General features: G+C 41.2%; 10 protein-coding genes across 13 annotated transcripts; 7 read left to right on the top strand and 3 right to left on the bottom strand.

Annotated features, from left to right (window-relative positions):
• Positions 1 to 739: 739 nt before the first annotated feature.
• On the bottom strand, positions 740 to 6,133 carry trip13 (thyroid hormone receptor interactor 13). The gene is made up of 13 exons (XM_085365742.1): positions 6,060 to 6,133; positions 5,623 to 5,782; positions 5,402 to 5,528; positions 3,853 to 3,908; positions 3,660 to 3,750; positions 3,497 to 3,569; positions 3,339 to 3,402; positions 3,166 to 3,252; positions 2,921 to 3,027; positions 2,231 to 2,384; positions 1,075 to 1,187; positions 911 to 980; positions 740 to 835 (listed from the first exon to the last, which is right to left on the bottom strand). Exons 1-13 carry the CDS (start codon positions 6,131 to 6,133, stop codon positions 740 to 742), a joined length of 1,272 nt encoding a protein of 423 aa, XP_085221868.1.
• Positions 6,134 to 6,689: 556 nt separating this feature from the next.
• Positions 6,690 to 14,307, top strand: brd9 (bromodomain containing 9). The gene is made up of 16 exons (XM_085365741.1): positions 6,690 to 6,792; positions 7,328 to 7,548; positions 7,931 to 8,068; positions 8,156 to 8,285; positions 8,379 to 8,436; positions 9,195 to 9,339; positions 9,451 to 9,561; positions 11,691 to 11,878; positions 12,055 to 12,392; positions 12,507 to 12,602; positions 12,695 to 12,827; positions 12,915 to 13,026; positions 13,139 to 13,195; positions 13,302 to 13,407; positions 13,848 to 14,018; positions 14,125 to 14,307. The coding sequence occupies exons 1-16, from the start codon at positions 6,744 to 6,746 to the stop codon at positions 14,223 to 14,225; spliced, it is 2,154 nt and encodes a 717-aa protein (XP_085221867.1). The 5' UTR covers positions 6,690 to 6,743; the 3' UTR covers positions 14,226 to 14,307.
• A 3,484-nt stretch (positions 14,308 to 17,791) lies between these two features.
• zdhhc11 (zDHHC palmitoyltransferase 11) lies at positions 17,792 to 22,720 on the top strand. 2 transcript variants are annotated; one of them, XM_085365740.1, is made up of 11 exons: positions 17,792 to 17,815; positions 18,668 to 18,886; positions 19,312 to 19,490; positions 19,620 to 19,721; positions 19,820 to 19,944; positions 20,026 to 20,181; positions 20,287 to 20,405; positions 20,486 to 20,535; positions 20,622 to 20,685; positions 20,788 to 20,857; positions 22,578 to 22,720. In XM_085365740.1, exons 1-11 carry the CDS (start codon positions 17,792 to 17,794, stop codon positions 22,718 to 22,720), a joined length of 1,251 nt encoding a protein of 416 aa, XP_085221866.1. The 2 variants fall into 2 exon arrangements, with proteins under 2 accessions (XP_085221866.1, XP_085221865.1); XM_085365739.1 differs by lacking the exon at positions 17,792 to 17,815 and adding an exon at positions 18,133 to 18,180.
• Positions 22,721 to 25,833: 3,113 nt separating this feature from the next.
• Positions 25,834 to 39,309, top strand: tppp (tubulin polymerization promoting protein). The gene is made up of 5 exons (XM_085365737.1): positions 25,834 to 25,870; positions 31,588 to 31,668; positions 32,258 to 32,593; positions 38,462 to 38,615; positions 38,708 to 39,309. Exons 2-5 carry the CDS (start codon positions 31,655 to 31,657, stop codon positions 38,915 to 38,917), a joined length of 714 nt encoding a protein of 237 aa, XP_085221863.1. The 5' UTR covers positions 25,834 to 25,870; positions 31,588 to 31,654; the 3' UTR covers positions 38,918 to 39,309.
• Positions 39,310 to 41,541: 2,232 nt separating this feature from the next.
• On the bottom strand, positions 41,542 to 46,039 carry cep72 (centrosomal protein 72). 2 transcript variants are annotated; one of them, XM_085365735.1, is made up of 14 exons: positions 45,964 to 46,039; positions 45,598 to 45,725; positions 44,921 to 45,113; positions 44,731 to 44,839; positions 43,685 to 43,836; positions 43,531 to 43,589; positions 43,408 to 43,450; positions 42,921 to 43,121; positions 42,660 to 42,841; positions 42,447 to 42,540; positions 42,173 to 42,351; positions 41,960 to 42,086; positions 41,776 to 41,887; positions 41,542 to 41,627 (listed from the first exon to the last, which is right to left on the bottom strand). In XM_085365735.1, exons 1-14 carry the CDS (start codon positions 46,037 to 46,039, stop codon positions 41,567 to 41,569), a joined length of 1,716 nt encoding a protein of 571 aa, XP_085221861.1. In that variant the 3' UTR covers positions 41,542 to 41,566. The 2 variants fall into 2 exon arrangements, with proteins under 2 accessions (XP_085221861.1, XP_085221862.1); XM_085365736.1 differs by having other exon boundaries at positions 42,921 to 43,052.
• A 720-nt stretch (positions 46,040 to 46,759) lies between these two features.
• Positions 46,760 to 47,642, top strand: LOC146623155 (transmembrane protein 276-like). The gene is made up of 2 exons (XM_085364926.1): positions 46,760 to 46,849; positions 47,100 to 47,642. Exons 1-2 carry the CDS (start codon positions 46,760 to 46,762, stop codon positions 47,640 to 47,642), a joined length of 633 nt encoding a protein of 210 aa, XP_085221052.1.
• Positions 47,643 to 50,099: 2,457 nt separating this feature from the next.
• LOC146623154 (kinesin-like protein KIFC3) lies at positions 50,100 to 57,903 on the top strand. Its single transcript, XM_085365734.1, has 19 exons — positions 50,100 to 50,201; positions 50,368 to 50,464; positions 50,608 to 50,759; positions 50,880 to 51,132; positions 53,013 to 53,185; positions 53,557 to 53,622; positions 53,888 to 54,025; positions 54,105 to 54,302; positions 54,539 to 54,712; positions 55,052 to 55,199; positions 55,308 to 55,438; positions 55,555 to 55,666; positions 55,740 to 55,921; positions 55,999 to 56,103; positions 56,188 to 56,318; positions 56,411 to 56,531; positions 56,660 to 56,789; positions 57,434 to 57,663; positions 57,778 to 57,903. The coding sequence occupies exons 1-19, from the start codon at positions 50,100 to 50,102 to the stop codon at positions 57,901 to 57,903; spliced, it is 2,769 nt and encodes a 922-aa protein (XP_085221860.1).
• Positions 57,904 to 59,402: 1,499 nt separating this feature from the next.
• ccdc12 (coiled-coil domain containing 12) lies at positions 59,403 to 67,228 on the bottom strand. Its single transcript, XM_085365733.1, has 7 exons — positions 67,111 to 67,228; positions 63,896 to 63,969; positions 60,726 to 60,805; positions 60,534 to 60,595; positions 60,415 to 60,449; positions 60,225 to 60,301; positions 59,403 to 59,696 (listed from the first exon to the last, which is right to left on the bottom strand). The coding sequence occupies exons 1-7, from the start codon at positions 67,192 to 67,194 to the stop codon at positions 59,617 to 59,619; spliced, it is 492 nt and encodes a 163-aa protein (XP_085221859.1). The 5' UTR covers positions 67,195 to 67,228; the 3' UTR covers positions 59,403 to 59,616.
• Positions 67,229 to 68,505: 1,277 nt separating this feature from the next.
• nbeal2 (neurobeachin-like 2) lies at positions 68,506 to 100,879 on the top strand. 2 transcript variants are annotated; one of them, XM_085366597.1, is made up of 55 exons: positions 68,506 to 69,047; positions 75,477 to 75,565; positions 75,737 to 75,901; positions 76,409 to 76,490; positions 76,797 to 76,909; positions 77,173 to 77,255; positions 77,963 to 78,048; positions 78,163 to 78,466; positions 78,615 to 78,721; positions 79,115 to 79,201; positions 80,002 to 80,085; positions 80,297 to 80,395; positions 80,538 to 81,193; positions 81,295 to 81,427; positions 81,605 to 81,724; positions 81,827 to 82,157; positions 82,396 to 82,478; positions 82,586 to 82,678; positions 82,901 to 83,072; positions 84,246 to 84,379; positions 86,092 to 86,251; positions 86,580 to 86,682; positions 86,864 to 87,014; positions 87,252 to 87,407; positions 87,529 to 87,688; positions 88,183 to 88,271; positions 88,380 to 89,093; positions 89,230 to 89,411; positions 89,582 to 89,738; positions 90,778 to 90,921; positions 91,568 to 91,891; positions 93,165 to 93,314; positions 93,399 to 93,556; positions 93,680 to 93,804; positions 93,892 to 94,009; positions 94,114 to 94,271; positions 94,351 to 94,484; positions 94,639 to 94,746; positions 94,839 to 94,934; positions 95,041 to 95,165; positions 95,252 to 95,392; positions 95,480 to 95,610; positions 95,699 to 95,808; positions 95,922 to 96,039; positions 96,152 to 96,249; positions 96,352 to 96,465; positions 96,564 to 96,647; positions 96,762 to 96,871; positions 97,505 to 97,677; positions 97,765 to 97,859; positions 97,986 to 98,102; positions 98,621 to 98,782; positions 98,881 to 99,029; positions 99,144 to 99,279; positions 99,435 to 100,879. In XM_085366597.1, the coding sequence occupies exons 1-55, from the start codon at positions 68,973 to 68,975 to the stop codon at positions 99,540 to 99,542; spliced, it is 8,454 nt and encodes a 2,817-aa protein (XP_085222723.1). In that variant the 5' UTR covers positions 68,506 to 68,972; the 3' UTR covers positions 99,543 to 100,879. The 2 variants fall into 2 exon arrangements, with proteins under 2 accessions (XP_085222723.1, XP_085222722.1); XM_085366596.1 differs by having other exon boundaries at positions 89,227 to 89,411.
• A 3,393-nt stretch (positions 100,880 to 104,272) lies between these two features.
• On the top strand, positions 104,273 to 113,039 carry nradd (neurotrophin receptor associated death domain). The gene is made up of 6 exons (XM_085365732.1): positions 104,273 to 104,324; positions 108,137 to 108,269; positions 108,374 to 108,727; positions 109,573 to 109,777; positions 109,906 to 110,048; positions 112,261 to 113,039. Exons 1-6 carry the CDS (start codon positions 104,286 to 104,288, stop codon positions 112,569 to 112,571), a joined length of 1,185 nt encoding a protein of 394 aa, XP_085221858.1. The 5' UTR covers positions 104,273 to 104,285; the 3' UTR covers positions 112,572 to 113,039.
• The last annotated feature ends 3,133 nt before the right edge of the window (positions 113,040 to 116,172 follow it).

Genomic DNA, 116,172 nt, shown 5'->3' with positions numbered 1-116,172 from the left:
CAAACAAACATGCGAACAGAGCACAAAGCAGATTGTATGTGAAGGGTAAAGTCCACTCACGTTTTTGTTTTGTTTTTTTGCATCAAGTGATTCATGCACAGGCATAAACCCCCTCTGTAGGGGACGCAGCCAGCTGAGCTTACAAACTTGTCAGGTGAAATAAGCGACCTTGAATGGGACCAATTAACAAGAACACATAATAACACACACAGGTTAACCGTTCATAACAAACAGCAACATGTTTACTATATTTTGGATTTGTTGTCCGGTGAGTCTGTTGGCCCATTGTGGGACTCACAAGCTGTCATGTCAGCATAGCTACACACTGACTGATCTAATGTCTGTGCACAAATAGTATAGGTTTAAAAAAAGAAAAACAAAAAGAAACAGTTATGGTTAAAGCAACAAATATTAAATACTTTGGAAGTGAGAAAAGAGTAAACATATTTGTTAATAGCATATAAAACAAAGAAAAATTCAAGCATTGGGGGCTACAACTTAAAATTACAATTCCTCTGTCGACATAGATATGGTCTTGGTAATTTAAGAGAGTAGCACCAGAAAAATTACCTGAATAAACACTTTTGTGTTACAGCACTTGTTAAAATAGCATTTGTGTGTATGTATATTGAATGTAGTGCTGACAAATGAACTGATTAAGCTCTATAAAAAAGATGTTTTATAGGTTTTAAACCACAAACAAGGCACAATCAGTCAGCCTGTGGGAATTTCAGCAGGTTCAGATACCATTGACCAAGTTAGCTTTTTCCTCCTTCTGTTTTTCCACAGCTTGGCCCATAGCCTCCAGAAACCTCTCAAGCGTTACTGTTGGTGTCTGCAAGACAACAAACCATTTTAAAAAGCCCATGTGAATCGTATGTTTGTCAGGAGAAAACAATCAAATACCTACCTTTACAAAGAGTGCATGGGCTATAAATGGTAACTTCCTGAGTGCTCTTCCGCTCAAACCTTTGCTTTTTCTGAAAAGAAAAAGAAAAAACTGAGCATTGGCCTCCATCTCTTTTCGCTTCCCACACTCTGATTTAGATGCTGCTTATTGGAGTGTGCACTTACATAGCAATGTTCCTCAGGTTTAGACTGTGTTCGGACACCTCACTCTTTGCAAAGCCCATCGTCTCGAGCTCAAACATGGTAAACAGTTGCTGCCGGGGGTAGATGATCTGGCACTGTGTACATCCGAGATCACAACTCAGAGACGTGTCGGAAAACAAAATTGCATTTTATTTACATAAGCTGAATTTTAAAAGTGCCTCTTGTGATTTTTCTGTCAAGAAATTTCTGCAAAAAACCTAAATACAGGAAGAATGTCCTGTGTGAGAAAACTGAGAATTAATGTTAATTTAACAGCTAGTCACTGGCCCGTACAGACCTTTGCACATCTGTAGTCCTTTGCCGCACTGCGATTACAAAGCATACGTGACTTTGGGATGTTTTTAGCTCAAATTTTTAATTTACACTTGGTGGTCTGTTCAGATTGGATCACGTTCACAAAATAAACAAACCGCTCTGGAGTTCCTTTGGAGACCACCTCCTCCAAAGGTTCTCGTGGGGTTGTTTTGTTTTGCACCTGGATGCACTTATTTGCATCCAAATATGTCACATTTGACCTCTGACCTTACTTTTACATTTCACATCTTTCAAGTTGACCCCATTTCAAGAGAATGAGCTGCCTAGTTAGATGTGTACTGTAGTAAAATATCATATTATACAACATCATAACAAGCCCAAGTTACAAATCAGTACCGCTTCGCTTTCCTTAAATATGCTTAAATTGTATTTTGCACCGTGACTTTTTTTTTTAATTGTTCTATCAATATTTTGTTGGAATAAACTGCTATATGTACATTATGTAGCCCTTTTATCAAGAGCAGTTTACAGTGTCTTCATTCAGTTACACAAACACTCATACAGAGATTGCAAGGTACAATGCCTGGCACTGGACAGCATGGTGTGCACTGCACCAGATGGCTGCCATACGTATGTAACATTTCAGGAAACTGACATTCGTTTCCTACTGGCAAAGTGCTCTTTTTGGTCAGGTGGTTACTACACAATATGGTGACATCATAATATCTATTATAGACCTGTATGCCAAGTTTGGTTGCCCACCTCGTGACCGTGTAGTTGCAATTTTAGATGGAAAAACATTTAAGTCAGATGTGTTTCACTTTAGAAGTGGAAATAAACTGCTGCCAGATTACTGGATTACCTTCATCAGCTCCTCCAGGCAGGAGAGGTAGATGTTGTAAATGCCTTTTTCAGATGGCGGTCCGATGTACTGCTTGATATCAGCTCTGTCTACAAAGGCCAAGTCGATTTTTTCTGTCACATTGGAGGTCGTCAAGATCACTACATTGGAATGTCTGAAATATCAGCCCAATAGCCAACACAGAACAACTTGTTTAAAGTAGGACATAATAAGTAAATAATCCATCCATCTACTTTCTGTCACTCCAAGTTTGGGTCAGTAGCAGTTTTAGCAGAGAAACTCAGACTTCAGTCTCCACAGCCACCCTAAAAGGTTACGTCTCATGGAAATGTTATGTTCCAAGTCAGCCAAGAGACATATTGTCTTCAAGTATGCCCCGGTTCTGCCTCAGAGCCTCCTGTTTAGATGCCCAAACCATATCAGCTGCTCTTTTCAATGTAGAGGTGTAGCAGCTCAGCTCTGGGCTCCTCCTCTGTCTTAAAGGGAGAACCAAGATACCCTACAGAGGAGGCTCATTTCCACCACTTCTCTCTGCAATTCCAATCTTTTGGTCTCTACTGAAAGCTTTTAACCATGTGTTAAACAACAGCTTCATTTTCACACTGCTCTCTCTCCACTACAACAGACTAGTACAGAGTCGATCTCTAATTTAAAACAAATAAAATCACTAAGAAAGGTTTGCATTCTGACCGTTTGATCTGGTCCAGCTGCGTGAGGACCGAGTTGACCACACGAATGGCATCAGAAGGCTCTGTTCCTGCCTGGCAGGCATTTCTTGCTGCTGTCAAACTCTCCACCTGTTCACAAAAGAGAAACCGTTTCAATCACACTTCAACATAACAAAGTACAACCAGTTGGCAAGAAGTTCTCCTGTCTTAGAGAAACATAAAAGACACAGAAGCAAATCAAAATGAAATAAATACACTTCATTTTACCTCATCAATCAGAACAAACACAAGAGCGTCTTTGTCATCAATCAGCTGTTGGATCTTTTGAAACATCTTTGTGACCAGCTTGCCACTCTGTGAAAAATAGGCATAATTAGCTACAGGAGACAATACAAGTAACAAAAACATTAAAAGAAAAAGAAAAAAAGACCCAGGTGTACCTCTGAGAACCACTTTGAGAACAAACTGTGGCTGTTTATCTCAACAAATTGGCCATATAAATACCTGCAGGGGAGAAAAAAAAAAGGTGTATTTGGAAATGAAAAGTGCTGGTGTAGTCATAGCTGGAGCGGTTTCACTAGAATGAGGACGATCTTACCGACTTGACAGTCTGATTGACAGTTTCTGGGCGAGAGCTTTGCACAGTGATGTTTTCCCTGTGCCTGGAGGTCCTGAATGTGGGCAAACAAAGAGAGACAGTCATTACTCTTTGTTCCAATGTAATAACAATCACTGTAGAAATTCCCTTCTTAAATATTTACCATGAAGCAGAACAACACGATTCCATGAAATCAGGTTGCTGTCAACATTTTTGTCTGAGAAATAAATTGTTGTTGTGACATAATCCAGGAGCTAGAGAAAAGGGGAAATAAGGTAAAGTTAAGAAGCATTAGGTTACACATCAGGCTATTTGATCATTTTTCCTAATTCCTAAACAGCTGTAATTTATTTTACCTGAGTTTTGACTCCAGTTTCATAAACCAGACTTTCCCAAATCCCATGAAATTCAGCTGTTAAAAAGAAAAAAGCAACTTAACATATATAATAGAACAGAAAATGCTTATGAGCTGCGAGAAAAAAAATATCATCCTCAGTAGCACAACATGCTCACCAAGCTTTACACCCACAGATCTCGAATGCTAAACCAAGATTATTTTATTTTTATCCCATAAAAAGAAGAAATAAAAAGCAGATGCTCCACCAGCAACATGGCAGCAGGATCTTGAGGCCTGTTTGACAGAAACATGTAGCCTGTACATTTGTAACAAGAACATCATAATGTAAAATACTGATACATTTGCAAAGTAGGTTTTGGTCATGCTGGATTCAAACACACAAATGAAATCCCAATTTTGATACTAGCAAAAAGTAAAGAAACGTTTAAATAAGCGCTAGATTTTCACAATTCTTTCTGCTGTATAATACTCATTCCTACTCTTAATATGATCCATAAACATTTCAGCACAGACCTTGTACCATGAAGATACAAAAATGTCATTTAAAAAGATTTTGGTTAAAATATGTCAGTTTGTAACTCAATGCAGGAAGATTGCAGGGTCACATGGATCCAATATCTTCTCCCCCTCCTTTTTTAAAGCTGCGTTGGAGACGTATCGTGACCATCAATCATTGCTCTCCAGTCCTTTACTGCCTGTTAAATGAGATGTTTTTTCTGAGAACCTCCTGATGATAGATGTTGCTGGAACATACCCAAACGACCATTTCCATCCTACATACATCCTATATTATACTATTATCCTCCACTATACGCAGATGGCGTCACATTGACTGTCCAAATATCTAATAAAAAAAAACAAGATGGTCCACAGAACAATGAAAAGAAGATCCAGCATCTGGTGATACAGTCCTCTAAAAACAACCTTGACCTTAATGTTAAAGAGACCAAAGAAATGATGTCTATATTGCTGAGGACTTGATTTGGTCTCTTTATCTCCCGTCTGATAAAGAAGGCCTAGTGTCGCCACCACTTCATGAGGCGGCTGAAAAGGGCCCATTTGTCACAAAACAAGTTTCTCCACTTCTCCAGCTTCACCACTGTACAAATATTATAGCATTATTTTCCATGTTCCCATCTTACAGTTTGGTACAGCAACTCTGCCTTGGCTGACGAAAGGGCACTGCAGAGGAAAGTCACAGCAGCTGAGCGTACTGTTAGCAATCAGCTACCTGTTATTAGAGATATCTACCAAAAAACACTGACACCAAGTGTTTTTGAAATGCCACCAAGGCTCATTTTTTCCTTTCTCCACCCCAGGACAGTAAATTTCTCATGTCTCTATAACAATATGTTGCAAAGTCCTTTATGAATGACTTATTAAATGCATAGTCATACACTGTTTTGCACACAATCACTAGACCAGAAACTGTCACACACTGCCAACAACAACAACAACAACAACTGCAACCTACCTATAAGAGACAATTTATTGCACTGGTTTTGCTTTAATGACAGTAAAGCGAATTAAACTGAACGCAGTGTTACCTGCAGGCAGCAACCAGTGGTTTGCTGCTGAAAGCTCCTCATCCTCCTCCAAAGTGAGCATGCTAGGTCCATCTTCGCTCAGTGTGAAGATGTGAAAAGAGACACAGCAGTTCTTCAAATCAAGGGGCTGAAAGGGAGAATAAAAATTAATAAGTATAAAGCTTTACTAATACAATGATACTGCAGAGCTTTCATCCCCAAAACAAACTGAAATAACAGACCTGTGTAACTATTTCTTCTAGATCAGCTATAACCACAGATGCCACATGCTTCTGAAGGAAGTCATCGTCAAACTCTGTCCATGCGTAGTTTCCAAACACCATGCTGTGACAGTTCAGTAAACTCTGAACATGCATTTTCACCTCAGACCGTTTAGCTGTGCTGAAATATGAAAGACAAATCACAAATCACAAGAAGGCATGCGTGTATATATCTAGCTTCTGGCTGGTACTATGACAATACCATTGCTGATTTGTTTTAAACAAACGTTATCATCAGACATGACTTGAAACATATTTAAATCTTTGGTGGAAAAAAATGAGTCATTTGAGTTCAAAGGGTCAAAGTAAACTAAAGGAGGCATTTTAGCTTTTCATGTCCTTTATCACCTGTGTATTAATAATAACTTCACTGTTTACACTAGGATTAAACTACCCACCTGTCAGATTTAACGTGAACTTCCACATGGATTTTTGGTGTGAGGTTTCCCGTCTCCATCCTGTCATCCTCCATTGCCGAAGAACTGTGAACACCAGAGCAATAACTGCGGCTTTAACAACAGCAAGTCTCAGAGAGCTTCTGTATTTTATTAAGTACTGAACCAAAACCCATCACTACATCGCGTTAGCAAGCTAGCTAACCCGGGTAAGGCTGTAAACGTGAGCTAGCTAACCCAGCTGCCTCATTTGAACAAAATAACCTGCTGAGGTGACAAAACAAAACCCAAACCTTAAAACATTAGCGTCGTCAAACTGTTTAGTCGTATCAATCAAACATCTGGTGTATTTTTACTATCAACCGTGTGCTGCCGATATTTATGAGTCGAATTCCGCGCGTTTTGTTTAAACCGGAAATACGACAGTAGTTTTTGTAGCGTCACATCTGCCCACCGTCTCTCTTGTTTTTTTTTTTTTGTTTTTTTTTTTTGATACAGCTTGTAAACTCACTGTCTGACCCATACTCCGGAACAGTAGGAGGCGGTAATGCTGCTTTACGTTGGTTGCCAACCGCCGTTAAACACAAAGAAGAAGAAGAAGAAGCCCGTCTCTCTCACAGCTAGGCTAACGCTAGCGACCAGTGTTAATTGGAATAAATTTACGACTTTGAGAATTTGAACAGAAACATGGGGAAAAAACATAAGAAGCATAAACCGGAATGGAGAACAGTTGACGGTACATTAGAGCACATTTTATTTGCACACCGAGCGCTCACTGCAGCGTCGCTTTTGTTCTAGCTAGCATTATGTTAGCTAGCATTAAAGCTGACAGAGTTTAGTTTATGTATAGTAGCTCCATTCATTCATTCATTCATTCATCTACTGGTGGAATTATGTATAGCTAAAATCTCGCATTAATCACTTTGCTGCATTACGTTGTATACTATGTTCTTATTGTTGTTTGTTTTACGTTATAAATTATTATAAAACACTTCTAAAAATTACAAACTGTATTTGGGTTGTAAGTAGGAAAAAAATACATACATACATAAAAAATAAACAAAGAGATTATTATGCCTTATATTTTATATAAACCAGAGAGCTTATTATGCCTTTTTTTTTATATAATAACCAGTTTGGCGTGTAAAGTCCTTCGTTTTTTTTAAAAGAAAATCTGCATGTTAATGTCAACTTCTTTCATACTGCCCTTCTACTTTGTCACTGCTATTGCCTGACACAATACCTTTACCAATTCTTCGTTTTGGTTGTAGACTATGAGGACAAAGCTCTTGAGAAGCCTCTGAAGCTTGTGCTCAAAGTTGGAGGAAGCGAAGTGACTGAACTCTCTGGGTCCGGCCATGACTCCAGCTACTACGATGACAGATCAGACCACGAGCGAGAACGTCACAAAGAAAAGAAGAAAAAGAAGAAGAAAAAATCTGAAAAGGATAAAGACAAATATGTAGATGATGAGGAGAGAAGGCGAAGAAAGGTTAGGTAGCTGAATTTCGTTCTTCTGCGTGACTAATGCACCATTTACTACTTTTAAGTTGTTTGTTTTTTAATTGGCTTTCATTTCATTGGGGTGGCTGTAGCTCAGGAGGTAGAGCAGGTCATCTACTGATCGGAAGGTTGGTGGTTTGATCTCTGGCTGCTCCAGTCTGCATGCCATATATCTTTGGGCAAGATAATGATACTGATGCTCTCTGATGCATCCATTGACGTATGAATGTTTTTGATCGGTAGATTGCACTTAAGTGTCAAAGACAGTGCTTGTGTGAATGAGGCTTCTTGTATAAAGCGTTTTGGGTGCTCTGGGAGAGTAGAAAAGTGCTATATAACAATCAGTCCATTTACTATTTACCATTTCACAGGAGGAGAAAAGGAAGAAGAGGGAGCGGGAGCAGAGTGAATCAGAGGCGGCAGCAGTGACTGTTGCTAGTAGTAGTAGTGGTGGTGGTGGTGCTGGACCTGTTGAACCATTCACACTGTCAAAAAGTATTGGATTGGAGGTGATAAAACTTAAATCTTAAGATTGTGACCAATAAATTATTATGGTTATTTTTGACAAGTTGTTTACATTCTGTGTGTCTCTACAGCCAGAAGAGAAAAAGAAGAAGAAAGAACGGTTTGAAATAGAGCCCGAAGGGGAGGAGTTTCACCCCACTGTGAAGGTGGACGTAGAACAACCAGGAGACAGGCCAGTCAGAGCGTGCCGGACACAGCAAGGCAAGACTACCTGTCTATAAGCGCATACAGTTTTTACAAGCATTTTATATTTGGGCAAAAATTTACTTGTAAGTTTATGTTTGCCCGATTTAGAGAATGAGTCCACACCACGGCAACAGCTGCTAGAACACTTTCTGAGGCAGCTGCAGAGGTAAGAACAGTGTTGTCTGTTTACAGCAAAATCTTCCAAATGCAGGCACCGCAGATACCTTCATTGCATTTGATCCCCTCAAATGAAAGCTGAGTCTACACATTATGTCCATGTCCATTATGTAACTATAACTAGAAAATGTTTCGGTAAACAGGTTAAAAAAAACAGAACTTGTGTCAGTGTCCAAATATATGTGGCCCTAACTGTACATATTACGATGAGCGCAGTCCACAGTAGTTCTGTTTCCTTTTTTATACCAGTAGGTTAAAAATGTCAGTTTTGCATGTGTCTTTTCCCACAGTCCACTTGGCAGATTAGCATGAGCTTAGATAAACACATATATTCTCTTAGAGAGGGAGGTTCGCATTACTTTCCTGCTAATAATGTTCTAAAAATAGAGCATTTTGCATTTGCTGTTCTGTCGTGGAACACCAGCATGCTACATTTTGAACATGGCCAATAAATATCGCTCCTTTGACATGCTTTCAAACATTAACCTAGCAGATAATGAATTATTATTCTTTTGAAGAACTGAGGGGAAGCCCTGTTTGTTTATCACAGATTACAAAATGTGGCATGTGAATAAGGCTACATTATGAAATTCTTTGTTTGATAAAAGCACAGCAAGATCCATTAATAATGACCATTTTGACCTGAAAGATAACATTCTTGATCAGATCAGAACACTGGACACGTCTAAACAAGTCTAAAAGCTGGTGCTTTCAATAACATTGATGGTGTGTCTCTCATCTTTCCAGGAAAGATCCCCATGGGTTCTTTGCATCTCCAGTAACAGATGCAATCGCTCCTGGTTACTCAATGATCATCAAACATCCTATGGACTTCAGCACCATGAAAGACAAGAATAGAAACAATGACTATAAAACAGTAACAGAATTTAAGGTGAGGGTGCCTTTAACATCTAATTATGAATTAGATTTTCTTCCCAGCTTAAAGATGTTGGGCATTAAACCTGCAGCCTTCATAGTTGACTGAACACTTTTTGTTCCTCAGGCTGATTTTAAACTGATGTGTGATAATGCCATGGTATACAACCGACCAGAGACTGTCTACTACAAGGCTGCAAAGAAATTGCTTCACACAGGATTCAAGATGATGAGCAAGGTAACACGGTCAAGCAAACCAAAGGCAAAAACACTTTATTCATTTGTTATAACAACAGTGTATGATTGTTGTTGATGTGTACATTATATTGTTGTTTTATAAAGATAAAACAGCACAGCAACAGAGATCACAAAGGAAGTTATTAGCAGTCAAATCATGTTCCATACACAGTTATGGAATATATTCAAAGTGCTGATATTTTTAGTAGCAGAGTTGTACGACTCTCACATACAAATAAAACTGATTTGGGTGTTGCAATCCAACGAATCACTCCGAAGATATACAGTGGGGCAAAAAAGTATTTAGTCAGCCACCGATTGTGCAAGTTCCCCCACTTAAAATGATGACAGAGGTCAGAGGTACACTTCAACTGTGAGAGACAGAATGTGAAGAAAAAAAATCCATGAATCCACATGGTAGGATTTGTAAAGAATTTATTCGTAAATCAGGGTGGAAAATAAGTATTTGGTCAATAACAAAAATACAACTCAATACTTTGTAACATAACCTTTGTTGGCAATAACAGAGGTCAAACGTTTACTATAGGTCTTTACCAGGTTTGCACACACAGTAGCTGGTATTTTGGCCCATTCCTCCATGCAGATCTTCTCGAGAGCAGTGATGTTTTGGGGCTGTCGCCGAGCAACACGGACTTTCAACTCCCGCCACAGATTTTCTATGGGGTTGAGGTCTGGAGACTGGCTAGGCCACTCCAGGACTTTCAAATGCTTCTTACGGAGCCACTCCTTTGTTACCCGGGCGGTGTGTTTTGGATCATTGTCATGTTGGAAGACCCGGCCTCGTTTCATCTTCAAAGTTCTCACTGATGGAAGGAGGTTTTGGCTCAAAATCTCACGATACATGGCCCCATTCATTCTGTCCTTAACACGGATCAGTCGTCCTGTCCCCTTGGCAGAAAAACAGCCCCATAGCATGATGTTTCCACCCCCATGCTTCACAGTAGGTATGGTGTTCTTGGGATGCAACTCAGTATTCTTCTTCCTCCAAACACGACGAGTTGAGTTTATACCAAAAAGTTCTACTTTGGTTTCATCTGACCACATGACATTCTCCCAATCCTCTGCTGTATCATCCATGTGCTCTCTGGCAAACTTCAGACGGGCCTGGACATGCACTGGCTTCAGCAGCGGGACACGTCTGGCACTGCGGGATTTGATTCCCTGCCGTTGTAGTGTGTTACTGATGGTGACCTTTGTTACTTTGGTCCCAGCTCTCTGCAGGTCATTCACCAGGTCCCCCCGTGTGGTTCTGGGATCTTTGCTCACCGTTCTCATGATCATTTTGACCCCACGGGATGAGATCTTGCGTGGAGCCCCAGCTCGAGGGAGATTATCAGTGGTCTTGTATGTCTTCCATTTTCTGATGATTGCTCCCACAGTTGATTTTTTCACACCAAGCTGCTTGCCTATTGTAGATTCACTCTTCCCAGTCTGGTGCAGGTCTACAATACTTTTCCTGGTGTCCTTCGAAAGCTCTTTGGTCTTGGCCATGGCGGAGTTTGGAGTCTGACTGTTTGAGGCTGTGGACAGGTGTCTTTTATACAGATGATGAGTTCAAACAGGTGCCATTCATACAGGTAACGAGTGGGGGACAGAAAAGCGTCTCACAGAAGACGTTACAGGTCTGTGAGAGCCAGAGATTTTCCTTGTTTGAGGTGACCAAATACTTATTTTCCACCCTAATTTACGAATAAATTCTTTAAAAATCCTACCATGTGGATTCATGGATTTTTTTTTCACATTCTGTCTCTCACAGTTGAAGTGTACCTCTGGTGCAAATTACTGACCTCTGTCATCATTTTAAGTGGGGGAACTTGCACAATCGGTGGCTGACTAAATACTTTTTTGCCCCACTGTACCATTAATTTAAACAATATTCAATCGACTGCAAATGTTGTTAACGAATGCTACTAGTAATGCAAACCTTGATGTTCTAAACCCAAAACTTGAGGATATACGTTTTTGCTTTGGTTAAAATATACAGTCACATGTTTATGGAATCGGTACAAATGCTTTACTACCAATATTATTGTTTATTATTGCTTTTCCATAAAAGTGGAATTTAAATATTGTGTCTTTTTTTTTTTTTTCTTTCTACTCGTTGTCCAGGAACGGCTTTTGGCTCTGAAACGCAGCATGTCATTCATGCAGGACATGGATTTTACCCAGCAAGCAGCCATTTTGGGGGATGAAGACCTGACAGCTGACATTCCTCCTCCAGAGACAATCCACATTCCAATGGAATCTCCAAGGAAGCCCAGGAAGCAGCCAGCCAAGGACATGAAGGAAGTCATCAGGTATTCCCTGAACAGTGTCTACATTTCATGTCACCTTTACTTTTTTTGCGAACGTGTTCAGACTAACATATTCAGAGAAGACAGTGGGGAAGTGCTTGACACCGGATGCATTGTGAATCTTGTCACACAACACCTCGTCTGTATACTGATACTGTGTAACATTTCTGCCGTCTCAGTTACCTGTATGAACCAGAGGGAAACGCATGCAGCTTGACTGACAGCACAGCAGAGGAGCATGTTCTGGCGCTGGTTGAACATTCTGCAGATGAAGCTCACGACCGCATCAACAGATACATGCCAAACTCCAAGGTTTTACACTTTGAACACTTTTTATACAATCCAGTTGTATCCAATGTTTACACAAGTTATAGCTCTTTTTTATTATTAGAGCTGACAGCTTTTAAAGCGTTTAATTTACCCAGTGTTTTGCTTTTTCAGATGGGGTATTTGCGTAAGGAGTCTGACAGTTCTCTTTTGTATACTGTTGTAAATCAACTCGATCCTGATGCAGAAGGTTTGCTACCACTACACGGCCTTTTATATATCTACTAAAACCTTTTTATTTCTGCTATATCATTATAATATGTGATATCTCTGTAAGAACCCAGTTTGATTTATTGTTTTGCAGAGGAAGAGACCCATAAAGTGGATCTAAGTTCTCTGTCAAATAAGCTTCTGCCTGGGTTAACAACCCTGGGCTTCAAAGATGACAGGAGACACAAAGGTATGTGATAATATATATTTTCGTTGATTTACTTAATCTTAATTATTTTAAGTAGTTCGTGCTTTTTAACAAGTTTCTTTCTCTTTGTATAGTGACCTTTCTTAGCAGTGCCTACAACGTCCAGAGCCTCCAGAAGAACTCTGTTTTTGCAGACTTGTTACCTGATGAGATGGACATGCTCTATTCAGCCTATGGAGATGACACAGGGGTTCAGTGCGCTTTAAGGTAGGCGGTCATTTTTTTGATCGCACTGATAAATTATCCAGTTGTGGTAAGTTTTTCATTTTTGATCACCTGTTTTCACTACTTAAGTATACAGGAGTTTGTCAAGGGCTGCAGCGGTGTCACCAAGCATTGGGTTGACGGGCTCCTGGACAAGATGACCGCAGGCGATCACACAAAATCTGTCAATCAGATACGACAGGTATAGTCTCTTTTTTTTTCTTCTTCTTCTTCTTTTTCTTTTTTTGCTTGCTTAAAGAAAAGTTTAGTTCCTCTGCTGTGTTTACGAAGCTTCTTTATTTGTAACATTTCAGAAGAGAAATATAATGCTGAAACCTGACGAAACCAAGTCGAACATCTGTGACATGCAGGTACGCTGTGGCTCATGAAAGGAGATACTATAATATGTTTTGATTATTGTTTTTCTTGTTTCAACTGAAATGATTGACTAATTCAAGCTGGATATTTTCTGTTCAGATGGCAGATGGAGCTGGCCTGGGAGAGGGGAGTTCGGTGCTGGATTTCATGTCAATGAAGACTTATCCAGATATGTCTCTGGATATCACCATGCTTAACTCATTAGGTGATTGTTCTCTATCAACATGCTGTATATACATTCATATTTCTATATCAGTAATTCAGATACAATGACATTTAGATAAGAGAAGCCAGGTAAATGTGATGTTACCATAGGGGTAGGTAAATATTTGGAGTTGCTGGAATAAAGGGCATTATTTTCATGTAAACATGTTTACTATTTTTCAGCACATGCGGCAGCCACGTCTCCTTCATTGGCATAGAACAGAAATGCTGAATTTGCTGTTTCACTTTCTTTTCCACTGAATCTGTACTCAAAGTTTAGAGGAGCTTTCTGTGGGAAAAATGTATAATGTTCTGCTTAACAAAATTCAGCTGAATTGTGCAAGTTTTAGTTTAGTTTTTTATGGATATGCGCCCTTATTAAGGTCGCATGAAGTGCCCTTTAATTCCCGATAATGAAGCCATATTTTTTTTGTATATCAGGCAAAACGGTGAAAAAAGAGCCAGGTAATGAGGAGGGCCAGCAGCCTTTTGATGATGCTGATAAACTCCTGCAGGAGTTCCAAGAAGCGCAGGTGGATAGAGTTGGTTCCAGACCCTCATCCAACCTGTCCTCACTCTCTAATGCCTCCGAGAGGGACCAGCACCACTTAGGTATCTCCAGCAAATGCCTTCTTTTCCCTTTATTTTAATGATTATATGAAATGAGCTACTAGTGCCAGCAATACAACATAAGAACCATTTTTTCGTGCATCCATAGGGAGCCCATCTCATCTGGGTGTTGGGGACCAGTCTGAAATGGTTCATGATCCCTATGAGTTCCTGCAGTCTCCAGAGCCAGAGAACACAGCCAACGGCTGACCACACACTGCCGCACTGTTATCCTGTTGCTAACCACTCTGGCTACTCTGTTATGGACTGTTGAATTGCCGTGAAGAAAGCAGGAGCCTCAGACCTTTGTTAAAGACTGAACATAAGTGTACAGACTAGTGTGATTGTGTGTTTTTGTATGAGTTGCAGCACTTGAAAAATAAATGTTTGTGCCTGTGTTTGTGAATGTGTGCACTCAGTTATTAGACACAAATCTTTTACTTATTCTGATTATACACAGTGTTGTTAAAAAGCATTTGCCCTCTTTTTTTTGCATGTAAATGCAAAATGCAGTTTTTAAATGCTGTTTTCATTTATTAGGGTAAAGAGCAGAATTCATGGTTCCAGCAATTAATCGTCCAGCCCCAGACGATAATACTATCACCACTATGGACTGCTGGTGTGATGTATTTTTGTGAAATTAGATGTTTTACTGCAGATGTAACAGGAATCAAACCTTCCATAAAGTTCTGCTTTTATCTGTGGGTTTTAAGTGGTGGAAATGAAGTTTCTCTAAAGGGTGGCTGGCCTCTCCCTTAGAGATAGGGTGAGGATTTCGGCCATCCGGACGTCAGAGTAGAACCTCTACTCCTGCACATTGAAAGAAGCCAGTACAGGTGGTTCAGGCATCTGACAAGGATGCCTCCTGGGTGAGGTGTCCTGAGCATGTTCCACCAGGAGGAGGCCTGGTGCAGACCCAGGACACGCTGGTGAAATCATATTTCCTGGCTGGCCTGGAGAAGGTGGCTGGGGGGGAGGGAGGTTTGAGCTTCTTTGCTTAGGCCGCTGGCCCTGTGACTCAAATTCAAATTTTATTTGTCACACACACACAACCATACACAGTATGACATGGGGGTGAAATGCTTGTAGCTGTACAATGCCCAACCATTAAATGACAGAAGAAAAGTTTTACAATATTTACAATTTACAGTTTACTACAAAAATTTACAAATTAACTTAGGAATTTACAGTAAAGAATGTGCAGATAGCAGAAGAGATTATAAAGATAAGGATTATAAATGATAGGAATTATAGGATTATAGGAAATGTGTGGTGGTGACGTGTGTGAGAGTTCAGTCCTACACCTGGTTCAGGCCCCGAATAGCCTGGGGGAAAAAGCTCCTCCTCATTCTCTCTGTTTTGGCCTTAAGGGAGCGGAAGCGCTTCCCAGACCTCAACAGTGAGAAGAGTCCATTGTTGGGATGGGAGAGGTCCATCATAATCTTCCTAGCTTGGGACTTGCACCGCTTGGTGTAGATAGACAGCAGGTCAGGGAGCTCTGATTGAATGATGCGTTCTGCCGAGCGCACCACCCTTTGCAGATCTCGTCTGTCCTGCTTGGTGCTGTTCCCAAACCAGGTGCAGATGTTTGCCGTCAGGACGCTCTCAATGGTGCAGGAGTAGAAGTTCTTGAGCACCTTCAGTGGCAGATGGAAGTCTCTAAGTCTTCTGAGGAAGAAGAGACGCTGACGGGCTTTCTTAACCAGGGTGTTGATGTGACAGGACCATGACAGGTCCTGAGTGATGTGGACACCCAGGTATCGGAAACTGTCCACTCTCTCCACTGGCGTGCCACTGATGATGAGGGGTTTGTAATTCCTCGCCTGCTTTGTAGTGAAGTCCACGATCAGCTCCTTAGTCTTGCTGATGTTTAGGAGGAGGTTATTCTCCTGGCACCAGGTCTCCAGGTTCCTAATCTCCTCCAGGTAGGCCGTCTCGATGTTGTCGGAGATCAGGCCCACAACAGCAGTGTCGTCAGCAAACTTGACAATGGAGGTGGTGTCGGATGTGGCTACACAGTCATAAGTGTACAGTGAGTACAGCAGGGGGCTTAAAACACAGCCCTGAGGCACTCCAGTGCTGAGTGAGATGGAGGGGGAGACTTGTTTTCCCACCCTCACTGATTGGGGTCTGTCTGTGAGGAAGTTGAGGATCCACTGACACAGTGATGAGCTGAGTCCTAGAGCCGTCAACTTGGTGAAAAGCTTAGAGGGAATTATTGTGTTGAATGCTGAACTGTAGTCCACGAACAGCATCCTAACATAATTCCCTCTGCCAGTGTCCAGGTGACTCAGGGATGTGTGGAGCAGGTGAGATATGGCATCATCTGTGGAACGATTAGTCCGGTAAGCAAACTGAAGTGAGTCGATGGTGGCAGGAAGTGAAGAAGTGATGTGATCTCTCATCAGTCTTTCAAAACACTCGGCCCAGATAAGTCACAGGGGCCGAGTTCTGTCATGGCATCCGATGCCATTTTTATTCAGTATTTTTCTTATTGTTGAATCATTAACTGAGACTAGTGAGGCCTGCAGTTCTTTAGATGCTGTTCTTTTGTGATCTCCTGGAGGAGTCACTGATGTGCAATGGCTCTCACTGTGGTTGACTAGAAATGTTTAGTCTTTTTCGGAGATAGATGTCAATTACTTTCTCATCTGTTCTTCCGTTTCTGTAGATAGTGGTATGATGTCGTATGTGTTGCTTTTTGGACTTGTTTAGCTTGCTTTACCTTGTCAGATCGGTTCTATTTAAGTGATTTATTGATTCAATCACAATTATTTTAAAGGAGTGTGTGCGTGTGTGTGCGTGCGTGCGTGTGTTTGGGGGGGGGGGTGCTAACTTTTTCATACAGGACCAGGAAGGCTTGAATAAATACAAATAAATAAATGTATAAATACAACTTTGTCTAATATTACAATTTGATTTATGATGTGAAGCATGTAAGTCTGACATCGCTGCAAAAAATAAGAAAACAGGAAGGGTACAAGTACTTTCTCACAGCACTGTATATACACTATGGGAGCACAAAAATAGGAAATGTCCGTGTTATCCAAATATCGTGCATTTGCAGCGAAAACGCAGTTTCAGAGTAACTGAACTGCTGAGGCCTCGGGTTTTCAGCATGGGTAAGCTTCCACCTGTAAGTTCTAACTGAGCAATGTACGCTGTTTGTCTCGGTGTGTTGGGGAAGTGAAACTGAAGCACTATGGGTGCTGCGACATATGCATTTAGCACGGTCTAATATGAGTTGAAAATAAAGCACGGGCTTTATTTTTGAAAGCAGAAGTACCCTGTGAGCACATGTGTCTGTCTGCAGTTCCTTCTTGTTCTATGGAAGCATTGGTTTCAAATTCCCTGACACCTGTAAGTATTTAATAGCGCGTTTAATAGGCGAGTTGCATGCACATCATCTGGCGAGTCAAGGTTGACAAAGAAGAAAATACACACAAACACATGCACACAAAAAAGGGGAAAAGGGCAGGTATCGCGAAGAGAGCCATTGCGCATGCGCTGTCGCACAGTTTCCATAGCGCTGCACCGTCCTGCTGAGTGAGTTGATTCTTCTACTTCACGTCCTTCGGCTTTCACAAATCCAAGGACACCGGAGGACCGGTGTGCCCGTTTTACCCAACATACGGGAGCTTTAAAGTTATTTGTCGATGTTGTCGTGTTTTTATTTTCATGTGACTTTTACTCATAAGAAACACCTGCTTGGCTGACAAAGTTATGATGGGACATTAGGCGGTGAAAATCGAATGAACTGAAGAAAATGTAATGTTATGGTCGCTGTCGCAAGTAGAAAGGTAAGTAATTATGGGTTAAGACTAGTGTCGTCGTTATTATTATTATTAGTAGTATTAGTATTGTTATTTTAACGGGTACAAATGGAGTCAGCTAGATTGATTGCAAATTAAACAGCCGGGTTGATCCACTAAAGCAACCATAAACTGATTGCCAGCTACTCGCTTTAGTTGTTAAGCAAAGCAGAGGCAACAAAACTAGCTGCCAGGAATACAGCTGGATGGCTCTGTTGCTTCTTTTTCAGATTTCTAATGCATAGATGAACAAGAACATAATTAACTGCCTTTTTTGCAGAAAGTCCAGAAACAATTGACCTTTTATGCTTTTTAAGTTAAACGGATTGCACAATTCATATGCTGTGCTAAGGGTAAGGCTAAAAGCAAAACATGTGATTGCAAGGCCTGTGAAAAAGAAGGGGATGTAAAAGTTTGTGGAAGTCACTTTAATCAGCTGTTTCCTGCAGGCTTTGCGACTGAGTCTCCGTTCTTGTTTATTTGCCTTTTTAATTTAGTGGCTGAGAAATTAATGCTGCTTTTATGAAGTTTAAAATGTAAGAAATGTAGTTCGTACTGCTCCTCAGTTACACTTCACTTTACTATCACACTGCAGTGCTTATATGTTTCTTTTTAATAAATATAAACCCTTGAAAGTAAACCAGAGTGGCTGGATCACTGTAGAACATCTAGCTGCACCTAATACAGTCTCGGTATAGCACCATCTGTGGATGAACAGTCACTGCCATTATGCTCAACTCATTTTCCTAGCTCATTTCCCCAGCAAATGTGGCCACACTCTGCCGGTACTCTACTTTTATGTGTACTCCAACCTGTCCTTATTCTTCTCTCGCACCATAGATGAACTGCTTCAGTCAGAGGTTCAGACAGACAGCTCCCATGCTTGGCAGCAGCAAAAATGAGCTTGTCCCCTCCAAGCCTCCCAGAAGGAACGGATGGTCGTGGCCCCCTCAAGCCTTCCAGGTGGTTGGGTGGTTGGTGTACAGCTATCTCACCATAGTCAGCTTTGGTATCTATATCCCGCTTCTGCCTCTGCCGTGGAAACATGTGGCCTATACTGTATCCTTAACACACAGCGGGTCTTTCTTATTTGAATATGGAGCAAACATTAGCCTGTGCTGGGGTTTTTTTTGTCTTTTTTTGTCTGTGCTGCTGAACAGGACAAGGATTTTGTTGTGTGGCATGTCTGTATGGGCTTCAGTCACACCCAGTGTGACAGACTTTCTTTTTCTGGCCCAAAAGACATAATCAGTGGCCTTTTTGTAAGCTGTTGAATGCCGCATGATGTCAACCACAAGAACAGTCAATGTCTTCAGTCTTTATTTCTCATGCACAAGACTTGTACAGCAGTTGTTCTCTCATACTAGTCCCACTTAATATTTTTTCACATTACTGCACATTTATCACACGCTGCAATATTCTTTAAGGGCGTTTAAAAAAAAAAAAACAAAAAAAAAAACTTCCTTGACTGTTGTTTTGTGCAGCTGATGGGCGTAGCGTTTATTGTGCACTTATTCGCACACATCGCAGTTCTCACTGTAGATCCAGCAGATGACAGCGTGAGGGCCAAGCAGAGCTATTCCACGCCGATGCCTCTCTTTGACCGAACAAAGCAACCGCATGTTATCCACGACCTGCGCTGTTATCTTTGTGATGTGAATGTGTATGTATCCTGAGCAGCAGTCTCTAATGTTCATTTGCATTTTCAAATTGGCAGGTACCCTATCACAAATGAGGAAAAACGTTTTTTTTAATAAAGTGTAATGATGTAAAACATTAAATCTTCTTGCAGTGGCCCCAAAGTAAAACACTGTGGTGTTTGCAACAAGTGTGTGGAAGACTTTGATCACCATTGCAAATGGCTGAACACCTGTGTGGGTGGAAGGAACTACCGGTAAGTTGAAGTTTTTGGATTTATGAGCCTTATCGTTGCTGTCCACATGAAGTAAGACTTGCTCTATAAATTCATCGGTTTTCATGCATTACTTTCAGGTACTTCTTCTTGGCACTGTGCTCAGCTACAATAGGCGTCTTTCTGCTTATTGTGGTTGTGTTGTTCGTATTTATTCAGCATTATCTCAATCCGTACAGCTTACGGACTGCACCGCAGTTTGCCGGTGAGTGACCTGCAGTATAATCTTACCAAGTCGGTGGAAATTGCAGCACTGAAAGCTGTCCTTTGTTCCTTCTTTTCAAAGATGTGTCGGGGAATAGTACCTGGCTGATGTTTTTGCCGTTAGCTCCCATAAAGACGAGTTCAGCTGGTCTCCTAATACTATCCTTCGTAACAGTCATGCTGAGCACCACCTGCTTACTGCTGCTAAGCCATCTGCTGGGCTTTCACCTTTACCTCTGTAAGTGAATTTTGGAGACATACATGTCATAAGGTTATTTTCCCCTCTTCCAGTGATTAAGCCTCACTATATCCTGTGGTGTTTGCTCCTCACTCTGGTTTATAGATCATAAAGGCATAAGCACGTATGATTATGTTAAGCTGCAGCGGCAAAAAGAAGCAAAGAAACGAGACGTCGAAGCAGGAAATGGTACTCGTAATGCAAAAACTCATAAGGCTCCACAGGTCAGGCTTCTTTTCTGCCTCTGTTATTCACCTGTTTAGTCTATTGTATTCAGTAGCTTTGTTTTTTTTTCTTTTAATAGAACCAAGAGGCCTCAGTTGACTGTGAGCCATCATTGTCACAACGTTCAAGGTAAAATATTTCCTTTCTGTTTTGTAACGCTTCTTTTAAAGCTGTTTGTTTTAAAAAATAGTAATACCTCTCTGGCTTTCTTGAAGTTCTTGCAAATTTCATGATAAAAATCCGTTCACCAGCCGGCTTTCGGAGTCCATATGCACAGAGGTAAGCATGTCTGCTTATATCTTCTTTGATTGATTTATGATGGATCTAATTTGTGACACATTAAAGTGTTCGAGGGTTTGTTTATGTTTTGTTTTTTTATAGCTGGAAAACTTTAAGAAATCAGAGAACAAATTCCGTTATGGTACAGAAAATCCCAGTGAAAATATAGCAAGTAAGTATTCATCTGTACTCTTTACCAATGAGCTCTTTTATACTTTACAGTTACTTTATACTTTACACTTTTTGTAGGTAGGCGTTTTCAATAACTCTTACACAAATAATAGCGCAAATATTTAATCAGCCAATCACATGCATGTAGACATGGTCAAGACAACCTGCTGAAACATCAGAATTAGGAAGAAAAGTGATCGAAGTGACTACACGTGTAGCATGGTTGTTGAGGAACTGCTGATCTGCTAGGATTTTCGCGCATGACCATTTCTATGTTTTATAAAGGATGGTAAGAAAAAGAAAATATCTATTGAGCACAAGTTTTCTGGTTGAAAATACCTTGTTGATGCCAGAGGTCAGAGGAGAATGGCCAGACTGCTTCAAGCTGATAGGGAGGCATCACTATCTGAAATAATCGCTTGTTACAACCAAAGTCTGCAGAAGAGCATCTCTGAATGCATCAAACCTTGAAGCAAATGGGCTCAGGAGAAGACCACACCGGGTGCCTCTCCTGTCAGCTAGAAATAGGAAACTGAGACTATAATTCACATGGGTTCACCAAAATTAGACAATAGAAAGCTGTGAAAACTTTGCTTGGTCTGATGAGTCTCAATTCTGTTGCAACATTCAAATGGTAATGAGTTTTGCACAGACACCATCAAAATAACCATGAGAGCATGGATCCAACCTACTTGTATCGACAGTTTAGGTTGGTGGTGTAATTGTGTAGGGCAGTGATTTCCAAAGTGTGGGCTGGGGCCACCTAGTGTGCTCCAAAGGAACTTGTAGGTTGGCCGCAGTAATAACAGAAATTCTGAAACTATGGACAGTTTCATATTTATATACATATATTGAAACTGGTAATAGAATGTGGTTAGTTTGTATTATTATTCATTACTCTGACCTACATTTACTCCTCTGGTATTGAGGTTTGTCCCAGTGACACATGGGTCACATATTGGCGGTAACACTTTGCATATGGGTTTGCATATGACTGAGTAACATTAGCAGTTTATAGCCAACAGCCTATGTTGTTGTTTTGTTTTTGTGTTGTTGTTTTTCAAATTAAAATTTCCATGAAAAGCATCACTTTCTCTTGTATTTTTATTAGAGTGAAGATTTAAGATTTTCTTGCTTTTAAGTTGGCCACAGTATTCTTGACTTTGTGAATGGCTGGTGTAAGGGATGTTTCCCTGGCACACTTTGGGCATTTCATCTTTTGATCGCTGCTTACAACAGAAAAATTATTCATGTTACAAAGCTCAATTCATCATCTTAAACCATGTACTCAAATCCAATAGAGCACCTTTGGGATGGGGTGGGACAGGAAGTTCACAATGCAACTGTGTGAAGCATTCATATGATAAGTATTTCCAGGATTTGTTGAATCTGTGCCACAAACAACTATGGCAGCTCTGAAGGCAAAAGTGGTTCAATCTGGTACTAGCAAGGTGTACCTAATGAAGTGTCCTATTGAGTGTATGTCAACTTCATTTACAAATATGAAACCCCCGCAAAGTATTAGAAATCTGCAGTATATGCATACTACTTCAGAACTGCAAACAATTATTGGAATTATTGCAGTAAAGTGTACAAGTGTTTATGCTGAGCGTAAATGAAGTGTGTTCTTCTACATTATCAGGTAAGTTTATTAGTATGTATTAGGAAAGACTGTCGGCACATGAAGTTTGTAAGTAATGCTTATCTCCTCTGTTTGACAGGGGGAATAGCTTTGAGGGACATCAAAAACTGGAAGCCTGACAATGATGAAGAGTCTCAGAGTGCCACTGTGAAGTCTGTTTGCAGTGTTCCTGGAGTGCAGGACCCTCTAGGCAGCTCAATCATGACTCCCGATGATATTTAAACAAACAGATGTCTGCGTGGTGGTGGATCAGAAGATGCTGCTCTCAGAAAATATTTATTTTGACATTATCAAAACAGAACAGAAAGGTTGGCTATTTACAAGAACAGAGTACTGTGTGGACCTTTGCACTTTTATATGACTGTTTTTTTTTTTGTTTTTTGTTTTTTTTTGTATACCAACTGCATAACCTGACCTGTCATTGGGTTTCATTCATTTTTTTAATAATTTTGTTTGTTTGTTTTTTAATGACAACAGTTGAATTATTTAAAGCAATGTTTTATCTCACTGACTTAGTTAGCGAGGCAGGTCAGTCTCTGTTCCATTTCAGTTAGACAGATGTATTTTTGCATCTTTTTGAAAACTAAATATATCATGGTGTAGTTTCCTGTTCATTTCACTGATGGTAACATTTGAGAATCTTTCCGTTTTTATCTGATCACCAAAGAGAGAACCTTATATGGGAAAAATGTTTTGTCTAACTGTGAAGAGTGGAGCAGATAGTGGCCTGAAATAACACTTCAGCTCTCTGTTCCCTTTCTATGAACAACCGATTTTAAAGTTGACGATGTTAAGCACACCCTTTTTTGCTAAATATGACAGTAAAGAATATAAAAACCATGTTTGCTCTGTTATTTTATTTCTTAACTTCCAGTGTCTACATCATTTTACAAAATACAAATATGTATCTGACTATTTGCTTTGTTGACAATATACAGCATGAAAAATAGTCATACAGCTTTGACACACACCTAAAGTTGGAGCATTAAGGTAGGACTTTTTGGAATGGGTTACAGTTGAAGTCATACATTTTAATGAATGACAAAGGATGTTGCAGTTGCAAATCCCTTCAGTTTGCCAGCAGGAGGCTCCAGAAATGGAATTAGCAGTTTGTTTGTTTGTTTTTTAAACAATATGACTGTGTGGGTGTGTGAGCTTTCCTTTGTTTATTAGGAAATGTGCCATGTACACAGCCAACAGTTTACAGATTTAGTGGAGATGGTGCAAGAAACTGGCTCACTTTGCAACAATTGTCAAACATGTGAATGTCATTCTTACAACCACAGCCTTTAGCATCAAATTTCTCATTCTTCATGTATATATGGGTCAAACCACAGCTGTACCAGGCCTGCAGCTTGTGTATGCTGCTTTTGAAATCAATCAAAAGTAAGTTTTGGGGCACATTTTCACATACCCCGCACATGACTGCTGCTTGAAGCATTTGTCTGATTTAGTCTGCCTTTTTCTCTAAAAAAACAAAAAAGCCACTAATCATTATGTTTCTTTTGAGACTTGTTGTTATTGCATTTTTTTTTTCAATTACACGTTTTATTTAAGAATATATAATAAATGGATTGTTGCAGGGAGTTTTAAGTGTACATTACTTGGATTGTACATATTTTCACCACTAGAGGGCTGTAGACACCAGTGTCACCTGGATGGGTGAGCTGGGAATTTGTATCGGTGTTTGCATACCAACGTATAGTGTGTCCTTTTTATTGTCTCTCAGAGAGGACTGTGTGATGTGTCAGCTTTGTTGTTCCTGCCAAGTCTGATCCTCCACTTTCTGTTGATGAGGTCACTGAACTTGTTCACCTGGTACAAAAAGTTGTCATGCTTAGAGATATCAAGTTAGTTTTTAAGTTTTGTACAATGCAAGATGGATGGGTGTAGGAGTAGTTTACATCAAATATTATGATGTGGCATAGAAGGGGGGGAGAGCACACACCTCACATCTGTATAATTTAAGTCTAATTTAAGTGTATAATTAAAATCCTGCACCACTCAGTAACAGTGGTGAGTAAATATAGGTATTTATGATGGTATTAATATGCAATACAACAGCCTTAAACTGAAAATGATGATCAATACTTGCATGTTGCTATATGCCAGAAGTGGTGAGGGTCTGTCAAAGTGAAAATAGACGGCCCAAAACCTTTGAATCCACCCACGCTACGTGCCTGATCTAACGAGACCGCAAAAAAAACCACACTTCCCCTTTTTGTTTATTTTTATTTTACATGAAAAGAGAAATATCATATTAACAAAAGTGTAAGCATATCTGTGAAATCTGTTTCATGAACCTGACACCTGCAGTATATTTCCTGTATGTGGACTGAAGCTGGCATTTTCTAGTCAACCCAGATTAGGTGGTATTTTTTATGGGTAATACTAGTGTATTGCAAGTGTGGCAGGGCAACTCTTATTGCTAAGTCTGATCATAAAGCACTTTCAGTGTGTACTTGTTTTCGCTGTAGCCTACTACTAACCACACACTGGTGCAACTGAAGTAGCTTGAGTTAGACTATTATGTCATCAAGTGATTGCACTCTGTCCAGGCTGCTTTCATCATGATCAGCTATCACTATTCTCTCTTCGTTTGCTTGTAGGCTTGCATGCTTTCTGCTTATATCCTTGTGTTTGAGTTGCATACATCAGACCTTTGTGCCACAGTTGAACCAACCAAGACTAAAGGTTACATAATGTCCATCCACGTCCAGCCGTTATGGGCTACTGGTTGTGTAACACATTACAGCCCTGGACATAAGAAGAGTCATATTCATGAGTATTTGTAGACATGCATCCATTCTGAAAAGATTGCTTATTAAAGTCTGACGGGTTTCCCCTTGAGATAATTCCCTCTGGCCATCCTGTGTTTGGACAAAAGCCAAAGATTGTTATTGCTTGTTATTGCTACTGTGTGTGACCACTGGCCTCTCTCATGCATGTCCTTCCAAGGTTCATGGCTACAGACAGCTGCTATTATTAATAAAGCTATCATTTCGTACGATCCTCCATCCCTTGTTTACATCTACTATCTCCTCCCCTCAGAGCACGAAAAGATGCTGCTGGTTGTTTATCACAGCTCCAGTGTGGTATCGTCGTGCCTAAAACGAGGAGGCGAGGAGGAGGGGGCGGTAAAAAAAAAAAAAGAAAAGAAAGAAAAGAAAGAAAGAAAAAGAAAAGAGAAAACAGCTCGGCGCACTCGACAGCAGCCAATCAGCAGTCTGGTTTCTCTTCAGCATCTCAGAGGGACTGAACCATCGGGTAGTCTTGATCCCAGGCAACAGGGAGGAAAGATAGTTGAAGGCTCCTCGCTGCTTAATTATGATTTTGTGAAATTCGCGAGGAGCTGGAGGATTACGTCACCAGGTAATTAAAACGATTTGTCGTATTTACTTCATAAACAATAAAAGATACAAAAAACGTAGTTTGTTTTGACTACAAGGTAGACCTGCATGTTTTCACAACCTGGAAAAAATGATTGCCAGCCTACACTGATTCATGTGATTCATTTGCGGGTCTTTTTTTTTTGCAAGTTTCTGCATGTATTTCCTTTTTATTTAGAATTTCCTGTAAAAGGATTTATTTTGACACTGCTCGATTCGCGCATACCTGGGCTGTACCTAATGTTCCGGACAGGCAGACTCGCAAGGGCTGACAATAACAAACGGATCACGTGGACGTGTGAATCTGGCGTTTGCAAGTTTATGTAACACGTTTCGCTCAATAAACGCACTCGGACTCTGTGGTTTAAGCAGCAGCTGCAGCCATGTCCACTGATATAAACAAGAGCTTTCTCCCCTCATCCGTTTATCCTTTGAACGCAATGAGAGCGAGAGTGGAAGCTCCTTTAATAAGCACCATTAATGGTTAGAAAAAAAAAAGGGGGGGGGGGGGGGGGAGCTGCTGGGCTACGAGTAGGTAGTTACATAATTAGGCACGGGAAGAAAAAAAAGATCTGTGTCATAATCCGATGCTCAGCTCTGCTTAATTTCAAATTAATACAAGATAATCACATTAATATGTCCAATTGCGACTGTCTGTGGTGGTATTAGGTTGTGGTTTTGAAGGAGCCATTAGTGCATTATTTTGGAAGCAGTGTCACTAAAGCACTGCGCGAACACAATATGTTTAATTCCTCTCATCTAATGGCGCTGCTGCCATTGGTTGAATTAGGTATGGCTGAGAGGAAGACAGTCACTGAGTTTGTCCTAGATTTCACTGTGTAGGTTTTTTATTGCACTCGACCAGGAGCCTTTGGGTTCTGTCGCAAACAATTAATCTCACGGTGTAAATCATCTTATTTTGTTTGTGATGACTCAAATTTAGGTCAGATATGCAAAGTCAGTGGGGTTTTTTAGACAGTGAATACAAATCAAACGGGAGGATAGCTGGCATTGGTGTGCTCTGCTATATTTTTATGTTTCAGCTGAGACATTTGGTTGCATTTCCACGAAATTAAAAGACTCTAAAATGAAAAGTTATACAACACAGTCTACCCTCCCAAAAATCTTTAACCGTACTCCCTTCAGAATGCATTTTGTTGCTGGCTCAACAGGCCTTTCTCCCCATGAGCCATGTCAGGGACGCTTCTGCTGTCTCTGGCATCATGTATCCTGCTCCAATGTGCAGCTGCATAAGGATCCCTGGGCTTTGTTATTACCTCCATTTGCTGCTGCCAACAATAACCACTGCGTCGTGTTTTAAACATCTTATTTTTCTACAGCGTAATGCTTGCCAAGATCTCTGGCTCACAGAGCTGTTCAAGTGTTTGGGGAGGCGAGGAATGACAGAGACAGCGTGGTGGTGACCTCAGACCTGGGCTGCGGCATGCTAATGTCGTGTCCTCTCTCCTTGTGTGGAGAGTGAGGACTGGGGACTGAACAGACCGGGATATATTTAAGGGGCTGTATTGAACTTTTTTGAAGAAACATGGGGTTGTTAGAACTAAACAAGCGACTTGAGCGCAGGGTGAAGCCCTGAGCAGACACCGGGGTGGTAACAGTTGACTGACATGGTCACATTCCAGAGCAGCTGCCTGGAAAGGATAGGTGATCTAGATAGAAAGCAGATGGGATCCCTCCATCCCCACTCACCATGATGGCATGATGAAGCAGTAGGTTACAGACACTGTCTTTTCTCTCTCTCTCTCTCACTCTGACAACAGTGTCATCATTTTGTGACTTAAACACCATCTGCCAAACTAACAGATTAACACCAAATTTTTCTCCCTCTTTTTTTTTCTTTTTTATCGCCTGCATGTTGTCTGCTGTCTGATCTGCTCCCCTAAGAATGAATAGAATGTTCCACTCGTGGCAATGTATTGTTGCTATGAATAGACACAGTTCAAAATGGGTCGATTTATAGTTAAAGCACTCATCTGTGCAGCGTATTGCCAGAAGGAGAGTGTATGTAAGCATGCTGTCATCCAGTAACAGATTTGTCTCTGGAGATCTGCCCTTAACCAAACGGCTTCTCATTTGTATGTGGCAAAGTGGGACAAAAAAAAAGTGGCACAAGGCAAATTTGATCTGTAATGGTAATGTTTGTCTATTTTTTCTGTATCGGGCCAAATCCAAGAAAAGGCAATGAAACAAAGACTTTCAGAGGGCCACATTTCAGTTCATCTCAGTGTGTGTTGTGCCTTATCCCAATGAACTCTGTGCAGTGTTAATTTTATGTATCATTTGAGGAGGCTTGTTGTACTGAGTACTTGGGCACTTAACACTGCTGACAATAAATTCAAGGAGGACGGTGAAAGGATTCCTTTGTTTCTGTTAGATTTAGTTGCTCTCATTAAAGCACAAAGGAAAACACAGTGAGCAGCTAGTGTACTGAAAGGATGTGGATCTCCACAGAGAGTGAGGTATATAATCACAGTACCTCAGTGTCGCTGCTACAGGAAGCAATTGCAGAATTGCTTAGAGTATTATGAATTTTATGTAGATTATGTTATGTCAGTTATTAATTGTATATGGCATTGCAATATAGATAGTAAAAATCTTGTTTCAAAAAGAAATTTTGATAATCAGCAATTCCTTTAAGGACTTTTTCAAGCTTTTATTTGTTTATTTATTTAATTTTGGAGCGAACATCTTTTATAAAGTCAATATTTTTAGGCTCTAGGAAACAGTGGTGGATATTTATAGACTATCGCCCCTAACCGGTCACGGCAGGTGGCTGCCCCTCCCTGAGCCTGGTTCTGCTGGAGGTTTCGTCCTGTTAAAAGGGAGCTTTTCCTTCCCACTGTTGCCAACTACTTGCTCATAGACAGTTGTTTGATGTTGAGGTTTTCTGTGTATTATTGAGTCTTTACTTTACAATCTAACAACAAAGATAAATTCAAATTAAATGTTGAAGAGATTATATAGCTATTATAATCAGTATTTATACTACTATTTAGTTGCATGCCTACATGAAGTTATATTAGTTCCATGAAGAGGAACATCATTGATTTGTTACTGTGATGGGCTGCCCAATCTTGAAGAATCCATCTCAACTCATTGAATTAGCTATTATTCAAATAGTTAAATTCAGATTTTAGGTTATCTGAGTCACAGATATGCTGAAAAATGTTTTCAGCTCCAGCATGTTTTCAGTTTTAATGCTACCTTCATAAACACATACCTGGTTTGTGAGCTTTGATATGTTCTTTTTCTAAAACTTTGTTGCCTATTTTCTGTTTGATATAATCAAAGAACCCGTTGTCTAGGTGATTGTGGGCAGCGTTGTCCTGTTTTCATGTTTCATTCTAAAAAACAGTTTTAACCTGATTTCAGCATGGTTTAAAAGGTTCTTACTTCCCCTTCTAGACATTTTAATGCCTAAAAACTTCAAAGCTGGTATGTCCTGACAGCTCTTGATCTGACTCTCCTTCTGCAATTTTAAGTAAAATCCCATTCCACCTCACCCTGGCCTCTCCTTCCTGAAGTATGGACACAGGTTGAAAATGTGAGGTAGTAAGTCTTAAGTCTTAAGGAGTAAAATTACAATCCATTTCTGAAATTCAATTAAATCAAAGTTAAGACTCTTAAATTGAAGATACAATTTGATTATGAGCAGTAAAATCATGATAACTTAAAAAAAAAATAAAATAAAATAAAATAGCACTCAGCATTTCCACCACATCCCAACAGTGCTCTGTTGGAGTGTGGAGGTCATTTGAGTACAGCAAACTCATTGTCACGTTCAAGAAACCAAGTTGAACTTTCTGATATGTCACAAAGTTCAAATCTGTGGTCTCTAAATGATACTCACTTGATACTAAGAATCCCAAAGTGTGCCAAGGAAATATCACTTTCCACTAAAACTACCACCAGCTTCATTTGTTAATAAAAGGCAGGATGGATCCATGTTTTCGTGGTGTTTATTCAAAATTCTGACCCAACCGTCTAAATGGTGTAACAAAATCTGAGGCTCATCAGACCAGGAAACATTTTGCAATCTCATATTATTACATTTTCATGAGCTCATGAGAACTGTACCTCAGTTTCCTGTTCCTAGCTGACAGGTGTTGCACCTGGTGTGGTGTTCTGCTGCTATAGTTCCTCTGCTTCAAGTTTCAGCTTGTTGTGTGTTTAGATGATGACACTATTCTGAATGCCTGGGTTGTAACCAAGGAATTATTGAACTATTTCTGTCAGCTCACACTAGTCTGGCCATTCTCCTCTCAATATAACCTGACTGATGTCAGGCAATTTCAGCCGATGCTTACTGGATATTTCCTCTTTTTCAGACCTTTCTCTGTAAACCTCAGAGATGGCTGTGTGGGAAATCCCAGCAGATCAGCAGTTTCTGAAATACAGAGATCACCTGATCTGGAACCAACAACCATGCCATGTTCAAAGTGACTTAAATCCCTCCTTTTCCCCATTCTGATGCTGGTATTGATATTCAGCACATCTTCTTGATCATGTCTAAAAATGCACAAATATTTATATAGGTGATATAGGTGGTAAATACATTACTTCAGTAAAAATGGTAATGATTTTCTGTTCTCCTTAATGGTGACGAACTTTATTGGTAATCCATTGAGACTTCAGCAACCTCAATAACTCAGTCTCAATTGTCTTGGCTGGAGATCTCGATGACATATGACTACAGAAGCCCCTGCCATCAATAGTGGTACTCTGCGATGTCACCATGTGCATGCGTGAAGAAATGGCATGGGTCAGACAGAGAAGCCACTTGCCTTGGACAATGGGTTCCCAGTGTCTATAGCTGTGAATGCTATTATTCAGACACATTAATAATCTCTTTTTCCTCACAAAGATTCAACATTCTGAATATAATGGCTTTATGCAGTGTCAATCTTTTAACTTTGGTACGTATTCAAGCATCGACCGTCCTTAGCTAGGCCCTGTTTGTGATTGTTAGCTACAGGATTGTGGAAACAAAGCCCTTCATATTGCCACTGCCACTGGGGGAGCGTAAAAGCACTTCATTGGTGACTCGAGGGAGCTGCTTAAACTTTGTTAGCCAGAGCAGACGGTTCGAACCGCAGGACGCAGCATCCCGCTCTGGTTTGGTTCTCGTTTGTATCTTTTTAAAACCGACGTGAGTACAACTTCTGGCAAATTGTTGTAGAGAGTTTGTTTGGGTGTACTTTGCAGTGGCAGCACTGTTTCTTTAAGGATGCTGAGCTGAGTATGGGAACAGCTGAAAGGTGAGCAGAAATGCATCATCCAAACATAATGCAGGGTTTTGTTATATTTATAGAATGAAAAAAAAAAGCTTTTACTGGCTTTTTTCTTTTTGTCACTCCTTTGTATGTTTATGTAAAGCTGACTTGAGAAGAAGAATTTGCTTCTGTGGCTGCAAATCTGACCGATGTGTTAGGAGAGACTGAATGAAGTGACAGTGGAAAGATGTGTGTCCTCACAGACTGTAGAAAGCAGAAATAAATTTGTTTTTACTGATTATAAGAAGGATTTTGACCTTGTATTAGTAGTATGAGCACCACTTTCAGTTTTTATGCTGCTGGGTTAATTGGTTTAATTAAATTTCTCTCCCTCTTACCCCTCCCTGACACTCACATCTGTACACATCCATAACATTAACCACTTTCATTCTGATCTCTCCCACAGCACAAAGAGAAAAGAAAAGTTGGCTAATCAAGACACTGCACAGAGGGAACCAAATTCCTGCACAAACATGGCAGACCAGAAGTAAGTCGTTTTAGCTGTAGTATATGACACTACAAGTGCTTCCAGTCCACAGTTTTGTGTGTGGGGTGTGTGTGCGTGTTTTATACACTCCTGTTTCTTGATTTGTGTGACACTGAATTCCAGAGATCTATTTATAACTCTCACTTCTCTACCAGAACCGTGATGTCTGCCCATTCACAGGCAGTGTGAGCACTTTTTTTAAACTGCACTTTATCTTAGAACAGATTTATTTTTCCAGAAAATCCTCCTCTTCCTTTCTGGTATCCATGTTTAGGCTGTACGTTTCTTTCCTCTCTTATCCGATGATTGTGATCAAATCCATGAGCTTTTCTTGTAAATGGAAAATATTACAGGGAATTATTTATGTTTCTTGATGCACAGCCAAAACCTCACATGCTGCAGGGGCTGCTTTTCCCAACTCACTTAATTTCTTATTCTTTTACAGACCTCCTCTGTTGTGACTATTCACAAGTCTGCTTAGAAAAGAATAACTTCAGTGCATGTACACTTGATCTCAGTAGCAGTAAACTTCCTTTTATACTTCTGACATCACATGGATAACCCGATTATTTGCTATTTTACCTTCCAGAGACAACATAGACGATTTTAAAGTCCAGACAGCTAAGCACCCTAATATGACTTCGGCCCCATTACGGCCGCATAGTGAACACTCTAAAGACCGGGCATCCAAGAGGCTTTCGACCGAGTCCAATGGGACTAGCGACGGTGGTGTCGGGTCATCTACACCGGTGGAGATTACTGCTTTGGAAGAATCATTTCGACGCTTCGCCATCCACGGCGACACTCGTGCAACCGGCAAGGAGCTGCACGGCAAGAACTGGTCCAAGCTCTGCAAGGACTGCGGCGTGATCGACGGCAAGAACATCACCCTCACTGACGTGGACATCGTCTTCAGCAAAGTCAAGTAAGAAAGACACCGACATTATTGCACACTAAGGATACAATTTCAGTTTGGATTAGTAGAAAGTCTTTTCCATCATATTTGGGTTTTACCTTCCAATTTGCAATTGATTGTTTAAATCACTTAGCTGTTGTGTCGCGACAGAAGCGCATATTTTATTTATTGCATTTGTCATTTTGTAGATGATTGTTGGTAGAGAATTGCAAACATTTAGAATTGTGGTTCAAAGAACATAAAACTGAAAACTATTTCGTTTCTGTTTCAGAACATTTCAAAGAACTAAATTAATGTTTTTAGCAGGTATCAACCTTATTGTACAGTAACTATGAACACATGAAGGGCATCTAGCTATTATTAAACTAAACTTTAGTCATTAATAAGTAAGTCAGTCATGATCATCAGTTTATAAAGCCATCAAAATATCATAAACAAATCCAAGGCTCGGTTTAGCAGTTTCTGAATTTCATGTTCTGTTTCAGAACATGCTGTTCTTTCTTTTATTAAGGAGACTTGTAGTATTCGGTTGGTCAAAAACAGCAGCTAGAACAAAATGCCAGGATGGCTCATCTTATATTTCCTCAGGCTGGGCTGATTCACCCTTTACTGTGACCTCAATATTATTTCGCCATGGGAGTGAAAAAAAAAGAAGTCTTCTGCACAGCTGTGCCCATGTTTACCAAATGAACCGAAAATCCGGATGCTGTCTAGGCTGGTAACACTTTTAAGGCGAGCGTACATGTGATCCACGCCACATTAAAAATGAATATTGTTCCAGTGTTGTTCACACACAATACGGGACTTGTGTGCAGTAGCACAGAGTAAAGCTGATGTAAGGAGCGGGGTTTTTACAGCATTGGTTTGTGCGACCGTGCGCATGGTTATTTTGGAGTTTTCATTCATATACAGAGAGGCTTTGAACTTGTTTCATCCTGGTTGAATGATCTGAATAAGGATTATTACGCAAGACGGCACCAGAATTGCGGAGTACGGCTGGGAGCCACACTTCATTGTGTCTACAAGAATGGAGAGAAAAAAGATCTACTCGGGAATCTCACGTTGATTTAGCAGATTTTCCATCTTCTACCTGCATATAGTCCAATCTAAGTCATTTTTCATATACATTTACTGGAAGAGATTCCAAGATTATACAGAAATAGATTGTTAAACACATGGATGGATATCGAAATGCACCTATCGCTCTCTTAGTCTGTCCACTTCACAAAGTTGTCTAAAGATGGAAATGGGAGGGTGGAAAAAATGGGTAATCCTGTCCGATTTCAGGTAGACTTAGTCCAAAACAATATTTTCTTTGAGCACGAGCACAGCAGCGAGAATAATGGCAAATCAGTCATAATACATTCAATGCATTTAAGAGTTTTAAGAGCATTAATAAAATATTCCTTCCTATTTCAGCTGTCTGTTTATACAACAAACAGAAGAATCATTTTTCTGAGCCAACCACATCGACACCTTTGCTGCTGGCATGGCAATTTGTGTTTACATTTACAAATATTTTTCTGGACAGAATGAACTTAGACTGTGAGTCTTGTTTACATCCAGCTCTACTTGTGAGCAGTATTTTGAAGTGTGCAAATAATATGATGGCCCAAATTTTAAGGAACAAAGTATGCCCAATGGCTTTTTGCACATTTTTCTTACCAGTAATTCTGTGTAGTCTCATTAGGTCTCTGGATATGTGTGTGTTTGGTGTGTGAATTTACAGGTGCCGTCATCTGATTCCCTCGGGTTCTAATCCCAGGTGGTGCAGCAGGCAATTCTTTCAAGACTCACAGCTCTGGAGTGTGATCCAGAAAATATTACTGTAAAATGTGAAAAAAAAAACCCCACACATGTGGTGTTTGTATACCTAGCCGTCACCGACAGTATAAACAGAGATACAGTTCTGGGGGAAGGGCCCTTTTTCATGTAGTTTCTGACTCCAGGCACAGCTGAGTGGGGGAGGGCTGGCATTGCAAGAGATGCAGATCATCACTTTCCTTTTAATCAGTGTTGGAGAATGCATGCAAAAAAATTAAAGATCTTAATGAGGACTGGCAAATTACAGCATGGCCCAGTGACTCATTATTTATTCTGGATATGGAGGTCTGCTGCACCACATTAGGTCTCTGCTATGCTATGTGCCTGCTTGGAACCAGAATGCTACAACATAATCTCAGATAGATTCATTAATTTGTAACGACATCTTATTTCCAGGGCTTTGGTTGTATTTCCCATAGCCTGTATATAAAAGATGGGTATAGCCACCAAGTCAGAGAGTAGTTTCTAAATGTTTTGAGGCCTCGATCATTCTTGCACCATGTTTTTTGTTTTTTTAAAGCGAGGGATGGGACTATATTGGGATAAAGTTTGTAGTATTTTTATGTTTGTGTAGATACTAAACTAAGAGTGAAGAATTTTGCGGATGCAACTCACGCAGATGTGTGTAGTCCTTAAAAAACCCCACCGGCACATAGCTTGATGTGCTATGTGTAGATCAAATACTGATTGACTGAAAAGTAGGTCTGAACATGAAAGATAGTGAAAGCAGCTTTTTGTTTTTAGGCCTTTTTGTCTTTATTAGATGAAGAGATGAGATGAAGTGGGGAGAGAGAAGCAAGCGCTTCGTGTTGGAGTCGAACCTGGGCTACTGCATTTAGCCCTGCAGCATATGGTTGCTTGTACCTAAAAAGGGGTTCATCACAAAGAGGTAGAAGCATTAAAAAAGTCTTTGTTTCCAAAGACTCTATTCAAAAGGCTAACATAGCTACCGTGACATCATCCATAGGCATCTGATAAGCCTTGAGATAAGTGGTTCTCATTTTCATAAAAGAGGATGTGAGGTGCAGTTCTGACTGTGAAACTGCTCATGCATTTCCTAACAACTTGTCAGTCGCAATTCATTAGCCAATGTACATGCCACCGATAACCCTCCCTTTTGGTACATAGTATAACCAAGAATTACAAAACAGACTTAATTTTTATCAAGTGGCTCAGACCATAAACCCAGCAGGGAAGTATTTATAGAGATCAAGTCAGAGAGCCATTTTTCGCATAGGACTGGAAGTCTTTTTGCAACCACAGCTATCGCCATGTGGTGTCCTTCAGATAAGAATGCAGGTTTAAAGCAACTTACATTGGTTGCATTGTGCAAGCATTGGTTTATAACAAACAGACAGTTGTTATAAAGGGAGACTTGGCTATAGAGTTAAAAACTGCGTTTTCACAAGTCTGTAACCACAGTTAGCCAGTTTGGCATTTTCACACTGAAGCCTGAGGGGTTTGACTTACTGTTGGAGCCAGCCTCAAGTGGCCTTTACAAAAAAATTGGCGCAGATGTTGAATTCATGTTTCATCCCTGGAAGTCACTGCTTGGTTTCCTTATTAGTGAATGTGATCATGGGTAATACATTCAGTCCATATGCATCATATATTCCAAATGGCTGATATATGTCAACAGACAGCAGGTCAACTATCAGTATCCCTGCCAAAAATAAGTTATAATGACCCTCTGACTTCTGTCCTTTTCAACCTCATGACAGCCTCGTTAGTTTCTCATCTTCTGTTTATTTGCACAGATTAGCCTTTTGTATTCTGTGAGGAACTGAACCGGTCAGTGTGGGGAGGTCTGCAGAGAGGAAACACAGCTGTTCCTTGCACAGGAATGGCAGTTTAAAAGTCCAGTTTCCCCTCTGACAATAGACAGCATGGAACATACTCGGGGGGGAATGAAGCTCCCAAATGTTCAACACTGATGGATTGCCCAAACAAAACCAGTCACTGAACAAGTGAAATTAATAATAAACCAAAACATCTCTGTTTACTGTAGCTTGTTTCTATGGCAGCAGGTTGCCAGGGGAGACTGTGTGCTTTATAGGCTGTTGTTTAGGTGTTTAAGTTTATCACCACAGTGATAGCAGTTTGTGTTTGTGTTGCTATGAACTTTTCACATGGAAGTTAAAAATGGCAAATGGCCATTTAAACAAGTGGAGCAATTTGAGATGGAGAAAAATTGACGTGATGCAGGATTTTCAGTTCATACAAGCGGTTTGATCCTCAGATAAACGAGAAGTCAACACCCTTCCAGATACATGGCTGAACTTAGCAGACAGCTACAGTCAAACACATTTGGGTCTAAGTGCGTGAGCCGAACACATTATGATGGATGATTTTAAGAGACGGCCTCAAATGCGAGCTACACTCTGTGGAGTTGCTAAGGCGACACATAAGTACTGAGACACACTGGGAGACGTGAAAGTTTTCCCATTGTTTATCTCAATAGGATACCATCTCCATGCTGTCTTACATCTGCCACATTAAAGTGATCACACATGGCTGAGTGTAGACTGTGGACTGTCATCTTAACCTCAAACTGCTCTGAAACACATTAGTACTTGGTACTATGGAGGACCTAAATTCTCAAAAAAGTCAATAAGAAAATGACCATGCACCAGGAAAAATAAGTCAATGTAAGTATTTGTTTAAAAAAATTCATTTAAAAGTTTTATTTTTTCATTCATCTGCTTTTATATTAATTTCCCAATTAGCTTACTTTCTTGTTTAACACTACAGGCTATTTTCAGCTAGACTAGCTCATTTCACCTGACTTGTAACCATTTCTGTTGCAAGTCTTTGAATGACCAACCAAAAGGACCAAAGGTGAATCAACAACACTGTGACTGATAGCTCCTTTATTACCATACTGAAGCAAAATATGCCAAGGGGAATAGCAAAATAAAATAATGAATAAATGGGAAAATGCAAAACTAAAATACTACAGGTATTTTAGCCCTAGCAGGTCTTAACTGAGGTAAAAAAATACAGCCTCAAATGAACTATAAAACATGACATATCTCATCGTGTCATTATTTATTTAAGAAAGGGCCAGGATGGATGCAAGTGTTTGAAACTACACCCTCCCTGCTTTCATAAGAATTAAAAGAGTAAGGTGCTGGTAATCAAATGCACTTGATAACAGATCATGAGCAAGTATGACCACCTCCATAAAAGCAGAAGTTTGTTGTTCTGGTGCATTCAAATGTGTTACCACAATGCCAAGGAATGCACAGCTTAGGTTTGTAAAAATGGATCTGGACAAACTGTCTGGACCTTTGGATAGATGAAACCAAGGTGGAAATCTTTGGCCGTAATTCACAGCGCCAAACTAAACACAGCACATCAGCACAAATACCTCATACCACTTGCTACCATACTTTTAGATGGGTTTGACTTTGGGCTTAATTTTTCAGTTGTCGGCTCTGTGGCACTGAGTGGACCATGAAATCATCTGTAAAATAAACTAATCTAGAGGTAAATGTGCAGCCATCTGTCTGACAGCTAAAGTTTAGCAGAAACTAGGTCATGCAAAGGGACAATGTTCCTAACCACACTAGCAAATCTACAAGAGACTGGCTGAAAAAGTCAAATGCCAGACTTTCAACCCAATTGAAATGTTGTGGTGGGACCTTGAGAGAGCTGTACATAAACAAATGCCCGCAAACCTCAATGAACTGAAGCAACATTGTCAAGATAAGTTCCTTCACAACGATTTGAGAGACTGATAAGGTCACACAGAAAAACGATTACTTCAAATTGCTTTTCCTAAAGGTGGTTTTACAAGATATTGAAGCCTGGGGTGTGTACTTGCTTGCTTTGATGTTTTGGCTTAGGTTTTGTTAATTCAATAATGATTTGGTGTAATACATCATGTATTGCTGTAAATCTTCAGTGTATTTAGGGTATTTACCTAATTTTAAGGCCTGGTAAGGACTAGATCATCTTTTTCCTATGACTATACTTTTCGGGGTTAGGTAATATACTATAAAGGTGTTGAAACTCCTACTTAAATGTCCATTCTTTCCTCCTATATTACAGGAAGAAATCCAGTCGCACCATCATATTCGATGAGTTCAAGGTTGCGCTTGGAGAGCTGGCCAGGAAGAAGTATAAAGACAAGACTGGAGAGGAGGCTGAGGCAGAGGTGTTCCAGCTGATCGAGGGGAAGTCACCGGTCATTTCAGGAGTCACAGTAAGATTCGATCGGAAAGTTTCACAAGTTTCACAACACGTCTCCTTTTTCAGCAGTAAAAACTCAAACTTTCTTTGTGAACTTCTTCACAGAGAGCCGTCGCTTCCCCAACAGTCAGTCGTCTTACGGACACCACCAAGTTTACAGGGTCGCACAAGGAGCGTTTTGACGAAACCGGCCGCGGGAAGGGTAAGGCGGGACGAGTAGACATAGTTGACACTTCTGGATACGTTTCGGGATACAAGCATCAAGGGTCGTATGAAAAGAAGGTGACCAAACCCACTGCGGGCAGACCCGTGTGAGGGCGAAGACAAGGAAATAAACATTTGATCAACTACTAGGATGATTTTCTATTAAACGATTACTCATAGAAAGCACAAAAGCATAGGATTTCATATTTTTTCCCCATCCATCTATTTTATGTGTGAGTGTGTGTGTGTGAGAGCGAGCAAGCGAGAGAGGTGTTTTTGAGTTCCTCTCTTCGTGAAGTGTGAGAACTGGAAAACTGTTTACATCTATTTTTACAAATTCATCACCAGCTGGTACATTCCTGTCTGATAGCAAGTTACTGCCAAACACTGAAGAGAACAAATGAGAGAAACTGCTTTGCTATGACTATTTAGGCTTTGTTGTTATGATAGGGCCTTGTATTTATTGAGCACAATGAGCAACATGCCAAGAAAAACAAAAGTGGGACAACAGTTTGGTGAATATACATTTGCACTTTTTAATAGAAACATTTGTTCCCATGTTTAGCTGATTACACGGTTTAGCTTGTTTTGCCATTTCAAAGATAATTGGCACAGGTTTTTGACAGAGATCATTGATTTTTCTCTTTCGAAACCTTAAATTCATTCAGATTTCAGCGTTGTCTGTTCGCCATCTGCACTTAGTAACTGTTTCGTCTTCATGAAATCTGCTGTTTGTTATTTTATGAGCTCACACTTGTCTTTTCAGTAATCTGCCTTTAGTTCGAACCAAGAAAATCGTTTTTTGGGGAGATTTTTTTGTGAAAGTTAGTCACCCCTCTCAGACTAAATATTTGTGACCTTTATCATACCTTCTTGCTTTTGTAAATACATATAAAAACAAAAGCTCTCCCATGCAGAATTTAACGAGCTTACTTAAAGCTCTTACACAAAACCTAAAAGGACTTCCCTGTTTTTTCCCTCTTAGTCTTTATCTAGCTTTATCATACCATATTTTATTTAATTATACACAAACTGTTTTGCTAACATGCATTTTAAGTAATAAATTGGTAAAGAGAAAGCTCTAACCACAGATGAGATGAGCCTAACTGTACAAGATTGTATTTTTAACATTTTACTTCCTGATCAGATTTCTATACAGTAGTTCTAATATATTTGTGGTAAGATTGTGTATATTCTAAAAAGGTTAAAGCCACATTAATTTAAGACACTGGCTTCAAGTTTTATTTTCTATTTGTATTATGTATTGCTGTACTTTGTGCATGTTATGTATATTGCATTTGATTCAGCAGCATATAGATGACGGTAGGAGTCTGTCATATTATATTGGAACTGCTGTGCCTGGTGTAAGAAGAGACTACTGGGTGGACAACATTGTGTTGTTAAAAAAAAACATTAAGTAATGAAATTGTGAGACGACAAAATCTTGTATTGTTTGAAATCAATATGTATGAACCTGTACGTGTACAAAGTCAGCTAATGCTCTAATATTTGTTGATAAAAATCTCCTAATGCGCTCAGTCATCCAAGGCACAGATTTAACTGAAGAAAAAACAAACAAACGCAGGGATTTTAATGTTTCCTTACACACTGTATCAGAAAAAGGGAAAATTGCAAACGAGTATTATACTTTTGTAGAATATTTTTCCAGCAGAATGACAGATTCATGTCACACACTACTTGTAGCCTCAGCTGATGAACTCGTGCATCAAGTGCAAAACTAGCAGCTATCAGTGTGTTTTTGTAGCTTGAGTATGATCCGTTTTCTGTGCTTAATGCCAAATACTGTGCACCTTTTAATGTGGAGACACAATATTGTCCTTTTTTCCTTCAAATAACTTGTAATGTACTATTATGCCCCAGTGCATGCAGTGTGTTTTCTGTTTGTTTTTTTGTTCTTGTTCTTTAGATCTCTTAAAGTGTGTTCATGATTTGTAGTGCATTATTGAAAATTAAAAAAAAAAAAAAGAAACCATGCACGCACACCCTGGAACCTCTGCTGAGTAGGTTTTGGAGTGTCTGTTGAAACAGTAGTTATGTTCTTGCTTTCTTTTCTTTCTTTTTTTGTGGAGTTTACTCCCTACAAGTAGTACCAACCAACGATCTGTAACATTCATATAAAAAGAAAAAGAAGACATTCAGCTTGTGTAGCATCCAAACCTCTAACCTGGTTTGCCAGGGCTTGATTTAGTGTTAGCAAGAGGAAAGTGCATGTCTGCCTGCGCATCTCTCCAGCCCGAAGGCAGAGGTATAAATAAAGTCACAGTGCAGCTGGAATCTAGATGCATTCATTCCACTGCGGCGTGCAAAGCAGATGGAGACTGACCTACAAACAGAAAAAAAACTAAAAAAGGAGCCAAAAGAGAGACGATCCCGCCACAGATCCAGGAAATGCATTATGACCTTTTCACTAACACCCCCCCAGAAAATCATTTGTTAATACAACAGCCCTGTCACACACTCATACACAAAGCTTCCTGAATGAATTGCCTTTCCCCGTTACTGTTTACATCGAGTAAATGCAGCTTATGCACATTTTTTTAAATAATAGAAACATTTATAAAAAAGAATAAAATAAAAAAAGGTATAGCACTTACTACAATTTTGCAGTAATCTGCAGTAATTTTAAAAATAAAATAATTTAAGCAGTTTATATTTGCTGGCACATGCTAATATGACGGTCGGCATAGTCCTGCTTTGATATTTTTATCCTGGCATGCATCTCTTTGTTCAAATTCTGCATTAATGTTCCCCACTTCCCTTCAGCTCTGCTAACAAGCATTCATTTGTAGCCACCAGAGACCTGCAGAACACAAACACAGGCACATTTAAATCACAAAACCAGCCAACAAGGGGGTGAGTTGAGATTGAGATTACATCAGTTTACTCACACTGAGCATGTAGGTACAACAAAATCAACTGTCAGCACTAATACAGCATTATCTTCTTACCTGTGGCTTTCTTGCAGCATATCTGAAAGTTCTTTGACTTTCTCAGCTTCCTGCACTTTCTTCCTCAGCCCCTCGATCTCTTTCTTCAGTTCCTCTACTTCGGCCTGAGCTTCTAAACACAAACTGGGACACTTAGTAGGGAAAGCAGCATGTTCGCTTATGTCACAGTGGCAAGTACACCCACCTCTGATCTGAGACACATGTGAGCTTTTCATCATAGATTTCAGATATTGGCGTTCTAACTTGATGAGCTGCTTCTGCAGAGCAACGTTTTCCTCTAAAACGACCCTCAGCTGCTCGTTCAGTTTGCCCTGTGTTAGAGTGAACACTGTGAATAAAGTTTACTCTTATGGTTCTCTAAAGCTTGGTGTTGTGTTTGAGTGGTGGATCAACTCACCACCGCTCTCCGAGCTTCCTCCAGCTGAGCGGAGAGGTTGTGCACTTCAGTTTTGTGCTCTTCCTCTCGTGCTGCCGCTTGAAAGCGAAGTGCATCAGCTTCCCGCCGTAAGGTCCTGACCTCAGTTTCCCGACTGGAAATATCGCTTTCCATCATGGAGAGGATCTGGACTGCCTGAGCTGAGGCCAAAAATAGAGATGATAGGAAGACATTCGTTATCTCAGGCTTCTGTAATCAGATAGCGCATTCCTCAAAACCAAAAGTCCAAACTTACACAGGAAGTTGTTGTTTTGATGCAGTGACCTCTCCCCTGTCCAGTGTTTGTCCACGAGGTTGAGGAGCATCTCCAGGGGTTTCCTATAACTACCCTGGGAAGAGAGTTCAGAGATTCCATGAATAGATGTGCAAAGGAAAACCCTGCAGATGAATGAGGAATGATTCACGATGTCATTTGCAAATCAGTAAGAGGACCGAAATAGCTGCCAACCTTTTTTTTCTTCTCAGCTTGCCCAGGCTGGCTGGAGCTCCCGTCTGTTTTGTTGAAGCTGGAGTAGGTTAGTCGTGGAGGATGCAAGATGGGGTTAAAAGGGTCAGACAGATTCAAACCAGGGCGTCGTGGACTGGGAGGCCGGATATTAATAAATGAGGAACTGTGACGGAGGCTTTCATCTGGTAAAAATTACAAAATGTGGAATGAATAAAGAAATCATAGCTCAGGGATTTTGTTAAACACAAATTTATTTCCTACCTGGATTTGGGGTAAAATGCCCTTTAGCTGGATGTCTGGTTTGTTTGGGAGAGTCCTTTTGCTTTGGGTTTCCATGAGCAGGTCTACGTTGCTCTATGTAGGGGCCAAAGGACACTTTTGGTCTTTCAGGCACTTTTATTGAGGTGCAGCTTTTTTGATGAGACAGATCTTTCATCTGTGACCCTTTGGACTCACTGTTATCTGACGAGTTACATGTGGCACACACACATAAAAAAAAATCCCAGTGATATTAATCGACCTTTGACAAGCACGTTGTGTTAAAAAAAACCCACAGGAAAAGTTATGTCGCCACCTAGTGGTGATTATACACACTGTCACACGTTGTTTTCATAATTGCTTACTGATAAGGATTTCTTACCTTCAAAGAAAGCTTTATTCTCATAATAATTCTTCTGCGATCTCAATTCTAATAAGATACTGACATAGAAAAAAACTGCACTCTCCTAAACTAGAAAAATAGGCTTACCAGTTTTAGTGAGTGGATACCTGAGGATGGATTTAGCAGTTTCCTAAAAATAAGAACAGAGCTACTTCATAATGAACTTTTATACTGTTAATGTTATTTAATCTGTAGTAACAATAAAAGCACCTGTTTGGGAGTTGAGCTCATCTGTTTTCTAAAATCTTCAGAAACTTTCTCTTTGAAACCTGAAACAGTGGATGGTTTGGATTTATCAGAAGTTAAAACAAAGAAACATGAATTAGTCAGGTTTGATTTTGATTTTTGGAGTTGGACATCTTACCATCGGCCTCCTTGTGAAATGACACAGAGACAGCTTCACTTTGCTCTCCATCATTTGTGGCAACAAAGTTCAGCTCAATATCACGAGTGTCGGTCAGGACAGAAAGGCTCTTGGTTAAGCGGTCAGTTAAAGCTGGTCTGCGATCACTGCTTCTGAAAAACCACAAATGAAACAGCAAATGGTGCCGCTCGAGCAACCGAGGTTGAGAAGACTCGTCTCGCTGCATTTTCATGTGCTCCACCAGCCCAAAGATGCATAAAACTGCAACAAATCTACTTATGATTCTGATTCATAAAACTGTCAATGTGGGCACACATTTCTGTTTCTTTTTTTCTGCCAATTCAACATATGTACCCACGAAACCTCATCATTAAAAATGAAAAGGATCACTTTATAGCAATGTTTTGTCAAGCCTTACTTAAGCTCCTTACTATCATTTCTCGGTAGCTGCCTGTGCTGCTGGTCTGAAGAAATTCTTGTTTTATGAACAACAGCATACACTCAATGGACACTGTATTAGGTACACCTTTTCAACTGCTTGTTAATGTAAATATCGAATCAGCTGTTAACATGGCCACAACTCACTGGATTTATGGCTCGTGCTCAAATAAAGCTCAAATAATCTCAATCTGGTCGTGACAGTGACTTCAGTGTATTGAAATGGCCTCCACAACCACCAGATCTCAATCCAATAGAACATTTGTCGGATGCGGTGGAAATGAAGAGTCACATCATGGATGTGGAGCTGACAAATCTGCAGCAGCTGTGTGATGTTATCGTGTAATATGTCCCAAAATCTCTGAAGAATGTTTCCAGCACCTCGATTAATCTGTGCCATGAAGAATTAAGGCAGTTTTGAAGGCAAAAGGGGTCCAAATCAATACTGGTAAGGTGTAACTAATAAAGTGTCCATGAGTGTATAAGAGAAAAACAGTATTTTCAAAAATATATTACTTATAAATCTGGTATCAGATCTTTATTTGACTCTTTCATCAAACAGAATGAGCTGAAGCTCATTTACATTAAGGATTTTGTGTTCAGCATACCTTCGATCATCAATCAGATTCAAAGAGAAGCTCATCTGCTGAGGAAGAAGTTCAGAAGAGAACTGCATCAAGGCAGATTTACGCTCAGCATCTCTGACTGAACAGCTATCTGTAAATCAACGAGGAGAACTTATTATTTTAAAACCTGACATGAGATGAGCAAATTCTGGGCAACAAAACAACATCTTACCTAGCTTGCGCAGGGTGGGCATGGCATGCACCAAGTAAAGGCGGTACTGTGGATTATTTTTGGCCAGAGGGTTGAGCCTGAGGTCCAACTCTTTTAACGATGGCAGCTCAAACAGTACTTTCACTTCTTCAAGAGAAGGTATGCAGTTATAGTAGAGGATCAGCCTCTGTAGCATTTTTAAATGTTGCACACCCTGAGAACAAACCAATAGAACGGTTAAGATACAGACTCTGCAAATATTATTAGTCATGCAATATATTATATTACTTGATGTACAAAATATACAGTATTGGCCGATATCAGCATAAGAACATGCAGTTTTAGTGTTCAGGGTAATCTTAGGTGTGCTGCAATAGGCTTACATGGGATTTATACTTCAGTGGGTAATTTAAACACTAGCCACCATAACCCCCCCCCCCCCCCACGAAACCCTGCAGCTTCCCTAGAAATGTAACTACATGTTAGGCCAACACAGACTGCATCTAGTGTGATTAGCATGTTCAACGAGGACTCACAAATGTCTTCAAATTCCTAGAGGGAGATTGCTCAAACTATCAAATAGTTTATACACCACTACTGCACTTAATCATTTATAATTATTAAACTCTGACTCTTTCTTCAGTAGTAGTATAAATTGTGAATTCCATTTTTTTTTTTTAAAACAATCTAAAACTAACCTCAACTGAAACGAGTGCATTACAGGAGAGATCCAGAGATTTCAGACGGATAAAGTTACTCAGACCATTTCCCAGGTGTCTGATCTTCTCCTCACATGTCCCCGGAAGGCTCAATGTCCGCACGTCGCCTATTTAAACAAAATTAAAAAAGTAATAACTTTAAGATGTTATGGTGATGTGGTCTGGAGCAGGAAGCATTTATTGCTACGCTAGCTCTCGTTAGCTTATCTACTGATGCTCTGGCCTGGCAGAGTATCTAGCTACAGTACTTTCCAACAGCAAATGTCTGATGTCCCTGTCTCACCCTTAAAGTTAGCTGCTGATTACTCCTACATAGTGTATATATTAGCTTGGATGTAAAGTTACCGAGACACGGGTGTTTTAGCCTTAATCTTTCACGTATCCACTGCTCTGTTAGTGTTGTCAAACACTTCGCCGCCATACTTTTCGAAGTTCTGCTGCCTTCATGGCCTGAAAAATAAATACCGTCTTTCCTGTTTCACTTTTGTTACTGGAGGTTTTATACAAACCGTAAGTAAGTAAGTAAGTAAGTAAAATTTTATTTATATAGCACATTTCTAGATAAAAGATCACGAACATACATCACAAAGTGATGTATGTTCATTAACTACTACTTCTTGTTATTTGCTAAAGTTGTTAGACGTCAGTTTATTGAGAGTTTGAGTGTACATATTAAAATATAACTTTGAAAATGCAGGTTAATATTTTTTAGTTCGACCAAACATATTCAGCTAATTAATGAGAGCTTTCAGATTTTTTGAAAACAAAATTGCATTGTTTCAGATATCTGTATAAAACACGGGCTCAAAAAAAAGATGAGAAATAATCAAGTAATCCGTAAAGCATTTCAAACCTGGTGGTCATTTTGGTTAGAATAGTTGCAGGGTTTACGAATGGCCTTGAATGCACCATTTTGCGCCTGCGCATTGCCAAATCCTTGTTTGTCACGTGTCAAAACAAACGGCCGCTGTTCCTGCTACAATTGTGGTTCCTATCTAAAGTTTGGTGCTGATTGTTTTCTCTGTTTGTCAGTGAAATTTTTAAAATTTTGACACCGTCTCCAGTTTTAATAGCTAACTAAAAACACGCTGATTAAGACTGTAATTTTCCTGGTGTTCTCTAGCCGTGTCTCCCAGGATCAATGGCGTCCTATCTAACAGAGTGGGTCACGTCATGTTTCAACATAATTTTGACAGCCACTGCACTCCACTCCTCTTACAAACTATTTAAGGTGGGTATCACTCAATGTAGTATCTGTGTGTGGACATTTATTTGTAGTAAATGAGTAGTTTCTGCTTTTAATAAATGATAGTAAACTTAATATCCTTGGGTTTGGCCTTCTTTCCTCAGCTATTTCCCTTTATTTTAGTTTTCTTTTTCTTTTGCATCTAACTTTTAGCAGTAAACCGTAAATCTTTCACTTGACATTTGTGAATCTATCTATCCAGCCAGTATCAAACTTGGTCATTCTCTCTCTGCAGGTCCACAGAGCACCTTCAGTAGGCTTCTTTCTGCTTGGGATCTCTGCAGCAATTTCCCTCTTGCATCCCTCCAGCCCGTACCTAACCTCCCTGCAGAGAGAAGCAGAATGGGCTGCTGAGGTGCTGGCTCCAGTGTTGGTCTCCTTTGATTTCCTTTGGCTCAGTCAGGACCATAACACAGCACAGATTCTCCTCTGTGGTTCTTGCCTGCTGCTCGGACTCTCTGACTGGCTCTCAGCAGATACTCTCACAATTATGACTCGCTGTCTGGGCCTATCATCCCTCTCCTGCTGCCTGATGGTGTGTTTGTTTGCTGGTAATGCTTCAGGGGCCTTTGGGAGCATGGCCCTCAGCCTCCCCTTACTGCTGACTCAGAGGTTTGGAACAAAAACTTTTGCTCCTCTGCTTTTTCCAGCTGCTACAGAAGGACTGATGAAGTGGCTTTTAAAGGGGTCACTGTTTATAGGCTGTTGGGTATCAACTCTTGCTCTTGGCAAGTTTCTGTTTGATGTGACTGACCAAGCTGTCTATTTAAGTTCATAGAAATCTCTGGTATCTAGGACTGTGACAGATGTGACTGACAAACTAGAAAAATGCAGAAATCTAATATGCCTATTAATGTGTCAATATAATAAATAATAGCTCCAGTAATAGCTGGTTCAGCCTTCTCAAGGATTTGACATTTATCTTTTTCCTGCATCATCATGCAGCATTTTTATGGCTCATAATGAGCTTTTGGGGAGTAAATGAAACATGGCAGTAAGCATGTATGTAGTAAAGACAGTGAGTCTGTGTTACTTTATTTAAGTGAAATCTATGCACACTGCCTTTTGATAAAAACAAACATTATACTTGTGTAAATTAATCCCAAGTTAAAAGAACTGGTTAAAAAATCCTGTGTTGAAGGTAAGGGGGCTTGTTGTGGGCTTGTCTCATATCTCTACCTTTTGCCTCCTTGTCTCCTCTGACCTTTGTCTATCTGCTCTGTAAGACCCATACTGTTTCTATGTGTGTGATGATGTCTTATCCTCACCTCACTAGGAGAGGAATCAAGGATGTAAGAAATAAGTTTGCGGGTGGGGGGTTGTTGAGGGCGGTACCAAAAAGTTAAACATGATTTATGAATTTGAAACGTATCTATTAAAAAACCCAAGAAACTGAAGGTGCCAGCTGAGGGTGTGGGAAGCTGAAACTTTTAATAGGATTTAAAAATTGGATTTTAGGGTGACTGGGATTTCCTATTCCTATTTCCTATAAAAATAAATAAGCGATATAGGGAGATTCAGGGAAAAGCATCAGGATTTGTGGTTCATCGTCTCAGAGAGCACATGTACTAAAGGAAAGCATAGTTTTAAACAGGGAAGAATATAAACAGTAATTTAGAAGAATTTCCAAACATTAAAGAAATAATTCTGGATGAAATTAAAGATGGGAAAATTTTCCAGCATGATAGTACCACAGCATGAATATTACAATAGTCCTTTTTGTAATGCTTGTTTTTGCTTGCCTCTGCATTTTCTGGAACATACAGCCAAACCAAGAGACCATGACTGAAGATACCCTTTTTGTAGAAGTCTACTTAACATATGTTGTGTTTGACTATTCTAAAGATGTCATTTGTATATTTGAACTTCCTGTATGAATTTCCTTTTTAGCAGTGTTCTTCCATCTTCCGGCTCTTCTAACAGTTTTAATGTTGTGGTTTCCAGCTGCCTCAGAGTCTGGGTGATATTTGTTCTGCAAACTCAGCACGATGTCTGTTTAAGAAAAAAAATCTGCAGTGGCTGAAGGTTTTGGCCCAGCCCTTATCTCATCACAACTGTTTGATTCTTATCAGTTAATTTAAAGAAGGAAAAAAAAACTTTCTTGGTTTGTATCAGCTGTCTTGGTACTTGAAACAACCTGGCCTGTTTAAACCACCCTCGTTTCACTGTGTCCCATGTCATTTACATTGACCTTGTGAGATATTGATATTCCTTACAGTCATTTGTAGTGGACGCTGCAGAGGCTCCCTAAAGATTTCAGGGGTGTGAGCAGCTTCCTCAGCAGTTTTTCCTTTTTGCAGTATATGTGCAAGCATCTGTGCCTTTCTCTGGGACTGCCTATGTCAGTCTTCAGGGAAAAGATGAACACTGATGCTTTTTAGCATTTTTGTGGGAAATCCAAAATGTTATGGTAATTGTTGCCTTTTAAAGTGTTAGTTTTCTATTTTTTGACCATTTAGAAGTTTGACATTTTGTATTTAACTTGTTAAATAAACAAACATGTAAAACCTGACAGCCATCTCACTGTTGTGCTATCTATCATTGTTAAACCACTTTTTTACTCCTTGAAACCATTCCGATGTTTTCAGATGCATGAAGCTGCAGCTTCTGATTTTTCCGAGCACCTTTTATGGTCACTGTCACCCCTGACTGCGACCGCTGGCATCAAACCTACAACCTCAATCTGTCTCCATGACTGCCTGTATCTGTCACTTCACCACTGCAGCGCATCGGGAAACTGCACTGAGCATGCTCGCTGCAGATGCAGCCTGTAGATGGAGCAAAGGGGAGGAGAGAGGAGAGGACGGTTGGGAAGGAGGCACAGAGGAGCTGCACACAGCTGTGAGATGCTGTTGCAGCTCTGAGAACAAGAGCTGCATGGGAAGAGTCATCACTGGGAATACAGATGGAAGCTGAAAGTGGAACACGAACGATTGGAATGTCGGAGAGTCGACACCAAAGAGGAGAATTCATTTGATAAGGTAAAGAAGTCGAAGCGTTTTATTGTGATGGAACAGAGCGATTGTTACAATAGAAACAATGTTTCACCTCTGTAGAAGTCATTGTGTATTTGCACTAGATTTTGTTATTATGTAACCTTTAAAAATCATTGATATTAAATGTTTCGTTAGTATAAGAGTACAAAAATAAAATTCTGCTTTTCTCCACCTTTGTAAAGATGCGTGCTATTAATGACCTCATTTGTCATCTATAGAGACTCTTGGGCAGCGTGGAGATGTATGCCTTTTACTCCCTTTTGGTCTACATCTTCTACACTGTCTTTAAGAAGGAGGAGGAGGAGGAAGCCTTGGAAGGGGCGTGTGGAGATTCCCCAGATGTACGTCTAGCCATATCATGTCCAGCCTCGGGGGTTCTCGATTGAAATAAATAAATGGGGGGGAACATGCAGGCCATAAGCTCACTAACAAAGGATGTATACAATGCTGCTGTATGCATGTCTATTTTACTGTGTTACTGACTCTTATATATGATGCTGTGCTCAGGAGCCAGGACCTGTTTCCATGGAAACAAGGAGCAGGAGGAGAGATGGCCACACCCCCAAAGTGGGAAAAAAAGCTTGTGCTCGCTTTAGTGAATCAAGTGGGTGCTCAAATAGTCTTTCTGGGCATTTTTAACCATAAAATGAAAGTATTTAGGAATAACACTTTTGTTTTTGTCTACAAGAGATCAATAAGTACATACATTCCTTGACTCTATTGCTTGTGTGATGCGATGTCATCCAGGCAGCAGCAGTGACACAGATGAAATGAGCGATGAAGATGTGGAAGACACCCCTGACATCCCAGCTTGCACTCCTCTGGCCGCTTTTCTATCTTTCAAGCAGGATGCTGAGAAGAGAAGAGCTTCCCAGGTTCAGCTCGAAACAACAGGAAAGGTAACAAGTGTCCAACTGATGTAGGACAGAATAACACGAGCTCGATTTCCCCAAACCGGGGCATTCTGCACATTACTAAGGTTTATGTGCGTGTGTTTGTGTGCGCTCTTCGCTGCATAGTTGGCAGAGTCTCCCCTGGTGGCAGTGATGTCCCACTTGCTGAGTTTTCTGGAGCAGTACTCCCATTTCCAGCAACTGCAGCAGCAGGCTGACCAGTACCGGGTCCAGCTGAAGAGGCACCGAGTCCAGCACCGCCGCCAGATGAAGGCTCTCCGAGCCTCCTACCGCCAGCGTCTCCGGGACAAGAACAGCATCATCAGCAGTCTGGAAGAGGCCATCAGCCAGCAACAGTGCCCCAGTCCACTGAGCGAGGGTGAGAGAGCTGGGATGAGGTTGGAGAAAAGGAGGAGATATGATAGAGGGGGGAGGGAAGGAGCGATGGGGGAAGGGAAAATAAGGGGAGCGTGAGATTGCGGTGTATTGTCATGGAGTGTGTGAGACAAAAATGAGGAAAAGGTCAAGGGGCTGTTTCAATAAACCCATCCACTCAGCTGGTGGGAAAAGAGGTGGTGAAAATTACACATGTCTGAAGGTAGATTTATGAGATTCCAGAGTGGGTAGTTGGAGGAAGATGAATTAGCAGGACAATGAATGAAAACGAATGGACTAGGTTCTGTATTTTAAATGAGACAGGGCTCATGTTCTCTCTGTTACAGTGGAGAAAATTCTACAATATTCCATTACTGCTTAAAAAATGTGAAGAGCATTGAGAACGAGAGATTTAAAGCATGATGACTAAGTGTTTTGGTTCATTGTCATGGGGTATTATGTAGTTCAACTACATTTAATGTGGGTGTGTGCCTTTTAAGTTGTCCACCTACCCAGCTTTAGAAAAGAGTTTGATTTTATCTAACTGGGAACACAAAGTACATGCGAGGCAGCACTTTTGTAGAAAAACAGGTTAATCAGATTTATTAGGATGCAAGACGTTTGGCAGTAATGATGTCACAGAAGCCAGACAGACACTGTACAGCTGCAACTGACCGCAGAGCTTTAGATGTTTGTATCTGATGTGCTTCAGATTTGACCAAATGGCTCTTTGACATCGCAGCAGTGTATTCTCTCCCTCGGTGTTGTGCATATGGTCAGGTTGTTAACAGCTCTGTAGATCTCAAGCTCACTTATATAGCCTCAGAGGAATACCTCAATATGCATGATAACCCAAACCAGATTATAAGCATCTCTATAAGTAGGCGTGTTTAAGGCCTTGAGTGCTGGCTCTGTAGTTTCTGCATAAAGATATGTGAGTATGCGGTGAGACTTTGTGGTACTTGTGTAGCGACTCAGTGACTCTTTGTCATGAATAAAACAGGGCTGTTAGTGCTGTTTTATTTCCTGCAAATGCACTTACAAGGTCGGGCACATGCTAGGCAGCACGTGTAAACGTGCTGGACTAAAAATAGCCCAAGGCCTACGTCCCAGGGTTACAAGTCTGTCTGGTTTGTTTGTTTAGTGTCATGCAGGACTGGTTCTGTGCCTCTTGGGTGTGCAGCAGGTAAACCAGTTTGTGTCTTTGTCTGTGATCTTTCATTCAGTATTTAAACCGAATGGTTTGCCCTGCATGCAGATGACATTTATCAGAGTTTAACATACATTTTCATGCACCATTTCAAGCTGCTGTCTTAAAATTCACATCGTTACATTAGTACCTCTGCAGCTTCAAGTGCTTGCCAACACATTTACGCCTGCACCACTAATTCACAGCTGTGGCCTCGTCTCCTTTTTGTTTTTCAATATCTTGCACCACCACCTCTTTTTGATACAGCAATGAAATCTGACATAACGCGTTGATAAAATTAGCAAAGAGCCCAGCAAGGAAAATTAGACGTGACAGAACCCGATGAATCATTGAGGAGGAGGAAAGCGATTAAAAGCTGTCGGGCATGCAGCTCAGGTTCTTGTTGGACAATAGGCTCTTTTTTTAATAGGTTGTTGCATTTTTCACATGGTGGGTGAGGGAGCTTTCAGCACACTTTTCATTTTCATTAATATTACAGTCACTTGGAAGCTTTTAGGTGCACTGTAGAAGTGGTATTAAATTAAAATTACTGCATTTAAAAAAGAAAACGAGTGAGTGGAAGTTCAGATGTTATTGATTCTGACTATTTGTGACTGGCATAATATTAATATGTTTACAAAGACCTTGTTTGCGCTTAGGCTGATGATTATAATGGATGTTATTTGGTCCACCAGGTGAGTCTAGTAGTGATGAAGGGGCACAAGCTGGGGTTCACAGGCTGGTGCAGTCCCTGCACGGCCTGCAGGGTGAGAGGAGTAGGCTGAGAGGAGAACTCCGTCTGCTGCACTCCCAGCTGGAGCAGAAGGAAAGGGACAGACACTCTCGAATACAAACCTTTCAACAGCAGGTAGACCACTCCTTACTAGTTAGCTCCTAGGCTAGACCAATTTAAGCAAGAAAAAATGCCACCTGAAATCCAAAGTTGCTCTTTAACTTTCAGTGAGTTTTTAGATTTTGTTTTATTATGAATGCATGTATATACTGAAAAAGGCTAATCCAGTTAAAGCACAAACATATCCTCTTGGGTGTTACGCTGTCGTTCTGTTATCTATTCTATGCTGCCTTTCTGGAAGGGTCTCTCAAAATATATCACAAAATATAAAAAGTAAAAAATATGTGCACATAAATCATCAGCTTGACATTATGTTACATGTAATAAAAGTAAATTTTAGTTTTAAATGTCTGTAAAAAAAAACATGGTTTTGTAATTTTGCACAGATTGATGAGCTGAAGAGCTGCATCGAGGAGCGTGAGGAGGAGCTGTCAAGACTGAGAACAGCCACTGTAAGAGCTGCACGGTCAAACTATTGACTTAATCGTTTCTCAAGTCTTTGTGAGTGTCCACTTCATCAGCTGAGCTGCCACACGACCAAGTTAAAAATAGCCAAGCAGTGGTCTGATTGCCTTGTACAAAACCTTAACTAGAAATTACTTTTAAAAAAAACATTGACCTAAATGTATACATATACTAAATAGACATTTTTCTGATAAATGATGGGATTTTTTCTGTTAATATGTTGGTCCTCAGCCTTATGTTTCATGTCCTCAGGGGGCCACAGACTCGGAGAAGCGGGTCCTGTGTCTGTCAGCAGAGAATGAGAGTCTGAAACAGAGCCTGAGCGTAACTCAAGGCCTCCTGCAGCAGCTCTCAACCATCCCCTCCCAGTCGAGCACCATGCTCATCAAGGTGAGAGGGACCAGCACAGCTGAGTGCTCACAGACATTCAGTTTAGGCCTTCTTAAACTTGTAATCTACTTTGCTTTAGGAAAATGAGAACCTCCGTGGCAGAGTGCAGCAGCTGGAGCTCTCCCTACAGCAGCGTGCTGAGCAGCTGTCGCAAATGGAGCGACGGAGTGAACAAAGCGAGTGGAGAAGAGGCGAGGAGCTGAGGAAGAGAGAGGACAGAGTGAGAGACCTACAGCTGGAGTTGGATAGAGAGCGAGGCAAGGAGCCCATTATTAAGGTAAATCTTATTTTGGAGAATTTTTTAAATGGATTTGAACAATGGCCATAAACTTTTCAAGATGATGAAGAAAATGACAGAAATGCTTTGTGACTGATTTCGTAACTTATATTGTTGAGTAGAAACACACATATAAAGAATTAATAATGTAGATAATTTGATTTGGGTATACTGACAATATCTTTTCATATTATTTTAGAGAAAATGCCCCTAACTAGATGTATCTTCTCTGCCAGTATGTCACGCAGACCGTGGAGGTGGAATCTCCAGCCACAGTAAAGCAGCTAACCAAAGCCAGACAGAGGAATGAGTTGTTGTCCGAAAGGCTGTCCGGTCAGAATGAGCGGTGCAAACAGCTGGAGGAACAGATCAGGAAGTCAGACGAATACAGCTGTAATCTGCAACACAAGGTGACGAACATTGGCAGTACCATTTGCACAAGTAGGGACAATGTGCTCCACCAATGTTTGAGCTTTTGTCACAGGCAGCAGCAAATAAAGAAATGAATTACCTTTGTTAGCTGTTGGGTGGAAGAAGTTCCAAAAAAAGAGGTATAAATCAAAAAACACCCCGTTTAGTTAACACATCATCACAGGATGGATAATCAAAGTCAGAAGGAGGATGTTTCTGTGTTGCTGCTGGAAATTCACAGTTTCATTGACAGAAGAAGTGATTGCAGAGCAGAATCTGCACATACTGCAGCAGTCGAGCTCACAGACTGACAAGCTGCTCTGCTGAACCTCTTACAGATTGCGGCGTATGAACAAGAAATCAGTAAACTGAAAGAGGAGCTGCTGAAAGAGATCGGCCACTTGGAGGAGAGGAAGGAGGAGGCTGTGAAGGCTGCTGCAAACTGCTCAGCAGAACACTTTCAGAACCTGCAGGACCAATTCTTCAGTGAGTAACTGAACCTCCAGGAAAAGAACTCTTGGTTTCTCCAAGAGGAATTGAAATAAAAAAGCAACTGGATTTGAAAAAACTGGATTTTTTTTTGCCTTTTGTCAGGCTTGCAGAAGCGTCTGACATCACTTCCTCCAACTTTACGCTCTATGAAGACAGACTACGCCAGCCTGAGGAGCCAGGTTCGAAATTTCTCAGAGTTTTATGGAGCAGCTATCAGCGAAGCAAAAAAACAGGTATGTGGTGCCTTGAGAACTATGTTTAATAAATTTGCCTATCTGACCAAATCAAAAGGTTTCATGATGGAGGGTTTTTGGGTTTTGTTTTTTTTTTTTGTCTTTTGATGTTGCAGATTTCAGCTGCTATTAGTGAGATGTCTGAAGCCAACAAAGATCTCCTGGAGAAATACAGGAAAGAAGTCGCACTGCGCAGGAAGTATCACGAGCAGCTGGTGGAGCTTAAAGGTATAACACTGAAAGGTTCAAACTGGCCGCACCAAGTAAAATCAGCATCACTGAGCGAGCTCCCTGTTTGCAGGCAACATTCGCGTGCTGTGTCGCGTGAAGCCAGTGCTAAAGGAGGACCAGCACGGAGAGGACCACTCGGTGGTCGTGACGACGGACCCCAACAACGAGTCCTCGCTCTCGGTGCTGAGCAAAGGAAAGGCTCGCATCTTTGAAATGGACAAAATCTTCCACCCACAGTCCACACAGGAAGAGGTAATAAAGATGACACGTGTAAAGGAAGTATTATTGTACAGCAGGAAGACCGCTAACCTTTATTTTGGTTTCCTCAGGTCTTCCAGGAGATTGAACCTCTTGTGACGTCCTGCATCGATGGATACCACGTCTGCATATTTGCTTACGGACAGACGGGCTCTGGAAAAACCTACACTATGGAGGTAAAACACTGATTACTGTACGTGCTACTCATAATAGACATTTAAAGGTTTAATATACAAGCTAAGTACCCTTTTTATTTCCAGGGTACTGTGGAAAACCCAGGTATCAACCAGCGAGCACTGAAACATCTCTTCAGTGAGATTGAGGAGAGGAAGGACATGTGGTCTTACAGTGTCACAGTCAGCTCTGTGGAGATCTACAATGAGGTGCTAAGGTACAGCTTTCCTCTTTTTTTTCTTTCGATAGAGCCTTACCTAAATAATAACTACCACTTGTAGATGTGGCTACTTGTAATTTGTATTTTAGAGACCTGCTGAGTAAAGATGGAGAGAAACTGGACATAAAGATCAACCCGGATGGAACAGGACAGCTGCACGTGCCGGGCCTCAGGGTCATCGAAGTAAAGAGCTTTCAGCACATCAAAAAGGTAAAAAAATGTTTGCTTCTCTTCTTTTTATTTGTTTTCAAACACCCACACAGATGCAATTTTTTGAATTATGATTCAGCATTAGAAAAATGATTACACTTATGCTAATTGATTGATTGCTAATCCAGATTCTAGCAACAGCCCGAAGGAACAGGATTACCTTTGGCACTCAGATGAACCAGCACAGCTCCCGCTCCCATGCCCTGCTTTGTATCACTGTTCAGGGCACTGACCTCGCCACTGGTTCCAAAACCACAGGTCAGCTATTAATGCATTTCTGGTTCAAGATGGAACGTTTACACAAGGGTGTCAAACATAAGGTGCGGGGGTCAGAATCAGCACATCAAAAACGCCAATCCAGCCCGCTGGACGGCTTTGGAAAATATAAAGGAGGGAATACATTTTTGGACTTTTGCCTGTATTGTTTTTCAAGTTTGTTCAAGTCCACCCCCACAGCCATTTATGCTATTTTATGTTTTATGATTGAGGGACAGTTGCGGCAGTGAGCTACTAGAAGTCTTTCTGTAATTTTACACATTTGTCATGTAGAAAAATCTTTATCTTGTAGATGTGTTAGTGAAATTTCACTTCCTTTATCTTACATTTAGATATCTCAGGAATTAAATGTGTAATTAAACATCTTTACTCTGACAGAAAATGCAGTTTTGACTCGTCCAAGCCACTTAATATCACTTATTATCATGGTTTACAGTCTAATACCTACTTTAAATTTAGGTGAGGGCAGGCTGTGAATTTACCCTTTAAAACTGTCTCTTCACACGGGTATCAGTGTGTAAAGGTTGGGATGAGAAGCAGGGGTTAAGTGTATAAGACAAACATCTGGTATGAGTCTTTGTTGGAATGACTGACTTTATTGCTGACATTACTTTTTCGCTCCCCAGGCAAGTTGAACCTGGTGGACCTGGCTGGCTCGGAGAGGGTGTGGAAGTCCGGTGCAGAGGGAGAGAGGCTGAAAGAGGCCCAGAATATTAACCGCTCTTTGCTGGCACTGGGAGACGTAATTCAGGCACTTAGGGCTCGGCAGACACACATCCCCTTCAGGAACTCCCGTCTTACTTATTTATTGCAAGACTCCCTGGGAAAGGGCAGCAAAACTGTCATGGTTGTGCAGGTAAGATTACTGCTCCAGTCCTACTTAATACCTGATTTATAAGCCTGTGATCATTTACAGTAAATATAAATTCTTATAAGGAGCATCATTTTTGTTCAAATTGTTTTACTAAAGGTTTCTGCTCTGGAGAGTAATGTGGGAGAGACCTTGTGCTCGCTGAAGTTTGCTCAGAGGGTGTGCAAGGTGGAACTGGGTCCTGCTGCCAGGAAGATTGAATCGGGTGGAGGACAGTGTGACTGACAGCCTTGAACCACTAGCAATGAATGAATCGGTCAGTACCAGCAAATGAAAACTCCACACTATCAACAAGATTACGAGCAATCGTGCTCAAGGGCTAAATCTGCAGGCGTCTACTTGGCACCAAATGCCAGCCTGCAATCAAGGTTAAGTATTGAGGATTTTATTCTCCGCTTTGCCATTTTCTGCTTCTGTTCCCTTTATTATTGTTAAAATCTGCATGCAGGCGTATTTATTCTTCCACTCCGAGTGCCAAAACATCATCTAACTCGTCCCACTGTCAGAACTTTGATGCTTCCTCTGATCACTCTAGCTCAGTTTCTTAAATGCAAAAATCCAGGATCTGTCGTTTCCTGTGATCATCAGTGTTTAGAGCTACAAACCTGCTCATACAGGTTTGATAAGCTTCCAGAGCCACAATATCAGCACTTCACTTTTTGCAGTATTAGTCATTCTGCTATAAATGTCTGTAGTTTGTAGGCTTCGTCGCCAGTGTGGTATATTTTTGAAGGTTGTAGTGTGTAGGAGAGTCTATTATGGGCTATTATTCATATCAATGACATTTATGTCACATGTTTGTGTAGTTTTTTTGTGTGAGTTTCAGATGAGCAGTGACTGAATTTCTTTTTAGATCTTTGATAAGAGTTTTGTGTAAAGAGGGAAGCTGTTGGAGGGAGCAGGTGGCCTTGTATTAGACTGGTAAAATAATCAGCTGTGCAATATCCTCCTTCTCGAGGACAGTTTGGGCCTATTGAAATCAAAGATGCACTTTATTGTGAAAGGATAGGAGCATTTCAGTTCAGGTCCGTGCAGTAGTGAATGTCATACCAAAAATACAGCTTATTGTTCATAACTGTTTGTCATGTTATCACCCACTGATTCAAAACTAACTTTTGAGTCAAATGTAGCAAGACATTAGTGTTGCAGTAACTACCATGAGTGCTTAGGTGTCACTAAATGATGCTTTTCAGAACATTTTCTGAATAAATGTGTGTTTAAGTGTTCTTTCTCTTATTTGATGCTCAGTAGCATTTGACATGCCATCTCCATTTGGATTTTCTGTTGTAGCTCTTACATCTCTGGTCAAATGTTGATGGAACACCATTTACGGAGGACCGAGCAATAGGTGCAATGTGAGGCACATTGCCTCTGTAGTGTAGTTTCTTTTTGCCCATCAATCCATTTCCTTACACTTATCCGATTCAGGCTCACCAGGGGTGGAGAAAAAAAAAGTAAAAATATCAAATACAATTGAAATGAACTGATATAAATAAGATGCAAGAGACATATCAATGTCATTTAGATGCTATTATCCAGTTTAAACTTTTATGTTCTATGGAAACATCAGTTTACGAGATTATGATTTGCAAATCACTGCATTTTGTTTTTGTTTATATTTACATTTGTCTGTTTTCCTCAGTTTTTTTAAGGCAGCAAAAATTATAAATGAAATGGACAGCAATTTAAAAAACAATATTTTAATTTTACAAAATATTGGCCGTTACATTAATAATGCATCTCCAAAAAAAACCCCACATATACAGAATGTACTACAAGGACAGAAGCTATGACTCGCCTGAAGACCTGACAGGAAACACTGCTTTACTCCCTGCACAATTAAATCATCCACCTCTGTATGCACAACCCAGATGTGACTGCTGCAGTAAATCTTGGGCATCTCTGTTTAGTCTCCTTGTTTTCTGTCACATCTTGGATTCAGTCTGAATCTCCCGCCTCTGCTCCGATGGCTCCAACGGCTCCGGCCAACTCCTCTTCATGGCCTCGCAGACGATCACCTGGAAAGACATACACACAAACACTCAATCTGACTCATTCATTGACCGCATCCTCTGATCATAAGCTTAAGACAATGTTTTCCATCTTCCAAGTAAGATCTTATTCAGCCTTGTAGATCACAGGAGGATAATGATTTTTTTAAAACTAACTTTTAAAGATGTATCTGATATTTTTGATGAAATAACATACAATACAAACCTGTCCCTAATACACATTAAAACAAAACCAGGCTTCCTGTACTTTAAATGCTTTTAAATAAAGGTCTTCAGTAATCAGTTACGCACAATAAAAATATGGGAAATCTCCTACTCGACTTAAACCTGTGATGTATCTCTCATTTTGCCTATTTTTAGAATCACTCATCAGTTATGATCACCTCTGATGTTATCAGACAGCTTCAAGCCTCCAGAGTCTGTCAACCACAGAGCAATTAGCCTAATAAATTATGCCCAGCTCAGGCACCGTCATCTCTGTGGCCTCACGAAAATGTAGTGATAAAAGGCAGAAACATAACAGGAAATACTGACGGATGAGCTCAGCGATGGCTCTCTGTGTTCTCCTCTCCAACTTCTCCAGCTTCTTTGCCACATCGCGCTTTAGATCCCTAAATCCAGAATTACAATTTTTAAAAAAATCATTAACGAAATATCTTAAAATACACCAAGAGTTCATCATGCACCATACAGCTTGGAAAGCTATTTTGAAAACAGGTCTTACCAGTCTGGTTTTCTTGGGGCAAGGTTGGCTAAATCCTGAAGAAAGAAAAAGAAAAAACTCAACATGGCAGATAAAAATGCTTCAGTGAAGAAAACTCACGTTTACACAGGGGTACCCACCACTTCCTCAATGATGGGCTCTGGATTAGCTGCCTCTAACTGATCTTTGACTTTATCTTCCACTGCAAACAATAAATACTTATCATTATATAGCCAACAGGAGTCAAAACTACAATCAGTAAGGCAGCATTGACACCAAAAAGGGTTTTTTAAATGTTTTTTAAAGGTCGCCTTTGATTGAAGATTTCTTACCTGATGCTGGTTTGGCTTTAGGCACCTGTCTTTCCTTTAGCTCTTCATCCTCTGGAGCGTAATTCCTCAATTTCAGTTCTCTGTGGAAAAAAATACCACTTAATGTGATACTACTATTAGAAGTCTGAATGCTCTTAAAATGCTTTTTTCATACCATTAACCCACACTCTAGACCTCCAGGAGGTGGCAGTGTAGGCAAATATACTCCACCGGAGACTAAAGAGCATAAAAGACCACCTGCAATCCCTACACAGCTGCACATCTAATGTCTAAAGAAGGTTGGGTATAATGTCCCTCTTTATTCCCGTGAACACTTCTGATTAACATGTTCCACCTGCCGCCGGGCAGGAGAGCAGCAAACAGCTGAGGAATTCTTCCCTTGATGTTGAATTATACCGTCTTTCACCACAACTCCACATGGAGGAATTGTTGGCAAGCTTAGCTGACATCTCTGCAGATTAAACCGAGGGTCCAGAGGCAGAGGTAAACTACCGTCTGCCCAAGCACCAACCAAGAGTTATCAGCTGCTCTGAGCTTAACGTGGATTTGTGATGAAGCTTGAGAGCGTACACTCTTGATGCATTCATCAGACTCCTGGTGCTGCCAAAAGACAGACCAATGCCTTGTATGGGTGTGGGCAAAAATGCTAGTCATGTTCTGTGGTTGGACGCCTGAGGTCCACTTTTAATTCACACATCTCTCTTTCTCTACCTCCAGCATATCAGACCTTGAAGGGGCTGTTTTAAGGAGGCACTGTGCTGGTTTGTCCAGCTGACTATTAAAAGGGACTTTTTTTTTAGCATTAAAACTGCAAACACAACGAATAGAAATAAGACATTCTGTTGCACTTATCTGAAAGGAGCACAGCCTGCTGTTTAAATCGTTGCATCTTTGCAAAAGGCACCCAATGAGAAGAAAGTCAGCTCAAAGAGTGCACAAAAGTCTAGTATATGGTAAAAAAACGACTATTTGAAATAGTTAATCATGCAAAGCTATTGTAGGAGCATCTACAATGAAAAATATGGACCTGGTAATGAGCTTAACATGTCATCTTTATTTAAAACATCGTTACTGCAGTAAAATTTATGTGATATGCAGAGGTATACTGATAAACTGCTTTAAAAGCAAGCAGAGCAGGTTTTCCTAGCAGCCACAATACACTTCAAAGGTTAGTAGAAGCAGTCATTTATCAGCCTTCATCACGTAAAACTGAAATAAATAGAAATGCTTTCAAAATGATAGCACAACATGTCTTCCTCAGGCATCCTGAAGCTTGGGTTGGAGCTCTTCTGTTACCCCTTATCTTCTGACAGCTTTCTACAATTAACAAGCTATTAAACAGGCACAAACGTAGCCCAAAACATGTTGCTACATGTAAGAAACATGAACACATTTAGCACAATCCTCAACTAAATTATGCATTATACTGTGTTTAAATAATTAACGTATATACGGGGCCAGAGGAAAGGGTGGATAAGTGTCACAACGTCAAGCACAAAGTCATTCTAATCTCTACTGTCTAAGAATGGAGCTAAAGTGGCACGCAAAGTTCCAAAAATACAAAAAATAATTCCTGTAGGGAGCAACATCAAGGTAAGTGGGAAGAAAGGAAACATCAGCGTCATCATCTGAGGACCACGTCGTGGAGGTGCTGGAGCCTATCCTAGCCATCACTGGGTGAGAGGTGGGATACACCTCGACAGGTCACCTGTCTATCACAGGGATTTTGTGCTATTTTTTTAAGAGGGTTTGTCACAGACAAACTGTGCTACGACTCGAGGGAATTATAACCCACTAATCTATCAGGAATCCTCCCCCCGCCTCCAACCCCACACCCCCTTTAGCAGAACAAAAAAAACAGGACAAAGAGTTCATGTAAATTTTCGCCCTTCAAAAGCTTTTTGTTCCTGACTGTCTCTTAGTTTTACACTTCCAAACCTTTTGACGGTGTTTACACATTTCCACTTCAAGCACACCGTAGCATCAAAGAGAACCTGTGATAAATTCAGAGCTCTGGTCGAAGTCTGGCTTTCTCAAAATGTTTAGAGTGAACTGTTTTTAAGGAGGAGGTGCAGCAGTGTGTTCAAATGTTTGCACTGATAAAGCTATCTGCTTCATCAAACCCCAGTAAAAATAATTCCAGGCTACCAGAAATCCTTTAATTTAAACGTGAAATTAAAACAAAAAACTAACATGTAACAACAATATTTCCAAGTTCAGATTTCTTAAAACATGTTTGCCATTTCCAAGAACTCTAAATCTACTTACCTATCTTTAAAAAAAGAAAAGACAGGGAAACACCCTGACACTTAACAAGATCTAACAGGAAAAGCTGCCTGGTTTGGTTGGTGCCTTTTGTGGAACAGGCTTGGAGGAATGCATGATATCACACAGGAAGCTAAAAGGTTCTTTGCAATCTTAATGAATTCATTTTGACATTTGAAACTGGTGAAGCTCTCACAAATTAAAATTGGAATAACCTTGGGACAAACATTTTGATTGTTCTGTTCCCTCATACATTCGTTTAGTCATTTGATGCCCCATGAAATTTTAATACCAATCCCAAGATACATTACACTGGCACCCTGCTAAAGACGAGTCTCAAATTAAAACATAAAAAAAAGAAAAAGAGAAAAAGCCTATAGACTGCATTGAGCAATAATTAGCCTTCGTTGCAGACAAATGTCTAAGTTAGGCTCTTAACCCTACAGCGAGTTTCTCATTCGCATGAAAGAGATCTGCCCTGTTGGACTGGAGGAAAAACAGAGGCACTCCCTTGGTGCCGTCAGTGCAGTCATTAAATATAAACAATGGAAAAAAGGTCCTGTAGGACAGGAAAGATGGCTGCTCCTTCCTACAAATGAACGCACATAAGTTGAGTAAGCTGAAGGTTATTTGAGCAGCTACTAGCACAAGGCTGGGATCCAGCCAAGTGTAAATACTGCATTTCACAACTTACACCGAGACATGCATTGGTGTCTAGATAAAGGGCAGATAAATGCTCTGATGATGTACTTGTGAGTCAGTTTCAGTTCCGTTTGCACAGCTTAAAAAGCCTCAGCTAAAGGGGCGAGTAACAGCAATGAGTGGAGACGCAGTAACAAGCTTTTATGACGAATATTTAAAAGATAACAGGCGTTTGTTTTCTGTGGGAGGTGCAGCAAACCAACCTGTGTTTCTCTTGAGTGGCCTCTTCTAATGTGGCTTTTTTGCTCTCTGGCTCCCCATCGTCCTGCTCTCGCCCCTGTAAGGACATCAAAGTTATTAACATTACCGGCATTAATTGTTCATTATTCTTAGAGTACAAACTAGAAAAAAAAAAACACTAAAAAATTATTGTAATCTGCCCTGAAGAATCATTTTGTAACATATGATAAGAAAATGAAAATCATTTTTTCTTTTATATTATTTACATAAACGAAATGTGTTGGCAGTGGCTGGTGAAAGTGAAGGTATGTATGTGGTCATTTTAGCTCCAGCACCATAGAAAAACATGGTGCTGTTTGCATAGAAAAACAAACTAATATCTGCTTGTTGTCACTCGTCATTTGAGAGTCAAATAATGAATTTACATTTTAAGCTGCATTATTTCTTGACACTGAGCTATTCAGGAGAAGTAGTTCATAAACCCTGAGAACTCCATCCATTCTCTTATGCTTATCCTTATCAGGGTTGCGTGGGAGGGGGGTTGGTTGCTGGAGCCTATCCCAACTACAATATGGCAAGAGGCAGGGTGCACCCTGGACAGGTCGCCAGTCTGTCGCAGGGCTAACACAGAGAGAAAGACAAAAATTCGCACTTACATTTACACCTATGTGTAATTTAAAATCAGCCCCACTAATCCAACTCTGATTACTCATCCTGATCATTTAAAGCTTTGTTTCTAGTCATGATGCATCTGAGATGGTGTCACACACTAAACCTTTCATTTGTAAACAACAGTGTAAGTGAAGAATGAAAAAGGCTTGCAGAAATTCCAAAAGCACAATATTGAGCCCATGTCACATCTTGTAACAAAGGATATCAAACCACTCCCAGCTTACATTTTCCTGAAGAGACTTCCTGACCACCTGCTAGAACAATTCAGGGTACTGGCTCATTCTTGAAGCGCAGCACAAACGGAAAACAACGACACACTGCAGGAATGTCAATGATCATTTATCGGCTGTTGCTAGCAAAACTAGATAACGTTTGCTTAGTGAAAGTTGTGATCCAGCTTCCAAAACAGTAGCTTTCGCATTGAATGGGCCTTCCTGTTGCTAAATGAATTGATAACTAGAATTGAAACTCTGCCATAGTGGCGGACAATGATTGTGTAACCTTTAAATTGTTCAACACAGACTGCAGCCCTGTGGAGGAGTGACAGAAAATCTGGTGCAACATCCCCGTCTGAGTCCTGTAGTCCAAGAGCCGAGGTGTGCTGAAGCAAATGCAGCATCAGTTCTGATTGTACATGATGAAGAACTCATTCTCAAACACATCTAACACACTGCTTAAATTTACTACACAACTGACTGCTTTGATTTATTCTCGGCATATTTAATAAAACTGAGGTACCTGCATACTTTACTCAAAATCCTCCAAATAACAGGGAGTCTGAATTTACCCTACCGTATTTTTTTTACCAAGGTTTCTCCAACTTTCACCATAAATGATGCATTTTTTAACTAGCAAGTTTATTTTTGTTCCATTTACACTGCATCAGTATTAGTAAATGAGAAACAAACAATATCTGAAAACTATTTATTTATACATCTACAGTATAGTGACTTGATAAATGTAGACTATAGTGGCAATCATCACTGTTTTCTTCTTCCTCAGGGTGCTCAACACAAACATACACTAACACTCACCTGATTCACTGATACACTCTACATGTATATACCATTAATTCTGCACTAAAGCTGCTACAGTATTTTTAGTAAATATATTTTCTTTATTTTATTTTTACCCAAATGCTACTTATCTGCAACTTTACATTTCTATGCACCATTCTGAGGGAGCTCTGAGCCTAAGAATTTCATTGCCTTTATATGACAAATAAAACCTGAACTTTGGCTCGATACTGTGGTATCTGACCTCCCAGCCCATTGTTCCTTCAGTGGTGCTAGTTTCAGTCATTATGCAAATGTACTGTTTATAAGATTGGGAAAACCTGCAGTCAGCTGAGGCTGAAGAAGTCACTTGGATGAGTGATGAAACGTTTCTCCCACTGAAAACGCTACGTCCAGATGAACAGAATTAACTTTTGGTGATACTGTGATATTCATTTCAATTTCTTTGCCTTGCCTTGCCTTGCCTTAATTTATTTTATTTTATGTATTGTTAAGAAAGATTAGAATGAACGAGCTGTGTGGGCAACGTTTTTCAGAAGTGAATACCCACCCACCCAAGTTTTGAGCCACCCTCATTTCTTGATATGTTAATAGGAAAATAAGAAAGCACAGTTTGCACAATTCTAACAGTCTTGAAAGTCAATATTTGGTATGACCCCTTTTATTCAACACAGCCTGAGCTCTCTTCGGAAAGCATTCTTGTCATTTCTTTAAGTAGTCTTCAGAAATAGTTCTCCAGGCTTTTTGAAGGACATTTAAAGCTCTGTCTTCTTTTCTGGTTTCTGTCGAGACGATCCCACACTCCTCATGTTGAGATCTGGTCTGACTGACAGTGCTTCATTGTGTGTTTTTCCATCCAGTGATATTTTTAATGCACTGGCAGCTTTTTGAGATCTCTGTCGTGCTGAAAAGCAAACCTGTTCCCAATGAGACACTTTCCATATGATTTTGCATTGGGGAACAAAATGCTACTTTTCCTTTTTCATAACTCCATCAACTTTGACAAGATCCCTAACACCACTGGCTGACCTGCAGCGCCAAACCATAACACAGCTTCTACCGTGGAAGCAAAAAGGAGAAATGATGGCCCAAGACTCTTGCACAGTATTGTAAACTGGGTCGTAAATGATCTATAGTCTAACTGACTGTAGTTAATGTACAGCATCTGATGTAGTATCACTGTAACTGACTTTGAGAAGCGGTTTTAATTCAACTGTCGACGCTAGCAGCGACCTAACATGAAACCGAACTAAAACACAACGAGAATGTCACGGTGCAAGAACAATCACATGAGATTAGAATAAATGCAAAACATACCAGTAAAATAACAATTAATTACTAAAACTGTTTATATTTAAACGAATTTATCGAAACTTTGACAGCTCACTAACAAAGCTACGGGCTAAAAATAAGGCTGATTTTACACACGAGTATGCTAATATTAGCTAAAAGCTAAGTCTGCTAACGGTACCTCAGTGTCAAAATGACGGGGTTTCTGTGGCCTGTGCTACACTTTGCAACATACCGCCAACGCCATAAAAGAAACTTACATGAAGCTGTTTCTCTCTTAGAGCCTTTAGCCTCTCCTTCCTCTTTAGAGCCTGCTCCTGAAGCGACCCAACACTTTGCTCCATGTTTTTAGCCACACGCCGCTCGATTCTCTCTGAAATCTACTCATTGTCCTGATCGGACAAAAGAAGTCCATAGAGCACATCGATTGCGATGCCTTTTGCCTCATCATGTGATTTTGTTATTTGTTGTGTTCATATTTTTAAAATCACAATCATCCGTAAGTTTCACTTGAAATCTGAACGAGAATTATTTAAAAACCAAACTCTTGCTTACAATAATGCGATCCCCAAATAAATAATTAAAACATACTTTATAAATAAGATGTATGTGGTCTATGTTAGTTGTATTATCAAGTACCTTAACTAATGTAACTTTCAGCAGCTTACAAGCTATCTTTGAATGGCTTATTTCAGTCTATTTTAACGATATTGACAAACCTATATTTATATACTAAACGTAAAACACGGACTTGTACACAGACCTGCCTGCTGATGGTCCCAGTGACAGGTCCTGGTTAGGAATGTAGGCCATTGCCATGGTAATACAGCTGCCTCGAGCTTCACCCTGTCTATCCTCCTAATCGAGAGTGTGTATGACAATACAAACCTGCTGCTGATATTACTAAGGTGGTGATCATAAAACTAGGAGGGATACGATTTATATATCAATAAAAATGACCATGTGCAATAAACCATGTTATTGCTCAGTCAGGGGACAAACATACTTCTGACATGCATTCAGCACAGAGCGGAGAGGAAACATTGTCATTTACAGTAATTCCGTAAGGTAATATTTTACAAAATAAAACATTCCAGTGTGTATTTATTTTTTGTTCAAGATAAAGCCGTGTTTTTTTCAGTATACCCCTCATACTTGCAGGAGTAAATGTTTTGAATCTTTCACCTACGTATTATTTCAGTTTTTAAGGACTAACGCAGCCACAGTGTCGCTTTATCTGATCACAATAAGGAATATAGTAAGGACCCACTGTGAGCAGCTGTCATCAGAACTGAAAGTTGCTCGCTTTAAAAGCTGACAGTTACACCCCTACACCCGTAACTACACAACGCAGGCTTTTATTCAATAATCAAGTGAGAGTTTGAGCACTCAGTCTTCTTTGCACAATTTTTTAATGGTTATTTGTTTTATTTGTACGGAAACGTTTATATGATAAAAACTTTGGGGGCAGCTGCATTCATTGCTCCCGGGTGGCAGTCAGTTAGTGAGATCAGCCCTCGAGCAGGCAGTGTTTATATGTGTGTGTGCCTTTAAGAATATCAGCCTACCTGTGAGCATGATCTAGAGAACTCTTCACCACATTTCTTGTCTTTTTTTTTTTTTACAGGGTTACACACTAGTTGGTGATAATTTTCTCCTGATTGTCACACAGCGTTTAGGATCGCGCACCGCTCCAGACCGAGACCGCAGGGGCAGCGCATTAATTTGTTGGTCTTGAGCGGATGGCATCTGTCGCTTCCGTGGGAACTCTCTCCAACAGGAATCATACGGCAGCGAGCTCGCTCTAAATGCGGACATGGGTGTTTCTCCAGACATGCATTTCCACGCATTTGTGTTCCTGGTTGCACAGTTTGGGCAGTGACCGCACCGCGGCCACATCCACACCGTCATGTTTTGCTTTTTCACGTCACCCTGACAACTTTGTGTGTCGAGACTGAAGAGCACTTTTTTTTTTATTTGGGATTACTGTGCCCGAATTTGCAGGAATGGTTCACCCAGGAGCGTGCTGCGTCCTCCTGCCTGTAGGAAGCAACTTCAGACAGCCGTGGCTTTGACCATCTTTGCCAGTTTCATGATCTTTTAAAAGAAAATAAAGGAAATAATGAGCAACCACAAGGGCGGCGGAATGGCATCGAAAGAAAAGCTGTATGAGCTGTGGATGTTATATTACACTAAGGTGAGTGCAAGTGCGGAAGAGCTGACGGTGACACCTGTTGTTGCCACAGGTTCCTTGCCTGAACTTTATTGTGACCCCTAAATACTCTGCGTGATTCACGGTGTGTGTACAGGGTCGCTCTTTGAAAAATCGAGGTTTTATTGAGGAACTCGCGTATTTTTTTTCTCCTGCATTTACAGTGACGCTCTCTTAATAGCCGAAGCTGCCTTGTGCACACTATAAAATAATATCATGTCACATTGATGCGCCTCTAAGCTGTCCCCAATTCGAAAGCAACGCGTAAAAAAAATGGCATTTGAAGCTGGTTAACCACTTGTTCGAATATCCGTTGTTATACCTGTGATGCAGGTGTTACTCAGACTACTTCCTGTTTCTGCTGCTTGCCTGTCTCCCCTACTGAAAGCATGCGCCTTTTAAACTGTTGGAAGATCCTACTGTCATATATTACTTGAAGCATATGCTTAGGCTTTGCACGCAGCAGCACTGTTACGCAGTAGCCAATTGCTTTCCTCTCTCCGATGTTGAATTGACTGTCAAATTTGTTTGTGTGGGAGTTTGGTCTCAGATGTTGCCCCCTGTGGGCGTGAGTGCAGCTCAGGTTTCTGGATGTTTATTAAGGTGTAATATATTGCTAATATGGATGAAAACAAATTAACTGGAGTAAAATATTGCAAATGCTTTCATATCATGTTCCTACTTGAAGAAGGAAGACAGTTTGGTTGGGTATTATTATTATTTAATGAGTTTGCAATCTGCTTCCATGCCTGAGGACACAAAAAAGAAAAAAAAAAGAAGAAGAGGAGCGGTTTTTTTTTTCAAGTTTGTACGCGCTGTATCTCATCATCACAGCAGATCTAAAGGGCTAGTCTCTTGACAGTGATAAAACCTTCTCAAAGAGTGGCTCATGTTTCATTATGTATCTCACTGAATGTTGTTTTAATGAAGGGCTTAATCCCAATCTTGGAAAGCAGCCAACGACTTTCTAGAAGAGTGAAGTCAAAGGTGGACAAACTGCAAACAAACCCTAATAAATGCATCACCGATGAAGGTCAACAGTGTATCACCTTTTGCAGCATTTACTGTCAAAGTGGTGATTGTGGTCGCTCTGGGCAGATCCCAGAGGAAGTGTGTTTAATCCACTCCTCTGTGCTCCTCCTGCTGCTGCATGTAACTGCAAAGTTACTGAACTTTTCTGGTTATGCAACAAATAAAACAAGTAGTAGGTGCTGTCACAATCCATTGCTAGAACAAATCATTGGGGGGGGTGTGTCTGTGAGGTAGGGAGGGGTTGCCCTGAATCTGGCTCCGTCAGCTGTCTCACATCTCTATGTGCAAGATCACTTCCTTATTAAGCTGCCTCTTGGCTCCGTGTCACTTTCCTTCAGTTGCCCTGAAGCCTAAAAGGACCAGAAGTTTCCTCCTTTGACTTTAAGAGTGGCACATGTTTTCGCAGCATTCTTGAAAGTGTATTTTTCACATGTGTAAACGACATACCCCGTTGCTCGAGCGGGATTTGATTTGAGCTTAAATGTCACCGCCTTATGTGACTCAGAGGAGCACAGCAGGCCGTGGAAAGGCAGGAGAACCACTACAGAGAACAATCACTGGCCTCTCCTACAAACACCACCATGTAATTGTATTCAGTGTTTTTGTTACCCGCCTGTTAGTCAGGTAGACACAGACAATATCATCTTTTAGTACACAGCCCATCTCTGACTCACAGACCTTGTTTGTAATTTGTCACACTAAAGAACGTATTGACTGCTGTAAATCAGTCAGATGGACAAGAAACCTGAGCTTTATTCAACAGGGGGTTTTGTCAAAGCTGTAAATAAGCCCTCGGCTGCTTTACGCCCTGTAACACGTCTCATTTTAAGTCCGAAAGCGCCTTACGTGTCCCTGTTTGTGACACTGACAGATTTGTTATATTGGTTTAGAAATGTTGTGCATTTATCACCTCCTTTGTGCACCCTGACAAAACCAAAACCGGTGTACTCAAATTTTCAGTGACCTTATATTGTCCCGTGGAAGTTGTTAAGTATGTCACAACAACTTCATACATCATAACAATCGATTTCAGCATGTTTGAGTAAATGTGGTATCTCCAGCCTTTAATCTGTTTTAGAAAGCACAGCTTGTCATTGATAAAGGAGGTCCGCCTCCTTTGACTGTGCAAAAAAATCACATTTCTTGCCAGACCTTTAGATCAGGAGCTAATGTAAATGTTTAATAGACATTGTGATTGAGTAGCGTATTGCGCTAAAGCCGGTGAAAAATGGTAAAAGTTCTGTGCAAGTGACTTCAAAAATCACAGGCAGACGATGATTTATAGGCTGATTATTTTCTCGATGCCAGCTTCCTATTATTTTGCCACATACTGTAGCTCAGTAAATACCTGAGCACAGGCAATTTACATCTAGACTATTTACTCACAGACAAGTTCTTGGTTTTCAGGGCTTGCTGATGTAATTTTGTCAGGAAATGTGCTAAACAAAGTTGTAGTTAGGGCACTTTAAGATTTTGTGCAAGAGACAGGACGTGTTTGTGTCTCCAGTTTTGTAAGGTGTTATGGTTGGATTAGGGTGATTTATTTTAGGATGTATGGCTAACATTAAATGTTAGCCATACTATTTCATTGCTTCATATCTCACATCTAAGAATATTTGAAGGCCATTATAAAATCCTCATGACTTGCGGTATGGAGGTACGCAGAAGAGTCTGATCTAATCGCTCTGGTGCATAACTTGTTAGATCTTGTCTGGAAAAAATGCAAAAAGGTATTGTTCTTGGGCATGTTTGAGCTTTTCACCAAGTCAGGATGTAGTAATAACCAGTACTTGATCAGTTTTGTTGGTTTGATATTTTATATCTGTATCAATGTAATTGATTGATTGATCAATCAACTGGTGATTATAGTAAAAAGTTACATTTGTATCTTCTTGTTTTCTATTTTGTCCAATTAAAACCAAGGACTATTACATAAGAATAAATAGGCAGCGAGTAGTTTTACTAGAGTTAATAACATTGTTGTACTTACTCTTATTGTTTGAGTTCTTCTTAAATATTGAATCTTTAATTGACCTGTTGACTTGGTAAAAGTCAGGATAGCTCAATGAGTCATATTGTCTTAAATATCTGGTAAATATGCTTTCATGTTGTTACAAATGCATCAACACGCACCACTAGGTACAAATGAAGTGATCAGTTGATGAGATGGCTGACATAAAAAAAAATTAATCAACAACTGCTTTAATTAGTGTTCAAATTAATATACTGGTAAAAAAAAATCCAGCTTTCACGTGTGAGAATTCTTTGTTTCCCCGTCATATTTGAAAGTACTACATAAAACAAATCTGAGGATAGTAAACAATAAAAAGGTGGATTTTCAGTCTGTTTAGATAAGATGATCAATAAATCTTCAAAAATAAAGAAATAAAAAAGACTGATAGTTCCAACCTTTCAGGCTGCTCTAAGTCAGGAGTAAGCCTCCAATCACAGATGCCATTTTTCTGCCAAAAAAGAGAAGCATCATTTTCAGCCAGTAAAGATGTAAGAGTAAGATATTAGTCTGGAAGAGAAATGGTGTGTTATTATTCTGTGGTCCATAGCTTGAGGACCTAATTAAAGCCTTGAGACGCAGCGCTGGGCCACAGCGTTAACCCAGCTGCCACCCATCAACAGCTGTGAAACCACCTCCTCAGATTTCTATGAAAAGAACAAATCACACATCCTTGCTTTTGTCCCTACACAGTCAGTCGTGCTACTGTGTGTTTGTCCCAGTTACTAGTGCTTTGATGCATGTCAGCAAACTGTTCTCAGAGATACATCCATCCCTGCAGCTGACGATATATAGCCCTGTTAGCCCTCTGATTGAATCCCCTTGTGTGCCTGGGCTCCCCTGTTTACCGACAGAACGGCTAACCAGGAAAATCAAAGTTCTCTTTGCTTTCCCTTGTGCAGGAAGCTGGAGCGAAGCTGAATGCCAAGCAGCACTGAGCGGCACAGCTGCTTGGCCATGTGCAGAGAAAACAGAGATAAATGACATGCTTTATAGAGGCCGATAGCTCATGGTTGGTTTGTGACATTTGTTCTAATTGTGGTTTTAATTAGCTTTTCTAATTGTAAATCTGTCTTTGAACTAGCTTGTTGAATTAGCTGCGAGCAAATGATTCGGATTTGTTTAGAGGGGCTGATCAATAGTAAGTCGATATGGGAAGATTTTAGGAGTCGTTAAAGGTGGAGACATAAAGCAGCGCTGTACCAGAAGTCTAAGCCAGTTCTGTTTTATTAAAAAAACACACATTTTTTGGCGGGTTTTTATAAACAAGAACTGATTCAAACACCTGGTGTATCTGTGATCTCTGTCTCTCCCTGTTTTTTAATCATACACTAAAATCTACCTGTTGCACAGCCAACCAATGTACCTGAACTGAATGCCACAGCCTCTTTAGTCAACCTACACTTTATGAAGCATATTAGTGTGCATACTTGTGGATTCTATTCAATAATGAAAAATAAAAACCAGCTTTAAGATTCTTATCTTCGCCCCTCAAGTTTAAAATACCTAATTGTTCAGATGACAGAGCCACACAACAATAGGTTGTTTGTCATTTCCTGTTTTCGTTGAGCACACGCAGAGATTTTAAAATGCAGTTTGTGTATCAACTTTAAAATCAGATGGGGGTTTTTCTGCATGTAAAGTTTAACCGTTTGAAGGCATCTAAAGTCAATTTCTCCAATTTCAAATGCAGTTTTTGTGATTTTATAGCATCCACCTACTGTTTCAGCTGAATCTGCTCACAGTCTTCTGGTCCCTGTGCATAAGCACAGCCAGACACACTTTACAAAAACAAACGCTAAATTTCAAAGTTTCTCCTGCAACATCTTTTTTTTTTTTTTGGCTAAATATAGGAATCATAAATGTAGTCCCGGTGCTTTATTGTTACTGTGGGATGTTTTTATAGAGGCCTCTCATCAATCTACACACAAGTTGCACTACAACCAAAAGAGGAAGGGGTTTGACGAGGAGGCGAGGATGAAGGAAATAAGCTTCAGTTAAAGTGACAAGTAATTTCCTGGTTGCTCGCTTTACGCTTGAAGACAAAAAACGAGCGAGTCAGACGCTGCTGGTGGTCAGGAGTGATGTGCAGCTGAGCCGCTGACTTTTGTCTACGCCGACGGTTCATCTGAGACTGGGTTCGCAAGAACCCGGCACCCTGCTCAGCCGCATACAATGAGAGATGGACAGGCACATAAGTCAATGCCAGTTGGTAATGTACATTTCACATTAATGCAGGAAAGGCATAGTTGCACAAAGGGTTCAGGTTATTAGATTGCTGCTACTCTTATTCAGGCAACTTAAAAATGCAGATCTAACAGAACATGAAAGCATACATGTTGGAGAACTGTGCTGAACTGTAAGATTTTAATCGCCGTGCTGCTTTCCCACACGAGCTGCAGCAAACGCTGCTCACTCGAGCCATTTCCCTGCTGGTTCAGGGGGAAGTACCTGATGAATTGTTATACCATGTGCTGTTTTTTATGTTATTTGTGTACAGTGAGTCAGGCGGTCTGAGACAGCTCATGTCTTCCTTCTAAATCGGAGAAGATTCACACTACGCTTACTTGCTTGCTCAGTTATCAGAACGCACAGGTTGTTTTGGCACATGAACATCAGAGAACATTTCTGCACATTTCTCAGTTTTTTGAGTTTTTTCAGATTGAGTTTTGAAACTTTACATTCTCAAAAGTAGGGCTACTTGTCTATCGATAATAATGAGCCAGCTTTATATCGAAATCAAAGCATTGCTCATAAAAGAAAAACAGTTTAAAGTTGACCTGTTTCGCCTGTGACCTGTGTCATTTGTTTGTAACGAGATCAAGAGACTGTTGTGTGGAGGGAAGACTGACAGGATATGTTGCAGTGCAGAGACTGATGGTAGCTGTGATAGCAACTGTTGTATATAAACATCCTTGTACAAATGAAGTTGTCTTACATGACATTATAGAGGGGCAGTAATAAGAACATCTTGTCCGAGACGAGGATGTGCTCACGGTGAACACAGGGCCACTGTTGACGTTATGGGTGGAATTATGATTTGAATGAAAGGAACATGTTGTTTTTGTTTCTTTCAACCTCCCCCGTGATGAAAAAGGAAAGAAATAGCTCATGTGTTCCTCTCTGTGAGAATTGCATCTCTTTGCAACATCCTGTTACAAAAACAGGTCATAGCATTTTCTGTAGCCACCGTGTGTCAGAGTTTAGCGCTAAACCTTTCTGTTTGATACTACTTGGTCCAACTGACCACAAAGAGCTTGCTTTTATAGGTGGGCATTTTTCATGCCCTTCATTGTTTACTAACACTGTACGCCTAGAGGCGTGAAGGCCGATTTGTTATAGCCTCACCTGTTTCTTCTTCCCTTCCACAGAAGGATGTGGGCTATCTGCAGCAGTGGCTGGAGGCATTTGTGGCATCCTTTGAGAGGCTCATTGATGTGCAGTCGCTGGAGCCTCGGAGGTGAGCGGCTATTTATTTTACACAAACTACAAAGCCACAAATTTCCACCGGTTTATATTCCGCACTGTGGACATTGGATGTGACATGTTTATGCTTCACGGCCTCTGCTGCAATCCCTCTTTGCTCTTACTTCCCTTCTCTTCTCTCATGTCCTCCTCTCTCATCTCCCAGGCTGGAGGAGTGCAGCTCAGAGGTGCCCCTGCTCCCCCGGGAGGTCCTGGTGTTCCTTAGCACGCAGCTATGGCACAGTGCGCTACACCTCACCGGCGCTGCAGAGCAAAACAGCAGCACTCCACACCCACTGCTCCTCATCAAGTTCTTCATCATTGTTTGCAGGTGAGGGCACAGCCTGCTGTGCAAATGTGTTGTAATGAGAACTGTAAACATGTTGCGCAGTTAATAGGTTGTGCTAATCGTAGCGTTCTGTAAAACAACTTGCAGACGTTCTCACGACGATAGGCAGGAGATGACTAATTAGGACAGGCTACATCTCGGGTTCCAAATCATACGCCCGAATTTGCGTCGCATGTCTCATGATGTCACCTTAGTTCACGCAGTGGGTGGAATTAAATCTTAACCACTATCAGTTCTCTTTATTCAACAGTCTGTACCAAAAAAAACAGGGTGTGAGGGGAACTGGGTAATTTCTATTTTTCACAGATATAGTAACGTTTGAAGGTGTTTTTTTTTAATTAAATCTGATTTGACTGGTGATTCTACTGTAGATTTTTTTATTATGCTCCACAGTGACTAACCGAAAAAAGTGCCCTCACCCCTTTCAATCTGTGAGACCTTTCCTAGCACCTTTCCTAACCTAATTCTATGATTTCTCTTTACTTCTAGGAATATGGAGAACATTGATCCAGAGAAGACCCCTAGTTTTGTTTTCGAGACTATCAAACTTTTGAATTTCTGTTTAAACCAGGTAAGGCCCTCATAAGCAAGATTTCAGCGACACAGTTTGGCTCCCCATACATGGACAAATTTGCTGAAATAGGATATGGAAGTAGAGATCCAGTAGGCTTACACAGAACTGGGTAGTAAAATATATATGCTTACCCTAAGGAAAGAGAACTAGGCTATGGTTAAAAGAGAAGTGGGTGGGTGTGCAGTTGACCTTGTTTTCATTGTTAAGGAATTTGAAAGATGTTCAAACAGGGGTTTCTACTCTGATTATGAACTACAGATGATGCAGATGTGAATAAATGTGTACCAACTTTCATTCGATCAGTTAAAGAAGGGACAAGGGGAGAAATCGTCTCTGGAGTCGGTCGTGCAGTACGGACTTGTGCTGTGCGAGAGCCTGTTTGACCCTTATCAGACGTGGAGGAGACGCCTAGCAGGGTGAGTGTGTGTTACTTCAACACTGGACATTGCCTGCGTGAATGTGTGGGAGGTGGAATTTGGGCGCACAAAGACTAGAAGAATACTCTTATTTGCATTCAACGTCTTGCACAATCTTTTGTCACAGTAACACCTCATCTTGTTGCATCTAAGCCTTCAAGTCAAACAAACCTCATTAGTACCAGCGGTTTGAGTGGCAGCCGCACACTAACTAGGCGTGATGTGAATGGGAGCGTGGTGACTCGAGTCTTTGTGTGTTACAGGGAGGAGGTGAGCTTGCTGGAGAGGAACAAGTATAAGTTCTCCCCGCTGGCCTTGCCAGAAGAGCTGCCTGCCCTCTTCCATGGTGAGACACTCCCTTTCAGCTGTTCTGCAACTCTGATCTTTGTCAGGCTTCACATACCACAAGAATCAAACAGTTCCAAGTGAATCACTGTCTGGGAATAAAAAAGAAAAAATATATGTGTATGTAGAAATGGTTCAGTTCTCAGCATGTTTACTTCGGGTAAAAAGAACTCAGTTATTCTGCGTCTAATTATCAGGTCTCAATCAGCTGTCCAAGCGTTAGTAATTATAGAGTCACGTTTGCTCTAATCTGTTAGCCATGTGGGAAATCTCAGGCTGGACAAGTTTCAGTATGTCCACATTTTAGGAGGATTATCATAATACCAAGCTGTAATTGGCAATGTTAAGGGGCTACTTGTGTAATACCGAGCCTATAAGAAAGGCTTAGGCTTTTCTCTTTTGCATAACTGTAAAACAAAGAAGGCACTCCAAGGGACGTTTTCTGAGGCGTTGTGGTATGAAGTTTTCCCTTTCATTTATTTATTTTTTGCTGTTGGTCAGTTACTATAGCCCCGTGTGCTATTTATAGTGACTGGAGCCTGGAATCGGTCCCAGTATGCATTAGGGAAAGAAACAAACTAGAGAGGCTGAAAAGAAAATGTTTTTGCTTTAATTTAATTATATTTTGAGAGCACTGCGTTTGTTTTCTGTCTTGTGGTTCCAGTATTAGCTTGTCTTACATAATATTGTTTTGGCTTCCTGACACAGAAAGTCTGCAGGAGAGCGAGAAGATCCCAGAGTTCCTCACGCTCAGATTGGCTCATCTCCAAGGCGCTGTCATCAGTGGAGGAAAGGTCTGCTACTCTGTCCTGTCTATCAATAATCACTCAGCAGTCTGAGGAAAAACAGTAGACAGTCAAACTAAAATACAAGTGAGTCAGAGTCACGCTCCGCCTTGTTTTTTGCAGAAGAATGGTCTTCTTTCCATCACTCCTTACTCTGTGGATGACCTCTTCTCGGTCCTGCGAGCATGGTGCTGCCGGACCTCCCCTGAACCCAAGGACACCAGACTCCTGCGGCTGAGCTTGCAGTGCCTGACAGCGATGATCCATCTCCTGCACACCAGCAGCCCTGTGGAGCGGCAGGTGGAGATCAGGACCATCCTGGAGAACTACTTCCAGCTCCTCAACTGGAACCGTCCACTTAGCAGCGATCAGGAAGACAGGCAGTCCTGGGAAGACAGCCTGATCTCGCTCCAGAGCCAAATGCTAAGTAAGAGCACATTCACTAAGTCTCAACTCTGCCTGGGTGCAGATTGTTCCCTTTTTGTTGATCTCTCTCAGTCGGTATGAAGGGCAAGAATCAATTGTCCCAGTGTGTGATAAATAAGATGAGTCAACCCTATTGTTGTCACTTTTAGCTGCTATTCCTGAGATCCTGCAGTGCTCTGACAGACCAGTCCTTCAAGCTATCTTCCTGAACAACAACTGCTTTGAACACATCCTCAGACTCATTCAGAACAGCAAGGTCAGAGCAAGTCCTTTAAAAACATTTTGTGTCTGCTCTTTCATCTCTGTGCTCTTCTGAACCAGCCTCCCTACCAGTCTGTCACCTTTTTATTTGTCTCACGTCTATTTCCTCTGTTGTTCTCATAAATGTCACATCTGCCGCCTAATCTCTTTCTTCTTTGGTTACCTTGAAAAAAAAAAATCACAAATGTTCATGCTTCCATGTTACTTGTCCGTCACTTGGCTTTGATAAAGAAGTACCCCTGCATCTGTTGAGAGAGACCAGGATCACACCTGTCTCTTCTGCCTCTCTCGGATGAGTTTTTTTTTTTTTCTTTTTTGGTCTAATTGTCTGTCTTTTTGTGCTCTCTGTGTGTGCGTGTCTGCCTGCGTGTGTTTGTATGTCCTGTAGCTCTTTCAGAGCAACAGGCGTAGGCCGGAGCGTGAGGTTGTGTGTGACCTCACCACGCGTTTACTCACTGAGGTCGAAGTGGACCAGGTACTTTCCCCCACTCTGTGTTGCTATTGGACTGTCAGCAGGAAACTCAGTGCTCTCTCCACTCGTTAGCTGCTCTGAGCTATTTAAACAGGAAGCTTAGGGCAGGAAGTCTGGCTTACACTCATTTGTAAATACAGCAGGTAGCACTGGCTGTACATGATAGTTGCCGTCTCGAGTTTTCTTTTTATCTGCCATCACACAAGTGTCCTGTCACAGCTCATCTTAGTTATTTCAGGCATTATGTTGATTTCTATCACAGATGTAAATAGGCTGAATTCCCTGTTGACAGCAATGAGCACTGAGCAATAAGAGCATGCTGTGTTTTTCATAGTGCATGAAATGGTTGCTTTTGGGTGCACGTCTTTCCTTCTTTTCCTCATGCGTTAACTGCTCTGACGTGTGACTGGTGGTGCTTGTATAAAAGATCTGGCTCCTATCCTGGAGTTTGATGTTGCTTAATTTCTCGCAGTAGTTGAGGATTGCCTCAGCTCTTTCTTTTTTTTCGGGTTTTTTTGGTTGGCTTTGGGTTTTGCATGCTGAGACCTATCAGTAATTAACAACGGGGCGATTGTTTGGTGACTTGTTCAACTGTGTGCTTACTTTTAGTACTTACGGTGTAAAAACTTTTTTAAAGAGGGCTGTTTAATAAAATTCCTCTTACAATTTGTAGATATTTGGTGCAAAATTCATGTGTTGAAGCTTTTGTGTAGGGTTTACTTTTAGTTTGTTTTGGGAAATTTTGGCGCCAGCTCATGATGATGCACATTTCTAATCAACTGTGCCTCCTTTTTTTCATACAGGTCTGGGAGAAAGGGTCAGACAGTATTACAGTTCATGCTTTGGGAGTCCTCACAGCTATAATGAGTAACTCACCCAATGCTAAGGTAAAGCCCTCCTTGATGTCCTCTAGACAAAAACCTGCATGTTCTCCTCAACGCTACAAATGTTACAATTCCTGGTTGCTGACCAGGAAAGTTCCTTCCGTTAATGTGGGGAAAGCTCATTGTATTTCCTTCCAATATATGGAAGTGTGCCAGCTAGCTATCCCCTGCAGAACAGCGTTCTCCAGCCTATTTCTGTCTCACTTCCCCTCAGGAGGTTTTCAAGGAGAGGATTGGCTACTCCCAGCTATTTGACGTGCTGAAGAGTCAAGGTCAACCCACCAAAAGGCTTCTGCAAGAGCTGATGAACATGGTGAAATATGAATTTTCTCATTTTCCTTAATGAGTACAGAGACAGTAGAAGTCAAACTGCCCCAGTTTAAATGGTGTTATAGTCATTAGCCTAACCTGTCTATATCTTATCCTTTATTTCTTATTCTCTGTCTTCTATCCAGGCGGTGGAGGGCGCGCACGCCCATGCTCATCACCTTGGCATTAGTAACGACCAGCCTCTGCTCCTGCTCCTGCAGTGGCTGCCTGACCTTTCAGGTCAGAGGGACCTGCAGCTGTTGGTTGCTCAGTGGCTGGCTACCGTTTGCGGTGGCTCCTTGTCTTGTCGCACGGTGGCTGTGGAAGCAGGCATGGTGGGGGCTCTGCTGCAGGTGCTCTCCCATCCCCAGTGTCTGGACAGGCAGTGTGCAGACTCCCTGCTGGGCCTCTTGCAGGACTTGGGCTCTCTATGTTTCAAACCAGAGGAGCTGAAGAGTCTCTTGAGACTCCTCAGGGTTGGCCAGGACAACGGCGCACTGGCAGGGAGGGTCCACCCCTACTGCACTCGCGTTATACGTGTGCTTTCAGCCATGGCAGCCAGAGAAGGAAAGGACAGTGCCTTGCAATATTTTGATCTTACACCCCCGATGGCAGGGATCATGGTGCCCTCAATCCAGCGATGGCCAGGCAGTGGGTTTGCTTTTCACGCTTGGCTCTGCCTTAACATGGAGTTCCCCTCTTCTCACTCAGACTTCTCCAACAACCGTAAACCTGCTGCCAGCTCTGGCATGGGTACTCAGCATGACATGGGAAAGGGACCACGCAGGAAACAGCTCTACAGGTAAAAGGACACATTTGTGAGCAATAAAGTAACAACACGATATAATTACATTTATTGCTGTGGACTAAAGTGCTTGACTGAGATGCTTTTTTTCTGTAAAGTTTCTTCACAGCGAGTGGAACTGGACTGGAGGCCTTCTTCACCATGGAGGGCGTGCTGGTGGTGGCTGTTTGCACTAAGAAAGACTACATGGCTGTTGCTCTGCAAGACTATCCACTAGCTGACTCGTGCTGGGTGAGTGTGGACACCTTGGAGTATATCTGATGTAATAAATTGAGTTTTTCTCTTGAGAATAAAGTTGCTGTGAATTTTGAACTAATGTTCATAATGTTCACCTTTGTAGTATTCAAACTTTTAGCATGGCATTTTTTTTTTCCATCAACACGTGTGTTTGCTGTGCTATATTCACAGCATTCAGTGGCTATAGTTCACATCCCAGGCCGCCGTCCTTTTGGTCAGAATTTGGTCACTATCTACATCGACGGGGAGCTGCGTAAAACCGCACAGCTTCGCTTTCCATCTTTCAGTGAGGTAACTGAAACTAGCATCGCATGTATTCTATTATTAGAGAGGAGTTCCTCCTTATCATTCTAATTCCTTCTCTTTGTACCCCACCCAAACCTGATCCTGAAGCCTTTTACATCCTGCTGCATCGGCTCTGCAGGCCATCGGACCACTACCACCACCACCTCTCCTAACCTGCCCACATCATTTTCCTCCACTCCGTCACCTGAGTTTGCCTTCCCCTCCCATGCCCCCTCCCTCATCCGTTCCCAATCCTTCCCAGCTTCCTTTGCGGGTGGCCGCTGGGGGTCCATAGGAGACTCTCCAGTACACACAATCCCAGCAGGACTGCAGGACACGGAGTGGGGGACACCCACATCCCTGGATGGGCTCCTAGGCACTGCCTTCATCTGCCACGAAGCTCTGCAGCAAACCCAAACAAGAGCTCTACATGCTGCAGGTGCAAAATGTTCTTAATCACTTTGAGTATTAGTGTAAGTTAGGATTCACCTCTGCCAGAATTCAGCATACAATCAAATATTCAGGAAACCAGCAGTAAAGAAAAATCACAGTCTCTCAGACGTGTTGCTGAAAGATTAGTCCTGCGCACACTGAAAACAAGAGTAGCTTTTTTACATGTGCACCGAGCGATGTTTGCATATTTCATGACCTACATTGCTTTCTACACTTCATCACAGGCCCCAATCACGTGTCCTTATTCAAAGTGGAAGGAGAGCTGTCTGAACTCAATAGCAAACTGCTGCTGTACTACACTCCACAGGTACCTCACTGAAACTTTCATATTGCACTACAGTGCTGTCATTGGGTGAATTATAAACAGTACAGATTATTCCTGTTTATGCATGTGTGTGTGTATGTTTTCTTCAGGCCTTTAAAAATCAGATATGTCTGGACCTGGCACCCAGTCACCATTATGATGGCAGGCTTACAGGACACAGGGTGGTGAACTGGGACATCAAGGTTAGATATGAAGCATTTTCAAATGTATTGTATTCATTTTGAAACTGTATCTCACATTTATGGCAAGTAAGAAGTGTTATAACTACCCATGTTATATGCCTGCGAACTCTTACCTATACTGTACTAATAATGCACTGAGCACTGCACAATGCTATTTTTGTCATGGTTTAATTTTCTTTTTCTTTTTTTATGATTGTGATTTATTTTGTTTTGTCCCTGCAGGATGTTATAAACGTGGTCGGTGGTATGGGGGTTTTGCTGCCCCTGCTTGAGCAGGTGTGTGAGGCTGAACAAGTTTACAATGGAGGTCAGGAGATCTCAGACTTGCTGGGGCCAGAACTCACTTCCCCCAGAGGCCCTGCTGCAATGCTGCTGCCGCTGAACAAATCTGCAGGTCAGTTAATCTTGAGTTAATTTAATTTTTTACTGCTCTGTGTATTATATGCGGCTATAGCATACAATCAAATAGCTCGCTCGCCAAAATGAATCTCACAAATCTCTAGTAGCATATAGATAGTCTTCGATTTGTTTGCCCAGGTTTTGAGATATCTGCTTTTCGTCTTCCATTGCTGTTCTCAAGAAAGTCCCAGAGCCACAGGGCTATTGTAATGATCACACTGACTAGAGAGTGGCACTGTGTAATAGGATCCCAGCATGCAACAATTCAGTTTATAAAATGTCTTCCCTCCTGGCGTTATTATTTATTTGAAAGTAGAAGCATTCAGGAAACACAGCAACTCATCCACGAAGTTTTAGACCATGTAAAGTTACAGACAGGTGCGTAAATGTTGCCAATTCTCTGTAAACTCAATAAATGCAGACTTCTAAATCTCCTCTGGTATTAACATCAGCATAAAAACTGTGTGCCGGCAGCTTTGTGGCATGGGTTTCCATGGCCAAGCAGCTCCTGTAGGTGGCCCAGTACTTACATACACTCCATATAGTATACTTTTACTGGAGCTACTTTCTGTGCCTTGAAAAGCCAGAGTATGATCCTGCAACTATGTAAAATACTTTAAATGTAGCTTTTAACTAATGTGAGAATGAAATAACATTTAGATTCACTGTACTGAGGTAGCATCTGTAATCTTTTTAAAACTTTAGTAAATTAAACCAAGCTGTCAGCATGTCTGCATACACTGCATGTATACTGGTCAGAAAGCATTGCATGTTTATAGTTTTCAAAGCTAGTATCACAAATATTCATTATTTCCTGTTGAATTTAGTTTAGATGTAATCTATAAGTGACATCCTGACTAGTAGTAAATTAGAGCTTAGATGTAGTGCACGATGCAATGACAAGCAGGAAGTTGCAGACAAACAATAAGCATTGTGCAATCAACCCTAATAGGTTAAATGTCAGAATCTATGTGGGCATAATGATGAGAAGTCAGTAGGTCAGTTCACCTAAGACTGGAAAAAATGTAACAAAATGAAACATATAATCTGACATATGTCGGATGACTCATCATGAGATTAGAAAATGTCAATAAAGTGCCTGGTAATGCGAAATGATGACTGCCGGTAACACCGGAAAAAATGATTTGCCCTATTTTTCTTCTCACAGAGGGCAGACTAGAGAGAAACAGCATCGCCGCGTTCCTGCTGATGGTGAAAAACTTGATTCGCCAACACCCCGTTAATCAAGAGAGCCTCTTGCACTGCCACGGCCCAAGCATCATAGGAGCCATGCTCAGCAAAGTAAGCTCCCCTCACATGCTATCCATTCCATCGAGTGGGAACTAAATGAGAGAAGAACTGATTATCATCTGAAAGCGAATATCTGACCTTTTCCATTGTATTGATGCAGCGTAATCGCCGTGTAATAAACGGGTCTAGTGTTGTCGAAAGAGCAGCGGTTCTCTCAGAATGACAGTATCAAATGATTATGTGGGGTGAATGTATGGAGTTTGCTAGACTGCACAGTCACTCTTTGAATGAGAGTGGTGATAGCAGCTGTACGACCTGAGAAAGTGCTGAATTGCAGTAAGGTTGTTTTTTTTTTTAGTGATATCTAAGGACAGAGTAGTGTTTACTTTTTCTCACAGTGACATGGGAAACATTAGCCTCATGTCTCAGAGTCTCCTGCTTTAAATATTTTCAACAGTCTTCTTGTGTTTAACTTTACACAGGTGAACTTTTGCACAGACTAAGAGTGTATAAGCTATAGTTTATTTAGTTTGTTCTACTAAAGTATGTATGGATGCACAAGTACATACAGGATGTGGCATATTTTATAAAGTGTAGTAGTATATGGGTAAAAAGCTCTATTCTGGTGCATTATATGTTGCAGATGTTGCACAAGTACTGTGGCACACATACTTTTGAGGAAATGTCTGAATAAAAACACGATGAGCGTGAATGTCAGACTGATCAATGTTACATGTTTGAAAAGGGCTAAACAAAAACACTCACTGTCTTGCATCAAACAAAACACGGATTAATGTGGCGTATTTCCGAGTTACAACAGTGCTGATTCAGCAGCCACAGTAGTGTTTTTTCTTCTTCGGGTCAGTGATAATTTCCTGTATGTTTAAGCTCTGAACTTGAGTATTCTCAGATGTAATTCTTCAATGCACCTAGCTAGGTCTTGCATTCTGTGCCATCTTGGCCATATACACTAATCAGCCACTTCATTAGGCACACCTTCCTATTACTGGTTGGAGTTCCTTTTGCCTTAATTCTTTGTGGCATAGATTCAACAAGCTGCTGGAATTCCTCAGATATTTTGGTCTTTGTTGACATGATAGTATCACACAGTTGCTGCAGATTTGTTGTTTGCGCATCCATGATGTGACAATCCTGTTCCACCGCATCCCAGAGGTGAGATCTGGTGACTGTGGAGGCCATATGAGTACAATGACCTCGTTGTCATGCCCAAGAAAGCAGATTTGAGATTTTGTTATATGGCATGTTATCCTGCTGGAAGCAACCATCAAAAGATGGGTACACTGTGGTCATGAAAGGATTGACATGGTCAGCAACATTACAGGTAGGCTGTTGTCCAGTTTTAGTAAGCCTGTGCAAATCGTAGGTTTCCATTTCTTAGTCAAGTATCATTCAAAGTTTCTTAAATCAAGTAAGACATCTTGACCATTCATACTTGCATAAATGCATTAAGTTGCTGCCATGTGATTGGCTGGTTGAAATGCTTGCATTAACAATCGGGGGTAATTAATAAAGTGGCCAGTGATTGCATGTTTAAATGTGTTCAATCCTGTAAGGAAACTACTTCTTATTAGTGTGGCAGTGGCTCACAAATAGAAGTGTTATATACAGTAAACAAACACTACTTCTTCTTCTTCTTCTTCTTTTTTAGTGTTATTTAAACGGGGCTTCATTCCCAAAAATCCAGATAAATGAAAGCAAACTGAACTTTAATACAAACTGCTATCTGCTTGTTTCTTCTGCAGGTTCCAGGCAGTATGATGGACATGAATGTTTTAATAGCATGTCAGCTGCTGCTGGAGCAGGTTTTCAATGAGGGCAACAGTCTGCTCTTACAGCATCTCTACCAGCACCTGCTCTTTAATTTCCGCATCTGGACCAAAAGCCACTTTGCTGTTTGTCTGGGTAAGCCACAAGCAGCCCCTTGTTGTGGAGTAATGCACCTGTGAACCTTTTAATGTCTGCCGAAGCTTTTTGTGTCCCTTTTTATACATGTGCACATGGTGGGAGGAGAAGGAGACGGGTCAAAGCACAACAGAGTGGGGGCTGAATACATTAATGTCTCAAGTTCAGGCTGTGGGACGGGTCAAAAGGGAATCGGTGACTGATGCACCACTTCAACGCCCCGTGTTATAAATTGCTGCTCCTCTTCACCACAGTCTTGCATATTAGTTTGACATTTCTAAATGTCAGCCTGAAAGAAGATGACAAAAGTATTCTTTGTCTCCCAAAGCACACATACAATACCTGCAGTCTGTGATAAACAAAAGCAAGCAGCGGATGAGGAGGAAGTACGGCGTTCAGTACATACTGGATACCGTTCGAACATACTACAGGTAAACCTTCTGTTACGATGATGAACGGTCACATTAGGTAAATGATTAGTGTATTCAAAAATACTCATCACTCTTATCGGGTTATTGTAAATATCCGTGTTTTGTTCACTCCCCTTTGATACCAAAACGTTGTTCCTCAGATGGGATTTCATTGAATTCATTGAAATATCTTTGGTCACAGTGTGGAGAAAGACGGCAGCTCTCTGTCTGATGAGAAGCAGACGATTCAAACCTCTCTCTTCGCCTTGCTGAAAGATTTTCTTAAGTCTCCTACACAAGAGGAGCTTCACTGCGTCCTTGCCTACGTTCTGACTGTAGGAGAGGAGCAGCAGGTAATAACTCGCATGTTTTACAGCTGTTTTTATTTCAGGAGTTTAAAATTGCTATCATTTGACCTTTTCCGTGTAATATTTTACTCCTAATCTCTTTTTCTTTATATGTTGTTTTGGTATATCTGCACTTTTCGAAATGCTCTTTGTGCAACTTCAAACTTTACCCTCCCTACTCCACATTTCTTGGCTCTTCATCAACCTCCTCCTTCACATCTTTCCCGTGTCTCTCTCACTCAGGTGGTGAAGGCCTTGGATGTGCTGTATGAGCTCTTGAGGAGCAGCCCTCCTCGCGAGCAGGTGCAGACAGTGCTGCTGGAGTGGGGCGTGGAGCAGCTGTACAGTTTGCTGCTCAATCCAAGCTTTGGGGATGAGGCCAGAGAGAGGGTCTTCAGGGTGAGATCCAGTCACCGGACCTCTGCTTAACATATTGCAATTTATTAAACAGCAGATATGTGCATCGTACTGTAAACTGTGAAAATGGGATCCTCACAGTTTCCCTGTGGTTACCTTCTAGGTTTTGTACAAGATCCTCAAGAGCGAGCGTGTGTCGGAGCGCAACAAGCATCGCATTAAACTAAGGGATTTTGGCTATCGTGGACTTGTTTGCTGTCTTGATAACATTCCCGTAACCATGACCACTGTCCGGTGTCTGTACGAGCAGGTCCTCGCTACAGGTAATACAAACACAAGAGTTTTCCTTTTATGATGGAAATGGATGACAAAAAACATTTATCTGATGTTTAGATAAGAAAGCTGCGCTTTAGCCCAAAATCAAGTGCAGTGGTCAGTCCTGTTTTTTGTAATGCTTTGAGAAAATAATATAATAATAGTTATAAAACGTTCTAATAATGACAAAATAGTGAATTAAATTGAATGTTTCACTAAAGGTTCATAAATGTATGTAAGATTAAAAAAGCAGCAGGCAGAAGTCCAAAAAAGAAACTCTCTCCCAACTCGCCTAGCTTGCTTTTTCATGCCTCCCAGACCTTCTCAGATACAATATGCTGAAAAATGATTGCAGGTTTCTGTTTGAAAGTGACGCTGAAAACATATTGCCTACCCCAGCCTTGAATCGACTAACCAAACAAACTGAATAAACAGCAATAACTTCCTTCCATTAAAACAAGCTTGAAATGATGAAACCAATGAATTAACTGCTGCTCCACAGATGCCAGTCCTAGTTTTAGAGACCTCCTGGCTGTGGCCTGTCTGTCCCATCGAGCTGAACTTACTGTCCGACTGGACGTGTGTCGCAAGGTCAGTCTGCCTAAGAAGTCGTGCTCTTATAAAACTGGCTTTTTCCCTCCTATCCCACCAAAAGATTTATTCTCAGTAATGAAAAGCTCTTGTTCTGTTTTACCCCAGCTCTTTCATCTGATCTACTCCAATGAGGATCACGTGAAACAGCTTGCGAAGCAGCCTGGCTGGCAGGATGTTCTCACCAAACTCTATGTGAAAGAGTCCTATGAGGCCCACGCCGCCACCATTGCCGACTCGAGCAACCACACTCCAGCAGAACCAAACTACCGGCCGCCTCTGCGCAGAGAGCAATCCCTGGTCATAGAGGACGCACGCACAGACATTTTCATGAACTACCGCACCTCGCAGGAAATCGAGGATGAGGACGAGGAGGATGAAGGTGGACAGCGGGACATCTCTGAGGGTTTCTCGGATTTATCACAGTCGCCTCCCAGTGGAGGCGGAGGCCCGCTGAAAAACTTCACAGGCTCCCTGCATTTCAAGTCGTTTGACTCGGTGGATCAGGGGAGCCACTCATCCTCTACCTCCAATCCCGTTGACATCGCCTCGTCTCACCATGAAGAAGAGGGAAGGGACTACCATCCGCTCTCCCCCTTCGGTACATCACCTTTTGATTTGGATTTGCCAGGTGTGGGAGAGACTGGCACACACACACCTGCTGGTAGTCTGACCAACACACCATCCCCTCTAGAGCACTACAAACCATTCCCACCGCTCAGACCAAGGAAGAGCTCCAGTTTGTCCAATGTGCTGGATGACACCAGCTATGGGACCGATCCTCCTACTGGAGACACAATCTCCAACACGTCCAACCCACAGGTATGCCTGCTCCCTTAATGCGGGTTTCACTGCACTTAGCATGTAAATCCAGGCTTTGAAATCTCGTTCCTTGTCTATGATATCTGATGAGATTTTGTTGAGCTCCATTTACCAGCTATTGTTCACACTGCAGCAGACCCCTGAGGAGGAGCTGTGCAACCTGCTAACCAACATCGTGTTCTCCGTCCTGTGGAGCGGCAGCGGAGCGGAGGGCGCGGAAGATGTGGTGTGGAGAGAGCGAGGACAGGTATTTTCTGTTCTCACCAAACTGGGCTCCTCCTGCCAGCTGGTCCGCCCTCCCGATGACATCAAACGCAGGTTAGTTACGCGGACTTGGAGAAGAAACGCACCAGGAGTGAGCCTGTCTCGCAGCTGAAAAAACAAACGAAACCACTCCTTCATCTGTATCACCTTATTGTAAATATCTAGAAGCACCGTCTTGTTATGCAGTGAATTATTCAAAGTCTGTTTGCTGCTTTGTGCATCAGCTTGTTGGAGATGATGCTGGAGTCATCACTGTCAGACCTGAGGGACGCCCAGGGAGCGTTCCTGCCTTTCTGTCCCAGTCTCGTTCGGCTCCTCAGGCTGCTGCAGGACTTCCTGTTTGCAGAGGGTACAAACAACCACGCGCTGTGGAGTGAAAAGGTATATTAGCTGATTCATGTAACAGCAACTCATTCAAGTGTTGCATTATTGAAAGCCTGTATTTAACTCTCATAAGTGAAAAACACCAAAGACAAAAGAAAGTCCCTGACAAATTTGATTTAATATTTTATGGTTATATAAGCAAAATGAATCAATACACCAAGAAAAAATATGCTCTTAATAAAACCTGCCAATTTGTAGCCCAAATAATGTCACATTTTCTCCTCTTTATCAGTCCAAATTCTTCAGTTTTAAACACAAAGCACAAGTGCTCAATTTAAGTATAATCAGCTTACTGAATATCCTCATGATTGTGTCTTATTTTATCTCTTTATTATGTGAGTTGAATTTCAAAATAAAATTCAAGCTAGTACAGATCAGTAACGTTAGCTTAGCTTAGCACAGGGTTTTTAGAAAAAGGTGGCCTGGCAGTTTCTGTGACTGCTCCAAGACCAAGAAACGGTCATAAAATTTGTAAATGTGCTCCACCTTCATGATCCTTTTTACAAAGTACTTATAATGTGTATATAATGTGTTTCTCACTACAAGGTGCTCATCTCCCATCAGAATCAAACAGGGATACACAGTGGCTTACCCCAAAACACCTTGGTTTGTAGACAGAGCAAGCAAGGAACGGCTGTGATTGGTAGAAAGCCTGCTGTGACACCATGCTGAGTCATGACTGACCCTTTGTTGTTTTAAAGGAAGATTTTATTATTTTGCGATGCAGCTACGTTAGCCATTGATTTTCTCATTTAACGCTCAGCGAGAAAATAAATCAGTGTTTCCAAAAAAGATTCTCAGACTTTCCCTGAAAACTAGAAAAGTACTATATAAGAACCAGTCCATGTACTAAATGTGGAACTTGCTCTACTGAAGGGTGGAGAGGCGTGGTTGGGTGAGAAGTTTGCATTTGAATAACCTTTAAAGTCAGGCTGTACTGAATGGCTTTGGATTTTTATAGACGCTGCAAGGTGTGGAAACAGGTCTAGGCTTTGTCTTGAGTTCTTTGTTGACAGATGTTGTTGTTCTGTTGCAGATCTTTGAAGGGGTGGTGAACCTGCTGGACAAGTTAAACGCCTGGCATAGCACCCCTGGAAGTCCAGGAAACACTGAACTGAAGGAAATGGCCCAGATCGGCCTGCGTATCATCACCGGATATATCCAACAGCAGCACCCCACGGTCAGCTGCAACCACGATATTATGCACCAACCATATATGTCAAATACTTTTCACCAAGCATGTCTTTCACAACGCAAACACCTGCAACATTGAATTTTGCAGAACTGTAAAGGTTTACAGTCCCTATCATGATAAGTAAACCCAGATAAAGATAGTTTTTAAATACCAGGCCTTCTATGGCTTTCTGTTCAAAGATATTGCAGTCATACTTTTTAGGGAGTGTTCTGTATGAAAGGGCAGCTTCTCTCTGAGTTATCACGGCTGTTGTGGCTGTTCTCGCTGTAGGATAGAGAGAGCAGTGTTAAATGAACTGACCATAAGGCTTTCCATTACATGCTGCTGGTTTCATTCATCTCCTAAGTAGTGCAATTCCCCCTTTTGTCACTTTAAAGATATATTAACTTAATTGCACTTTGACACATATCACAATTTTTGGTCTACTAAGGAAAGTAAAATGAATCAGGTGTTTGGAGGTAGTCATGGATATTTGCTATGTACACAAGTGTGATTTTGAGGGACTTTTTAACCAGTTTCTTTTTAACTTCTCAATCAAATACTGATATAACACATAAAAAATGTGCCTATAATAATAAATTAGTGTTATTTTTTTCTTTCTGAGATCTATGTGTCTGTTTCCCCTTATCAGGTGAGTGAGATGGCCTATCTCAAGCTCCACAGCCTTCTTCAGACTGTGCTCTGCCTGAGCTGGGAAGAGGTGTGCTTCTTGCTGGGGCGGATTGGTTCCCCCTTGTGGCCTGGTGGTGCAATGGACAACACCAACTACGGACAGCCAGAGACCTTTTCCCACCTTGTGCCCATCGTGCGTACGCTACTTGACCAGCACGCCGACCCCGTCAACCTCCAGAAGCTCCTGCCCAACCTGCCCATCACCAACGGCAGCACCACCTTCGCCCAGGACCTGAAGGCCTATTGTCAAACACTGGAGTGGCAAGGCTTTTACCAGCAGCAGGTCAGTGTCCGCTGAAATGGGGCATTTAAAAATAGATGCCATTTATCTTTTGTTTAGGGAGTCTCGAGAACTTGTTCTCCTCACTAAGCACGTTTAATAAAGCGTGCACTCTGATACGGCTGCCTCTGTTCTCTGTCAGGTTTGTGTACTTTAGGAATATTTGCGGTTTTATTTTCAGGCTTTACCAGTTACCTCCCGGTGGGCAACTGAGAAATCTAATGCAAAGTTTAAAAAAAAAAAGAAAAGCTATCACAAGTTTAGAAAAATGAAAAGGCAATCTTAAACTCCCTAATGTTGCCTGGTATTTTAGGCAGAGCTTAGTTTATGCTTGTACTTGCACCTTAAATAGTTCATGAACTGATGCCAAACAGACACACTCCACACTGAGCTCAGCATTGATTTATCATTGCGCTGCGTGACAGTGTGTGTTTATAAATCTGCTTCGTTTAGATTACTTATGTATACGGATCCCGCAGTACATTAACCAGTATGGCATAACTTTGGCTAACGTGAAACTTCCAGGGCGCTTTTTTCATGCAGAAAGCGATCACATACCGTCTGTCTTAGTGTGTTTTCAGTTTATTTTTAGAACAGTTTGTTGTAAATGTGCTTACAGTTTTAGCATTTAGCGTTAAAGCAGTAAGAATCTTAATACGCAGTGCTTAACGGTTAACGACAGAAGGTTTATGCCACAGCTGCCCTAAATAAAACAATATTGGTCCTGACCAAAATGATGTTCTTGTCATGGTTAATGTGCAAGCTCTCTAATTGAAATGATATTTGATATTTTTTATTATTATTATTAACCTTTATTTAACCAGGAAAAGTCCCATTGAGATTAAAAACCTCTTTTTCAAGGGAGTCCTGGCCAAGAGGCGACAACACGTTGAAATTACTGAAAATATTTAGTTTGAATGACTGAGTGTTACCTTGAATAATTTTTGACTTCTCAAAGATGACCAGTGTGCTGGCTGTGTGACCAAAATCAGTTTGCTTATTTGCTTTTATTAACCACTTCAAAAACAGTGTCCGAGCTGGGAGACAATACCAGAGTATCATTAATTCCTGCATAAACTCTGACACTGTCTCTCTGTGTTTTAAACGTGCTGCGGTCCAGAGTGTTTTTGTCCTATCTTGCACTTATATAGCATATTGGAATCCTTTCCGTCTGGCTTCAAAGCCTTTCCTAGTACAGAGACGGCTTTTGTTCTGTTTAAGCTGCGTTTAAATGTGCTTTATAAACACATTATACTTACTTCAATTGCGCCTCTAGGTTCAGCCCACCATGGAGCAGTACGAGCTGGACACGTTTGGGAGGAGCCATGACATCATGTCCAATTTCTGGAACTCGTGCTTCGATGACCTGATGAGTACAGCCTTTAAACAGGAGAAAGAAAGATCTGACAGCAAATCCAAATTTCAGGTTAAGACCTTACGACCTTCGCACTGCAAACTGCCGAAATACAGTTTCGCATCGTTTACTTCATGCATGTGCCTGTAAAAACAGGAGGCAATAGTGGATCCCTGCTTGAAGCGAGCCCGGACTGAGAACAACAGGTACCTCATTTGGCAGAAGCAGAGCTCCAGCCAGCAGGGGGTGGTGTGGCTGCACTGGAAGTCTCTCCGCAGGCTTTTGACCTGTGAGAGAGCAGCATGGGCCAACAGGTACGACAGCTCCTCTCAGCTCTGATCAAGATATCATGTTTAGCTGTGGATTTTTAAGACTAAGTTGTTACTGTGCTCACTACCCAAAATGTTCTGATGTGTACTTTGTGTCTTTGATCCCAGAGTTCAGCCGGAAGTAAAATGGAAATTGTCCAATGCAGAGACATATTCAAAGATGCGCCTCAAACTTGTGCCCAACTATAACTACGATCCACACAGCGAGGCCAGCGCCCTGCGGGATAACATGGGTATGCCACAGACTGTAAGCACGTGAGTGTTTTTTCTCAAAGTACAAAGCTGCACTCACCACGTTGCCATATTTCTGTGATTATCAGGAGCTGAAAGCCCCCGTGGCTCCGAACCCCTCCCACTGGCTGTTGCTAAGGAAGCAAAAGTAAGCGACATGGAGGACGATCAGTTAGGAGAAGAGGACCTTCTCTTTTGGGATAAGACGTGAGTTCTGCAGAGCTACTGCCACCTTCTGCTGCAGGTTTCAGTATTAAAAAATGTAAGGTACGGACATCCACTGAAGCTGTACTTTTTTTCAATGCTCGCAGGGCGGAGGGAGAAGACGAGAGCCAGAAAGAAAAGCTGGTTCTGTCTGAAGACTGTGAGCTCATCACCATCGTGGCAGTTGTTCCCGGTCGTCTGGAGGTTACCACACATCACTTGTACTTCTATGACTGCAGCAGTGAGAAAGAGGAGACAGAGGAGGGTGAGAAATCTTTGACACTGTGGAAAAAAAACCAAAACACGTGTCCAAGCTGAGGTCACTAATAAATGTGTCCCCCCAGGAATTGGGTTTGATTTCAAGCGACCTCTGTCACAGCTCAGAGAGGTTCATTTGAGGCGCTACAACCTGCGAAGGTCTGCACTGGAGCTTTTCTTCATCGACCAGGCTCACTACTTCATCAACTTCAAAAAGAAGGTGACGCCTGATTTAAATTGAACTGCTCAGGAAGCTGCAGCCATAATTGAAACTAAAGAGCTTCTGCTGTTTAGTTTCAGTGAAGTCTGTGCTTTTGAAGTTATGAAACTGCGGCTTCTGTGCTCTCTAAGATTCTCAATCTCTCACCCTTCAGGTACGAAACAAAGTCTATTCTAGGATACTCGGTCTGCGGCCTCCAAACCTCTTTTACTTTGGCTCCCGCTCTCCCCAAGAGCTGCTGAAGGCATCTGGGCTCACACAGGTCTTAATTCATATCATTTCTTCAGACATTCTTCAGACAAAGATCATCAATCATGTACATGTTTGTGACCAGTCCAGTATTGATGTTAACAGAAATGGGTGTGCAGAGAGATCTCCAATTTTGAGTATTTGATGCAACTGAACACCATTGCTGGACGCACTTACAACGACCTGTCGCAGTACCCTGTGGTAAGTGTGCCGCACTTGTATCTGCTACCACTGCTATCACCAAAGAGTTTGCACTTTCAGTGTGAGCAAATGCTACAGTGAGTTGTGTGTTTTTGTTTCTCTTCAGTTTCCCTGGGTCTTGTGCGACTACACCTCTACTGTTCTGGATCTGGAGGACCCTGCAGTGTTCAGGGATTTATCCAAACCCATCGGTGTGGTCAACCCACGTCATGCACAGAATGTCAGAGAGAAGTAAGTGGGTCTTGAAGCAGTTCCTGTGTTACCACCTGAATCGATAATATAAATAATTTGTTGACATATTTTTCTTTATTCTTTAGATATGAGAGCTTTGAGGACCCAACGGGCACCATTGACAAATTCCACTATGGCACACACTACTCTAATGCAGCAGGAGTCATGCACTACATGATCCGCATGGAGCCATTCACCACCCTGCATATCCAGCTACAGAGTGGAAAGTGGGTGGGAGTGCTGACTAGTTCAGGAGTTTCTTGAGTTTCCTGGTATCTTGTTTTCTCACACAGGTCTTTGTTGCCACTGTTTAGGTTTGACTGCTCTGACAGACAGTTCCACTCGGTGGCAGCAGCCTGGCAGGCTCGCATGGAGAGTCCAGCTGATGTCAAAGAGCTCATCCCAGAGTTCTTTTACTTCCCAGAATTCCTGCAGAATATGAACGGTAAAGAGTGCCCATATATATATATTTTGTCAAATAAATGCTTAAAGATGAAAAATATTAACTCATAGCTGCTCCATGACTGTTATAGGCTTCGACCTAGGCCAGTTACAGATATCTCAGGAGCCTGTGACAGATGTTGTGCTGCCTCGCTGGGCGACATCAAGGGAAGACTTTATCAGAAAACACAAGAAAGCCCTGGTGAGTCTACACAAACATCCTGTGTCTCTAAAACTTACTCATGCATTTTCTTGTGAGAATATTTTGTTAAGGAAACTGCTAAAGAACGTAATTTCTTTTATCTTAAACTGTAGGAGTCTGAGTACGTGTCCAATCACCTCCATGAGTGGATTGACCTGATCTTTGGTTATAAGCAGAGAGGCGAAGAGGCAGTGAATGCCCTCAATGTCTTCTACTACTGTACTTATGAGGGTAAGGCTAGAATAAAGAACAGGAAAAAAAGAGGAAACTTCACTCAGCATTAATTGTTATTCTGTTTTCTTGGTTGTGGCTCTTTCTTACAGTTTTCTTGACCTCTGTGCAGGTGCAGTAGATCTGGATGCAATAGCCAATGAGAATGAGCGCAAGGCCTTGGAGGGCATCATCAGCAACTTTGGACAGACACCTTGTCAGCTCCTTAAGGTACACTCAAAATATTTCACAGCTTTTTTCAAGATAAATAATAATCTGACTTTTTGTTTAAAAAAAAAGCAGCAGTGTTATAACACATTTGTGTCCAATCAGGAGCCTCATCCGCCTCGCATGTCAGCTGAGAACGCATCAAGGCGGCAGGCCCGTCTGGACACTCTCCCCCTGAATATCTTTGAACATATCCAAAAACTCCGGCCATTTAAGGAGGTACGGCCTAAAATCTTTTTAAACTCATTCCTCAACTCAAATAATGAATATTAAGTCATGTTTGTGTATGTGTATGTGTTTATTCGTGTGTGCCTCAGGTGGTAAGTGATGGCTTTCCTGTGGTCCAAGCTGTGGTACCAAAGACACAGACCCGCTCCATCACCCAGGGCTCAGATATACTGGTAAGGACCAAATTCATAACTAAACCCAGGCAGTAGCAACAGTAAGACATTTGTGTTAGATAGTAGAGAAAAGGCTGGTGTAACTTTTGCATTAAGATGATTTTTCCTCTGTAGGTGACCGTCAGTTCCAACGGGTTGATAGGGACACACAACTGGCTGCCGTACGACAAAAACATCGCCAACTACTTCACCTTCTCTAAAGACCCCACGATGAATAATCCTAAGTGAGTGCCTTAACAAATAATACACCCATGGAAACTCCATTTTCTAGGGAGAAAAGTGTTCGTAAATTACACGTAATAATGTCCTGATAAGGGCCCAATTGCAGGACTCTAGAGGCAGGTGTGGCAAGCAGTAAAAGAGCTCTATTTAAAAGCTGATGGCAGAAGAAATCACACTACCCTGCTATTTTTTTCTTTTCTGAGAAGATCCTCTGAAGTACAGGATCCTTATCTGACTCTACAGAAATGGTGACAAGATTACTTTGGGTACTTTGTGCTTAAATTTAAATGTTTTGCACTCATTGCAGCATTTCCCAGGATAAAGAAAATTCCTGATAGCTGGATGGAAGCACAACATCTGTCTGTCCTCGTCCGTGATGATTCAGAGTTCCTTTTAATTTGTTGAAATTTGCTTTACTGGATCTTATTTTCAGCTTATCGTTTCCATGGATCAGGAAGCAGGAAATAAATAACGATAAAAACCATTTGAACATTTTCTTTCACACAGGTTGTAATCTGCAGAAGTCGTGACAGTTTTATGGCACATTATAAATCGTCCACATTTAGACCACAGCTTGCTCTTGTTGTTTGTTTCGAAGTCGCTTTGATCTTTTCCAATCCCGCTTTGTGTCCCAGAACTCAGCGTTTCTTGAGCGGACCTTTCGCTCCTGGGGTCGACATCAGCGCTCAGGTGCTGGTCGTGTCTAATGATGGTCGCCTGCTGTTCAGCGGGGGACACTGGGATTGCAGTCTCCGCGTCACCCAGCTGGCGAAAGGCAAGCTGGTTGGAAGGATCTGCCGGCACGTTGGTGAGTTCTGATGGTTATCTGTCTTAAAGGAATATTTGTATTTTGCATTGTTGCGCATTTATCTGTGTTTCTGTGTGTTCTTCGAAGACGTTGTTACTTGCTTGGCTCTGGATCTCTGTGGCATCTACCTCATCTCTGGTTCAAGGGACACATCCTGTATAGTGTGGCAGGTTCTACAGCAGGTGATCATCTTTATGCTTAGCCTCACTCACATGCAGCAGTTGTAAATTGCACTAAGAAGCAGCTGTGCTCAAAATGAAGCCTTCACGCAAAGAGTCTCTCTTTTTTTTTTTTTTTTTGTCATTCAGGGTGGTTTCTCCAGCAGCTTGTCTCCCCGGCCAGTACAGATTCTCTGTGGGCATGACCAGGAGGTAACCTGTGTGGCCATCAGCACTGAACTGGACATGGCTGTCTCAGGATCAAAGGTCAGAGATGTAAAACGTGGACGTGTTAAAGATGAAATAAAAGTACTTATGCTACTATTTAAGAGAGAAATTTAAAGATGTTATGCCAGCGATTTTTTTTAAAAAGTATCTCATTATTAAATGATCTAGATCTGTTTCACACATGAAGTCCAGGCAACGTTCAGAAAATCAAGCCAGGCTGTGGCCCAGTGTTGATCTTTTGCACATGTAGCATACAACAGAAGATAGTATGCTTCAGATGTGTTCTCCCTTCTGGAAATACTCCGTTTTTTTGATTAGAGTGCACAGAAGGCATCCTGCCAAGCTGCCCCTCAAACTTTTATATAAATAAATAGCATCAAATCCTCAGGGGGCAAACAGAAAATTCAGGTCTGCAATTCTTAGCTCTTATTACAGGAACTTAAACTTGACTTCTTACGCCAAGAGTTGTCACCTCGCAGCATGACAAGATGACAGGTTTAAGCTTGAAGTGCTGTTGGATCTTTAATGAAGCTCTGCTTGTGCTTCCTGTGTGCCAGGATGGAACTGTGATAGTGCACACAGTCCGACGAGGCCAGTTCTTGCGAACATTGCGGCCACCTAACGAAAGCTGCATACCCGCCCAAATCTCCGGGCTACAGGTGGGAATGGAAGGCCACATTGTGGTACAGACGTCTCTGGAGGAACGCTCCAACAAGAAGGCACGTCCAGTAAACATATATTTTCTAATGCATTCGAATGTACGGCTCCTTTTTTCTTTCCGCTTATGTCACTATCCAAATGTTGCTTATTCCTGCAGGGCAAGTACTCCATTCATGTTTACTCAGTGAACGGCTGTCTGCTGTCTTCTTTCACCATGGAGGAGCAGGTGACTGCACTCCACCTGGTGTCTGAATATGTCATCCTGGGAACTATTCAAGGCAACCTCCACATTCGGGACTTATACAGGTAAAGAGATGAAGAACACGGTGCAATGTTAATTTAAAGGCTGCTAATTTATAGCATTTGCACAAAACTTCAGAGCAAAAAAATGTTTGGTTCTAACTCTTCCCTCTTTTGCAGCCTGGATGCTTTGGTGACACCCCTGGCCTTGAGGGTCACTGTGAGGAGTGTGTCTGTCACCAAAGAGTGCAGCCACATCCTAGTGGGACTAGAAGACGGGAAGTTAATTGTGGTGGGGGCTGGGAAACCAGAGGAGGTGAGAAGCAGGAGTGGTAACTGTCAGATGTGAGAGAGTGGGGGTGTGGGAAGGAGGCTCTTGTATGCTAAATATTTGCTGAAAACAAGGTTTTTCTTATGATAATCGAGCCTTTTTAGAAGTGAAGATTAACGTGCTGGCCCTCCTCCTTTCAGGTTCGCTCAGGACAATTCTCCCGTCGTCTGTGGGGCTCCACGCGCCGCATCTCTCAGGTGTCGTCAGGTGAAACCGAGTACAATCCCACAGAGAATGCTGGCAAATGAGACGAGCGACAGTCGGGAGGAACCCTGAGGACTCTGTAGGATGCATCGTCACACGCTCGCGAGACTCAACAAGGCCTCCTGTCCTTTACAAACTGTAAAGAATAGTAAACTATGCTCTCCAGCCAGCCACTTGTCTCTCTGAGAGAGCAACTATACACTGAGCACTTTCTACTCTTAAATGGTTTTATATTTTATTGCATATTTCATTGATGGTTACACTGTTTTTAATCAGCATCATTCCAAAGAGTGGCCTTGTTTTGTGTATGGAGAAGAGCTCCGTGTTTGCGGTTGTGGACTGCTGTCGAACTGTATGTGCTCTGAGTCATATTTCAGGGGACTGACTCACTCTGATCCACATTCAGCCTCAGACGCAAAGACGAGTCGTGCTGTGAACTCCCCGGGCTCCATGTTTTTCTCCTTTATTGTCGGAGACACGGCTACAATCCCTGTACTGTTGAATGTCCCAAAGCCATTCTTTGGCAATGGCAACTTCTTAAAACTCCTGAAAACTTGAAAAAAAAACTACAGTAGATGTTGCTTGAGATTCCCAAATTGCAATACTGGTAATACCACAAAAGGTCAGATTTTGTAAAGAAAGACACGGGGTAACAAGGCTAGTATACTTAATGCCGTTTTATAATGTTTAGTGGTTGAAAGATCCTTATCCTAGCACCAGAAATACACCAGGATACCACATTTTATAATCTCTGCATTCCTTAAGGCTCTAGGTAATGTAAGACTGTTACAATTAAAGCAATAACTGCTTTAATGGTCAAGTATGTGAAGTATATTCGTTTTTTTAACTATGTGGAGTTTGGATGCAATGAACCTCAAATGCAGGGCCCTCTGTTGCCTTATTCATGATAGCGTTAAGGCTTTTATAAATTCTTCTGGAATGGTTTTGTTGCTACTCTGTTCACCATATGACTGTATTCCTGTTATATTTGAGCTCAAAAGTGCCTTTTTCATCTAAGGCCTTGTATAAACACTGAATCTAAAATCACTATATGTCAGATTTGTTGTCCCTGCTGATCCATTTTGAACACACTTTTCTACTCCACTGTGACTCAGACGTGGATTCGATGAACTGTTGACTGTGCTGGTATTGTAAAACCACTTATGAAGTACTGAGAACATCTGAAACATGTGTGTAGAAAGTCTGTCAGTGAGTTTTAGAGGAATTCACTTCCTGCCAGCTTTTTTTTTTTTCCTTTTTCTTTTTTCTTTCTTTCTTTTTTTGTAATACTGCGGTTGGAACAAAGTCGATGTTTTGCAGTGTCATTAATGGGAGAAAGACAAAGGGAACTATCTGGGTGAAAGCAATACCCATAATATGTTGCACACATAAAATGACTAGTTGTCAGAGATTCTCTGAATAAATGCATAAGAAATGTAAAGGAAACTATATTTGAAATGAAATGTTTACTCCTCATTTCAACCTTTTTCTCCACTGTTTGATTCAATGGGTTCAGACTGTCTAAAAATCATATTTACACAGCAGTAAGATAAGGATAAATGTATAAGCTGTGCATTGCTGAGACAGTCTGTGAATAAAACACGTCTTGCAAATACTGATATTATGACGTTTTGCTCTAACCAGGGCGAATGCATTATTTCACACAACTATGCAGTAACTCTCAGAGACTTTGAATTCATCAGTTTTAGATGTACGTCTTTGCAGTCATTGCAGTCCCGATCCTCCATCTAAAGCACTTTTGAGTCGTGCTGTATTTTACGTATTTTAATTTTGGTGTTGAAATCATTCGGATTCAAAGTGATCCGTAAGAAACGCCATGCGTGTTGCAGTTGGACTTGATCCATTTCTCTTTCCCACTGTTATTAAGTGGTGGCATTGCTCTAGTAAAAGAAACGTCCAGCTCCTTGTAACTTTAAAGACATTATTGTTTCTGTTTGCTCTCAGTGTGAGAAGTTGTATTGCTCCTTCCCGATGCTTACTTTCAATCGTCTTATTTTCAGTGAACCAACAGCCCTGTTACCTGAGGTTGATCAGATGATAGGGCTGAAAAATGAGCTCTGATTGTGCGTGTGTGTGTGTGTTTGTATATGTGTGTGTGTGTGTGTGTGTGTGAACCCCAGGAGGAAGGAAACTGATCTGCTGCCACAATGTAGCTCATCCAGCTCCTCCATAATCCCAGCCTTGCATGCATCTGTGATGTTAACCCTAAAAGAGTTGAAAAGGTCACAGCAAGCAAGAGCGCATTTACTTCAAGTGACTTTGATCTCCTGGTGGGCCGAACATCCTGTCAGCCTCCCCATAAACGCCTCTATGAGGTACAATTCAGTAGGGTTGGGAGGGGGGAGGTGGGTGGTAAAACTGACCTGTGGACCTCCAGTCAAATACAAACCACAGCACAGTGAATAAGGGAAGTGTAGTAGGAGGGTGCAGTTGCTCTGATGTGGTCCCTCTGACAATGGAGGGAGGGATTAACACCTCGCTCCCAGTTGCTGCCAGCATCTCCGTCTGACCTCTCCAGACCTGAGGGCAGGCAGAGGGGATTGATTTCATGATATGCTGCAATTTTGGTGTTGTTCAAGATGTTCCTGCCAAGAACCGCAACAACTCTCAAATAGTCCTCGCTCAAACGACCTCAGATCCCAACCCCCGCGTCCTCCTCCTCTTCTTTTTTTTCCTCCACTGGTCCATTTCACCTTGGCCTGTGGAGAAGAACTTCATTTTCTTTCCTTTTTATAGCTTCCTTATCATTCCCAGTCATGTATAACTACAAACAAACTCTGATAAGCAGTTTGTGCTCCTACAGCCAGATAATGCAGACAAGTGAAGGGGGAAGACACTGATGAAGACTGTTTATTTTTCTGATTTATGATAAAACTTGCTTTGAAGGATGGTTACTGAATCCTAAAAAAAAAAAAACCCAACTTTTTTTCTTTAGTTCCAGTAAGATAATCTTATTGGAACCTGTTCCCCATAAAAATAAACTTTTAGGCTTGTTTTCATAGTGAGGCAGATTTGTCTGCTGTAACTACAAACTCATTTATATTATTTATTTTTAAATCAGTCTTGAAATAAACTTTATTTTTCTTCGTATTGCGTTATTTAACAATGCATGTATTTTTAAGAGCGCTTATTTGATTCACACTCTCATAGTGCCTCAATTATAAACTCATAGAAGATAAAAAAATCTACTTGATTTTGCAGGGCAATAGTAGCTCTACGTTGTGGTGGTTTACACATTCACCTAACAAACTAAAGTTCCTTGGTTGAAGGAGACGCAGATCCCGAAGTTTGAGTCAGGCAGGGCATCCGGCGTAATTTCTTTTTTTTTAAACTTAAACAAACATGCAGCCGAAAGTAGATTTAATAGGGTGAAAAAAGAAAAGAAAAGACGTGTTTAAAATATAGACTCAAAACTAAAAAAGAATTCCTCAGGCAGATTGAGGTTTTTGCAGTGCGGAGACTTTGTCAGTTGTTATGAATGAACGCAAAGGAGATCCCTGCTTGTCTCAAATATTTTTTGGCATTTTATCAGAGGAGGAACATCCTCAGTCTCCTCTTATCTCTCGGCAGGCTTTGAAGTGCAAGTAGTATTGTGTCTGAGAGATCTTTCCATTTGTTTGCCTCTGAAGTCTCCGGGCCCCCTGCGATGCGCTCTCTAGAATTTACAAGGTGTGTAATTTAGCCTGGATTGGTTTTCTAATCTTTTGAATTACTTGAGATCAAACATGTACTTCTTCTTAAGGGCGCTTGTTTGATTCGCATGCCCTCTTTTGTTTCTGATAACAACTGATCACAGCTCTTTGCGAGCATCCCTGTAGGGCCTAACGCAGTAAAACGTGATCGGTAAAGTCCTGCTTTTACGCATTTTTCACTAGGATTACTCAGCTTCAGATTTAAAAAAAAGTATCCAACAATGCAACACATTTCATATCTGCATGTAAAGTCTTATTTTGTTGGCTAACTGACAAAAAGAGCAGACAGATAAATACAGGAGAGGCAATAATTACAATAAAATTTTGGAAAAAATTAATAAATATCAGTACAAACTATCTGAACAGTCTAGTCTATAAACTAATACCTTTATCCCATTTATTAACAAGACTGTTTATGTATTAATGTCCCATTATTGTGTTTAATACTGGAAACTTTGGGGTTGCTCTTTTTAAGCTAGTGCACTGAGCCTGTAGACACGTAACATTAGATACATAACATTGACACACAGTCGATAACAATGACGGTTACCTTTACTTTTCTCCCTTCCTGTATCGTCTGTACTTGTTACCGAGCTCCGGGATGCAGCCAATCACGAAGCCGCACTGAAAGCCGAGTCGATGGGAGGAGAAAAGGCTCCTGAGAACTCGCAGCAGATTCATCTGTTGCAAAGCTGCAGGAGTGTGGCAGTTGGTGCGTCCTCTGAGCTGAGACAGAAGAAACTTTGTTTTAAGGTAACATTGAGGAATGCACTGACACAGACGCATCGGGCTGCAGCGCTACGCGGAGAAGACCGAAGGATTATACACATTTTAAAACTGCTTCCTCACGCGTAAAAACCCTCATCTGGTTACTGGACTATGATCGAATTCTCCTTTCTGTGGAACCAGCGCGTTTTAGGACAAGTTGGTGTATTTAACTAGACTCGGGGAACTTGAGGTTTTGGCATTTTTCATGCCATTGTTGGAGGCTGCAGAGTGAAAACACTGTTCTGTGGACGATTTTGAGACGCCCCTGTGTGTGTCGAAGCCAAAGAGGATTTTGGAGCTGAAGACATGAAACCGTTTGTCGTATGCGCATTTCTGCTGTTAAAAGTAAGCTACAGTTTATTGCACGCTTTACCACCACATGAGCTAAAGTCAGATTTTCACTTTGACGTGTTTTATAAGGCGTTTCTTACTTATTCCACACTCGTGGCTTTACATCAGGGGTCTGTTTAAACTTGAGTAAACTTAATCCAGCTCAGTTTGCACCATTGCTCCCAAAGGAAATCTGTTTCACAACACAGAACCGTACTTCGTCAGGGCTGTCACACGACACATGTTGGTGAATATAAGCGTCAGAGGTGATAATAGAGTAAAATTAGTGCGTCTTTGAAAGGCTCTCTTGACAAAACTGGAATCGAACCGTGGTAAACATATTTCTCAGATGCACATGCTAAGACGAAGCCTACTGAAGACCTCCTTGGCACTATTTCTTCCTCTTCTTGTGTGTGTGTTTTTTTATTTATTTATTTATTGCAATCTCATTGTTTTCCCACGAAACTTCGCATTTTGAGCCCATCACACCGGCTACAATGAACCAAACACATAAAACAGGAACAAAACCCAGGAGCACACCATTTATCAAGATTAAGCAGCCACATTTAAATCAATGGTGTATGATTTAAAGACAGATTATAGTTTCGGTGGTGTTTGATAGCATGCCATTAAGCCAGGATCAGGGTGCAAAGAAAACCTCTACCTCACAGTTGCAGACAATAATTTGACACTCATCTACCTGAAAAAGCCCATGGGGCTTGTAGTCCTGTCTAGACATGCTTTTTAAGAGTCAGAGCACTTTTGTTAGATCAAAGTGGTTAGATAAGGCTTTAGTTCTAAAAAAGATAGGTATCTCTTTATAATTATAATATCAGTAGGATTAATTTGTGGAATTTAAGATGCTTTTCATTTGGGAAAAACACAAAAGGAATCTTTTGTTTCCAAAAATAATTGTTTCATTAGTCACTATATGATTCAGTGTGGAAGTTGGGTGTTTTTCTACTACCTTAACTCTTTCTACAACACATTTTCCATTTAGTTTACTGTACGCGTTGATACATTTGTTGCTAGTGGCAGTTCCTGGTGAAAATGTGGCCTAGTCTATTACTACTGCTGGGGTCTGGATATGTGGAGCAAGGCAATTATCATCATTTTCTCCCAGTTTGTGGTGTTTGTGTGTGTGTGCATGCAAGGGGGTAGTTTAGTGTGTTCCCACCCTAATTTGAATTTCCACAGAGTAGGCAGACTTCAGGATCATTTAGTACTTTTAATTACCTCATTTACTTTGGTGAGAGTTGAAAACCGTTAGATGAATAGTTGGTGTATCTGCGCGCGCTGTCTCGTTTGATTTAGGATCACGGTTGTGGTGGAACCCTGTGTCCTTTAATTTGTCCCTCATGCTGCCTGCATACTGCACCAATAGCAGGAATGGGCACAGATGTGCTGCTCAGACAGGTTTCCCCTCTCAGCCTGGGCTGACTCTGCTGAAAGACCTCTCACTGTTGTTGCCACAGCCGGATTGTGAAATATCATGGGTCAGCATCTTCACAGGCGAAGAGCAATCTTTTCATGTTTATTTTCACACAGATTAGATTAACAGTGGAAACTCACATCCGCAGGCTTTAAAAGGGAGCTCACTTCAGAAAATGTTTCAGGCAGAGAGGCGGCTGAAATGAATTGTGTATGTGTGTTTGTGTGTGAGATCCCCGATGACTGAGTGACTCCAGCAGCCGTGGAGTTGAGAGCCCCATTGAAAGCTGTGCTCCTTGGTGGTCCGTCTGTTCTCACTGGGGAATCCCTTTAGATTGCAGCTTCTTACCTTGATGGAAAAAGCAACTGCAGCTTGGTTCCCCTCAGACTTTATAACCCCCCAGTACAACAGATAAGACCCAGAGGACTCTGAGGGAAATTAAACTTTGCTTGAAAAGTGAACATAATGACAAGGTATGACGTTGTAGCCACACAAGCTGTAGCAAGATGATTAACAAGAGCCAATAATTAAATGGAATCAAGTTATATACATGTTTAGAAAGCAAAGCGTGTCAATTTATGTGGCACGAAACTAAAAATAACAGTTTTTGCCTTCTGAGTTTACAAGCAACAAATAATTTAGATCTTTTTTTCTGTTATTATGTCTCCTTTCTAGACTTAAACAGGAAACTCATCATTGTCCTGTAAAAGTATAATTTACTCCTCTTAGTACTTAAAGTTCAATTTACCCTTAATGAGTACTATTTAATTTACAATGAGTAGGTATTTATTCCTGTAAGGAGTAGATGTCAGTTCCCGCTGGTTTCCAGTGTGGCATGAATTAAATCTTTCATTGTATACTGGAGACCAATGGGTTAAGCGCCAAGCATTTGCCGGCGCCTGCTCTCCGTACAGTTGGCCCCCCAGCCAAGTTTAACGAGTTACACCAACCAGACCCACACCAGACGTTATAAAATGCTACAAATTGAAGCTCGAGGTCAACACCCCCCCCCCCCCCCCCACACACACACACACACACACACCAAAAAAATGCCAAAAAACAAAACAGAGCCACTGTCACTAAATATTTACCAAAGGATAGATTAAGAGGCCAAAAGGTTATTAAGCACTTCATCAGTCACATGGAGAGGGCAAACCAGGGTTACCAGGATACCTCTGTGCTACAAGTTATTGTGGTTATGACGCCAACTCAGATATCCTGATTCCTCCCTGCTGGATCCTACCACCCCAGTCTCCTAAATGCCTCTGTTCTGGGTTGTGTGGCTGGTGTTCAGATATCATCAGGCTCCTCTGTAAGCTGTGCGGTCAAACCGGCTGTTGTTTTTGGTACGAGTCGAGCACAGTTTCAAAGCCGATTCGCCTGTATCATCAGCACGGAACATTTTGGGTTTCGCGACTGGAGTCGCACCACTGTGTGTGTGTGTGTGTGTGTGTGTGTCCGTGCGTGAGTGTGTGGTTTTTATCTGGGGGGCTTTTGTTGGAGGCTACAGGTTCACACATGTCTCCTGAGTGTCTTGGCAGACTTCAGAAACAAAGAGAGACATCATTGAGGTTGTTTAGCTGTTACTTTTTTCCTTTGCAGGAGGTTAGTTGTTAGACATCTGTTTGCTCTTGTCAGGCCCCAGGCGGAGTAGGTCAATCTCCCTTAAATATGTGTGCATGTTTAAGATGCCGTTGCATAGGGCCTGGAGAAGGGCGTGTTAGTGAAATACTGACCTTCACAGACACACCTGCGGGGCTTTGTGACTTCAAAGCGCTCCTCTTACCCAAACGGACACTCTCATGCTGAGCAGCCTTGGTTAACTGACACTCTTGCCTGGGGCCATCTCCTTTATTCCCAGTCACCGCCACAACCAGTATAGTTAATTCACACAGAGAGCGCTCATTCACACAGAATTTAGAATGAGTGGAGAGGCAGAAACTCAGATTTTTTCTTTTTTCTTTTACTTCTTTCACGCTCCTTTTCTGGTTGTTTTACTTCCCCCTTTATGTTTCATTCTTTTCAATGACCTAAAGCCATGTGATTAAATCCAGCAACTCCTGTCAGGCACCCTCGCTCCCTGCACAAGCTGTTAGGAATGTCTGATCTATTCGTCATGTCATAACTCAAGCTGGGACCTCCATTACCCACTTGCAGATAAGGATTAAGAGCACTTATGGGTGAAAACCAAGGCAGATCGAAAGATAAAAACAAGGCGGGTTTGGGGTGTGTGTGTGTGTGGGGGGGGCATTTACAGTTTATCTTCTTTGCTGCTTCTTCAATCGTGCAGTCCTAAAACTTTATATCCAAAAATGGCCCAAACGTATGATTTGTTGCCTTAAAAAAAAACCAGTAGGGGTATCTTATTTTTCTTACTGTGTCACTTTTGCTGTAGGTTACTCTTGGAAATGCCTGTGCCAGCGGTAAGTTCACTGAATCAGGGGAGTGTTGCAGTCTGTGCCCTCCTGGGTTTGAAGTGAAGGTAGAATGTGGGAAAAAGGACACCACATGTGCACCGTGCCCAGAGGGTAAGCACTTATAATCTAATGTTACTACTCTGATTCAGCGTGTTTCAAGTGCCTCATCATTTTCTTCACCCAGTTTGACGCAGAGTTTGTAATCTTTCCCATAGGCAGATTTTCCTCATCTGAAGACCTTGGCTCTTGCCTTCCATGTGCTAGGTGTCCACACAGTATTCCCACTTTCTCTCCATGCTCTGCCACTCAAAACACACAGTGTGAATGTGACAAAGGCTACTTCTTTTTGAGCTCGTACAGCTCGTGCGCACCTTGCTCCAAATGCAATCCTGGTGAGGGGCTTGTACGGCAGTGTGGCTCTATGGGAGACACTGTGTGCGCCACCTGCGGCCCTGGAACCTTCTCGGAGGCGGTTCGTCCCACAGGTCCCTGTCAGCCTTGCGCTCGGTGCTCTGAAAATGAGGTGGAGATCCGGTCCTGCCTGCCCCAATCTGACACACTCTGCATGGGTGAGCTTTATCAAAGATTTAGACTCGGTAAATAAAATGCATAAAGGGACAGGGAAAGAAAAACTCCCTTTTAACAAGAATAAACCAAGAACCATGAATATTCATGGGGGAGGCTTTTATCAGCTGTAAAAGTTATTAAAATAAATTATATTAAAAATAAATTACCCAGTGGGTTGATTGGGGTCTTGATTTTATAACTGGCTGATAATTGGAAAATACAGAATAATGAGAGCTTTATCCTTTAAAGATCTGATGCAGGCAATAGTGCATAAAAAAGATGAAAGAGAGAGCTGAAGGGAAGGGGGAGACAAGCAGCGGAAGAGTCTCTGAAAAAATGAGGACATGTGGTCAACATCTGCATCTACGCTTCACTTTGTAACACTGTGAATTGGGAAACATGAGTTGTGAAAAAGAGCCCACTTAAGTGCTGTAGTCCAATTGATATGAGCTTGACAGGTCTTTAGGTTAACTGTCTCAAAAACCTGAAGGTCAAGCGAGGCTGCTGACCCTGACAGCAAGTCTGCTCGCTCCCAAATGGCTACACCCGCTCTCCAGGAGTTAGGTCATCTGTGCACACCGTGGGTCCATAAGTCATGACTTTTTGACCCCTCGTGGGTCAGCACAGTACGATATACTGTTTGATCCCAAAATAGGCAGACGGCAGGAGGGAGAATCAGGCTGGAAACGGGGGCAATGAAAGGTCTGAAAACCTCAGGGGAGTGGGATAGCTGAGGCTATCATTACATCTGGTCCTAATTTATGGTGTGCAAATGTGTTCTGACGTGCAAAATGTGCACATGCAATGCTCCTCACTGTGGCGCATGTCCATCTCCTAATCTTCACAGAGAAGAAGCTGCACATTCTCTCTCGCCCCGGTCAAACCGATGCTCCTCGGTGGCCCGGCGTAACGGAGGACGGGAAGACCAGTCCTGCTCCTGGAACGACTGATTTAACCACACAGGAAGAGAGCGGCAACAGCAACATTCTTGTATATGTGTCTGTTCTGGCTGCTGTGGTGCTGGGTTTGCTTATTTATGTGGCTTATAAATGGTAGGTTTTCACTGAAGAAGGGTCCTTATTTTGAAATGTGCATAAGAATCTGTACATATTCCCCCAGTGATTAAAAATAGGACCTAATGGGTAATTAACTATCATTGTTTTTACTGTGGTCTTCACAGCTGGAGGTCATGCAAACAGAAGAAGGCGCTCTCTAAGGCCCATGCAGCAGAGTTGGGAACATCTCCAGAAGGAGAGAAGCTTCAGAGCGACAGTGGTGTATTTCTGGATTCTTACAGCCTACAGGACAACCAGCCCAGCAAAGGTATGATAGCCACAGACGCTATGAAACTAAATTAAACTGATTTCAAATGATTCAAGCTTTCTAAAAATGCTGCTAAAACATCTAGCAGCTCCCCGAGAACAGTGGATACAAAAAAAAACCAACCTTTCCACCCATCGCGGGTTTTTGGGATGTCAAATAAATAATTTCAGAGCTTTTTCCATCTTTAATATGACGAATAACCTCTGCAATTCAAATGAGAAGCAAACTGCTTAATGTGTAGTGTGTTTGTATAAGAGTGCACACCCTCATATAACTGAGGATTAACCAAAATCAACCGATTTTGTTAAACTAATCTGGTCACGGCAAAAAGGGCCACTGAGAGTTTACAAATTGTCAAATTGCTGAAAGGTATCAGTCAGGAGAAGGGTACAACAGAATCCCCAAGGTATTAAATATACCATTGAGCACAATGGAGACAGTCATCAACGAGTGGAAATAATATGGCACAACAGTGACTTTATCAAGAACTGGACACCCCTCAAAAAATGATGAAGAGATAACAAGAAAACTGGTCGGGGAGGCTGCCAAGAGGCCTTAAAGGAGCTGCAGGAAGTTCTGGCAAGATCTGGTTGTGTACTGCATGTGACAACAATCTTCATATTCTTCATATGTCTGTGCTATGTGGTAGGGTGGCAACACAGAAGCCTTTTCTTGCAGAGAAAAATACCCAAGCCTTGCTAGTTTTCCAGAACAAAATACATCCGGTCTTCCTAAAAGCATGTGGGAAAATGACAAGACTTGGAATTACAGCAAAAAAGTCCAAAGTTATGCACATCACCAAAAGAGCACAATAGCTACGCTGAAGCATGGCAGCAGCAGCATCATGCTTCAGCTGGAATGTCATCTTTCATCACAACAATGACCCGTAGCATACATCCAGATCAACAAAAGAATTACTTCAGCAGGGGAAGATTAAAATTTTGGACGTGCCCGACATCTATAAACACACCAGGAAATCTGTGGGCGGACGTGAAGACAGCTGTGCACAGGAGACAACGCGAGGGAGGGTGAAGACGTGTCACGCTGATAGAGTTCTACCTAAAAAGACTAGATGGTGTTTTAAAATAAGAAGTCACTGAAGCAAAGTATTAGGTTAAGGGTGTGCATATTTATGCAACCAGGTTGACAGTTTTAAAGTTTTTAAGTAACAATAACAATGCTTGACTTTAATGATGAGAAGAAGGCCAAAGGGTAATGTTTATTGTTGTTTCTCCCACGCTTTTGGAATTTTAGTTCATTCCTCGTGACCAAACACTTTCAGCTCACGCTGCTTTCTTTAAAAGCCTGAAAAGTATTTTCAGTGCCTCTAAATGAGAAGTGAGGACATTTCAGGAACCAGTCCTAACTTGGAAATACGCCGAGGAATGATTTCTTGCTGGAAAGTCGAGCGATTACAGTTTATCCACTCAGCGCATTGTGTTATTCTTTTAAATGACGTGGTGCCTCAGACAATCCAAGACATCAGTCATATGTTATTATCTCAGCTGTTGTTTTTAAACATCTGATTCTTCTCGGCGAAACCTTTCTTCCATGCCCAGGGACGTTTGCTGCTTTACCGATGAGTTTTTAAAGTTATGCATGATGCCGCCTGCCGTGTCTCTTGGAAGTTGACGTGCCGTGAAAATCCCTTTTAAATCACGTGTGTTTGGTCTAACCTCCTCTGTTTTTGAGACAACTCCATGAGCTTTGCCGCGTTTATTGGTTAGCTTGGAAACTTCCACAGGAGGAATTTCATTTTCAAGTTCATCCATTATTACTATTTTATTATAATAAAATGCAACTGTATTTTGCAGGGGTTAATTTAAGAAAAGCGATTTGATTGAATATATATGAAAGCAAGTTCAAAAAGTTATATTATAACCATAGCTCCGTTTTATATAAGCTTGTCTGCAGACTGATGTCTTGCAGACAAGCCATGTATTGCATTGTGGCTTTCAGAAACTAACACTAAAACTAAACAAAGTCTCTTTGTTTGGATGAAATCTCTGTATCACCTTTAAGTTTTCAGTGTTTTCCACAACAACTGTAAACTTCCTAATTTTGCAATAATTAACTTGGTATTTCTAAAAGGACACAATTATTCTAGCGCCCATGTTTGTGGTATTATTTATAGCTTTTGATAATATACTGTAAGCACTGCTACTGCTTTTCGGACAGATGTGGTAACTTTGGTTGGATTTTGTTTTCACAGGTAACATGAGAGACAAGCAGGACAGCCGTCTTTACACGAACCTACCTCCACAAAGACAGGAAGAGGTGGAGCGCCTCCTGCAAGAAGGAAGCGGCCGAGGCTGGAGGCACCTTGGTGCGGCGCTGGGTTATGAGCCTGAACAGCTGGATCTGTTCGAGCGGGGAGAGGCCCCGGCCCACACACTCCTCTCTAACTGGGCCCAGAAAGAAGGCTCCACTCTGGGACTGCTGTGCTCTGCAGTGGCCCGCATCGAGAGGCCCGACATAGTAACAGCTCTTAACTGTCCCGTGCAGGGGGTGTCTGTGGTCTGACAACTTCTCGACCCTACGTGTGAAATTCAGAGACTCAGGTGAAAAACTCTGACATGATGAGAGGTACTCTGATATCACCACCTCTGCCACTGATGGGTTTTTAATCTCTTTTTTTTTTTTTTTACCTTCTGAACCTTTACTCCAGTTTATGTCACCACTTGATTGTACATTGCTCTAACTGCATGACTGATTCTCCTGTTAATGTGTCCTATCAACACATAAGCAGGACGCTAACGGTATAAACTGTTGTATATCTCATCACTGCAACTGATGCTACCAGTGAGAGAACAACCTGATCATCTGGGATGACGTGGAAAGATCTCCTCTCACACAACAATAAGAGCATTTACAGTGTTGTTTATACGCGCACACTACTATGTCTTGTAAATATTTAGTTAGTGGCAGGAAGCGAAATAACATGTTTACATGTTGCATGAGTTTTATTATTCAGAGACATCATAAATTAGATCCATCCCTATGTAAAAAAACTCCAAATATATATTCACATATATGTATCCCGCCCCACGTTGTTGTACAAATGCACACAGGTTACGTCATCATGTTTTTAGTATGGCTAGCCTTTTTGTTATGACTCACAACTGAAGCAACCACTATGGTACAGCTGATTTTGGCATGTTTTTTGCCTGTCCAGTATAATGTGGCTTTTCCTAAAGGGGATCATTTGTGCGGGTTTAATGGGCATGTGGTCTGATTTCTTCAGGAGAACACCAAGGTCATATCTCTGTAATTGTCCCCATTATTGCTTGTAGTTTATATTTTTTATAAGAACACTTTTATCTTGTATGTAGATAGGAACTGCTCACTAGGTTGTTTGTTAAAAGTTATTGCCTATTCTGTTGGGTTTTTTTTAATCTTTTTTTTTTTCTGCTGCAGCCACAAAGTAGCTGTGGTCATTTACACTGAGGAAATATCAAGCACCGTCAGATTCTGCTAAACAACTTTCTTAGCGCTTTCTGTCATCATTCAAGTCATCATTTAATTGTAAACGCTTTAAATGTTAAGGGGTTGGTAAAGTCCTGGATTAAAGTGGAAATTTGTGAAGATGCAGATGGAATTTTCCATTTTAAAATGTAGAAAAAGTTCTCAACATTAATCCTTGTGTTCAGCTTGACACCTTGTTTTTGTATTTATTTTAACACCACTTCAAGTCAGAAAGTAAATAAAACCTATGAGATATCTGTGGTGGCCTAGTTGTCATTTAACAAATACCCTTACAGCCACTTTGTTAGGTATAACTGTTTAGTAAGTAAGTTTAGTGAAAAAGTATCTAATCAGCCAATTTCATAAAATGCTGATTTGCTGGGATTTTAATCACAGAGTTCAGAGACTGGTCTAAAAGGAGAAAATATCTAGTGAGCGACAGTTTTCTGGGCGAAAACGCCTCGTTTGATGTCAGAGGTCAGAGGAGAATGGCCAGACTGCTTTCAGCTGACAGGAAGGCAACAGTAACAAGATAACCGCTCATTACAACCAAGGTATGCAGAAGAGCATCTCTGAATCCACAACATGTTGAACCTTGCTAGAGCTGCAGAAGGCTTCTCCAGTCAGCTAAGAACAGGAAACTGAGCTCTGAAGGTAAAATGAGGTCCATTCCAGTACTCACTACCTGTAACTAATGAATTGGCAAGCAAGTCTAACTTTGATGTTTAACTTCTTTTGCTTTTTGTGGAATTACTAATCAAGTGTAGCATTATACAGACGATAAAACATCAGTCTTTATGCTGCAGATCTGCTACAATCAGCCTGGGGAACTTGCACCTTTTATTTAGTTTCTCGAGGCTAAGCGATTATTTACAAACTCGTTAAAAACAAAAAAAAAGAAGCAGAATTACAATTTAAAGTTACAATCAGAACAAATGTTAATAAGTTTTAAAAGGGCCTTAAACATGAAGCACAGAAATGAAGAACAGATGAAATATGTAAAAGTGATGATAAAAGAGCTCAGCTGACAAGAGATTCGACAGGCCTCATTAGTTTCACACAGTATAGTTTAATTTTCATCTTTTTGTCATCTTCCCAAAGGCCCAAACAGTTCTGGCATTGTTTATGTAATAATGATACAGTGTTTTATGACAGTCTAGTGAAAGGCAACAGTGAACAGTTGTATTTGCACCAAATGAAAAGTCTTTTTTTTAGGTTTACAGAAATAAGACATTTATTGCTAAAGAACCACAGTCCCATAAACCTACGTCTATCATCTTTAGTCAAAGTATAAAACTCATCTGATGGGTTAGAGTAACAAAGTTTGGACATGGAATAAACTACTTCTCTTCAAGGGATTTAGTGTATGAGGACGTTTCCTGTCCAAAACCCTGAGGGGAAATCATTTAAGAGGTATTTAATAATTTGAGGGCAAAACCAAAATAATCTTAAATCTTCTGGAGGAGCAGTTTTCTGTTTCTCACCGAGACACCATCTCTCATTCCTCCTCCCCTTCTGCCGTGAACTCGGATCTGTTAATGATCTCTTTGCCTACAGTCCTAAGTGGGAGCAGGCATCGTGCATGGCCTAGAGCAGCGTTACATGCCGTCACACACTCCAGAAGGGACTGCTTAACTGCGGTCTGGAGCACACTGGCATGAGGCTGCGGAATGTGCATACACTGGAAAGGGGGTGGGGTGGGGTTGGGACCCAGAAGAGAGAGGGGAAGCACAGCAGCGCCTCTTTCTACTCCTCACAGCTCTCCATATTTAGAGCACACTGAATGTATCTAATGAAGGCAGTCCATACTTTTTTCCCCTTTTAGCGGGGCCGAACATCTGGCTCAGTGCTGTGCGAAAGTGCCGTAGTGGCATTCGTGCCATGTGCACCCTTTATTAGAGGCGGGAGCAGATCTAAAAATGGGATTGGGTGTGCGCGACGCTGTTAATCATGAAGCACAAGGCAGTCACATTTGCTTAGAGATATTCTGGTCTATTTAATTGATGCTCAAACGAACCTAACTGAACTGCACCGCAGGAAAAAAAATTGATGTGATTTTACAAAAAAAGTTTATTATCTTTAAAATGTTTTTACACTCGGTATGACAATGTGCTTACACAATACTTACAGTAGAGTTGGGTGAAATTTAATTTGTACATAGAAAAATAATAATTAAAAAAAAGAAACACCACCAACAATAACAACTAAAAAACAAAAACACATGAACATCTCCCTGGCCACTTCATTAAAATAAATTGGCTGTGAGTCAGTGGGCTCCTAAGTTTCACTGACTGATATGGGAACTGCATCAGGAGGACTAAGCTGGTGAGGATGGGTGGGCTCACTGTGCTCCATCACCCTACTCTCCTGCATACAGCTTTGGTAATTTTACACAATATTTACACTTTTAATCACCAAATCATATTCCATTTACAAAGTGTCGGCTTAATTAAGCATTCCAAAAAACTATTATTCAGTATATTCACATATAAAGCAATGTACATATGTTGGAATTCTTTTTAATGCAATTTTATGCGATGTAAAATCGATGACCTAATGCTAAAGAAACAACTTTTAGTGCCAACTGTAAAAATCTCAGAAATTAATGAGCGACAGTTTGTCGACCAAAGTGTCTCAAATGTCTTGCTAGGACTAAGAG

This window comes from Diplotaxodon limnothrissa, linkage group LG11, assembly GCF_057381915.1.
Source record: "Diplotaxodon limnothrissa isolate DT_005_m linkage group LG11, D_limnothrissa_male_GT1.1, whole genome shotgun sequence".
NCBI lineage: Eukaryota > Metazoa > Chordata > Actinopteri > Cichliformes > Cichlidae > Diplotaxodon > Diplotaxodon limnothrissa.
The sequence above is the reverse complement of the archived record's forward strand: the minus strand, read 5'-3'. Positions and strand labels throughout refer to the sequence as shown.

Excerpts from the sequence above, each read along its gene's own strand:
- ccdc12 (XM_085365733.1), bottom strand. The coding sequence starts at position 67,194 with ATGGAGCAAAGTGTTGGGTCGCTTCAGGAGCAGGCTCTAAAGAGGAAG. Across the intron at positions 63,970-67,110 it reads TAAGAGAGAAACAGCTTCAT|GGGCGAGAGCAGGACGATGG; the intron begins GTAAGTTTCTTT and ends ATGTCCTTACAG. Across the intron at positions 60,450-60,533 it reads AGCCCATCATTGAGGAAGTG|GATTTAGCCAACCTTGCCCC; the intron begins GTGGGTACCCCT and ends TTCTTTCTTCAG.
- brd9 (XM_085365741.1), top strand. The coding sequence starts at position 6,744 with ATGGGGAAAAAACATAAGAAGCATAAACCGGAATGGAGAACAGTTGAC. Across the intron at positions 8,069-8,155 it reads CAAAAAGTATTGGATTGGAG|CCAGAAGAGAAAAAGAAGAA; the intron begins GTGATAAAACTT and ends GTGTCTCTACAG. Across the intron at positions 14,019-14,124 it reads GAGGGACCAGCACCACTTAG|GGAGCCCATCTCATCTGGGT; the intron begins GTATCTCCAGCA and ends GTGCATCCATAG.
- tppp (XM_085365737.1), top strand. Across the intron at positions 32,594-38,461 it reads ATCGTCTTCAGCAAAGTCAA|GAAGAAATCCAGTCGCACCA; the intron begins GTAAGAAAGACA and ends CCTATATTACAG. Across the intron at positions 38,616-38,707 it reads CGGTCATTTCAGGAGTCACA|AGAGCCGTCGCTTCCCCAAC; the intron begins GTAAGATTCGAT and ends ACTTCTTCACAG.
- cep72 (XM_085365735.1), bottom strand. The coding sequence starts at position 46,039 with ATGGCGGCGAAGTGTTTGACAACACTAACAGAGCAGTGGATACGTGAA. Across the intron at positions 45,114-45,597 it reads ATGCACTCGTTTCAGTTGAG|GGTGTGCAACATTTAAAAAT; the intron begins GTTAGTTTTAGA and ends GTTTGTTCTCAG. Across the intron at positions 43,837-44,730 it reads AATCTGATTGATGATCGAAG|AAGCAGTGATCGCAGACCAG; the intron begins GTATGCTGAACA and ends GTGGTTTTTCAG.
- trip13 (XM_085365742.1), bottom strand. The coding sequence starts at position 6,133 with ATGGAGGATGACAGGATGGAGACGGGAAACCTCACACCAAAAATCCAT. Across the intron at positions 3,909-5,401 it reads CCACTGGTTGCTGCCTGCAG|CTGAATTTCATGGGATTTGG; the intron begins GTAACACTGCGT and ends TCTTTTTAACAG. Across the intron at positions 981-1,074 it reads AACCTGAGGAACATTGCTAT|AAAAAGCAAAGGTTTGAGCG; the intron begins GTAAGTGCACAC and ends TTTTCTTTTCAG.
- LOC146623154 (XM_085365734.1), top strand. The coding sequence starts at position 50,100 with ATGTATGCCTTTTACTCCCTTTTGGTCTACATCTTCTACACTGTCTTT. Across the intron at positions 55,439-55,554 it reads TCAGCGAAGCAAAAAAACAG|ATTTCAGCTGCTATTAGTGA; the intron begins GTATGTGGTGCC and ends TTGATGTTGCAG. Across the intron at positions 55,667-55,739 it reads GCAGCTGGTGGAGCTTAAAG|GCAACATTCGCGTGCTGTGT; the intron begins GTATAACACTGA and ends CCCTGTTTGCAG.
- nbeal2 (XM_085366596.1), top strand. The coding sequence starts at position 68,973 with ATGAGCAACCACAAGGGCGGCGGAATGGCATCGAAAGAAAAGCTGTAT. Across the intron at positions 78,049-78,162 it reads CTGTCATCAGTGGAGGAAAG|AAGAATGGTCTTCTTTCCAT; the intron begins GTCTGCTACTCT and ends TGTTTTTTGCAG. Across the intron at positions 96,648-96,761 it reads CCCAGGGCTCAGATATACTG|GTGACCGTCAGTTCCAACGG; the intron begins GTAAGGACCAAA and ends TTTCCTCTGTAG.
- zdhhc11 (XM_085365739.1), top strand. The coding sequence starts at position 18,133 with ATGCTTTTTAAGTTAAACGGATTGCACAATTCATATGCTGTGCTAAGG. Across the intron at positions 19,722-19,819 it reads GTGGGTGGAAGGAACTACCG|GTACTTCTTCTTGGCACTGT; the intron begins GTAAGTTGAAGT and ends CATTACTTTCAG. Across the intron at positions 20,182-20,286 it reads GGGCTTTCACCTTTACCTCT|ATCATAAAGGCATAAGCACG; the intron begins GTAAGTGAATTT and ends TCTGGTTTATAG.
- LOC146623155 (XM_085364926.1), top strand. The coding sequence starts at position 46,760 with ATGGCGTCCTATCTAACAGAGTGGGTCACGTCATGTTTCAACATAATT. Across the intron at positions 46,850-47,099 it reads CCTCTTACAAACTATTTAAG|GTCCACAGAGCACCTTCAGT; the intron begins GTGGGTATCACT and ends CTCTCTCTGCAG.
- nradd (XM_085365732.1), top strand. The coding sequence starts at position 104,286 with ATGAAACCGTTTGTCGTATGCGCATTTCTGCTGTTAAAA. Across the intron at positions 104,325-108,136 it reads GCGCATTTCTGCTGTTAAAA|GTTACTCTTGGAAATGCCTG; the intron begins GTAAGCTACAGT and ends CTTTTGCTGTAG. Across the intron at positions 108,728-109,572 it reads ATCTGACACACTCTGCATGG|AGAAGAAGCTGCACATTCTC; the intron begins GTGAGCTTTATC and ends TAATCTTCACAG.